The sequence below is a fragment of the Lethenteron reissneri genome, chromosome 12 (genome assembly GCF_015708825.2).
Source record: "Lethenteron reissneri isolate LAM-NWPU_2019-01 chromosome 12, ASM1570882v1, whole genome shotgun sequence".
Taxonomy (NCBI): domain Eukaryota; kingdom Metazoa; phylum Chordata; class Hyperoartia; order Petromyzontiformes; family Petromyzontidae; genus Lethenteron; species Lethenteron reissneri.
Genome location: NC_083790.1, coordinates 5435177 through 5579355, shown reverse-complemented (window position 1 = coordinate 5579355; position 144179 = coordinate 5435177). Strand labels below are relative to the sequence as shown.

Sequence of the window (144179 nt, the reverse complement as noted above, 5' to 3'; positions counted from 1 at the left end):
TTTGCTTAAACGTACAGTGTATTGTGTAGGATTGTTGCAACGCAAATGTTTAATCTTGGTCGGGGGTTGAATCAGGCATACTCCTGCCGAGGTCGATAAAATTAGTATCACTTTGTGGAGAGGTCAACATTGGTCATCCGATGGATAGACTCGTCCTTGCCATAGGAATGGGGAATTTTCACCACTGGCTCAGGGCTGAACACAGGATATGAGTACCACCTGAATGCTTATTTGAGTAATAAATCACTTTGACTTTAATAAAAAATGAGACAAAAATATATTCGATTCTTGAATCATATCATACCCCTGAACTGCCAAATCATTGCATCGCTGGAGGGGGTTCGGGTAATTGGATGCCTCATGCTAAATATAGCATAACTTAACGTATTTAACAAGCTTCTAAGCACAACAGAAGTGGAAATTTCCACACTCAGATGTCCCAGGCTGATATGTCCGAGCTGCAGGCTGCTCTGCATGGTAGCTATGCGGCTTTCATCTGGGTTTCTATACTGTACACATATACTGCCTTCAAGGCCTTCGTTAATGGCCCCACCTTGGTGTCAGTTTGACACACAGTGAAGGCACGCCCAAGAGACAGGTATTGATGACTATACTGTCCTGACGAGTCTGAATAGGCATGAAGCCGGGCCACAGTTTTTCATCTCTGCATCACCACTACCAGCCAGTCGGTCACATTTGCTCAAATTTACTTTGTGGCCTAGGGGCCGTCCATAAATGACGTCACGCACCTAGTGGAGGGGGAGGGTGGTCAGATATTTGTGACGATGTGTGACGAGGGGGGAGGAGGGGGTATGAGAAATGTGACGTCACATCAAAATGCGCAACTTTAAATACCTATTTATTAAATGGAATTGTTATAACAACACTAACTTTGATTCATTTTCATTATTAACTATTTGATTATTTAAATTTACTAAGGTCACCTTTTATTTATTCCATGACGGAGCATTTTGCTTCTCCATGGGAGAATGGAGAAGCATACATTGTACATTTTTTGAATGATTGTTATTAAACATTTTGATTCTAATGATTCTACCAAGGCTTTTCATTCCGTGGAATGAATATGTGATTGTTAAAAATTGTAGTATCCATTTTGCTTCGTTCGACTACAAAGTTTAAAGTATTTTTCATAGTCTTAATTACTTTTAATATTTTATAATTCTAAGAGAATTTCAATAAAAAAAATATTCCGAACATCTGCGGTTTTAGTTAGACGTTGAATATTTTCAAGTTAATTTTATGCTGAATATCAGCTTTCCAACGCCTCCTTTTTATTACGTGTTTTCTCCTACAACATCAGAGTGCAGCGCCACATTAAATACGCACTACAATGACAATAGTTTAAACAGATTTGAAGCATGCTTTATTTTCAAAATAGAAATATGGTTTTGGGGGGGGGGCAAAGTTTTGTGACGTCATATTTGAGGGGGTCTGACTTTTTTGTGACGCCATGTGACGAGGGGGGAAGGGGGGGTCAAAAATCGGCCAAAATCGCGTGACGTCATTTATGGACGGCCCCCTAGGACAAAAAACCCAGAATGCACGTAGCCCTCAAAGGCTTGGGACACATCCCGGCAGACGTTGCTAGATCTGAAATCGCTGCTATCCTCAAAAACGCTAAGAAACCCATTAGCAACATCAGCAAGGACGAGCGTTTTGAACTCTATAAATAAAAAAACAGAGATGACATTGTCATCCTCTCAGCCGACAAGGGCAATGCCACTGTCATCATGGATTAAACCACTTACAACAACAAAATTCAGGACCTTCTTAATGATGGCAGTTATACCAAAATCAACAGAGATCCCACCAACTGCCTAGCTACTAAACCCAACAATATCATCACTAAATCGACTTCTCTAATCGATCAGACCAAGCAGAGCTCCCTAAAACCTTCGGCTGCTAGACCACCCAGATTTTATGGCCTTCCAAAAATCCACAAAGTAGGTACCCTGCTCCGTCCTATCGTCTCCACCATTAACTCACCCACCTACAAACTGGCCCGATTTCTGTCTGAGACTCTGCTTCCTTTCACTGGCAAGTCCACCTCAGCTGTACTTAGCTCAGCTCACTTGGTTTCTCTAATCATGGACATCTCACTGTCTCCAGATGATTTGCTTGTCAGTTTCAATGTAGTCTCTCTGTTCACCAATGTACCTGTACTTGACACCATTGCAATCATTGAAGACTTAGTCCAACAAGTACTGAATCCAGATGTACCAACTTTGGTAAGGCACTGTCTTACCAACACATACTTCACCTGGAATGGTACATTTTACAGACAAAATGAGGGTACCCCAATGGGTTTTCCCTTATTGCCAGTGGTAGCGAATGTTTTCATGGAAAAATTTGAGACAGATGCCATCCGGACATCCACCCTACGTCCTTCCTTGTGGAAGAGATACGTAGATGACACGTTTCTCATCTGGCCACATGGCCTGCCAGCACTGAACCAATTTCTCAACCACATAAATTCTAGACACCCATCTATGAAATTCACCATGGAAGTGGAAAAGGATGGCAAGCTACCATTCCTGGATGTTTGATCGAGAAGAGACCTGATGGTTTGTTGGGACATTCGGTCTACAGGAAAGCCACCCACACGGATGCCTATCTAAAGCCTGACTCCCACCACCATCCAGCCCAGAAGAATCCCCTCATAAAAACACTACATCCATAGGGCCTGTTGCATCTCCGACCAGCACCACTTAGCCAGTGAGCTGGAGCACGTACACCAAGCCCTCGGACCGTACAATCTGCAAAGCTGTCTCCCCAGCCATGCGGAGACAACCATCTGAGGATCCAACCAATGCCATCACTTTGCCATACATAGCAGGGGTTACCAAAAAGATTTCCAAAATCTTAAACAAACACAAGATCCAGGTTCGTTTCAATACAGTACACAAAATCCGTGATCTAATCCCATCTGTGAAGGATGTCATTCCTGGCATGCAATATCCTGGAGTCTACAAACTGAGTTGTGCCTGCGGCAGCAGTTACATTGGGGAAACGAAACAACATGTGTCGGACCGCGTCCGTGAACACAAGGCGGATCTGAAACACGGTAGGACCAATACCTCTGCCGTTGCCGATCATTGTTTTAACGTTGTGGGCTCACACGAAATTGTTTTTTCCAAGACGGAGGTACTTTGCAAACCTACCGGCTACCTGATATATAAACACAGACACAACTTCAACCGAGAGGATGGGTACAAACTGAGCAATCATTGTATCTATGTTCAAATGTGAATTAAGATCACATATCAGTGACAGGCCAATATCTCGCACTCACGAGTGATGATAGAAATTAGAAATGCGAAGAGCCAGGGACGCGTGGAACTTTATTGGGGCACATTCCTTGGGTCACCAAGTTGAGTGGAGAGCCAGGGATGTGGGTGTCTATTGGGCCACGTCAATGATGATACCTTAATTATCATATAGTCAACATTGTTACGATACTAATTACTGGATTGGCTTTGTGAAAATAGGGTTTGGAACACTAACACTCCGATCATCAGTGTTGTGCTGTTAAATTCATAATAATGTGCTTCTGTAATGTGGTGGCTTAGTTTTAACTGCTGAGCACAGATGGCATGTGCATATGTTAAACCTAAAACGCAACAGCCATGTCCATTAAACGTTAAACCATTTTAACTTCTCATGCAAAGATAATGCCTTTAAATATATCCGCATCCTTTTAAAACTATTTTCCATCAAGTGCCCATCTGGTAATAAAAACGTCGCATCATTATTTTAGCGTTCAGTGGCTAAGATGAAAAACGCATAAAACATTTAAATGTGTACAAAGAACAAGTCTGCCCTCATGGCTTTCACATCAGTTACATAAGAGTGTCACATTCAAGGAAATAAATAACCACAATAATTTTCCATTCTTTATGAATATTTTATGAGGCTGAGCTGCAATACAGGAGTCTAGGCATAGTTTACACGCCTGCATGGTTTTCATATACAGCCAATGCATCACGTTACGTTATACAAATATATTGGCACAGAAGATTATATAACTGATGATAAAAAAAACACAGACATAACAATCTCAAACACACGATGGTATGCAAAAAGGTTCGCATTAATTGTATTTATTATACCTCTGGCCTGGTAGACCGCATGGAAGGGGATGTTTGAGCAAAAATGCTTGCAACACCACAAAGAGAAATAAATACATCTCGACATCACCGCATTGCCAGGGCTGGGTGAAAATGCAACCTGCATTAATGCACAGCAGTTGCATCGAAAACTGTATGCCCATTCCCTTCACCATCCCACATTGGTGGTGGTCATGCAGGTTTAGGATGTGATGGCATTCTCTGGTCTGACACCGGTGAGACTAGACCATGGGCAAGGCTGTCTATGATGAAAGCCAATTAGTCTCAAAGAAAATGCACATGGTATTAGAGCTTGTGTGCATGTTTGCCGTGGGTGCGTGTGGTTAATGCAGACTTGATTCTTTGCTAAATGTATCTACCCAGGGAGGGTAAAACCCTATCCTCATTTTCCCCTAGATTTATTATAATTAACCACAAGTCGTGAAGCGAGAGGAAACAAAAGCGCATTTTCTGGCAAAAGCCGCTTCTGCAAGCCGTGGATAATCTGCATGGCTCTCAATGAAGGAGCCGCGCAGAGCGTAGAATGAGAGGGGATTTAAAGGAATGGAAGCAACACAAAGAAGCGACACGTGGCGTCGTGCCCAAATGCATGTAATTTGTTCCAAAAAAAAGAGAGAGCACATGAGTGCCTATCGTGTAATTCAATTAGATGAAGTGGGTTTTTTTTTCTGTAGAAGTCTTCTCTCGGATTGGATGTGCAGATGTACGTTCCAAGCAGCCCTTTCCTCAAGGCAACATAGCATTACTTATTCATGTTTTCTGGGAACAGAAAAAATATTATAATCCTGACATCGTTTTTACAAAAATAGCCGCACAAAAATATCCCTTTACCACCTTCAACTGTCGATTTTATAAATGTATCCTCAAGGGCGTTTTAACAGCTGCAAAACACCAAAATTAGCACCGTCAGTCACACTCAACTTTCAGTGCAATGGTGCTAATATTTTATAGCATCATTTGACTTTACAAGAACTATACAGCTTTTAAATGCAAGAAAGTAAAATAATTTCTATATTTGTTTGCTGTTTAGTTTTGACTATAGGTTAATATTGAACTCGTGCCATATCGTGTAAAGAAACACGTTTCCAGCCAAGCGCGATGATTAAATATACTATGAGAACTATTGTAACATATGGTGTTGGAACGAATACAACAACTAATATTCGATATTACTATTGCTAACTTTATTTCACATAATACCGTAGCATAACTGATTCTGGGCTCACGTGGATCATTGTTACGTGGAAAGTATCGTACCAGAATCCAGTGCGTTTTTTGAAATGTATTGCAAACTCGCCAGTTGTCAGCTCACTCTACTTGATTACAGATATCGTATATAAATCCAGTACTGTACTGAAGAAGCTCGACTCAATTTATCACTCGGCCTTAAGATTTGCATTGAACTGCCCATATAGGACCCACCACTGCGATCTCTACATTGGGTCAAACTTAACACCTCTTAATGATCGATGGCTTGTGCATCAGATCTTATTTATTCACGATGTAGTTACAAAAACATCAGCAGACTACCTGCTGCATTTCCTCACTGTTTCGAAGAACAAATGTGACCGAAGGTCTCATTTACCAGCTTCACATTCCTTATTGCCGTACAAATACTGGAGGAAGGGCCATTGCTATTTATGCCCCCAGGGTCTGGAATGCTATCGCCAATAAACTGCAACTTGGATCACTACCTGTGAGATCTTCACTCAAAACTGCTCTAGAGGAGTTGTACACCCCTAGCTGCCACTGCTATTCAGTGGCCTGGAATCAAATGTATCGCTCCGGATGACCACTGCAAAGTATGATCTGGAGTTTTGATTATAGTGTGCTGGTCTTTAAAAGGTGCATTGAAAAATGTTGCTACTCCTATTGATACTCCTGCTGTTATGGAGTGACTCATGCCGCCAGCAATGACACGGCAGCAGCTATGGCAGACAAGTTTGGTTGTAGATATTATGTAAATCGTTTATTGTTAGATTTGAATCACAATTCCTATGATCACTGTTACATTGTTTTTATAGCTTTATTTTGGTGATTTCGAAAACGTTTTGGTTTAGCCATTTTTGTTTGTTGTAGTACAGAGTTAGACTGATAACTTAAATCTAAATTGTATTAAGGTTGTTATTGTTTGACTTGCATCCCACTGGGATTTTTGCACACAGCATTGATATACGGTGCTTTTTCTGGAAGTGTTGTTGTATTTTCCTGGATTTTTCTGTTGCGCATAGTCACTTTAAGATGTTTTTTGTTCATGTTTTTGTTTTTTTTCGATTTAAAGCTTTCGTGACTGCAGGGATTCATCTTCTTGGTTCTTTCGGTAAAGTCACGTAGAAGGGAAGTAATAAAATAATAAAAATAAAACATAATAAAACAACAATTCTCACGACGTTTCGGCCACAACGCAAGCAGGACGGCTGCTTGCGTTGTGGCCGAAACGTCGTGAGAATTGTTTTATTATGTTTTATTTTTATTATTTTATTACTTCCCTTCTACGTGACTTTACCGAAAGAACCAAGAAGATTTTTGTTTGTTGTGGTTGCACCCGATTCAAGCGCCGCATGGCTCACAGGGCTATACCTAATAAATAAAACTGAACCTTGCCACCGAGTCGGTTGACTACTTTGACGGTTCCATTTCCAAAGGCCACTTTGAAGAAGCAGTCCTGTCTGCCTCGTATTCCTTTTGATTACCAACACCACGTGGTGGTTTAAAGAAGTACAAGTAAAAAAACACATTTTTTTGAGTTCATATTAAGTTATAAGTTACATCATTAAACCACTCCTGTGGCACGTGTAGCAATAAGACTCAAAATGAACAGCACTCACCACTTATACCAACGCTCACACATTTTCACTGTTTCTAGGCCCCCATCTGGCCTGAAATCAGTGAACCAAGACTTACAAGCAGATGCTAAATGATCCGTAATCACCGCAACCCACTGGGTTGTACAAATCATCAACGTTTGGCACATTCCGCTCCATTAATTGGACAGATAATCCTGCCGGATCCACTCTCTGAAATTGTTTTTTTTTTACCACGATGGAGTTTTCCACTTCCCCATTCGCTTTGACGTCCATTATGCTCGGACACAAGGGATGGCCGCAATAATGAGAAGCATACTGTGGCTGGGCTGGAGGTGGAAGCATTGCTCCCGCGTGTGTGAACGTGAATGTGAATGCAGAGCCACGAGAGGAATCCCCCCACAATGCTCCGTCTCCAGTCACCGCCACAAAATGGCGTCGGTCAAGTCTTTCAACTGGCAACAACGCTCATAACACCGCGAAGGGGAATATGAACTTTCAAGCACTCTCGCCCGCCATGGAGTACTTGATATTAACGACATGCTATTTTTACTTCGTGAATTTGCGTCTGTACGTTACAAAGTGTTATCACAATTACGCTCAACGAGAGAATTAATGGCTTATCACTACAGGGTCATCCTTATGCCATCCTAACAAAGACAAGAAAGCCTTTCTCTGCGACAGCATCTCGAGATGCAGTTTCGCCGAGAGGTTAAATAAATACAATTTGTATTGTACGGATTAAATGTAAAGCACCCTTGTGTATTCAAACGCATTTTAAATGAACACAATAACACATTCCTGCGGAGGGAGCTGGTAGGAACTTTGGGTTGCTCGGTCAATGGCCAGGTTCAACGGCGGCGTGGTGTATTCCGCAAATATGCCCGACTTGGAGGGCGGGCACAAGCCGGCGTGAGTAGGTTAGACGTTGAGTTTTATAAGGGCACCACGGGGTGACCAGCCCTCCCCACCCAGCCCCACCCTCCCCACCCAGCCCCTCCCCACCCTCCCCTCCCCACCCAGCCCCTCCCTCCCCACCCAGCCCCTCCCTGCACGACGGACGGTCACAATAATCCCCTTTGGGCTGGTGTAACTAGGAGGTTCCTACCAGTAAAAGACTTGCCTTAAAGTCATTATGTATATCGCAACCAAGTAATTCACAAAACGAGTGAAGCAGCGCTGGTACCCTCCCTACCCTCCCGTGTGTTCTCAAAGCAGCGGGGTCCCAAGAGTTTTCAACACTTGTCTCAAAATATCCCGAGGATAATAAAAAAATGTTTGAGGTTAATTTGAGTGAATATGTTGTAAATTACATGACGTGTTAAATTGATTTGGGGAGAGGTGTGGATGGTGGTTATTCGTGGATTTTCACACTGGTTTATTTTTGTTATTTTATTTCAAGCCCAACAAAACTAGATTATTGATAGATTACAGTCTGGAAATGCTTCCTAGTAGACCAAGTGTACTTTCCCAATAATTGTGCCACAAAATATTCAAACCGTTCAGTTAATTTTTCGATTTAAAGCTTTAGTGACTGCAGGAATTCATATTCTTGGTTCTTTCGGTAAAGTCACAAAGAAGGGAAATAATAAAATAATAAAAATGAAACAATAAAATGTGACTTTACCGAAAGAACCATGAATACGTTCAGTTAATGTTTATTCTATTTCTGTATATAATTTGTATGTATCACTTAATTTTTGAATTATGCACGCTGCACTAATCCAGTAATAATACTGGTAGGAACAACCTGGTTCCACCAGCCCACAGGGGATTATTGTGTCCGTCCGTCGTGCATCCAAAAATGGGAGGGGTGGGGCTGGGTGGAGAGGGGAGGGTGGGGAGGGGCTGGGTGGGGAGGGGAGGGTGAGGAGGGTGGGGCTGGGTGGGGGGGCTGGGTGGGGGGGTCACCCCGTGGTGCCCTTATAAATCTCAACGTTTAACCTACTCACGCCGGCTTGTGCCCGCCCTCACAGTCGGCCATATTTGCGGAATACACCACGCCGCCGTTGACCCTGGCCATTGACCGAGCAACCCAACGTTCCTACCAGCTCCCTCCGCAGGAATGTGTTACATTGTAAAATGACATGAATGGTTGCAGAAAGAGTTTGTTTCCTGAGGGGGTGGGGTGCGGGTTGGAACATATATCGAAATTGGAAACCGAATCCAGAATCGACTCCAAAAGTCTTAGAATCAGCCATCTCTACTTGGGGGCCGTTCATAAATGACATCACGCACCTGGGGGGGGGGGGGGGATCAGACATTTGTGACGATGTGTGACGAGGGGAGGGGGGTTGAGGAATGTGACGTCACATCAAAATGCGCAACTTTAAATAAATATAGACAACACGTTCTACTTAGTTAAATATACTTTTTATTAAATGTTTTTTCCTACAACATCAGAGTGCAGCGCCACATTAAATACGCACTACAATGACAATAGTTTAAAGCGATTTGAAGCATGTTTATTTTAAAAATGGAAATATGGTTTTGGGGGGGAGGGGGGCAGAGCTTTGTGACGTCATATTTGAGGGGGGGTCTGACTTTTTGTGACGCCGTGTGACGATGCGGGGGGGTCAAATATCGTCCAAAGTCGCGTGACGATACCCGTACCCTACCCGATACCCGGCTACCCGTACGGGTACCCGTTTGCGACCCTGGTGCGGCCGGGTACGGGTACGGGTAGTCCGTGAGTCACTGGTGAGTCACCGTTTGTCACTCATTTCCCAACGTCTTGTCTCTTCTCACAATTCAAGTTTCTATAATCAACCCACCCGCGCCTGCAACATGGCTTCATCCCAGAGGTCGCAATCAGGTACCCGATACCCGTACCCTACCCGTACCCGGCCGGGTACGGGTAGGGTACGGGTACGGCCGGGTACGAGTACCCGTTTGCGACCCTGGTGCGGCCGAGTACGGGTAAGGAATCAAAACCCGTTTGCGACCTCTGGCAGTGGGTGGCTAAATGCTGCCCTCTGTCGCTGCTGTATTGTCTCTCAGGACGTGCAGAGAATGTACTGGGGCCCTGAGCACCTGCCTGGTTCCATGAAGCGCTGTAGCCCTCTGCAATGTGTCCTCATGTGAGTAACCCAGAGTCAGCCACGACACCAGGATACAGTGGCGAAGCGTTCTATTTTAGTTCAGAATTCCCCAGAGCCGTTATACCACCGCTTCCCAGCTGCAGGGAGATGACCTTTTGCAAACATTGATACTCTTCAGTTACTTCAGGGGTGGCGTTAACTGCGGAGTACAGAAAGTATCAACCCGTGGGGCAACTCCCCCCCCCACCCCCTGGGGAGGCACCAGAGGTCGCAAACGGGTTTTGATTCCTTACCCGTACCCGGCCGTACCAGGGTCGTAATCGGGTACCCGTACCCTACCCGATACCCGGCTACCCGTACCCGGCCGGGTATCGGGTAGGGTACGGGTACGAGTACCCAATTGCGACCTCTGGGATGAAGCCATGTTGCAGGCGCGGGTGGGTTGATTCTAGGAACTTGAATTGTGAGAAGAGACAAGACGTTGGGAAATGAGTGACAAACGGTTACTCACCAGTGACTCACGGCCTACCCGTACCCGGCCGCACCAGGGTCGCAAACGGCTACCCGTACCAGGCCGGGTACGGGTAGCCGGGTATCGGGTAGGGTACGGGTATCGGGTACCCGATTGCGACCTCTGGGAGGCACGAAAGCCTCTCGGGGTGGGGGGGGGTGGGCGGAGGATGTGGCATGGAGACTGTGCAGGAGAAATGTTGAATGTGCGTGAGTGGGGAACGTCAACGCCACGTTGAAGAACAAAACACCCAAATGCACATGAAACAACTGCCTTACCAACACCGCGTCGACTAGAAGCGTGGACGTGTGATCTGTCTATTTTGGCCTTTGTAGCTTTTGCATGGGGAAGGGGGGATGGGAGTGGGAATCAGTGGACTTGATCGGGGGGTCAACCATGCCTAAAGGGTTTAGTAATGTTTAGCTTACTGCACTATGAACCAAGATGCCTAAGCTTGATTGCTGGCGATGGCCAACATCTGACCACTGACCAGTGGGGGCTGGTGGTCGAACAAACCCACGACCGACACATCTTGGAGGTGCCTTCATCCAGCAGTAGATTCAGGTCATACATTAACAAAAAGTTACTCCAGCTTTCAATAGAAACAATCCCGTCAATAAGTCATTGACACTTTTGCTATGAACTATAAGCCCACCACATACTGTATACAGGGTGTCTGTTAAAGTGTCTTCCACTCTTGAAGAATTGTAATTAGTTTGAGCTGCATCCAAATAACGACACACACTTGTGAAAATGAAGATTTTATTGAACTGGATTTGTTCAACTAAACCTCTACATGCATACAAAATTACGTAAAACTCGGAGTTGTACATGTCCGATATACTTCGCCTTTAGAAGATAAGCAGTAAGTAATTATATTGCAATGCAAGGCGAACATTGCTCTCCAACGGCTTACAGTATATCATGCAAATACCGCTGTGTTTTTACTTGACAGATACACATTTATGTTTGCATGCCCTCAATCTGCTGTTCTTTTAGAGTAACCATATTTCTGACAAAGCGATTTTAAATCATTCACCTCATGGTTTCACTCCACCAAACATCACTTCCTTGATGACCTGAAAATAACCAGAGCAAGCCAAAAACCATTTTAATACAATTCAGAGTGCAATATAATCCATACTTAAGCCACACTTATTAAAATTTGCCTTAAAGAGCCATCAGTAAGTGGACAGATGAATATACAGTAATAGGCAGATTGATCAATGATTATCAAGACACATACAGTCCAAAGATCGATACCATTACTTTGCTCAGCATTTGCCATACAAAATTAGAAACGTACAAGAACACTTAGGCCAACATACAAAATTGAGGTAAACTAAATCAAGATACTGCCTTAACACTGGTGTACAAACACAAACCACAAACACCACCTATGTTGGGTGGAGTTGGGTTTACGACGCATTTAAACTTCCAGGATCTAACCCAAAACTTTTACTGTATTATATAGTCAATAAAACTATTTTAGTATTTTCCTTTCTTTTGCCCAGGCAATGTTAATGGCAAAGTTGGCAAGTGTTTGTTCGTTTTCACAATGAAACTATCCGCTTTGCAAATTGACAAACATCCACACCATTCGTCGTCATCGTAATCAACATCACCAACCTGAGTGAGCTGGTACTCCTCACCGCAGAGCTTCTCAACCAGGTCAAAGTGATCCACGTTAGGCACATCCAGGTAGGTGACATTGAAGCCGGCGCCCTTTAAAGACTTGACAAATAGAACAATAAGAAAGGCTCCATCAGAGCAGCACTGGGGGCACAACTGATTTGGTCTCCCATTCTCTTGAACCACAGTGAGTTTGTTTAAGGGCATTGAAGCAACCTGATGTAACCAGAGTAAGCAGTGTTGGATCGTAAAGGCTGAAATTCCATTTAGTGGACCACAAATATTCCTTTAAGTGAATTTATACGCACTGAAAGTTACTTACTCTTTCCCTTTGAATGATTATCATTCAAAATGTGAGTTATAACTCCCTGAGACGTTACTAGCAGGTGTGAGTACATGTTCAAGAGGGCAGGTCTCGTTCACTCCGTGCACAAAGCATGAACACACACCCACTGAATGCATCATATCACACCATCAAAGACACGTTTCCCAAAAAAAAACGTTTCGTTTTTTGGGGTCATGAATAAGTTACCGAAAGAACCAAAGAGTATGCATTCCTGCAGGCACGAAAGCTTCAAATCAAGAATCAAGACATATATTCATAATTATTTAAAATTATCGACCAAATACTAACATTAATCCTATCATTTTGAATGAGTATGTTACATACAGTCAAATATTAAATGCAGCCTAATATACAGGGTGATCCATTTATAGAAAGCCCACTGATTTATGACCCTTTAAATGTATTCTCAACAGGTGAGTGAATCTCGTGAAAGCAATGGCTCCATATCTTACAGAGGAACAAATGAAGATAGTAGCACGGATGGAAAGTATCATATCTGGGGCTCACACATATGTATAATTTGTGTATACGCCACTGCAAAGAAACATTATATACAGATTGTATCGCAAATTCTATAACACAGGTCCGATTAAAAAAGTAAATAAAAACAACAACAATTGTAAGAACTGATGCGATTGCGCTGCCATGCCTTGCAACCCTCAAACACAACCCATAATTAATGCTTTTTCCAAGTTGAGTGGATATGTATAATGGGATCACCCTGTTATTGCAGATCCCACGGCCACAGATAATATAAGTCAACGTGTGAATGAGAGCAATCAACTCTACCTGCTCAAGCTCTTGGGACTGGCGGTGAAACTCGGGCGAGTCATGCTCCGCCACAGCCAGGACGATGTGACAATTTCCAGCCAACGGGGCCATCGCATCAACTTTTAACATCGGGCTGTTACGTGCCATGTCCTCCCTGTCAGCAAACATGTGTGTAGCGCAGCACGGGCAGCTCAAAGGTCACGTAAATGTGTGTGCAAGTCTTTTTTGGCAAAGGCAAGACTTCACCGTAACCACCAGCCCCTCCGTAATACGTTTCAATCCTGGACAGAGCGAGGGGCAGGTGCCTGTTAGGTTACTAACACTGGGGCAGTGCACAGTCGTTTCGTAGAAATAGCAACACGTCCAGTAGCTATTTTTTTTTATCGAGTGCTGCTATTGCACATTCAACCAATTCATTTGTTTGTCTTGGTTGACCCATGAAAGGCTCATGACAGGTACAGATATTCATTGGCAATGAAAATAAAACTTGGTTGTTGGTTTAAAGAAACAAAAACTCGCCCTAAAAATGCAATGTGAACATCACACGTTATTGGGCTGATCAACATTAAGTCCGTCAGGCACAAAATACAGCAGTCAATCATGTTGGCCAAATCCTCATAAAAATTAAAGCAGTACACAACTGTCTTTGTCTTTTTGATGCCTGAATATTTAAAAAAATGCTACAATCTTCGCTCACATGAGCCAAAGTCCATCACAAGACTGTACAGTGCAAAAACACGCCACGTTATCTTGATGTGCAAAGCATGCCGAAATTATTACGTTGAAGACAGCAAAATTATATCGGGTAAATGTAGATGAACAGGGTTGGGACACTCTGTTTACAGGTAAGCCAACCACATAGATTCCTATCTGAAACCGGATTCCCACCACCAAGGCCGTAGCCATGGAGTCAACATTGGGGGGGACCAAAACTTCCAGGGGGTCTGGGGGTTCCCCCCCCCCCCCCAAAAAACTAAAATTTGAAAACTAATTTCCTGCCTAAAATATAAAAAAATTCACTTACACATAGGATCGACTTTTTATTTATTTTTTACAATAATGTCTAATAGTGTATTTATTACATTTTTTGTTTAATTGTATGTAATGGCAGAGATTAGGGATTAATAATGTACAACCATAACCACAATCATATAAACAGAAATCTATTTTATACCAATATATTGGGGGAGACATTTTGAGAATATTTGAATATTGGGCACAGAAGAATTCCCTCATCAAAACACTACACCATAGGGACCACTGCATTTCCGACCAACACCACCTAGCCAGTGAACTGGAACACGTACACCAGGCCCTCAAGATGAATGGGTACTCGGACCACATTATTCGCAAAGCTGTTTCTCCAACCATGGAGAGAGAAACAACCTCCTGAGGAGCCGATCAAAACCATCACGTTACCATACGTAGCAGGTGTTACCAAAAGATTTCCAAAATCTTAAACAAACACAAGATCCAGGTCCGATTCAATACAGTACACAAAATCCGTGATCTAATCCCATCTGTGAAGGATGTCATTCCTGGCATGCAATATCCTGGAGTCTACAAACTGAGTTGTACCTGCGGTAGTAGTTACATTGGGGAAACGAAACGACATGTCTCGGACCGTGTTCGCGAACACAAGGCAGATCTGAAACACGGCAGAACCAATACCTCTGCCGTGGCTGACCATTGTTAGAACGCTGTGGGCTCGCATGATATTGTTTTATCCAAGACCAAGGTACTCTGCAAATCTTCTGGCTACTATCAAAGGTTTGTTCATGAAGCCATCCAGATATATAAACATAGACATAACTTCAACCGAGAAGATGGATACAAATTGAGCAATCATTGGAAGGATGTTATTAACTAGGTAAAACCTTAACTGCTTTATGGTTGTTAAATCATATTTGCCGGGTACTAGTCTATTTTTCCGAGTTAATTTACTAACGTCCTATTTAGAGGATATGGCATTGTCCAGTTATCTTCTTGGTTCTTTCGGTAAAGTCACGTAGAAGGAAGACGGCTGCTTGCGTTGTGGCCGAAACGTCGTGAGAATTATTTTATTATGTTTTATTTTTATTATTTTATTATTTTCCTTCTACGTGACTTTACCGAAAGAACCAAGAAGATGAATCCCTGCAGTCACGAAAGCTTTAAATCGAAATTGTCCAGTTAGTTTACCCACTCATATTTTAGTACTGCTTTTTGCATATATAGAATTAACATTATTCAAAAACATTATACAATGATACTCACAAAGTCATTTTGAGATGCTCATTCACGTAGGTTTCCACTAGGGGCCGGAGGTCAAACACCCCACTCAGCAGGAACCCACCTGGGAACAGAAACAAAGTGTAGATATGAGGCACTTGTCTGCTGTGGCCGGATAAGTTGCATGATTATTTCGTATGGCTCATTGCCCACATTCGACACGCCATTTTGAAACAGGCCTCAAACCAGTGGTGGCTCCTGCAAAATCTCTCAGGGGGGGCAAATGTCTGGATGATTGATAAGGATAAGATCCACCCATGCAATGGATAAATTAACAGCTTAAGCATGTAAAGGCAACTTCACTACTTTAATATTAAGGAAAAATAAAGTGACTCTTACTATACATCTCCTTGTTTGTTTCTATACTCACTATTATTACAATCCACTCGGTTTCTTTTATTAAAGATTCCACTAGGTGGCGACAAATAATATTGTTGACTGAAACGTGCTTACGTATGATGACGTAAGCACGTTAGTGCGAGCCCTCCCAGAAGCTATAGAGAATGCATTGGAGCGCCCGCCGTTCGAAAAAAAACATCTTTGAATGTAAGTCTATGGGAACACTCTGGGCGATTCTCAGCCAGAGTGAAATCGCCCAAAAAGAGGCAGTACTCCACAGAACGTGACATGACGCTGATTGGACTATATTCAGAGGCACAGTAACGCCTAGCGTAACTTTGGTTGAATGAGATTTTGAATGTGATTGAAAAAGTCCCTTTCACACATTGGTGGTGCGTCGCCCAATCGCCCTAATGAAGAAACCGCCCCTGCCACAAACAATGTTAGTCTGTCACTGCAAGCCACTTCACATATAATCAGGTACTAGAGGGAAATATTTTCTACCTGTTTCAAAGTGTTGCATTGTCATTCACCTATTGCTTTTCAAGTAGTGCTGAGTAGACAATCAATGCGGAATTCCTAGCTTGATCAAACTTTAAGTATCAACTAATGTGTGGCCCGGTATTTAAAAGTTCTAATCGGGCCTCAGAAAAGAAAAGCATGCGCCACCGCTGTTGAAGAAAAACGCTCAAACGCCAAAACTAACAGGTGCCCATTGGTAAGCGAAACCCTGGGTACATACACCTTTGATGTCAGGGGTCACACCATACTCTGGAAGCGACCAATCGGTGGCGAGGACCATGGCAGCCAGGTGAGCACCGGCAGAGTGACCACACAGATACATTCCACTGCATTCCACACGGCAACATTTATCACCATCATTAAAGCAGTGAAAGCTACAACTATTGTGTTGACATCTCCGTACAGAAGAACCCTTTGAGGGCAGCACATTGTGATGTGAACGGCCCTTTTGTTCATCCAGTGATTGACGAGGACCTCCCCATGCCGTGCAGGTCGTGGGGGTTATTTTACCATACTTTACCACGCTAGTCAGCGTGGGTTGGTAAAGGCAGGCAGCGTGTATATAGTACAGTACAACAATGTTGTTGCTCTGCCCTCTATTTCAAATGTCACTCTGTAGCAGCCTACAACACCTGTTTTAGTGCAAGGTAGTTGCTGATCCAAGCACTATACAGACTCAAACAGCTTAGCGTCAGAGATCTGATATTGGGCCCATTATAGGTGATTTGGGTAAAGGCATTGTGGTATAAAATTGTAGCATTCCTTGAATCTTACTTTAAACAAATTTCCAAAGGTCAAGAACTCTCATCAATTACTTCAGTTACCACTCGCAGTATGATTACATTTCGTCTTATACATATTTCATTCCATATTTGATCATATCTTGCCATGAGAAACATTACCTGAAGTGTGAATATTGTCGAGATATGAAGGCAACAGCTCTCCGCATCTGGTCAACCATGAGATCCATGCTTCCTACAAAATATCATAACTCTATCACATCATGAATCAGTGTTTACTGTGCATACTTATTATAACCAATGTATGCTACTTTTTGAATGTGCCCAATCTCATCATATATTGGCAGGTAAGAAGGGTTGAGCCTATATAATGCTGAGATGGGCCAACAACCATGCATAAGAGGTGTTACAGGCAACGGGTCAAAATGTAGGCAGCAGAGGGTGGTACAACAATATCCGATGTACTTATATACTGTCAAATATATGCTCTGCACCTTTGCCAATCTGCACTAACCAACGTAGTAAAATATGGTAAAATAAACCCCACAACCTGTATGGCATGGGAGGTCTTCATCCAGCAGTAGATTGGCAAAGGTCTGCAGATGTAAATATACATTCTGACAGATACTAATTATAATCAGTGCTTACTCTATAATATAAAGCCAATGAACAAGTTTGCATCAAAATCTCTGTTCTGTAAACAGTCTGTGTATTTACAGTCTTTGGTGCAAGATATTATCTCCTTCGCCTGGTATGCAGGAGGTCATGGATTTTATCCCGACCCCAACACCTATATATTTGTGAATTTGCATGTTATCTCCTTGGTGGTAGTGTGGATTTTCTCCAGGTCCTCCAGTTTTTCCCTCCACATTCAGAAACATGTGTCTATAACACATTCCTGCGGAGGGAGCTGGTAGGAATGTTGGGTTACTCGGTCAATGGCCAGGGTCAACGGTGGCGTGGTGTATTCCGCAAATATGCCCAACTGTGAGGGCGGGCACAAGCCGGCGTGAGTAGGTTAAACGTTGAGTTTTATAAGGGCACCACGGGGTGACCAGCCCCTCCCCACCCAGCCCCACCCCTCCCACCCCCCACCCAGCCCCTCCCCACCCTCCCCACCCAGCCCCTCCCCACCCTCCCCTCCCCACCCAGCCCTCCCCACCCAGCCCCTCCCCACCCTCCCCACCCTCCCCACCCAGCCCCACCCTCCCCACCCAGCCCCTCCCCACCAAGCCCTCCCCACCCAGCCCCTCCCCACCCTCCCCACCCAGCCCCTCCACACCAAGCACCTCCCTGCACGACGGACGGACGGACACAATAATCCCCTGTGGGTTGGTGGAACCAGTGGGTTCCTCCCAGTATTATTTGGCTGCTACTATACGTTCCAAAATATATGATACGCCACTTTCATGAGCAATCATGTTTGGCCAGCTTGCCTCTGAAATATGTCTCACAGCTGAGTGGACTTTGCCTGCTAAAATAAAATAGTTTAGCTCAGTTTGTAAGGTCATGTTACAGACACGTACACAAACACGACATCTCCTGACCTTTAGGACTAAGAGTGTAGCTCAGAGCCACCACCACAGCTCCAGATTCGACCAGGGGAGGCACCATATATCCAGAAAACTCCTTCCTAAAAAAAGGCACGCACACACACACCAGTCATCAAAGTGGGGCACTGCAATATTTTTGTGGAAACTTTCTCGACACTGTTGATTCTGCATTAGGATGAATCCATTTCATAGACTGTACTGCAGATAAATGATTCACCAGTGCCTCATAAGAATAATCTAGTGATGGCCATTCAGGGATGTGCTTTCACAAAGATAGGTGGGTACTGTTGTCAATGTTTTATTTACACATAAATAAACATGATAAAGTTTGGGGAGCTAGATTTGAAAAAGTGATGAAGATCCATTTATTTTTCGATTTAAAGCTTTGGTGACTGCAGGGATTCATCTTCTTGGTTCTTTCGGTAAAGTCACGTAGAATTGAAATAATAAAATAATAAAAATAAAACATAATAAAATAATTCTCACGACGTCTCCCCGACAGACCTGTTCTCCACCTGAGGACGGCTACTTGCATTGCGGCCGAAACGTCGTGAGAATTATTTTATTATGTTTTATTTTTATTATTTCATTATTTCAATTCTACATGACTTTATCGAAAGAACCAAGAAGATGAAAAGATCCATTTATTTCACCGCCCATAACCTGTATGAGGAGACTGTAATACATTGATTGTGGGCGTAAACACTCCCCCAAAGCGGGAATTTTGATAATTTCATGAACATGGCTAAAATATATATATTTTTAATAGTTGCATGCATGTCGTGTGGTCAGCGCTCATACCCAAGGATACGCCAGTAGCCTCCGTGAATGTAAACGAAGACTGGGGGAGCTTGCCGAGGTGACGTGAGGCCATCAGCAGGAATGCGTGGACGTGAGAAACGCAGACATAAGATACACAAACATCCACCGATTAAAACATATATACTGTCAAGCGTGTACGTAAATTAATAGTGAGAGTGCAGGCTATTTGCAAAAGCACCTGGGTTTGGTTTCAGAGGCATATAAATATCCATCTTTTCGTCATCTCCGGGGCCGTAGGAGACGTCCAGAATGGTTTCTGCGACAGCTTTCCCACGTGCAGTCCCTGATGCACAGCGGAGTCAATGGGCAGGTGTAAGTCGCATGGCAGCCCAACTCCACAGAGCTTTGGGTATGGAATGTACAGGGTAAGACAAGGGAGTGGTGGAAATTATACACTTTCTGTCTCTCCTCTTAAGCAATTTATATATTTTTTAAATATATATATATGGTTTATAGCATTTCAAATGTACAGGGTGAGACAAGGGAGTGGTGGAAATTATACACTTTCTGTCTCTCCTCTTAAGCAATTTATATATTTTTTAAATATATATATATGGTTTATAGCATTTCAAATGTACAGGGTGAGACAAGGGAGTGGTGGAAATTATATACTTTCTGTCTCTCCTCTTAAGCAATTTATATATTTTTTAAATATATATATATGGTTTATAGCATTTCAAATGTACAGGGTGAGACAAGGGAGTGGTGGAAATTATATACTTTCTGTCTCTCCTCTTAAGCAATTTATATATTTTTTAAATATATATATATGGTTTATAGCATTTCAAATGTACAGGGTGAGACAAGGGAGTGGTGGAAATTATATACTTTCTGTCTCTCCTCTTAAGCAATTTATATATTTTTTAAATATATATATATGGTTTATAGCATTTCAAATGTACAGGGTGAGACAAGGGAGTGGTGGAAATTATATACTTTCTGTCTCTCCTCTTAAGCAATTTATATATTTTTTAAATATATATATATGGTTTATAGCATTTCAAATGTACAGGGTGAGACAAGGGAGTGGTGGAAATTATACACTTTCTGTCTCTCCTCTTAAGCAATTTATATATTTTTTAAATATATATATATGGTTTATAGCATTTCAAATGTACAGGGTGAGACAAGGGAGTGGTGGAAATTATACACTTTCTGTCTCTCCTCTTAAGCAATTTATATATTTTTTAAATATATATATATGGTTTATAGCATTTCAAATGTACAGGGTGAGACAAGGGAGTGGTGGAAATTATATACTTTCTGTCTCTCCTCTTAAGCAATTTATATATTTTTTAAATATATATATATGGTTTATAGCAGGGGTCGGGAACCTTTTTGACTGGGAGAGCCATAAAAGCCAAATATTTCTAAATATATTTCATTGAGCGCCATATAGTATTTTTAACGTATAATAAATTAAATGTCTTACTTTTAATGCGACTTCTGCTGCTATATGGTTTTGCTGATGGCCTTGTAGTCTGGTTCATACGTGGTGAGGTTGAGCTTCATGCAGGCGTGACCCGTGAAATTTATCTTCAAAACTAATTTCTGTTTACTTTAAAATGACACAGTATTATTAAACAATATCACAAGTATTTTAAAATCAGTTCCAAACTGATTTTTTTTTTTTTATTATTTTTTTCAACTCAAACTTGTCTGGGAGCCATATGCCGTCACTGGAAGAGCCATATATGGCTCGCGAGCCATAGGTTCCCGACCGCTGGTTTATAGCATTTCACTCCACATCTTCTGGCTAACTCCTGAATGTAAAATTGCTCAACGACAGAAGAGGTGAAAAATACTAAGCACAACTAACCTGAAAAAAGTATGAATACTCAATGGGCTATTTTACTTTAAATATATTAACCAATTGCATGCAAATTATTTGACAAAAGCATTACAGTATTGTAAAAAAACACATTTAAATGATATGCAGTGTTTCTCCGCATTTTATTAAAGTGTTGTCAAAATTTGTCCAATGTATTTTTTTTATCAGAGCCCCATTGCAAGTGATCTTTAATATCATTGCACTCAAATTTATTTCAAGGTGACCAACATGCTTTGGAAATAGCGACTGATTTCTACATACCTTCCTGCAGGGCTTTGATGTGTGCATCAACCACGGGATGTTCATTGCTGCCTTCAAATGGCTGGATGATCCTCTTAGACCACAGGGTTGGAGAAAATTGCCTGTTGCACTCCTTTGGGGCATGTGCAGAAACGAACAGGTTATACGACTCTTCACACACTTTTAATTGCTATTCATAATAAATTTGGCGCACAGCCAGCCTCTTATTTTTTTGTAAAGTGTCTCAATATCGATTTAAAGCTTTCGTGACTGCAGGGATTCATCTTCTTGGTTCTTTCGGTAAAGTCACGTAGAAGGGAAGTAATAAAATAATAAAAATAAAACATAATAAAACAATTCTCACGACGTTTCGGCCACAACGCAAGCAGCCGTCCTCAGGTGAAAACCAGGTCCGTCGAGGCGACAGAGTCTGAATGAAACAGCACACGAGCTTGGAGCATATATATAAGCTGGGCGCATTGACAAAGGAATTTGCATATCAAAAGGAATTTAGCATATTTATGGGAAATGCAGGAATGTGATTAGTACTGCATATGCATGTGCATTATGCAGGATTAACAGCATCAAAGGGAGCTGCAGTTACTGCTACTGCAGCAGTTGCTGCTGCTGCTGCAGTTTCTACTGCTGCTGCAGTTGCTGCTGCTGCTGCAGTTGCTGCTGCTGCTGCACTTGCTGCTGCTGCAGTTGCTGCCTTATCCATTTTAATATAACACTATGTATTATTCTACCCACCCTAATGTGTATCATACTGCTATATGTTTACTGTACAATTACGACACCATACATTACTCTGCACACTGCACCATGCCAGTCAGTGGAACGCGGTCTGGAAATCACCGTTAACGTGAACACAATCAGTTAAGATCCGAAATGGTTTATTACGTCCTTCCAATGATTGCTAAGCCAGAATCCATCTTCTCGGTTGAAATTGTCTCTGTGTTTGTATATGTGGATCGCCTCATGAACGAATCTCTCATGATAGCCAGATGGCTTGCAGAGAACCTCTGTCTTGGAGAAGTCAATGTCATGTGAGCCCACTGAATTGTAACAGTGATCTGCCACGGCTGAGGTGTTTGTCCTACCGTGTTTCAGGTCTGCCTTATGTTCACGGATGCGGTCCGAGACATGTCGTTTGGTTTCTCCAATGTAACTGCTACCACAGAGGAAACTTAGTTTGTAGACGCCAGGGTACTGTATGTCGGCTGGGTGTATGGAATTGATGTGTATGTCGACCACATCAATTCCATACACCCAGCCATTAGATTCACCATGGAAGTCGAAAATGATGGCAAGCTACCCTTTTTGGATGTCCTAATCAAAAGGAGACCTGGTGGTTCAATGAGCCACTCTGTCTACAGGAAAGCCACCCACACGGATGCTTATCTAAAACCGGATTCCCACCACCATCCATCCCAGAAGAATTCCCTCATCAAGACTCTATATCATAGAGCCCAATGCATCTCCGACCATGAACACATTTCCAGTGAACTCAAACACGTACGCCAAGCTCTTAAGGATAATGGTTACTCCGACTACACAATCCGCAAAGCCATCACTCCAACCATCAAGAAGGATCCTGTTGAGGAGCCTTTCAAGACCATCACCTTACCCTACATTGCTGGGGTCACAAAAAAGATCTCCAAAATCCTGATTAAACACAAGATCCAGGTCCGATTCAACACAGTACATAAAATCCGTGATCTGGTCCCGTCTGTAAAAGATGTGGTTCCAGACATACAGTACCCTGGCGTCTACAAACTAAGTTGCCTCTGTGGTAGCAGTTACATTGGAGAAACCAAACGACATGTCTCGGACCGCATCCGTGAACATAAGGCAGACCTGAAACACGGTAGGACAAACACCTCAGCCGTGGCAGATCACTGTTACAATTCAGTGGGCTCACATGACATTGACTTCTCCAAGACAGAGGTTCTCTGCAAGCCATCTGGCTATCATGAGAGATTCGTTCATGAGGCGATCCACATATACAAACACAGAGACAATTTCAACCGAGAAGATGGATTCTGGCTTAGCAATCATTGGAAGGACGTAATAAACCATTTCGGATCTTAACTGATTGTGTTCACGTTAACGGTGATTTCCAGACCGCGTTCCACTGACTGGCATGGTGCAGTGTGCAGAGTAATGTATGGTGTCGTAATTGTACAGTAAACATATAGCAGTATGATACACATTAGGGTGGGTAGAATAATACATAGTGTTATATTAAAATGGATAAGGCAGCAACTGCAGCAGCAGCAAGTGCAGCAGCAGCAGCAAGTGCAGCAGCAGCAGCAACTGCAGCAGCAGCAGCAACTGCAGCAGCAGCAGAAACTGCAGCAGCAGCAGCAACTGCTGCAGTAGCAGTAACTGCAGCTCCCTTTGATGCTGTTAATCCTGCATAATGCACATGCATATGCAGTACTAATCACATTCCTGCATTTCCCATAAATATGCTAAATTCCTTTTGATATGCAAATTCCTTTGTCAATGCGCCCAGCTTATATATATGCTCCAAGCTCGTGTGCTGTTTCATTCAGACTCTGTCGCCTCGACGGACCTGGTTTTCACCTGAGGACGGCTGCTTGCGTTGTGGCCGAAACGTCGTGAGAATTGTTTTATTATGTTTTATTTTTATTATTTTATTACTTCCCTTCTACGTGACTTTACCGAAAGAACCAAGAAGATGTCTCAATATCACTGCAGCAAATGCATCGTAGTCATCATCAGTGTGAAATTCCACACCACATTCGGCTTGCGCAGGCTTAGAAAACATAAATAACGAAGTGCCGAATGAGGAAATATTCACAGAAAATCACAAGTTTGCATATTATCAATTTGCAGACTCTAAATGTCATCCAAGTAGACTTTAATCATACACTGTATATACAGTGTACAAAAATGTCCAAAACAGTATGTGTCAATGTGCACGGGGAGCGGTGGCGCAGTGGTTAGGGCACTCCACGACGAACCTATGAAGCTGGCCACCTGGGTTTCATTCCTGGACACGGCCGTCAGTGGTGAAATTTAAACGGGTCCTCGGGTCTTTTCCTTAAGCAACCCGCATTGACCAGTCTAGTGAAGTATGGTCAAACAACCACAATGACCAAACACGATGTGGTGAGTTTTCCATTAAGCAACTGATTGACCAAGGGTCTGAAATAATGATGCGTGCACATACTGTATACCCAACACGCGTTACGTTAACATATGGTACACGGTCTAAAAAACATGCGCAGTGCACGTATCAAATACACAAATACACGTGCAGAGATACATACAAGTGTAGTTTGTCAATTCAGACACACTAATAGTAGGAGGCATACACGTTTATTCTACACTTCCCACAGTATAGGGGATAACTATATATGGGTGAGGACAGCCAGCACGCTGCCTGACCCAACACGGACGACGAGTTGAAGACGGGGACGAAAACTTGTGAAGACGACAGGTTCTATTGCAAACCGCAGCAGCCCCGACCCAGCGTCGAGGCCTCCCTTTTATCCTCCCCAGCGTGGCCTGGCTCCACCCTCGGCCACGCCCCCCTTTGGAACCCACCAGAAGGCTCTGGCTCTGCCCCACGTGTTCCCTCTGCTGCCACCTTTACCCTACATTCGTGTCTACCACGTGACCTACTGGCAGACCGGCCGCTGTACCCAAAAATGCCCTTCACTGCCAGCAACCGGCGCTACGCACTCCGGTGCCACACTTCACCTGCCCTGCTTGTAGACTGGGCTGTTACACCCATTTAGTGCGTACGCATGGAGGGGGTTTAACCCAAATGCGTATGCTTGCGTTTGGGGGGGTCTACTGACAATGTACGTACGCATAGGAAACGGGGGGGGGGGGGTGAAGCCTTGATAAAAATTTGTCTACATTGGCCTTCAAATGAGCCACAGTTCAGTTCCTTCAGCTGTCAGACAAGAAGTGGGACTGTGGGAGACGTGTCACTTCGTGTGCCACCGTGCCCCTGCCTGCAGCTATCACGCAGCTCAGCAAAATAAGTGGCCAAGGTACCGCAAACTTAATTGGTTAATGTGTTTACTTAAACACGTTAATATTATTAATCCTTGATCGTTTCTGCGTGGATTAAATATCGGCCGTTCTATAGGATTCGGGGGGGGGGGTGTAAAAAGTCTGCGTGCGTACAGGGAGGGGGGAAGAGGTCAAGTTTGGACAGATTTTTGCGTACGGACTAAGTGGATGGCCCCTAAACCAGCTCTGCGCACCGGAGTGACCCATTCTATGTCACTACACAAGTATTATATAGTCATCATTATCAGCCATGATCAATACACTGTTGGATTAACCACGCTTCCCCCTTCCCATGCTACCATCTTATCGCAGTCCTGCGGTGTAACAAACTATAACATCCGTCGGTTTAATTTGCAGCTGAACGACCCAGGCTGTAGATGTTTAGTGTCTAAATTTTGTTGTTAACAAAAAAAAAACAAAAGAACCCGCATTCGTTTCGTGATCTACATTCAGTTTTCAGTTTCATTTATTAGGTAGCCCTGTGAGCCACTCGGCTCTTGAAACGTGAACAAGAAAACTTCTTAAAGTGACTATGCGCAAACAGAAAAATCCAGTGAAAAACAGCAAAATCTTCCAGAAAAGCACCGTACACCAACGCTGTGTGCACAAATCCCAGTGGGATGCAAGTCAAACAACGCCAACAACCACAAGACAATGTAGATTAAAGCCATCGGTCTAACACCGTACTACAACAAACAAACATGGCCAAACCAAAAAACGTTTCGAAATCACCAAAATAAAGCCAAAAAAACAATGTAACATTGATCATCGGAACTGTGACCGAAATTTCACAATGAACGACATGCACGCTGATTACGCGAGCGTCGGTTGAATCGAGTTCCTTTGCAACATCGTTCAGTCGTCTAAAGTCCGTGTTTCTAATCAGCACCGCTGCGTTTAATTACGGCCGCGTCCTCTTATGCAATAAAGCAAACAAACACTGAATCAAGAGCCGAATGGCTCACGGGGTTACTCCAAATTAATCTTAAAACTGAAACTGAAAAACTGAGCTGTCAAGTGCGAGCACGAACACACAACGATGGCACGACTACTCCCTGTTAGAAGCCGAGTGTTTTACTTATAAACGCCGTTCGTGGACTATCACTGGACGTTTGAAGATGTGTGTAACAACGACGTCGTAAACCCTCGGGGTCAATCCACTGCCGCACGAGCCAGAGTGGTGAAGCGTGGTCAATGCAATGCACCGCGTGAAGAGCACCCGCACGCAAATGTTGCTGACAGTGGCACGGTACAGTCTTACAAATTGGAACGTTACAATGAAAGTGTTGTTGCTGCTGTTGTTCGCACTTGCCTCCTTGTCCATAGTCTCCCTTGCCTGCGTTGCACCGCTGCGTTGAGCCATGACCACGAGGTTTCTCTCTTGAGAGAAGACTAACAATATACTGCAATTTATATGCTGCCAGCAGCAGTAGCAGCCAACTCAGTGTGGGAGCACAGCGTGTGATGGGGTGGTGGGTGGGCAAGCTCGGTTTGTCACGACACGCCCAGTGAACTTTGTTTACAATGCTTTTACATCACTGGATACATCTCCCCCTGCGTGTGGATTGCATCGCTGTGAATCCCTTATCAAGTGCCTTAGCTTATTACACACCAATTCAGACCTTATCGGTCACACCGTGCCCCTTCTAAATATCAACGTTTATCCTAAAATTTCCATCATAAGGGAGAAACACAAACAAACTAAAATAAATGTGCCCTTATTCAAACGATATCTGCCTACCCCTCCTTATTACAGACCAATTCAGACCTTACCGGTCACACCGTGCGCCTTCTCAATCTCAACGTTCACCCTACACAAATTGACACACGTAAACACGTGTTTGTGTCCGTATTTAAACGGCTGTACGCCGCATGGACCTGAACACTCAATTTCCCTGTACAATATTCATATTTCGATTTAAAGCTTTCGTGACTGCAGGGATTCATCTTCTTGGTTCTTTCGGTAAAGTCATGTAGAAGGGAAATATTAAAATAATAAAAATAAAACATAATAAAATAATTCTCACGACGTTTCGGCCACAACGCAAGCAGCCGTCCTCAGGTGAAGAACAGAACTGTCTGTCAGACCTGTTCTTCACCTGATGACTTTACCGAAAGAACCAAGAAGAATATTCATATTCTTGGTGGTTCAACGCGCGCATATTCGAGAACGGCTGCATGTCCGCGCTTGGCAGCCAGAAGAAGGTGATTGGTGATTGGTGATCATTATCATCATGGGATCGTCGAGAGCAGCCAGGGTCAGGGTGACCTTTGGGGTAATTCCGTTGGGGTAAATAAGGGAAACGGAATTATAAAGACCGGTTTCTGCTAATCATCGAGGGATCTACTGGAGAATGTTCTGGAAGGGGTCGCGGGGGATATTTAAGGGGCCGTCCATAAATGGCGTCGCGCGATTTTGGACAATTTTTGACACCCCCCCCCCGCCCCCCCTAGTCACACGGCGTCACAAAAAGTCAGACCCCCCCTCAAATATGACGTCACAAAGCTCTGCCCCCCTCCCCCAAAAAATATATAAAACATGCGTAAAATCGCTTTAAACTATTGTCATTGTAGTGCGTATTTAATGTGCCGCTGCACTCTGATGTTGTAGGAGAAAACATTTATTAAAAGTCTATTTAATTCAGTAGAACCTGTTGCCTATATTTATTTAAAGTTGCGCATTTTGATGTGACGTCACATTTCTCAAACCCATCCCCCCCTCGTCACACATCGTCACAAATATCTGACCCCCATCCCCCCTAGGTGCGTGACGTCATTTATGGACGACCCTATAGGAACGCGGCGAGCGAGGGAGCGAACGAGCGACGGACGGCGGATCCTCGGCATAACTAAAACAATTGTGATATAAACAGACAAGAAGAAGTCGTCCGCCTTTATTTACAACACTACACAAGAATGCGGGGTAAACCATATGGGTTGACAGGTATGGGATTGAGTGGTCAATTCGTGTCCGGTTTTGTATTTTAACGAACCGGTCACCCCGTGCCCCTTCTCAATCTCAACGTTCACCCTACACAAATTGACACACGTAAACACGTGTTTGGGTCCGTATATAAACGGCTGTACGCCGCATGGACCTGAAAACTCAATTTCCCTGTACAATATTCATATTTCGATTTAAAGCTTTCGTGACTGCAGGGATTCATCTTCTTGGTTCTTTCGGTAAAGTCACGTAGAAGGGAAATATTAAAATAATAAAAATAAAACATAATAAAATAATTCTCACGACGTTTCGGCCACAACGCAAGCAGCCGTCCACAGGTGAAGAACAGGTCTGTCTGTCAGACCTGTTCTTCACCTGAGGACTTTACCGAAAGAAACAAGAAGAATATTCATATTCTTGGTGGTTCAACGCGCGCATATTCGAGAACGGCTGCATGTCCGCGCTTGGCAGCCAGAAGAAGGTGATTGGTGATTGGTGATCATTATCATCATGGGATCGTCGAGAGCAGCCAGGGTCAGGGTGACCTTTGGGGTAATTCCGTTGGGGTAAATAAGGGAAACGGAATTAAAAAGACCGGTTTCTGCTAATCATCGAGGGATCTTCTGGAGAATGTTCTGGAAGGGGTCGCGGGGGATATATAAGGGGCCGTCCATAAATGGCGTCACGCGATTTTGGACAATTTTTGACACCCCCCCCCCCGCCCCCCCTAGTCACACGGCGTCACAAAAAGTCAGACCCCCACTCAAATATGACGTCACAAAGCTCTGCCCCCCCCCCAAAAAATATATAAAACATGCGTAAAATCGCTTTAAACTATTTTCATTGTAGTGCGTATTTAATGTGGCGCTGCACTCTGATGTTGTAGGAGAAAACATTTATCAAAAAGTATATTTCATTCAGTAGAACGTGTTGCCTATATTTATTTAAAGTTGCGCATTTTGATGTGACGTCACATTTTTCAAACCCATCCCCCCCTCGTCACACATCGTCACAAATATCTGACCCCCCCCCCTAGGTGCGTGACGTCATTTATGGACGGCCCCATAGGGATGCGGCGAGCGAGGGAGCGAACGAGCGACGGACGGCGGATCCTCGGCATAACTAAAACAAGTGTTCTATAAACAGACAAGAAGATGCCGTCCGCCTTAATTTACAACACTACACAAGAATGCGGGGTAAACCATATGGGTTGACAGGTATGGGATTGAGTGGTCACTTCGTGTCCGGTTTTGTATTTTAACGAACCAGTCACCCCGTGCCCCTTCTCAATCTCAACGTTCACCCTACACAAATTGACACACGTAAACACGTGTTTGGGTCCGTATATAAACGGCTGTACGCCGCATGGACCTGAAAACTCAATTTCCCTGTACAATATTCATATTTCGATTTAAAGCTTTCGTGACTGCAGGGATTCATCTTCTTGGTTCTTTCGGTAAAGTCACGTAGAAGGGAAATAATAAAATAATAAAAATAAAACATAACAAAATAATTCTCGCGACGTTTCGGCCACAACGCAAGCAGCCGTCCTCAGGTGAAGAACAGGTCTGTCTGTCAGACCTGTTCTTCACCTGAGGACTTTACCGAAAGAACCAAGAAGAATATTCATATTCTTGGTGGTTCAACGCGCGCATATTCGAGAACGGCTGCATGTCCGCGCTTGGCAGCCAGAAGAAGGTGATTGGTGATTGGTGATCATTATCATCATGGGATCGTCGAGAGCAGCCAGGGTCAGGGTGACCTTTGGGGTAATTCCGTTGGGGTAAATAAGGGAAACGGAATTCAAAAGACCGGTATCTGCTAATCATCGAGGGATCTACTGGAGAATGTTCTGGAAGGGGTCGCGGGGGATATATAAGGGGCCGTCCATAAATGGCGTCACGCGATTTTGGACAATTTTTGACACCCCCCCCCCGCCCCCCCTAGTCACACGGCGTCACAAAAAGTCAGACCCCCACTCAAATATGACGTCACAAAGCTCTGCCCCCCCCCCAAAATATATATATAAAACATGCTTCAAATCGCTTTAAACTATTGTGATTGTAGTGCGTATTTAACGTGGCGCTGCACTCTGATGTTGTAGGAGAAAACATTTATCAAAAAGTCTATTTAAGTAGAACGTGTTGTCTATATTTATTTAAAGTTGCGCATTTTGATGTGACGTCACATTTCTCAAACCCGTCCCCCCCTCGTCACACATCGTCACAAATGTCTGACCCCCCCCCCCTAGGTGCGTGACGTCATTTATGGACGGCCCCATAGGGACGCGGCGAGCGAGGGAGCGAACGAGCGACGGACGACGGATCCTCGGCATAACTAAAACAATTGTGATATAAACAGACAAGAAGAAGTCGTCCGCCTTTATTTACAACACTACACAAGAATGCGGGGTAAACCATATGGGTTGACAGGTATGGGATTGAGTGGTCACTTCGTGTCCGGTTTTGTATTTTAACGAACCGGTCACCCCGTGCCCCTTCTCAATCTCAACGTTCACCCTACACAAATTGACACACGTAAACACGTGTTTGGGTCCGTATATAAACGGCTGTACGCCGCATGGACCTGAAAACGCAATTTCCCTGTACAATATTCATATTTCGATTTAAAGCTTTCGTGACTGCAGGGATTCATCTTCTTGGTTCTTTCGGTAAAGTCACGTAGAAGGGAAATAATAAAATAATAAAAATAAAACATAACAAAATAATTCTCGCGACGTTTCGGCCACAACGCAAGCAGCCGTCCTCAGGTGAAGAACAGAACTGTCTGTCAGACCTGTTCTTCACCTGATGACTTTACCGAAAGAACCAAGAAGAATATTCATATTCTTGGTGGTTCAACGCGCGCATATTCGAGAACGGCTGCATGTCCGCGCTTGGCAGCCAGAAGAAGGTGATTGGTGATTGGTGATCATTATCATCATGGGATCGTCGAGAGCAGCCAGGGTCAGGGTGACCTTTGGGGTAATTCCGTTGGGGTAAATAAGGGAAACGGAATTATAAAGACCGGTGTCTGCTAATCATCGAGGGATCTTCTGGAGAATGTTCTGGAAGGGGTCGCGGGGGATATATAAGGGGCCGTCCATAAATGGCGTCACGCGATTTTGGACAATTTTTGACACCCCCCCCCCCGCCCCCCCTAGTCACACGGCGTCACAAAAAGTCAGACCCCCACTCAAATATGACGTCACAAAGCTCTGCCCCCCCCCCCCCCCAAAATATATATATAAAACATGCTTCAAATCGCTTTAAACTATTGTGATTGTAGTGCGTATTTAACGTGGCGCTGCACTCTGATGTTGTAGGAGAAAACATTTATCAAAAAGTCTATTTAAGTAGAACGTGTTGTCTATATTTATTTAAAGTTGCGCATTTTTATGTGACGTCACATTTCTCAAACCCGTCCCCCCCTCGTAACACATCGTCACAAATGTCTGACCCCCCCCACCCCCTAGGTGCGTGACGTCATTTATGGACGGCCCCATAGGGACGCGGCGAGCGAGGGAGCGAACGAGCGACGGACGACGGATCCTCGGCATAACTAAAACAAATGTGATATAAACAGACAAGAAGAAGTCGTCCGCCTTTATTTACAACACTACACAAGAATGCGGGGTAAACCATATGGGTTGACAGGTATGGGATTGAGTGGTCAATTCGTGTCCGGTTTTGTATTTTAACGAACCGGTCACCCCGTGCCCCTTCTCAATCTCAACGTTCACCCTACACAAATTGACACACGTAAACACGTGTTTGGGTCCGTATATAAACGGCTGTACGCCGCATGGACCTGAAAACTCAATTTCCCTGTACAATATTCATATTTCGATTTAAAGCTTTCGTGACTGAAGGGATTCATCTTCTTGGTTCTTTCGGTAAAGTCACGTAGAAGGGAAATAATAAAATAATAAAAATAAAACATAAGAAAATAATTCTCGCGACGTTTCGGCCACAACGCAAGCAGCCGTCCTCAGGTGAAGAACAGAACTGTCTGTCAGACCTGTTCTTCACCTGATGACTTTACCGAAAGAACCAAGAAGAATATTCATATTCTTGGTGGTTCAACGCGCGCATATTCGAGAACGGCTGCATGTCCGCGCTTGGCAGCCAGAAGAAGGTGATTGGTGATTGGTGATCATTATCATCATGGGATCGTCGAGAGCAGCCAGGGTCAGGGTGACCTTTGGGGTAATTCCGTTGGGGTAAATAAGGGAAACGGAATTATAAAGACCGGTGTCTGCTAATCATCGAGGGATCATCTGGAGAATGTTCTGGAAGGGGTCGCGAGGGATGTATAAGGGGCCGTCCATAAATGGCGTCACGCGATTTTGGACGATTTTTGACCCCCGCCCCCCCTAGTCAAACGGCGTCACAAAAAGTCAGACCCCCCCCCCTCAAATATGACGTCACAAAGCTCTGCCCCCCCCCCAAAAATGCTTCAAATCGCTTTAAACTATTGTCATTGTAGTGCGTATTTAATGTGCCGCTGCACTCCGATGTTGTAGGAGAAAACATTTATATAAAAAAGTATATTTCATTCAGTAGAACGTGTTTTCTATATTTATTTAAAGTTGCGCATTTTGATGTGACGTCACATTTCTCAAACCCCCCCCCCCCCCTGGTGCGTGACGTCATTTATGGACGGCCCCATAGGGACGCGGCGAGTCAGGGAGTGAACGAGCGACGGACGGCGGATCCTCGGCATAACTAAAGCAAGTGTTCTATAAGCAGACAAGAAGAAGTCGTCTGCCTTTATTTACAACACTACACAAGAATACGGGGTGAACCATATGGGTTGACAGGTATGGGATTGAGTGGTCACTTCGTGTCCGGTTTTGTATTTTTACGAGCCGCAAGTGGTGGTGGTGGGGGCAGTGAGTATTTCAATATTTTTAGTCTGCACTGCGAAATGTGAAATAAAACAAAAAATTGGTTTAAAAAAGCAAAGTTTTTCAATGCACGCACTTTTATGCACCGCTGTTTGATTCGCCGCGTCCTTGAACAAAGTGTCTCGAGGCAATACATTTCGGTCAATATTGGCCTCTTCCGGATTGAGTTATTGTCTATCTTTATGCCACCGATAATGCACGTTTAAATATTCGCATCAGTGCCCTCTACTATTGAATTTAATATCATGGGAGAGAAAATATTTAGAAGAAAAAGAGCAACCCTCACAGGGGGCTTTGAAGGGGGGGGGGAGGGGTCATGAAGAGAAACTTGGATCCCGCACGTGTGGATCCCGATTGTGCAAACGTCAGCAATTGGTTTGTTTGGATTAGTTATTTTCGCAACAAAGGGCTGTAATTTCTGCCAGTGTTTACGTACTGATTTCGCGCATTTTTTAAATGCACCTTCTGCCAAAATCAGCATTGCGGTTCGTTTGCTGTGACAGATGTATTGAAAATAAATGCGTGTGTTTTAAACTTTAAAAACATGTTGGTGCACATATATACTTTTCATTGGTATTGCAAAGGAGTCCTGTAATTCAAAAAAATATATTTTACCCAGGAAAGTGCCCGCATTTTATGACTGAATTTCCCAGCATGGTTCTGCGTGCGGTTTTGAGAACATTCTTTGGTTCATTTCAATTACCAGTATTTATAAGCTGATAGAACAGTAACACCTCATTTGCAAGGAAAATATGATATAAAATCACACTACCTAAGAGCAGTATACACAAGTATGCTCCTGACACTTCCAAAATTGGACAAACCTAGCCATTTGCTAGGCAACTTTGCGAGCCAATGTTAGCTTAAGTTTCACGAAAGAGTACAATATTTGCTGATTGAGATCAAATATTTGCAGCCCAGTGTCTGTAAACAGTGCTTTACAGTACTAAGACCAAAACATGTCAATGTTTAAATCACTCCTTTGTGAAGCGGCAATGGTAATACATTGGAGCCATCAATGTATAATGCTGAAATCAAATGCATGTGTGGTACTGGGGTCAGCTTCTTTATGGAGACAGTTTTACGGGGCCAAAGTACCCTAAAAAACAGAGTTGACATATTTAGGAAATGAAAAGCGCAAAACCGATGTACAACACTTCTCGATCTATAAATTAAAAACCAGTTGAGGGTTTTCTTAAATGTTAATGGAAAAAAACATTAGTCCTGAAGGCCCAAATAATTATAATTATTTAGATGTATAAGGCGCTCTTAAACAATAGATCTCAGATTGCCAATATAATAGAATGGCATGTTTTACCTGGTTAAACCCACTCCTGTCTGTTTATTGAATTAGTAATTGTAATATTTACACTTCAGCTTAAACAAATATCCGAAATCCGTTCTTTGAGCAGAAAAGTAGATGTTTAAAAAACTCATTGATAATAGTTCTTAAAATGTGTGTACCAACCGCTGATCTGGAACGAGTCAATATGAATCTGCAAATAAATCCCATCATCAAGACAACAGACATAAGGCCCCCTGACCTGGCTGGTGGTAACACAAATACGCCATAGTATAATGCTAGAAGTGAAACTACGCCAGTTTTACATGATTAGCTTTAAATCTGCGGGTAAATCCCATAATCAGGCAAGAGAAGTGGTCGTCATTGCAAGGCCTGGGGGCCACTCGTGGCCTTTAGTGCGGCCCCTGACGTGCAATACACAACATGTGATGAGCCCCATAATCACATCGTGCTGCTGTCAAACCCATACATATTGTTGGATCTTTCGGTAAAGTCACGTAGAAGGGAAATTATAAAAAATAATACTCTCAGGTTTTTTTCTGTAAAGTCACGTAGGTATTTTTTACTAAATAATAGAAAAAAATATTTACTTAATTTAAAAATATTTATTTTATTTCTATTATTTTTTTCTATTATTTTTTATTATTTCTTTTTATTACTAATTTTTTACCTAGGTGATTTTACCGAAAAAACCTGAAAGTATGAATTCTTGCAGTCACGAAAGCTTCAAATCTAAAAATAATAATAAAACATAATAAAATTCTCACGACGTTTCGGCCACAATACAAGCAGCCGTCCTCAGGTGAAGAACAGAGCTGTCGGAAATCCAAAACATCGTGAGAATTGTATTATATTTTATTTAATTATTTCACTTCTACGTGACTTTACGGAAAGATCCAAGAATATGAATCCCTGCAGTCACGAAAGCTTTAAATCGAAACCCATACATGTTAACCCCTTAGCAGTGCCCCACCTTATTACAGACCATCTCAGACCTTATTGGTAACCCCGTGCCCCTTATATATCTCAACGTTCATCCTACAAACGTTCCTTCCTTCCGAAGGGAGAAACACAAACAAAAATACACACTTTAAACTAAATTTCCCTGATTTTTTTAGTTGTTTAGAAACTCCTTTTTTTTTCCACATAATGCACTAGCTTGATACGCGGTGGTTTGGGCTGTTGCAGTTCTTTATTATTAAAATGTGCCTCCCTTTATTATTCCTAATCCTACATAATACACTAGCATAATGACTTTGAGACCCCCCCCCCCCACCGCCTACACATTCCACAAGGAGTGACTAATCCCAAATCTGCATTAGTCATCAATATGCTAAATTCCTCTGTTGATATGTAAACTCCTTTGTCAAGGCGCTCTCCTCCCACCCAGCTTAAATATACGCTGCCAGTGTTCATTAGGACGCTGTCTTTTCGACAGCTCTGTTTCTTCACCTGAGGACGGCTGCTTGCGTTGTGGCCGAAACGTCGTGAGAATTTTATTTTAGTATGTTTTAATTTAATTATTTCATTATTTCCCTTCTACCTGACTTTACCGAAAGAACCACGAATATAAATTTCCCTTCTAGATTTGAAGCTTTCGTGACTGCAAGGATTCATACTCTTAGGTGTTTACGGTAAAGTCACCTAGGTAAAAAATAATAATAAATGAAAATAACTCAATTAAATCACGACGTTTCGGAGGCAACACAAGTCTTCGTCTTCAGGTGGGACCGTCACAGCTAATTTTACTGTATCAAGTGAGGAGAAATCCAAGAGACAAGATCTAAATACACCTGAAGACGGAGACTTGTGTTGCCTCCGAAACGTCGTGATTTAATTGATTTATTTTCTTTTTTTTTTACCTACGTGACTTTACCGAAAGAACCAAGAATATAAATGTCCCTGTACAAGAATACGGGGTAAACCGTATGAATTGACATGTAGCCAACCCCCAACGGTTTGAAATGTGACGGCCCTCGCACTGATGATATCTTATCGGCGAAAGTGCTCCACCACCCGTTCACATCTCCGCAAATGAGTGCAGAACTGGGCTCATAGGAACACATTCCTGCGGAGCGAGCTGGTAGGAACGTTGGGTTGCTTGGTCAATGGCCAGGGTCAACGGCGGCGTGGTGTATTCCGCAAATATGCCTGACTGTGAGGGCGGGCACAAGCCGGCGTGAGTAGGTTACACGTTGAGTTTTATAAGGGCACCACGGGGTGACCAGCCCCACTCCCCACCCAGCCCCACCCCCCACCCAGCCCCTCCCCACCCAGCCCCTCCCCCACCAGCCCCTCCCCACCCAGCCCCACCCCTCCCCACCCTCCCCTCCCAACCCAGCCCCTCCCCACCCCCCCCACCCAGCCCCTCCCTCCCCACCCAGCCCCACCCTCCCCACCCAGCCCCTCCCCACTCTCCCCACCCAGCCCCTCCCCACCCTCCCCACCCAGCCCCTCCCCCACCCTCCCTTCCCCACCCAGCCCCTCCCTGCACGACGGACACAATAATCCCGTGTGGGCTGGTGTAACCAGGAAGTTCCTCCCATCGAAACGTCGTATGCTATTATGCTATTATTTAATTTATTATTTTATTTTTATACGTGACTTTACCGAAAAAAACAAAGAATAAGTTCCTCCCAGTTACAAATCTGTGACAATGAGACCACAAAGAAGGATTGTGGCCATGCTACAAACAAAGAAAAGCAAGAAACGCGTTTGGTAAATGCGCAACCGCGTCCCCTATCGGCTCGCCGTCGGTAAACACCGCTCAGCTGACACAACATGGAGGATCTCCCCACGCCGGTCGCGTTCGCTCGCCGCCACCTCTCGCTCGTAACCCGACAAACGCCGATGATTTATTAACTTGGCGACTCAGGTACGCGGCGGCCAATGCCGACGGTGTACACGGCGTCGCGCTGACCATGGAGGGAAACCGCGACGAGGCGCTCCGCTGCCTGGGCCTGGCCCGGGCCGCGCTCAGCCGTGGCGATTCGGATCGAGGCCGCGTGTTTCTCGCGAAGGCCCAGCGGCTCTACCACACGGCGCAGGCGGCGGGTGACTACATTCAACACTCTTTGCACTGTTAACATGTTAAATGCACACGCGTAAGCGATGTCTGCTAAGCCTGCTGACCGAATGCTTAAGCCTTAAAAGCAGAGTCATGGTCCTGTCACGACTTGAGGCGCGGTGCTCATACCGCATATTACATTTCATATCTTTCATACTATTTTGAACGAGTGTTTACTAATTTTCAGAGGGTGGTCACTTTCGCCAATAAGACATCGTCGGTGTGAGCGGCCGTCACGTTTGAAACCATTGTTGCGTTTGACAGGAGCACGATGATGATGGTGGTGGGGGTGCTTTCACACACGTAGTGTCTAGTGGGGGGCCACACTAAAGGGGCCTTGCAATGAAGCGCACTTGTTTAAACTGTTCATCTAATAAGCATTGATCAAAACATTTTCACCAAAGAAGACAGCCTTAAGCCTTAGTCTGTTCACGACTCAAGGCCACAGGCCTAGTTCTGTTACGACTCGAGGCGTGACAGGACTAGGGTTCCACCAATAGTACAGGATGGCTATCAATGATTACACGATGAAAATTGTTAAACATACACATAAAGCATAGAGCCATATAGCCCCAGCCATAACTCTTAAGCCGTGGACTAAATTATTAAAGCGCATTGTAGTTATGATCCTGTATTAACTAAAAGCGCAACGGTCCTACCATATTGCACAGGCGGCGGGTGACTACACTTGACATTCATTCCACTGGTAACAATGGTTTATATTTAAACCATCAATAATTATTCGAACCGTAAACTATAGACCACAGCTATAATCACAGAGCTTTAACGCCGAGTTCTGTACTTTTTTCTCAAACTGATGGCAGCTCTTCTGGTGGAACTGGACAAGGCTGAATGGAAGAATCGCCATTGGGAAAACCAGAGAGCCTTTCACCACCACCACCACTACCACACAGCTCCCTCTGGACCAGACCCTGCCAACCTCCACGGAACCTCTGCCAAATCCTACCCCAATTGCAGGACAACTGGGGAGATATCTACCGAGCGCAGCTACACGGCTGAACAGTTGTATGGCGTCCAGAGGTATGTGTTACCTGACTGGCTAACGCTTAGGGGAGCTCTAAGCCACATGTTGCTTATGCAGACAAAGATGCTTCCACATATCCAGTACTGAACTGTGAAGAGCTGAAAGCAGCAGATAGTAGCCCTGCATTATATATTCCCCATCCAATGTGGTGTGAATGGGTGATGTATTTCAGGATAAATGGCTGCAGGAACATGTACGAAGTCTTGGGTGTCAGCAGGGATGTCTCGGACGATGACCTCAAGAAGGCATATAGGAAACTGGCACTCAAGTTCCACCCAGACAAGAACCACGCTCCTGGAGCAACAGAAGCCTTTAAGGGTGTGCACTTGCTCATGCAGTCCACGTATTTTAGAAGCGAAGCAGATATATAAGCTGCACAGGCTTTAAATAATGCATTGTGTTGTCACTTTCCTGGCAAGCATGATTTGTTTATATGTAGTCTTTAAGGTACCATAATTAGTACATAAACATATAGGAGATTGTACTTTGTCACATGAGCATTTCATCTCTTCTAGTTCTAACCTATGTGAATAATATATTTCCAAGCTTTTGCAATATGTTGGTCATACATCCACAGGAAATGCTAATTTCGACTTTTAATGATGTATTGATTCATATCAATGTGTATATTCGTAATACATGCATCAAATGATTGTGGAATATTGCCGTTACTAATTATATGCAAGTTTTTATGTTTAGACTAATAGAATGACTGAAACAGAAGAAGACATTCTATGGGACAGGCAAACCAAATCAAAACGAATTAAGGCTTGAATCAACTGTGAATGTGAATCATGCTAATTGAATCGTGGTGGGGTGTGAAAGAGGTGGTTATTCATTACTAGCTTTACTACCTGGCTTCGCCCGAGACTTGGATTCTTGTCTTGGATTCATTCACGGTGTATGCGGAGGGTGGGGGGGGATGCGTGACGTCAGCAGGCACACTTCGTAACGCTGCCGCATGTGACGTCACCGCTCACTTGCCGTGCAAAATATATCCATTATTGCGCCCCCCCCCCCCCCCCCCCAAAATACAAAAGTCTATTTTTATACTTTTTGCATTGTGTACAGTCTGGAAGCTACCCACATGCCAAATGTAAAGTTTGTTGCATGTTGGTAAATATGCTAAAATTTCGAACAGACACACATTTACAAATTTCCCTTTTATATATATAGATGTAACCACTCGGTGTGTACAACACAATTGAACTATGCTTCCCTGCGTCTGCTTTATCCAGCGATTGGCTGTGCGTACTCCCTGCTAAGCAGCGCGGAGAAGCGGCATCAGTATGACCTGCGGGCCAACGAGCGAGAGAAGCGCGTGGGGGCAGAGGATGGGGCCGGTGGTCCGGGTTCTGCGGGACGGGCCAGCCATGGAGCCAGCTGGGGGGGGAGATACGCCGGGAGTGGGCGACACAGCGGGCGCCCGCGGTTCAACTATGATCCCGACCCAGACATCTCTCCCGAAGAACTCTTCAACATGTTTTTTGGTCACGCCTTTCAGAGTGGTGAGGAAGCAGTTCGGTGTCTATTAATGCATTGGTTCTTCGTATTAAAGTATGACTTAGTTCGTTAAGCATCAGCTTCTGTCAAAGGCGGCGCCTAAGTGCTCTGATGATTCATGGGGTTCTACTTAACAAGACATCCATGACAGGCAACTCCCCCAGATGGAGTCTGCCAATCTGCATGACTCAGCATGGTGCAGTGTAGCCATGAAATGGCCATGCATAGCATGTGTTGTAAATTTAATAACAAAACCACCATAAAAGCTTCCTGGGACCCCTAGGGCGATTCCCTTCTTTACATCTTCATTTAAATCATTGTGCTCTTTGAGGTTGGCTTGGTCATTGTACAGGCCATTAGTTCCCCTTCTGAACTAGCCATAATGGAAACACCTGGCAAGAGTATATGATCGTGGCACATAGATCTTTGATTTTTGATGAATATTTTGACGGAGGAGACCTCTGACATTTCTGAATGCGAATACAATTTCACCAGCATAGTTCGATATGTGATTGTTGTAAGATGCACCTTGTCTTTGCAGCTCGGAGCCAAGCTTATGAAAACAACCGGCCTCGTCAGTCGGCACGAAACCCTCCCTCTCCAAACAAGCGTAGTTTGGTATGTCCATTTGTTTAAGCAGTCATCCAAGCAGTTAATTAACCCACAATAGACTATAAACCAACCAGCACTGAGACTGGGATGATGAAATGCAGAAACAGACGTTCTGTTCTAAACAAAAGTAAACAATCTTGATTTGATTTTGATCTGAAGCTTTCGTGACTGCAGGAATCCATACTCTTTGGTTCTTTCGGTAAAGTCACGTAGGTAGAAAATAAATCACAAAAGTAAACAATTGTTATTTTAGCAGCTAAGGCCCACTGAACGGTATATCTCTTTTTCAGAAGTGACCTGGCCACAAATGATAGCTCGATGAAGTGGCTTATCGTGTGGAAATGGATATTAGCCAAATACTCTAAAACGCATGTTTCTAAATGTGGAGGGAAAAACCGGAGGACCCGGAGAAAAATCCACGCCATCACGGAGAGAACATGCAAGCTCCAAATATACAGGCGTCGGGGTCGGGATGGAACCCACGACCTCCCTTATACCAGCCGAGGTAGTTAACATCTCGCCATCGTGGTGCCCCTGTTCTGTGGTGGCACCATTGTACATTGTGGAGCATAAGCTGGCAGTGGATAGGAGTATGAACACTATGTTCAGGTTGCTGCCGTGTTTTGACTCAGTTAAGTCTAAGCCAATTCCCTCGGTTTCAACAAAGGCCTTTTGATGGTGATAGTGTATGGAGCATTGACAGAGATTTCAATATCAGAGACTATGCAAAGCATTGACTTTGATTGTGTCCTTGTGCCTGGGTATTTGACAGGGTGACATGACAGGCGTGCTACAGTTTTTGCCACTGGTGCTGCTGATAGTGGTTTCTGTACTTGGGCAGTTCATGGTCTCGCGACCCACTTACAGCCTGGCTCCTAATCCGTAAGTATGCACCTTTAAAAAATATAGCGCTCCCGTTAACATATGTTTGTAATCTGTAGCTAAGATGCTCGCAGGGATGGATAAATATTGTTTTACATGTTTTGAATTGGTAAGCCTGATTGGCATGGGCCCGAGGTTCCCGACCACTAATTTTTAGAAAAAATGTTGCTGCAGTATCATTTTTAACTGCCAGTGGTGGAAAAAGTTAAAATAATTCAGAACAAATAATATACGGCCCTTAATCAATCGACTGCCAAAGTAAGGCTTCCCCAAACGTTTAATTATGGAGATTGTTTAACCATACTTCATGCTAAAGGAGGTTGGGGAGGGGGGGGGTGGTGGGCAGCCAGGGCCATTTCAGATGTCGCTCACCACTGATTGCAGCCATGGCTGGGAATCGGAATTCGATGGGTTCTTTACGCAGTGTGCTAATTGCTGTACCACTAGTCGACACGATCTGCAACAAAACGCTCCTTTTATAAATGAGTACTGCTTTGTTACACTGGATACTAAACGTCTTAACAAAATACCAAACTGGCTTCCTAACAAGCCATATCTCAATTACAAAGACAATGATCCCCCAGATAGCCTCAGAAGAGAGTTAGGGCAAGGGCTGTTAGCGAGCACCTATAAAGACCAGCATGGCACACGAGGGAGTGAGTGGCCAGCACCACGCCCAACCGCCTTTGTCTCACTGTAGCAATGTTTACACGACACACCAGGTACTTATTTGAGGCTGAGTCAACCTAGGTGAGGCCCAGGACCGGTTCAAATAACCGTCACTGGTGTTGGCCGTGAGCGGGAATTGAACTCGGGTCCCCTCCGGGTTCGTAGCACTACCGCTCTCAATTACACCCAATTGTCAACACGCAGCTCGCTGGGACACACAGTCCACCGGCGCACACAGAGACTGGGCGTGAGTTACTTTGTGGGCGACGACGCGCAAATTCACACGGACAAGAGGACGCCAGCGGTGGCGGAGAATGACGACGAGGGAGATGAGGCGTGGGGTCGGGGCAAAGCCATCCCAGAGGCATGGCGACGCTTGGAGCAGAGCGTGGAGGACGATTACGTCGGAGGACTGCGCTCATCCTGCCAACGCGAGCGCCAGTACAGTGCGTACAGAGAGCACTCACACGAGCACTCTAACGAGCACTCACACGAGCACTCACACCAACACCGCATGTTTGGTTTGGGGCGGTGGATCTTTGAAGGTTCTCTCATATGTTACTGATGTCATTGTGTCCAAGTAAAGATGATGTATAGTTTATGTGCAAACATTGTTTCGTGTGAAAACCACAACAGCTATAAAGCTTGGGCTGGCAGTGTGTGGACACAAAGGGAATAATAATCATGATCTTATGTAAGCTCACATTAGGAAAGGAACAGTATCATAAGTATAAACCTTCCTCTACTTGAATGTATAAACACATGGGCAATCATAAATTCACAATCCTGCTAAACAAAATGCAAAGACATGGACCATACAAGGTATCTCAGTTTTTCCATATTTTGTAAAGTGCAATTTGTTAAATATAGTGAGTTTATTTCTCAGCTGTTACCAATATGAGCACAGAATATTATTTTAAATGGGGGTGTTTACTTGATTCGGCTTATTCCAGTCCGGAAAATGTTAAATGTTAGTGTTACTTGACAAGCAACAAAACAGTTTCCAGGACAAAATGGTATAGATTATAGATTAAGGTCTAATGAAGTTGCTTCAGAAGCAGTTCTGTGGTGAACATCAAAGTGACGTGGTTAACGAGTGTGTAGGTGGTGCATCTGCAATGGGGCCCACAGGCCAGAGGGGTGCAGACATCAGGCAGACTACAAAGAGTTTAACACGTAGGCTTTCGCAACCAATATCATCCATAATTAGAGAGGTTTTTTGGCGAGGAGGGGTCCCCATTTCATTCCTTACACCAAGGCTGATGCCAGCCATGCTAAGCCAATGGTGATCGTAACAGTGTCTGTGCTGATTAATGCGTGGGCTTCCCTGTTGTTTCTTCAGAAAGCGAACTTCTCTACAAGGCGAAGGTATACAGGGACGAGCGGTACCTTGCCCTGGCGGAAAGCATGCGCACAGACAGCTGCGACACACTGGAGCGTCTAAGTCAGCACTTTCGGGGCGGCTGACATGCCCCGCACGCTCACACGCAGTCCTGCCCCTACCAGACACCCAAGCCAGATCACACCTCGCATCCTCTACCTTACCGTGGCAGGGGGACCAGTCGCGCTGCATTAACAAATACAAATTGAATGTTAATTTTATTTTTTGGTGGCAAGAGTTGGGTGCTAGAAAGGTAAGCAAGGTTTACATGAAATACAATTGGTTTCACTGGGTTATTTTTGCAAATAGAGTTTGTGCAATGAAGTTGGTCTTTTGTTAGATTTCTGATGGTAATCTCTCTTGAGCTAACTTGAGCTAACCACACAAGGCAGTATTGATATGTTTTCACCTGTGATGTGAAATGATGAAAGCATCCTTATCTCTGGTCCACTTTAAAGCTTATCATTGGGTTTGTGTGCAGATATGCGAACCAGTCATTTCCATGTGCAGGTTTTGGGTGCATTTGCTTTACGCGTTTAATGGAAAAGCTACTGTTGACAGCAGTGAAGGAAATAGTGATGGTTGATGTTAACAGTGACTGAGATGGTGGAGACATACGTAGTATTGCTAAGGATGATTGTGTTAAAAAAAAATCTCGTAAAGTATTCTCCCTTTGTATATTGTGTGAAAATGTCCTTGAAATCTGTGTGCATATTGTTCGTATTCGTATTTGACCTCTATCTTATTTATTCCAATATCCAGTTAATTTATTACAATAAATTCTAATGCACTCATTCATGTTGTAAGGTATGTTATATGTATCACAAATGTGTCTTGCATCTAATGTGTAAGGCTACAAAAAACGGTAAGCTTCATTGACACTTTATTGAAATCTCCATTTCTTGTGCAGCAGGTGGACAGAAGTAACTGCAGGTAAACTAAGGGCGCTTGCAGCACACCAAAAAACACCAATATACAATCGGGGGAAAAATAAGCCAGAAGAATAGAAGGAAGTTGGCACTCCGTAAGGCAAAATTACCAACAACACACGTGGATGCAGTTAATGTGTGTTTCAAAGTGCATTGGCAAGAGAGGAGAGTTGAAGCCAAGCCGGCTGACAACTGGGGTCGGCCTCCTGCCCTCTCCTCTGCTCGCGCCGCCACTTGGGAGATGGGCCACCCTTCCATCTCAGCTCTTGATGTGCAGAGAGCTAGCGGACAGGCCGTGGTGCCACTCCTTGAGCTTGTTGAAGCGTGGCCCCTTCACCTGACTCTCAAACTTCTCTCTGCGGTCGCAGCAACAACAACACGAGACAGATTCATATTCTTAGGTTTTTTTCGGTAAAGTCACGTAGGTAAAAAATTAAAATTCATAAAATTTAAATAAAATATCTAGAACGAGACAGATTGGAGAACAGGTGCATTGCAGATGATAACATGGGGAAACCGGTTAAATGTTCGACCAACAGCTTTTGAACGGTGAATTGAAGGGTCATGGAAACGAATTTTACCTGGTTCTCTTTAAAGCATCTTCATCAGGATCTTGCACTAGAAATATACGCAAAACAATTAGTGCTGCTAAATAATTCCACGTTAAGTCGATGTGCAATATAATTTAGAAGCGTACATGTTAAAACATTGCTTTAAAAGTGCATAAGGTAGCTGTAAAAAGGGACTTTTAAAGGTATGTGTGTCATAATTTGTTTCATGTAATCACACAAAATTCACTTGGCATTTAAAGAAAGTTATTTCCAAACATTTAGCATAAAAATCAATCTTCAAATTAACATAGCAAAAGACATCCTTTTCACACGAATAATGTTTTAAATTGCTCATCTCAATCACAGCTAAGTAAAACTATCATTGCATTCAGCACAACATAAGCAACTACATTGGAAGTGGTGCCTTTTGTAGTGGTGTTAACTACTCGTTGTTCGCTAACTGAGAGAGCGGATCGTAAACAAGGGTTTCCCGCTCAATCAAACGGTCAGGGTCAAATGGGGTGAGGTAGGATCCAAACGCCAGATTGGGAAGGACCAATCAGAGGGTCCCACAAGGTGGCCGGGGATTGGACAACCCAGCCACGAACAGGTATAAAAGCCAGATCGCTGAGAGCTCTTGGCCAGTTCTGCTACACGAAGACCCAAGTCGACCGAAGACGTCTAGGACCCTGGGACCAAGCCCTCCAGCCCTTGTCAGGGCTCGGGCTCAGTGTAACCAGTGGTCGGGGAGAGATCCCCTAGGTCCAGCCAGAGGATGCTGGGAGAGCAGGGAGATTTGATAGCCTGCAAGGTCCGGAGGCTTGTACCTTCTGAGGGGAACGGGTGAGGGGACCATATACCCATTAGTGTGATTTACAACACTACACATGTATCTATGATAAAAGCCTGGCGTTCAGTGTCAACTAAATTATGAGAAGTTATAGAAAGTGAGCCCCCCACCCCCAGATGTGGGGGTTAAAAGTAGATTCAACAGGTTTCTGAAAATTGTTGACCCCCCCCAAAAACATTATTTTGTAGGCATATATGCCTACACACCCTACATACAATAGTCAGTATCTGCACGCATGGGGGGGGGGGGTGGTGACGGGCGAGGCGCAAAGCACTGAAGCCCTCTGCAGGAGTTAGTTTGTCATTACCACTTACGTTTTGGGCAATGACACTTAACAGAGAAGGACAGACAGCTGAAGTGTTAAACCTGTCAGCTTTCAAGGCACCACCGTGGAAAAGGTCTTCAACCATAAGTCTGAAAAGATCTGCTCTGAAGAAGCAACTCAGGATAGTTGGCCAAAGAGGTTGCAGGCGGACATGCTGGCACCAGTCACTGGCGAGTTCTTTAATCGCTGTATCGGACAACTTACCTTGTGCAAAATTGTCCATTTACATATGGGTGGAAGTAAACACTAAATAAGAGAATAGCTGTGATTGTTGATCGCAGTGATCACGATGCTGTCTGTAGTTTTACACTGAACTAGGAGCTATATATATATTCACCAGCATTTATTCAAGCAAGCTTGACTACTGATGAGACACCAAATATTGAAACTCTTAGTTTTTTCGGTAAAGTCACGTAGGTAAAAAATGAAATTTAAATTAATAAAAATGAAAATAAAAATCACGACGTTTCGGAGGCAACACAAGCTTCCGTCTTCGGATGAAACCGTCACAGCAAAATATGTATCAAATTATTCAAGGCTTGATACAGATATTTTGCTGTGACGGTTTCACCTGAAGACGGAAGCATGTGTTGCCTCCGAAACGTCGTGATTTTTATTCTTTTATTTTATTTTTATTAATTTTAATTTCATTTTTTACCTACGTGACTTTACCGAAAAAACTAAGAGTATGAATCCTTGCAGTCACGAAAGCTTCAAATCTAGAAACAAATATTGAAACCAGTCTGGAGGCTGCTTGTACTGCTGCGATTATGCATTCCCAGAAGGCTGTGGGATGATGGGTTGTGTAAACATTTTTTTTTATGTGGCCAGACATAAAAGAGACATCGCGTATCTATGATACTCGAGAATGTTATATTGCCAAGGATGACTTATGTGTATACAATATGAATGTCCATGATGTATATTTTATATTAATAACATTATACGTGTTTTGATTATAATACTAAAATAACGTAAGAATAACCTTACAATAGTTACATAGAAATGGCAGTAAAAATAGTAACAAAAACATTTCATTAACATAAAATTACGTTTTATATAGAGATCGGACTTTAATCGGTTAAACTTGACTTCATCGGGCACCAATGCAACCATGTGAACTGTGTGCTTGGCTAACTCCCAATTGGTTGGATGTCAACTGAGTTGATGTTCTAAAGTCCAAAACTCGACGTTCTCCGGGAATCAAACATCAAGAGTACTTTGGGCAGTTTATCAGATAATCTTTGAGCTCTGAAACCACTACAAGTTCAAGGTTATTTAAATAGAGGCTTCATTAACAAGCCATGATGATGAAGTAGACCAAATATTTGAAGACATTAACCAACGACTAAATGAGGGCAAAACGCATTACAACATAACACAATTTATTAGAATATGATATAAGTTAAAGTGATGGAGTGGAGAATGAGGTGGGCATCTAAATAGAGTCATAATACGTGATAATTATCAATACCTTTTTCAAAATGAAGGCATCTCGGAAGAAGATCCAGAGATGGTGAAATTAGGAACGAGATTGACTGATCTAACAAGCGCAATATTGTTAGAGATATTTCTGTCCTCAATAAATTGAGCACAAGAATCGATCGCAAAAAAAAATGGATCAAAAGCTGAAAATTATTCAAGGATGCGGAGGTGCATTTCAAAGCAGTGGTGGTCTTGGGCAGAACACGTTCCTAGAAGGGATGGCCGGCTGGTGGTCACATTGATCGAAGACAAAAGAGGAAACACACCTAAGATGTGGAGCAATTAAATCATCTCACGTGCAGGAGCTAGACGAATTGTTGCACGCGCAAGACCGCGAGAGACGGCAAAGTATTTGGGAGGCTTTCATCTCACGTTGGATCGTTCGTGGAGTTTAAGGGCCAGATGCCCTCTCAACGCAGGGTGTTTGACCGTGTGGACACGTACTATACTCGGTTCCGGTGAGCTGCGCGAGCATGCGGAACGTGCGGGACTGCGCCTTGCCCAGACGCAGCATCTCCTCCTCGGAGCGGTCCGAGTCCGTGGCGGTCTTGGCCACCGCTTGGTACACGTGCGACGTGGTGTCCACCTGTGGGTTCTTGGCAATCAGCCTGCCGCAAATAGTGGGTGACCACTCGGGTGAGATTGCGCGAGCTGTATCCTCACCATTAACGGTCAAACTTCCTGCCATGAATTACACCACCACGATCACCACGATCACCACCACTGTTTTAAACGTTGGAGTTTCTTTTCCTACAAAATCCCATGCGCAGTTTCAGGCATTAGAACATTTAGTATGTTTAGTACATTTCGTTCAAAGGCAATGGATTTGAATAATAATACAAAATTATATTTGATTAATAATATATTTTTGGGTCAGATTGTGTAAATAAAATGTGTGTCGTACACCCTCCTCCACCCAACACAATAAAGTTGTCACGTGAACAAACATGCCAATGTATTGCTACTTCAGCACACACGTGTGTTGGAGAGCAATCCACACCATTTAAAAATGTGGTCAAACGTTTGGCTGGTAGTTACGATGAACGTTTAATAATATGATATGACGTTTCACTGATGTAGTACTTATTGCCAGCAGTACGTCATACCAAATTGTTAAATGTTGTGGATTGCGCTCTTAACACACCGGTTTGCTGAAGCAGCAATACATTGGTCACGTTTGTTCATCACGTGACAGCTTCATGAATCGGCTTTGCTAGGTGGAGATGGATGTACAACACACATTTTACTCGCGCGGCGATCTGAGCCAAAACTCAACGATGAACCTTAATATTGTTCGCGAAAAACTACTACGTGTTAAATGTAGTTTCTGTTAAAAAAACAATCAAACAAATAGTAACATTTTACTTACCCCCCAGTGGCCTCAGAGGAACTGTAAGGAGTAGCGTGTAAATGTGGTGCACCATAGACATTTTTTGAGAGTTTTTGGAAGAAGGTGAAAGGGGTTGGCGAGGTATGTGCATCATGGTTAGAAGAGAGAGGAATGGAGTGCGGGTGTGAATATTGTAATGGAGGGTATGGGGTTACAGAAACACATGGCATCATGAAAAACAGCACAATTACGAAGCACTTTGCCAACACTCAAAGCAAACAGGTACATGGGTCGCTCACTGGCATTTGAAATGTACCTTTGGCCCATAGACGAGTGGTTGCACGAAGCAGTTTAGCGTAAAGGTTAACAAATGCTGTGCTCTCATTACTGAATGAGATAAGCAAATGGTAGGCGCATCACTCACTGTGAATGTATGCACACAAGCACATGTTGGTAATTACACACAGGCCCACAAACAACAATTATGCAGATGTAGCAGCTTTGACATTACTGCTTTAGTTGCCTTTCACGCAAAAAAAGCGACAAGTCTTCTCAACCCAAAGTCACACAGATTTTGCTAACACTGTTAGTTTTACAAGATGTCTAAATGTGGATTTTTTATAAAATGCAGCTGTAAAAAAATACAAATCCAGTATGGGGTAGGTGTCTCATCATCAGTTGGACCACAGTGTCAATAAGAAAATCGATCGAGGAGGGAACCAAAGAAAAATTATTGATACCGAGATGTGAATGACATCTCTGAGCATGCATCTCACTAGAGACGCAACAAAATTGGGATGGGGCCGATCCACTAATCGGCAGTGTCCTCAAATAAACCGCCGCCTTGTGTGGGTGCACAACACTCATCTGCCAGGTCCTGACAACCACCAACCACACGCGCTCTGAGCTTTAGCCATATAACGAATGGATTTTCAAATTGATTCTCATGCGTACTATACATGAATCATGCATGTAAAAAAGCAACTGTTTCCCCTCCCCCCTAATTTAATTTCAATTATATTACTGGCATCTTGTCAGTAGTACAATCCTGATTTTTAGAGAATGACCCGCAGAAGCAGTTATCACGGGACTACTTCTGAAATCCCTTCACGTGCAAACTATCCCACATGTCCTCCTACTACACAGAAAGGTTTCCTGTATGGCAGTCAAATCTATATCATTAATCCTCAGAGTTGCGATTTTACCAAAAATAAGTGAAAAACTGAACTTATTGTAATTTTATCCGTGCAGTTATTGGTGACCGAAATTAACATCGTCGCTGCATTTGACCAATGTTAATTAATAAAAGGTGGCCGAAACCCAGATTTGACCTTTGGATTTCAGTCGTGCCGGGGACAAGCCAGAACGAACGTATGAGGCTGACGAAAGAAACGCTAACGACACGACAAAATCAATCGAGCGAACGACGAAAAGGAATTCACACCAATTGTGATTCCAAATTTGGGAGGAGGAGCGAGGTGCTTTGGGTTTTAATCTTTGCACGTCTACTTAACCCACACGTCACTCGGGACAACACAAACAACGCGCGCGCGCACGCACACACACAAGAGGTCAGTCATCACGCTTACCCGTTGGGGACATCATTGCCGTGCACGTGCGCCTGTCCAGCGATGGCATCCATGATGGCATCCTGCGAGTACATGCTGATGGGCGTGTTGTACTGCGCGTGGATAATGCTGGCCTTGCCGCCGGGGCCCCTGACTTCGATGGGCTTGTGCGTGGACACCGCCGAGTCCTTGATAACCGTGGGGTTAATGAAATCTTGGCTGTCGGTGGAAAATTAAGACAAACGAACAAACACAAAAAACAAATCCTCGTAATGAAAAACTCCCGAGTTGTCCGTCGGTTCGCAGCAACTTTTTGGGAACTTTTTTGTTGTACGTGAAGAGTCGAGTGAGGGCTCCTTTTGACCATAAAGAACTAAGGGGCTGTGGTTATTGATGATGAGCTATGTAGGACACAAGGCCTTTGACCTTCAGATCTAAAATAAACTTGACTTGATATAAAATAGTTGATGCCATTATACCAACACGAGAGGGCAGCATACAATGTTCATGCTAATATTAACCTTATGGCAGTACCCGGGGAACCATAGTACCCCAGCTCTCGCATAATGTCCGTGATGCAGTCATTTTTAGTCTGTTGATGGTCGGCGATGCGACAATCGACTCATCTCGACGAGCTGTACACGATGCACCACCACGGTGCGTACGCGAGCGTTCAGGGTTTCGGCGCAATCGTCCTCGCTGCGTTTCGACATCGCGGAGTAGCACTGATTTCGGGAGTTAAGTACACCCCTGGAAAAAAATTGTGTCCCAGAAATAAAGTATTTAATTGCCTCGGCCATTTAGTATTATTTGGTACCCCGGGGTACCGCCATAAGGATCAAATGTCGAATACAAGCCAGTACTGAACATAGGTAAGATACAAGCCCCAGTGTCACTCATGCAATGCATTTTCATGAAGGATTATAGTTTGGAAAAATAGTGGACCCCCATCGGTAGGACAGGCTTTTACTGGCTTGTGGTGTAATAATGAATTACGTTCATGTCGTGATTCTTGTTAAAATCCAAGCGTCATTCACACAGTATTCAACTGCCCATCATGCAAATTTGTCTCAAGTGATTAAAGTTAAGCCAATGACACTCATCTCACAGAATGTGCTCAGATTAAAACATTCTTTATTAGAAAGCCACACTTTTTTACTGCACTCACCCATGTGGAGATACAATCTATAGAAATGCAAGAAATAAAAAGGAGAAATTAAAACGGGGGGAAAATGTCTCTGTTACAAATTGTTGATATGTCCACACAGTACAATCAGCGATCACAGGCTTTGATTTGATTTAATTTCAGGAGATTAAGGGCTCACCTTCTGGTGTGCGATGGTGGTTGCAGCATCAATCACAGGGCCATGCATAGGCAGGGGCCGCTTGCATCTGTGTGGAAGCAGATTTTTCAATTAAATATTTTAATGTTACCAGGCGAGGCCCACGGAGCTTTAAAGAAACTATTTTTCAGAAGCAACTCAGCCATGACTGACGATATCTCAACGAAGTGACTTATCGTGTGGAAATGTATATCGACCAAATACTCTAAAACTCATGTTTCTAAATGAGGAGGGGCCTGGAGAAAAAACAAACGCGACCACAAGGAGAGGGACATGCAAACTCCAAATACGCCGGTGTCAGGGTCGGGAGCGAACCCACGAACTCCTGTATACCAGACGAGGTAGTTCACATCTCGCCCACTCTGGTGCCCCTAACCGAGCTTCCCATTATCCATTGAGTTATAACCCAGTCAAATGAGTCGCAATGTCATGCTTCAGGTCCAGTTGCGTTTTCTTAAATATGTTTTTTTATCGTAAACATGTACAGCCCTTTGTCAATCCGAACTGCTGAATGAGGGCCTCTGCATGGCGTGCAGCCCACGTCGGATTGTTTAGCCCAACATTAACTTGGCCATGCTGGCCAGTGCGGGTTTGTGAAGGTGAGGTGCATATATGTAGGAGCATACGAGTACAGTACAACAATGGTTTCTATTTCTAGATTTGAAGCTTTCGTGACTGCAAGGAGTCATACTCTTAGGTTTTTTCGGTAAAGTCACGTAGGTAAAAAATAAAATTTAAAGTTGATAATGGAAATAAAATAAAATAATAATGACTTTTAATTTTATTTTTTACCTACGTGACTTTACCAAAAAAACCTAAGAATATAGTACAACAATGGGTTTTGCTGCACTGCCCCCTGCTGCCCATGGCGTGGTGTTTGGTTATCATTTATGAATGATACTGTGAAATTTATTGAATTGTATTAAAACACATTTTGTCATTTTGCTTAGAAAACTGTGGTGAACCCCGACCTGGGGAGTGCACAATCGTGTTTAATGATTGTGGTTGCTCGCTAGAGACACCCACTGATGGATGGGTGATCTACAATATTTTTTTACAAATACGCATCATAAGAATGCTACCCTATTGATTTTTTTTTAAGTTTGATCATCATAATCATCTGTCTATTATTCATATGTTGAAAGATACATATATTTTTTCATATACTCAAAAAGCGGTACAATTATGTGCCCCCTTTGTGCAGAGTAGCCATCCCCCTGTGCACAGCTGAAGTGGGCAAGATGGCATAAAATGTCAGGGCAATTTGCCCACAAAAAGGGCATCTCGTAAAAGAGGGCATCACAAAGGGCCTGTTACTTTTTTGTCGCTAATGAATAAGGGAGGTCCCTTCAAACCACATGAAATTCGGTCCTGGGCATCCAGCCCCGGGCCTCCAGCAACATCTGGGCAGCCCTGCCAAAAGACACTGCCGAAGCTTGTGTTCGATTAAAAAAAAAAATTCAGAACGTATTTTTACTCTTCAGAAATCGATTCCCCGTATAACATGGAGTCCCCGTTCATCAATCCCATGGGACTGAAGATTAATTATCCGAGTGCTCATGAGAAATTAGATAGAGGGGTCAGAACTGCCGGGGTGTTATGCAGGAGCAGACGTGCTGAATGCGAGGCTCCCTTACTTATGCAGCGTCATGCGGAGCGACCCCACACAGTTCTTGATCTTGGTCTGCGCCTGCACGTGTGTGAGGTTATCCGTGGGCACCCCGTCGATCTGGTGCACGGAGTCACCAGCCGAGATGCCATTCTGGGCCGCCTTGCTGCCCGCACTCACCTGCGACACGCAGGCAGACAACGCACAGTGGCAGGCAGCAGCACAAGCATCAGCAGGAGTGGCAGCAACAGCGAAGGAGCCTACAGGTTGTCACGTTTCATTGAGCTGGAAACCCTTCCCTGTCATATGCACGTGTAACGAAATTTTTTTTTTTATTCCAAATGTACCGATTTGGTGTCGAGTCGTGAGATGAAGAATCCATTCAGATCTCTCCAAGATTTTCACAGAATGTTCCGAAATTTTTTTCAAGTGACAAGACGATTTCTCACACACTCTTAGTTCTTTCGGTAAAGTCACGTAGGTAAAAAATGAAATTAAAATTAATAAAAATTAAATAAAAATCTCACACGCTTGACAGCACAACCAATTATATAAATATTTTACGGAAATTTTTTTAACCAAATTAAGTGAAAAATACCCTCTATACTTGAGAACCCTATGAAGTCATTGGTGGCTGTGACGCAGGATCTCAGCGATTCCAGCACAATAGTCTGATCCCTGAACCTCCCAGTCACCTCCAAGATCCCACATTTAGCATTATAGACTGTTGGGACATGTGCTGTTATGAAGCGCCTATTTAGCCCAGCAAAGCACAAAGATGAGTGGAGTGGCCAGTGCTAATGTTCACATACCACAGCATGTACTTACTTAAACATAAACCAACCTAAAAGAGTCCAAGCACAGTTTCAGATACCATGTGCCAATGATGTCACCCATGATCAGGGAACAATACGTTGTATGGATGTTTAACTTCTTTCGAACCGTACGTAGCTAATAGCACAGGGCACTAAGCACTACTCCACACGCACATTGTCACCCAACCACGAAAATATAAAAATACAAGCTAGTGCAAATGAAGCCTAGATATTATAATGTATTTGTGTATATTTGCCAATTGTTGCTTCGATATGTTCATCATCGTCACATTGTCTTGTCTAGATGCACAATTGACCAGTCAAACCGTATCTTTTAGAATTGTTTGGTTATAGAATTTAGAACACAAACTCAATATCATCTATATTCTTGGTTTTTTCGGTAAAGTCACGTAGAAGGGAAATAATAAAATAATTAAAATATAAAATCCTCACGTTTCGACTGCAACACAAGCAATCGTCATCAGGTGTGAAATCCACAGCAAGAAATTTTGAAAAAAGTGGCGTTTTTTTCTTCAAAACGTCGGGAGAATTGTATTGTTTTATATTTTTATTATTGTATTGTTTCCCTTCTACGTGACTTTACCGAACAAACCAAGAATATGAATCCCTGAAGTCACGAAAGCATTAAATCCAAATTCAATATCATCTGTCCAAATGTGATGGCGGTATTTAAAAAAAAAGCCGTCGCAACATTAAATAGAATTTACTTAGGAGCGGAATAAGCAGACACGGGCTAGCAATTGAAATGCGCCGACACTCACGCGTGCACACAGGCACCGACAAACACTTGCCTAACGCAACACTTCTGGGACCAATGTCACTCACAGACACGTGTTAAACAATTAAAATGTGCTAAGACTAAAATACATTTGCTTGCCTATTGTGGGGAGAGATTACACATGCTGGCCAGGAGCCAGGAAAACTCAGAGTAGCCTACATCGACGTCGCGTCCGTGAATCACCGCCGCCGAATGGAAAGAATTTACAGCAGACATTTGAAATGTGGCTTTGCAGCGGGCAGCGCCATCTACCCGCCTTAGAGGGATAACGTTTACAAAGTCAAGCTCAACACAACCTTTGGAAGAAAAATTGGACTTGACGGACAAGAGTGAAGGGGTCGCTGCAGCTTTGGCTGCAGGATGTCAAATTCAGATAAAGCCTTCACACACACCTGGCACCGAACTACTAAATGATCGGCCTGCAAAATGATATATTTCACATCCCTCAATATGTCCGTGGAAGTCATTTGTGCTTCATTTATAACGTCCTTTATAATATGGTCGATGTGAATAATCGTTACAATGTAAAGACAATTATTTTATCTGATTGTTCACCGGTGACTTATCTACGCGCAACTGAGAACTCAAAGAAAACATAAAATAATTTCTACACACATTCATTGTGGGTTATTCATTACGGTGAAACGGCAAATACTTTGCTATAGTAAGCCATTGTGTGCTGGTCTTATAGCCCGAATGTAGCTACAATTGAACACTACCTGCAGCTTGAACATGGACACGCTTTGCCAAATCGTGACTGGGTGATGACTTTCACGAACTTTGCGAGCTGTGGGGGTTCATGTCCATACTTCACCAAGCTGGTCAGCGAATGTTTATGCAGACAGAGAGCACAGCAGTATTGTACAACTATGGATTTGGCCGCACTGCCCTCTGCTGCGCCGCACGTACCCCGCAGCAGCCTATAACAACCTGTTATGCAAAGTAGTCGCCCGTCCCAAGCACGATCCGGGCCCAACTCTGCTTAGCTTCGGAGTGCCGACAAGACCAGGTGCATACCAGGTGATTTGGTCACAGGCACCCGTAATTATAACAATTTTTTAAAATATAAAATCAATCAATTCCTTGATTATATGCGTATGAAACTGCGACATTGAAAAGCCTATAAGCTACACCAGGCGGGGGGAGCTGGGGGTCCCCTCGCCAGCCAAACTGCCACAGTGCTAATGACTGGGGTAGAAACCAATGAGACTCCGTGAAGAGTGTTATTCACCACAGAGCCATAAGTTCATGTGGGAGCTAACTGCGCCACACAGCTCACACAGCTGTGTTTATCGTTCAAAGCGGCACGCCATGCCGATAGGCCGTGGTGGCAAAAAGTGTGGAGGTCTCGGTGTAATGCTATATTATTGGCTTACGTAGACAGAAACATGAGCCTCCGGGGCAGTGTCGGGCACAAGGTATCCATCCTCCTTTGTGCTGTGTGAGCATTTCAGCAGAATATTTGTGAGTGTGCACACGGAACGTGTAGCTGCAGTGCCATGGTCAAATGAGGAAACATTTAATTGTGTTATGACACTTCTAAAACCCATCGGAAATGATCGCATCGCCCGTTAATTCGATGGCTTCAGAATTTTTCTTCCATTACAGCTTGGCCATATGGCTAAGCATTGCAGTGAAGTGCACTCATAAGTCGATTAATGAGCATGGGCTATTTGAGTCCATTGTGTTAATGGTGTCAACATGAGGTCATAATGTTCTGTGAAACTTTAGCTCTGGAGGAGATTGCATTTTCCATGTCGATGCAAGATATATCAAGCTAGTTTGCCATGCAAGCAGTTGGGGTTTGCTTCAAAAATGCAAGATGGTGCGCAGAGAGCGGGCTATAGCAAAACCCGACCAATCCCTGAATCCCCGTCCTGAGGAAGCCAAGGATAGCCGGCTATAAATAGTCTGATCTCAGTGCACACGTCTGGCAGAGTGGGCATGGAAGCAGCAGACATTGTGTTCAGGATGTAAGGTGACAACGCGGTGAAGTGGGAGAGGCGATGAGGGTGAAATGGTCACAGCTGGGACAGCTGAAGCGATGAGAAGCCGTCACATCACTTGCACGGAGTAAAGCATGGAACTGTTATTTCAGGTCCTGTTCACTTGCCATTTAAATAAAACGTTCCACCATCCCAGGCCCCCCATTTATGTCGTGTTGATAATGTGTTGTGGAAACATGGACCGATAAGCATTCCATCCCGTTGAGACAAGCGTTGGTTTTAAATTATGGATTTAAAAAAAGCCTTTGGGCTATCGTATACCATGGCTTAAATGAGTGTGGAAACAATTCACAGTAACTACCAATTCTTCATAAAGGACACAGTGCCACCTTGGAAAAACAACCTCATCCGGCTCTATAGAGATACAGCAACAAATAATGATGATCGTCATTAGTCATTAGTCATGATCAATCTAAAGCTGGATGAAGGCCTCCCCAAGCAGCATTGGGGGAGAGATGTGACTGCACTTCGCCACACTGGGCAGTGCACATTGGTGAAGATACCGGACGTGCGGAACAGACTGATCACACTCGGGTGACCCCCAACCGCTTGAAATAAATTAAGAAAAGTTAAAATTATATCCATGTTCCCACGATAACAAACAACATTGAGTGAAGGATTATTAAATAATTCTTCCACATACAAGCCTTTTTGTTCTGCCCCAATGCCCCAGCGTCCACCTGTAAAATGTTTAAACAACACTCACAAATGTTGACGCGCAACCCGTGGTCATTATTTTCCATTGTTATGAATATAAAATCCTGACTCTAAATACACACACCGTGAGTGTTTGTTCCAGTGAACCGAGCGTACCGGCAGGTTACACCGCGGGGTCAAGGCCCCTAAATCTACACCTCACATCCTTGAACGCGAGCATTCCTTCCGTGTCAGCCAAGCGACTGCTTGAAGGATCTCCTTTTAAAGCGCGGAATGAGCCGGATCACGTGGCTCAAACGGCAGAAAGCACTGAGGTTCGCAACGTTCGCCCCAACTTGTAAATGATCACGGATACCGCTCGTGACCGCCGTTAAAAAAATCGCACTGCCGTTAGATCCCATGTAAACAATGTTGACTGCAGAATTCGTTTTTTTTTCATCTGCACAATCATTTTCAATACAATTATTTGAAGGGCCTATTGAAATGTAAGGGAAATTCTGCCAAACAACCTTATCAAGCCGGTTGCCAAATGTCACATCTAAGATGACCTTTAAGTCACGAGGATTACAGACTTTGAACTTAAGCAGGGCTCTTGAAATTGCCCTGTTTTCAACAGCTACAAGCTCTCACCTCGTCTCAACCAGAAAGGGCAACACCCTCGGGGTCGTACATGTATGACAGCAAGCACAGGTTTATCTTCCGATGTCTTCGACTTATAAGATGACAACAGGAAAATATCTAATACCATTTGTGTGGAATCTGACCGCCCCTTCTTTCTGTGCATCGGCCTATTCCAACAACGTTGTTGGGTACAAACTGACCAAAAAAAAAATCGAACCCTGCTCAAAAAGTGACAGATGAGCTGACAGAAGGCCAAACGAAATTTTGGCCATCGCAGTAAATGGTCTGTAGAACATGACGTTGGCCACTGAGACACATTTATTTGACAATCCGAAAAGTGCAGCAAGGGCTGTTCAACACAGCTGATCCAGAGACTGCCTTTACTTAAATCAATCGTATTGAATTCCAAAATACTGTACAAGTCTACTTTGTTTCTTGCTTTACAAATTAACTGCCATCCAAAATGTCATGCGAATTACCAACGTCATTCCCCTACACAATGGAACCTTTAAAATATTCACCATATTATAAATACATAAATGACACGCTATGTAAGCTTGCATGTACAGTATATAAAACACAATTTGTGTAATGCTTCAACGCTAAAAAATAAATACTTGAAGCCTACCAACGTGAATGGGGGTGCAGTAGTGGCACAGAGGTTGGCACACTGTGCAATGAGCTCGGTGACCAGAGTTCAGTTCCCAGCCAAGTGCAGATCGATTTCCTAACTGGTCACAGTGCCTCCTCTTCACCAACCATCAATTAACCACCATCGAGAAGCACGCTCAAACAATCCGCATTGGGAGGAAGGCCTTCATCCAGCAGTGGATTGACACAGGGCTTCGAACCTTTAATTATACAAATCAGGCACACAACGTAATGGGCTCGCGTGCAGCAGCACTGACTCAAAGGTCGCAGAGTCACCAGGGAGTGTTGTGTAACGCATTACAAAGTTGCTTTTGAATGCAGCGAGGGGGACAGGTGGTCCCCTCCAACATGGACATGCTCACCAGCACACACAGTACAAGCTCTTTGAAAATGTCGTGAAGCCTCATACCCTGCCGTTGACGTAACGACGGCAAATTTAGGGATGCACAAAAATATTTCGGTCACCCAACGCCCGCGGGACCCCCCCCCCCCCAGTCCCCAGCTCTCTGGCGGTGACGTGAGTCCAGACCACTCCGCCCGCCGCTATTTTTGTTTAGACATGCACGCAGGAAATTCAATACAGGCGAGCGCCAGCAACAAACCCCCGGCAAACATCACGGAATCCGGCCTGGTCCAACTTGGGTTATTTATGCTGCCTCCTAATTCATGGCTCTAATAAATGGCAGCTGTGTGGAATAAAAAAACAAGACTACAATTAGAATTGTTAATTAAATATCATGCATTGTTTCTGCGTAAAGTCGGCAATATGGGGCAGAACAGTAAGCGCATCTATGCAGACGTGCGTGCCTTCTTTGAGGATTGCTACGAGTCCAGAGACCTGAGTTCGATTACCCGCCGCGGGTGGCGTAAGTAGCGGAGTGGCATCCAAAACGGTCCTGGGGCCTCCCTCTTCACCAACCCGCACAGACGAGCGTGGTGAAGCACGGTTAAACAATCCCCAATGACGTACATCATCATGCGGGAAGGCCGTCATCCAGCAGTAAATTGACAAGGGATTGTAAATTATGGTCATTATTATTATGATCACTCGGCCCTTTTTCCCCAATGAGATAAGGCCGAGCGGTCTGTCCGTCACATTTTTTTATACTTAGCCAAGACAGTGGAGCAGGTGAGATAGGGGCTGGGGGCGTATTATGTATGCAGAGGTACTGGATGTTCTGGCCTCTGCCATGGGAGGTTGGCATTTGCACCGCTGACTCAGCTCCATCAGTCAACGGAGATCAGTACCGCCCCACGCTTGCGCACGTACGCACTTTCACTCGACTCATCAGCACAATGAAGCGGTACATCCACTAAGTTATGCTATGCTGAATTGAAAAGAAAAAGTTTTTTAGCCTTCCCTCCGATTGTATTCGCAGTGTACTCTCGGCATCATTTCACGAGGCAAGGAATCCATTCGTAAATCTTGCCAGAGCAGTGAGCACCCCGAGTTCTCGCATAACTTCATAAACACTTGTCAAATATTTTTTCAAATTTTCTTGCCGTGGATTTTACACCTGATGATGATTGCTTGTGTTGCAGTCGAAACATCGTGAGAATTTTAATTGTTTTATATTTATTTTATTTTATTATTTCCCTTCTACGTGAATTTACCGAAAGAACCAAGAGTATGAATCCCTGCAGTCACGAAAGCTTTAAATCAAAACTTGTCAAATTGTCTCGCTTTATATTTACACACTAGGGGGTGCACTCTACCACACTCTGCTATCAGAACGGCATTTGTTGCATGACAATGAAATATTTTAATTAATCGGGGATGTAATTTAGCACAAAAAAACGTAATTATTAAGTGTTCTTTTCAGTGGTGACCAGGCCGAAATGATCAACTTGCTAGACTTGAGAATCAGTTCTCCCATCTGAGCCACCCAGCCACGTCAACTACACTGCGTTCTTGAGTATGCCTCAATATCACGTTGTGAGCACCCTAACAATGCAAACGATAATACAGTAATAGCGATCCTTACAGTTCAAGATTGTGCCCTGTATTTATAACATGATTAATGTGACAACACTTGTGTTTTCTAAATCGATCACACAGCACTGCATAACGAAAATGGAAGTGAACACACAGGAGCCGAACTTTACAGTCAGGCTGATGATGAACAGTGGTGTAAAAAAAAGTAGAAAAAAAATCAACAACAGCAGTTAGCCCACCACTCTGGAGAGGCAAAGCTTAGCTGCGAACTCGTGACTCGTAGGCGAGAGAAGATTTCCATCTGCAGGTGTTCTTAGCATTTCCGTGGCAGTCTAATTTCTGCAGGGATGAAAACGCCACCGGACTGTGCGCAATGAATGCCATTTTAATGTCAGAACCAGCTTTGTTGGCAGCACGCAAAGTCTCGAAACCCCAAGGAGTCTCGATTTAAAGCTTTCGTGACTGCAGGGATTCATCTTCTTGGTCCTTTCGGTAAAGTCACGTAGAAGGGAAATAATAAAATCATAAAAATAAAACATAAAATAATTCTCACGACGTTTCGGCCACAGCGCAGACGCTGTCTTCCCGACAGACCTGTTCTTCACCTGAGGACGGCTGCTTGCGTAGTGGCCGAAACGTCGTGAGAATTATTTTATTATGTTTTATTTTGATTATTTTATTATTTCCCTTCTACGTGACTTTACCGAAAGAACCAAGAAGATGAACCCAAGGAGTCTGTTTTGTCAAAAAAATAAAAGAAACGCATGTGTATATTTGTGTCAACAACCATTTTCTGCAAACATTTTGATTGGGTTTTCATCATAGGGAAAAGGTTGCAAGCTGCCACGGTAATATCTTGAGACTCTTACGGCATTTCCATTAATATCACGATGATAAACATTGGTGCAGCTACTCGTTTTCTCCTCTGCTGTTTCCAACTTCTGGAACTTCCTTCCCTCCGCCAGTACTGTCGGTATCCTCTGCCCCTGTGCAAGTTCAGGTTCAACTTTCCTCTTTACCTCGGACTGACCAATTGACTGCCCCGAAAATAATCCATGCATTGTTTCTGTGCAGCATCTTTAGATCCAGTTGCAATTTCGATGCTATGCAAATCCATCGAGTTTCGTGGGCCCCTCCGAGATATAGGCCAAGAACAATCGGTGGTCCCAAGTTGAAAGTGGCGGTGGGACGACAACTAAGGCCGCCGTATCAGAGGAACAAAAAAAAAACCAGGATATATCATGAGAAGTTTATCTCACAATTACAGAAAATATGAGGGCTACATTTAAACGAAGCGTCTTGAGCGGTCTATTATTACGCAACTGACAAGCCAGGAGTGTCCCTGGAAGACTTTACTGATTTCCCCTTGGAAAGAGAGCTACCTCAAAACAAACAAAAGAAGTGGAAAATCGTGGCTTGGGGGGGGGGAGGGGGGGAACCCAGGACAGGTTGCAACCCAAAAACGGGAAGCTAACCCGGGAGATGGTGAGCGGCATGTTGAAGTCCTTGCCGCCTTGCAGGCGAAATCCCCAGGGGGCCGGCCCGGGCAGGGTCACCGAGTAGCTGCTCATGGTTCCTCCGCTGTTGCTCAAAAGCGTCACCGAATCAGCGCCTCACAGTTCTCCTCACAGACAGATGGTTGCTTTCCTCAGGCCTGCCTTGGCCAAATCCCTGTGGAGAAGACCGCAGGAGGGAGGGAGGAGAGAGACGCTCGCAACGAGAAATATTTATCCGAGTTCGCGTGAACTAAGTAGACGTTTTGCCTTGGACAACACCGCATGTAAAGTGTCACTTACCGCCTGCCAGAGTGTGAGAGTGCCCTTTGAACAGAATAGATTCCATTACAGAACATAAAGGAGCAGCCCTGCAATTGCTTGTTCACACTACTGCTGACAGAAGGGCCTCTGCTAGAGGGAGCTCTAGAGAGCCCCCTCTGGAGGGTATTTTGTCATTCCCTTCCACACTGGAATAGGTGGTAGTTCTCCACACTTGTACCCCACAACACATGACCTGTCGACCACCATCTGTAGGGTACCCATGTATACTGCTGAGGCAATGGGATTTAAGAAACTTGCACCATTGGTGCAACTGCCGTGCCGAGAGATGAAAGATTGCGCGAGTTGCGTTACTTGGGATTTCATCATTTTATTTTAAATCTGGTGACAAGGTTGCAAGTGCACACTCCGCTGTCAGTAAACAAGCATCAATTACCGGAACTCCAAATTACTGCTGTGAACAAAGCATAGCGCCCCTTTTTCAAATGGCACTTGTTTTATATTCATCAAAGTCAACGACAGTGTTTCAAAGCCAAGTCCACGGTGTTGGCAAGAGCTTAAGGATGACCCCATGCGAGACAGAACGTGCGCCACGGTGTTACTTAATGTGACTATCGTGTAGCTGCATCAATTACAATTAAGGGGCTTCTTTTACGACGACTGATAGATAGCAAGAAGGATGGCCGCAGGACGCGGCGAGTACGAGGTACTTCGCACGTTAAAAATAGGGGCGCTATATTGGGCTCGGGGAGACATCCCTCCCGCCAGCCTTAAAAGGTACCGAGTAGCCTTTGGAGCATTTGATAAAATTAACAAGTACACCGATGTGCTCTCACGCACACACAGAGCAATTGAACGGTCAACACGAACAGCCAAGGAGATTCACGCCGAAGCTTTGCAGGTTTTAAGTTTCAGGGCAGCTTCGCTCGCGTTTTTTGCACATTCACAATTTGACTGCAAGTGTTTAGTATTTTCAAAGCCAAGTTACCGTGTCAAATGACGCTTGTTAATACCGACTTGCCATTGCACTTTGAAGTCACCAAAAATATTTAGAATTTCGCACGGAATTAACGTGTCAAATTTAATCCCATAAGTTGATTTTCATGGAATTTGAATCGTCTAGATTACAATATTAATAGGTTTGGATTGAGATAATCACAAGAATGCCATAAACCTCATTACAGAAGACCAGTTTGAACACGAAAACAATGATAAATCTTACACTTTGAGGACTAAGTGAAACCGTACATGCACTCAAAAGAATACCATTGACCTGATATTAAGGGGACCGATTTGATGTACTTCGGGAAAAAAAAGAAAATATCACAAAAAAACACCCAACACTGCACGCACAAAACAGTCCTCGAATACCAATTTGTTATAAAGGTGAAATTCAATTAATGCATTTTCCTCCACCGACATCGTTGACTAAAATAACATCTGCATTTAATATCTAACAATTAAAACAATTTAAGGTACACTCACATTGATAAGATACACTCACATTGATAAGATACAAACACTTCATTAATGTCTGCTGCATGCACTCACCAACCAAAGAGTCTTCTGCAATGGAGCACGCAAACACTCCGCGTTGGGCGAGAGTTTAGTGCAGCTTTGTAAAGTTGTCCTGCCACCGCTTACCCGATTGTCCGCCTTCCACTCACGCCTGCACTCTCTCCTGGAGCCCGCACTCATTTAGCCACAAGCTGTTAACGTCACCAGTGCAGTATGCCACACCCACTGGGTCGTGTGACTTAGGGAAACCACAGCCCCCCCCCCCCCGAGCCCCCCACTCCCCTTCAATGACACCCTTGCCATGTTCGGCCGCTGTCAATACATTTCTGGATGAAGGCTTCCCCCACGCCGTGTCGGTCATAGGGGTTGTGTGACCGTGTTTCACCGTGCTGGTCAGGGTGGATTTATAAAAGCATCGTGCATAGATTAGACTGTTGCCCCCCCCCCCCCCCCCACATGTTGAACTTCTTTTGCACCATACGTAGCCGGCCATGCTAATCGGAAGCGTGGGAGGCGCACGTGTGGGTTTTGTCCCGAGTACTCCGGCTTCCTCCCACACGTAAAACATTCATTACATTAATTCTAGATTTAAAGCTTTCGTGACTGCAAGGTTTCATATTCTTGGGTTTTTTTCCGTAAAGTCACGTAGATAAAAATTTTTCATTAATAAAAGTTACATTAAATAAAAATCACGTTTCAGAGGCAACACAAGCTTCCGTCTTCAGCTATCGTGCTGTGACGGTTCCACCTGAAGACGAAACGTCGTGATTTTTATTTTATTTTTTTTAATTTTATTTTTTATCTACGTGACTTTACCAAAAAAACCTAAGAATATTCATTACATTGTTTGGAAACATCTTAATATGTAGGGGACCACAGAGGCGAGTAATTTTTTTGGCGTCGTCTCACCGTGTGGCTGCCTTCCTGCTCATCTGATTGCCCGCACCTTCACGTTGTTGTCTCCTCGAGAGTGAGCTGTGCAGGTTACGAGTTGCAAATATTATAATTCGAAGCATATATCTATTATGTAGGCACTGAGGATATCGTCGCTTTTTCAGACTTTAATGGACGTAAAATAAGTTTCAGCAGTTGTGCTTTTCATGTATGTGTGTGCCCATTCACTTGTTCGAAAGGAGAAAGAAAATGCAAATACAAAAGCTTTTGTCGGTTCAGCTTTATTAAATGTAGACTAAATATATAAAGAACTTACAATGAAGAAAAAAGGCAAGGACTCAATTATCAAGGTAACAATTAAAACAACACAATAAAGTTCGACATCAATAAGCAGTGTTTTTTGTTTGGTTTACTCAGGCCCTCCAACTACTGTCATTAATTCCACTTATCACAGTAAAAGGGGCATCAACCCCACTTTAATGCCACTGCTACAGGGTCACAAGGCAATCCAGGAGTACAAATATAAGCCGTTGGAGTACATGGAGCAATGGACCAATTACAAGCACATGATGAAGCAACTGATGTCTACTGACAGACAAAATTTGCACGGGTTTTGGTCTTGGCCCACAGTTCTGGCACTTTAATCCAGAAAAATACGATAATTAATCTGTAAAAATTGTATGTATAAGACACATATGGACTGGCGCACGCACACACACACACGACACCCATGTGCACTTAGATACCAGACATTTCATTGGAGACTTTGTTTCGACTCCCATCGGAAGAAAAGCTTCGTAGTTAATCTCTTCATTGGCTCAGCATTTGCTTTAGCAGAGAAGCAAGCTCTGCTGGTAATTCATTCTCTCTGCTCTCTGTTTTTTCCCCCGAGGGTTCAAGGCAAGAAGTAAAAAAAGAACAAGGGAAAAAACAAACATCAGAGCATGAGTAATATACACATCACTTTAAATAAACTGGTAACACATACGAATGGTGTGTACATTAAAAGACTCAGTGGCACGTGCTTTTGGTTTAAAGTTTATGCTATAAAAGCACTTCAACATGTACAACCCTCAGTAAATATACTTCTGGATGGGGGCCTCTCGATACGTTGTGGTTGGTGTGGGTTATTTTGTCAAACGTCATCATACTGGTCAGCACAAGTTAATGAAAATGTGAAGCATAGATAAAGGAGTACAGTACAACTATTCATCTTGCTGCACTGCTCTCAGTTTCCCACCACAGCCCTCGATGCCAAGCAATTTAAAGCAACATGAACTCATAAATTCGAGCCACATGTTGAGATTTTTAAGCAATCTTGTTGTCTTTGCCAAATGCACCTCGATATTGACTATCGGATGAAGTCATGGTATGTGTGGCTATTGACCCATGATATGCTGCATTTCGATTTAAAGCTTTCGTGACTGCAGGAATTCATCTTCTTGGTTTTTTCGGTAAAGTCACGTATAAGGGAAGTAATAAAATAATAAAAATAAAACATAATAAAACAATTCTCACGACGTTTCGGCCACAACGCAAGCAGCCGTCCCAGTTTGACAGGTTCTCATTCTTTACCTGAAGACGGCTGCTTGCGTTGTGGCCGAAACGTCGTGAGAATTGTTTTATTATGTTTTATTTTTATTATTTTATTACTTCCCTTCTACGTGACTTTACCGAAAAAAACAAGAAGATATGCTGCATTCTTTCTCTTTATCCCGTAAACAAAATAATGAGCATGGCAGTGTCATTGCAAGTCCTCAAATAGCTGTATCTCTGTGATATCTGTCTGCTTATGTGTCTGTCTATGTCTCTGGTTCTGTGTTTTATCTCTCTCTCTCAAATTTAGAATTCTCAGGAAGAACGTAATCAACCAGGTAGGGTGTTGACTGTTATGTTATCCGACTCTCTGTTGTTTAACATTACATTTCTAAGTATACTAGATTTGTGTTTCTATTTCATTTATACCTGATAATGATTGCTTGTGTTGCAATCGAAACGTCGTATGCTAGTATTTAATTTATTATTTTATCTTTATACGTCACTTTACCGAAAAAACCAAAGAGTAATTCCTGCAGTCACGAAACAGTCTTCTTTTAACACTTCATCAACACTAATAATGGAAGGCACACTAGACATCAATGTATTGTTTTGATGCCACACATTCACGATGTATTCACCATAAAAAATAATTTCTGTATTCACCCTCCTCCCCCATTGTAATTCACATGCTATCAACATCACCTGATGAGACATACGTCCATTAGAACTTAAGCAGAGCAGTGTAACCCGCCTGCGCCAGCAAGCCACACACAAAAGGTGATGTCACAGATCTATTTCTGAAATCTATTCAGAGCATCATTCACACTTAGGGGTCAATGCAGTTTTCCAAACACCCAGCTGTATCGATATTCATCATTTGAGTAAAAAAATAATTAACATTTTTTAAAATCTGAGATTAAAATGTTTGCCAAATTAAGAAGCAAATGAATTTATGGTGGTTTATTTTTTGAGCAGTCATTTGCGATTAAACTGAGACCATAAACGCGCCACAATTGAGAATCCGGTTTAAATCACATGCAGCCAACCGGATGTGAACCCATGGCCTCAAAAGGTAACCACTAAGTGCGCTGTCCGCTGCAACTTTCACAAACTTACTGTTGTTGGTGACCGTTATATCCTGCTGCAGTTGCAATTTGTGCTTCGACGATTGCACAATGGCCTCCTCCACCGTGCCGGCGCTGATCAGCCGGATCACCTGCACCGGGCTGCCACACGTGTGCACATCAGCTTCCGTTGACGCATTCTAATCAGTGGCGCAATGTTTAACGCTTCTCAACGGTGGCCTAGCCTCACAGTCCCCTTATCAGCAAAGGTTCAATGTTGTTGACAGTCCAAAGACATTCCCCACATGCAATGATGTCAACACTAGAATTTAAAAGGAACTAAATACAATCTTAAAAGGTTAACCTAGCCAACTCACTGACTCACCCCACCTCCAGTACTTTTTCAGGTAATTTATCACTGTTTGTTTGCATTTAAATTGTGTTTTTACAGCGCCTAATCCAAGTAATCGGATAATACCTGGTTGGGATGTACAGGACATTACACGGGTAGACGTTTGACCTTTTAGAGACTGTAATAATAGGGAGTAACGAGCCTGAAATTTTCCATAAAATATTAGGCTGAGACCAAAGTAATAATGCACTATTAACAGCCTGAATGAAAGATCTTTTTTTTTACTCAAATTAGCATGGTTGGCTACGTATGGTCCGAAAGAAGATCAACATACATACGCACATCGGCCAATAAACGATGGTACTGGAATGCAAAAACCGAAATCTTCAGCTTTGTTGCCAACTATAAATGTAGCATGTTGTAACAACCCAGCAAGGAAAGCACCTGGCATGTTTGCTCAACATCAACCGCCAATGAGATGCACACACCACGTGCAACGCGAGTTTCCGGCAAGCACGTGCGCGAGCGCAAACTACCGTGTCTGTCCCACGCGGTGGCAGCGATCCTCGGCCTGATGGTCATTGTGGGGGTTCATGTCGGGGTCGTGCAAGATCACGGTGTTGGCAGACGTCAGGTTGAGGCCAAGGCCACCAGCACGCGTTGACAGCAGGAACACAAAAATCTCGGGCTCCTCATTGAAGCGGTCGATGATCCCAATGCTGCGCAGCGCATACGCACGCACACACAACCACGACCAAAAATTGTAAGAGAAAATGGGCGCGCACGGTGATAACAAAAGCAAAGTGGGAAAACTACCATGTATGGATTCTATAAACGCTGTCCAACAGGTGTTTGTCCTTAACGGTCATTCAATGACCAAAAATGCCGGTAGCGCTATTGCCAGGTACACATGAAGCGGTACGTGACGAGGCAGAAATATAACGGGACTCAAATAGCCGCTCCGTTGGGGAGAAGGGTCAACCATTTGTCAATATGTCCTGTTTTATCTAATAATAAGTTTAATGCATATGGGATAATTTGTTAGTTATCGTATCCCTCTGGTTACAGTCAGACAGATGGAGAGAACTGACACATTAATAGTTTCAACTTGGGTTGAAAAGTATAAAAAGAAAAATGTAAACTACTGTTTGGAATGATGCATTGATTCAGCAATGCATATTTATTCTTAAGTACAAGATACAAGCATCGATTTTTGTGTACGAGAAACCAATTATTTCGTTCCACCCCTAAATTGGAACTACTCATGCGAAGCATCTAAAAAGTTTAGCGTAATTTTCTCACCGCTCTGACACTGGAGTGTTGCCATCCATACGCACGTAAGAGTAACCGTGATAATCCAGGAACTGTACCAGGATGTCTAAAATCATGGTGAATTGGCTGAACATCACCACGCGATCACCCTATCCACACAAGAGCAAACGAGACAAAAAACAATACACATGAGTGGCTTATGCATGCTGATCAGACCACAGAACAGTTGTCAATGAGAAATTTACATATTAATCCACCCACAATTTTATCCCAATTGTGGCATGTGTCATAGTAGGAGACTAAGTGTCCATACGGATCTCTTGCACGGGAGTGTAAACCTTCGTGTTTAGAGAATGGCCCACAGAAGCGGACACCACAGAGCTACCTCAAATACATTTCAAGTAGCCTCTGTACATAGTAGAGGGGGACAACAGCATTTTCCCATCCAATGAGCAATTGTCAAAAACACTGTGGCACCCAGTGGGATGATGCAAAGACAGAACAGCATCAACTTTTCAGCACCGACAGCCTGTGACCCAGGGCAGAGTGCGTGATGTGCGCTCAGCACGCGCGCGCTCTCACATTGCTCTTGAGGGCAGGCAATAGCGTTGAGAGAAACTGCAGCTTGCCGGAGCCGAATACGACAGAACACGGCAGGCTGTGAGAAGCCAGAGAGGGGTACTGGAGGCACAGACGGTGGAGCTCCAGGTCGTTGAGAACCTCCATGTCCTCCTGCACCAGCGCCGGGTCTGCATCGTAGTGGGTCGGCTCCTGTGAAAAGTTCAAACAAAACCAGTTACAAATTCAGGCAGCTGTCTGGCAATTAAACGTGGGTCACCAACGATTGCACAAAAAACAACTCGTGTTTAATTTGGGTCTGTGCCTAAATTCAGCAAAATCTCCGCTCTGGGAATTAAAAACAGCATTTTGACTTTGTCATGAAATGAGCAACAAAGCTAAGCAGGGCAGGTACAAAAGTGCCCCGACCCCCCCCCCCCCCTTTTGTGCTGACCACAGAACATCTGAAGGGGTCTTGTAAGTCATTCTTTCAAATCCACTCCGGTAGGCCGTTCTTTTAACGTGTACGGTTGCACTGCTCTGCGAGATATCCGAATGAATTCGTAATTTCAGTAGACGACATCATTAGCACAGCTGAGATAAAATAGGGGGGAAATAAATAAATAAATATGAATAATCACCAATGCAACCATGTGGCTATAATATGCAGCCCTTACTTGTGAATTATAGCATTCATACAAAACATCACTAAACCACACACGGGAGATGCATTTACTACTGTCATAATATTTCGTTGAAGGATTCACAAAATCCCGAGTGTGATCAACTTCCCAAGCATGTGGTTTGATGTATAATTAAAAATTACCTCTAACACCTGGATTTTAAACTTCAGAAGACAACTCCGCTACTACTCCACAACTCATACGAAAGAAACAAATTAAATAGACAATATGCCTCCTTCCCATATTCGATGGTCATGGTCATATATATATATGGCTATATATGTATTTATATGACAGACCCCTTTATTTTTTAAGTCATTTGCAGCCTCCAGGAAACACTCAGCTAGACTCCCGCCACCGTGACTATCATTCAATGCTCGCAAAAAACAATTGCACATGATGTAGCCCACGTTAAAGGTAGCACCTTGAGGATGAGCTGGGACATCTGCCGAATTTTATCGTCTGTATACATGTGACGGTGCATCAGCGGGTGATTAGCCATCTTCCTCAGCTGCATCATGATGTTGCGCAGCTCTGTCCTCTTAACTGATGGGCAGAAAGGCAGTGACACAGTACATGAATTCATATATATAGTGTATACATAGTGTATGTGGATTACAAATATATATATATATATACACACACACACATACCCCCACCCACTTGTTTGGACAAGCGCTGTTAGCAAGTACCTATTAAGAATGAAATAGCACACTAGGGAGTGCAATGTGCTCAAATGCGTTTGCTTCCCCGCTGCGGATGTTCCACCTCGAACCGGGTACTCGTACAAGGCCGAGTCAGCCTAAAAGAGGCCCAGAACAGGTTCTGATACCACTTGCCACTGATGTTATGCATGGCCAAGAAATTAGCTCAGGGACGCACACATGCAACGACCGTTATCCCATCTGTAGGCTGGTTGCATAGTTGAGGAACGCCTCTTACTTTCCAAATCACTCCTAAGTCTCTTCTCAAGGACTAACTTCCTCTCATAAACCCCCGAGCTAAGGTGTCCCACAAGGCTCCATTCATGGCTCCCCCCAAACAATCTCTCATTTGACAAAAAAAAACAATTATGCCAAGCATCGCTTCTATGTCCGAAGACACTTGGCTCCACATCGCCATTGGGTCGATGAACCAAGCCTCACCATCCACACTTAACATCCTGCCTTGACACCAGTCTCATCTTGGATTAGTGGGAAAAGTGTTCATGCTAATTGTTGCCAAAACTGAAGTATTGCCCCATCACAAAATGCCACTCCGTAAAGACTTCGGGTTTGACTGTATACCTCCTAAACTAACATTATACTGGCGAAGATTGTGCAAAAACATTGGGTAGTCATTGATGCTGAGCTCATGTTCAGTTCCCACACATGCCATCTATCTCAATTGGCACATCACCGCTGCCACTCAGACCCTCATCCATGCCTTCATCTCACCTTGAGGGAACTCTCACTCTGTGACCTCTTCCTCAAATCCCTCATCCAAACTTTGCTGCTGTTCCTTGCTCATAAATGAGACATCACCCCAATATTGTGACCCCTTCGCTAGCTCCAAATCAGGTTGTGGAACTTCAAGTTTGCATTCACCGTAATCAAAATCCTGCCTGGCTTGCCCCTGCCTACCTCTTACCTCTCATCTAACTCGACTTCCCTCCACACAATCGCCGCTCCAACATCCAAGGACTATCTATCGGGATATATCATGTGGCCCATTTTGAATAAGGCCATGCTTCCTGATTACCGACACAATTATGAAATTGTGACGAATTTGGAACAGCTAACAATGTACAACTTCCATTCATTATCTTGTGCAAGAACGAGAAATGCACGTGGGCAAAAACATCATGTGCATGCAGGAAAAGAAGTGAATGCCTACCTCCGTCACTGGTTTTTTTAAAGCGCTGCACAAGCTGTGTGTACAGCGGAGCCTGGCGTTCCGACATCGGGCACAGCTCCATTCGTTCAGACTTCTTCGGCAGATGTTGCAGCACCTGTCCTCACGTGCGTGAGACCGTCGGACGCCGTTACCTCTTTTCCACCGCACACCTGATCTGCACTGGGGCCGTGGCAAAGCCAAGCCCGGTGTGGCTCATGGAGGTGCCAAAGTTGTTTTTCCACTGCCGCTGTCACACGCAGTAAGTCGAGACGAATGTAGGCGTCACGGTGGTGACGCCACGTCCTCACGGTGTACTCAATGCTATCACACAGAATTAATGCAGTCAATGGCCCCACCACCCGTCCCTAATTAGCCCCGAGCCACATTCAGATGTCTTGTCAGGCGAGCGCATATCATGGTTTGATCCACGGCTCAGGATGGCAAATAGCCAGTGGGAAAAACAACTCGAAACGTGAGCGCCACATGCTGGCTCGGGCTCAGCTGCGACAGAAGAAAAGGGGTGTACACAGTAAATCTGCATTTTATAAACGCACGTTCACACGACGCGTTTCTGCTCCAATGTGGTTTTTCTTTCGAGGGACGTTTTCTGCTTAACGTGCACCGCACCCGCTAAAACGCGAGTCTGGCGCGCGACAGACTACTTTTTTGAGCAGCGTGGGTGTTCGGCAGCGTTGTTCGGTGATGCCGGTAGCTGCTGGCGATGCTCGCTGTGATACACGGCGGGCCTTCCTCTTCCTCGCTCTTTGTTCCAACATCTTTGAGTAGGTAGCGTCATCTCACTTCCTAATTTTTTTTTTCACTCGCCATATCTCTCTCTCTTAAATATATGACCGTCGCACATGGTGTATTTATAGAAATACTATATATACACACACAAACACATTTAAAAAGAAACATGTAAAACAGTTTACCGTCAAATAAAAACTAATTACAGGCTGGAACAGCACCCCCACCATTACCATTACACTCCATATGGGAAAAGGACTCCCGCTTAACGCAAATTGGATATACGCAGCAATTTTCAGGAATGTAACCCCTCGATTAGCGGGGACTTGATGTATATAACGCCTTATGTCCATGACCAAAAGAAACTGGGCCTCGCACCAGCACAGGTCTGACCCAGGAACAGCACCAGATCCTGAGCCCATCTCCCCATGCTGTGGATGCCTGTGTTGCCCAATCCTCTCTCTGCCCTTCACCATAATGGGGTTAGGGTCAAAGAACAATATTATTTTGTAATTTTCTGCCACATGTTTTTTAACACCAATGTAACCAAGAAGTTAGGCAAATCAAGCAATGTCATCATTGATACTTGTCACATTGTATTGTGGAAGTGAACCTGCAATGCCTAAGTAAATACATATTTTCGTGAATTTTTTGTAAAATAATTAACTTTTCTCAAGTATTATCGTATTATAATCCTGTGTATTGGTCACTATGGTGGCATCTGTTGAAGGGAAAAACAATGACATGCTTTGTCAAAATTAAGAATGGAAATTTCTTAAGCCAAGAGCATCAACACGAAACACCAAATGCAAATTATAACGGCGGTAATGTGCGCGCGCGGTTGACAGCCATAATTGTACGCACGTCTATTTTGAGTCGGCGGAGGATGAACGGTTTCATGATCTGCTTCGCCCGATGGATTCTCTCCTTTTGGAACTTGCTCTGCTGTTGGCCATGTTTCTGTGGCGCACACACGAGGATGCACGGGCGGTGTTCCGGCAACAACAACGACACATTCACAACCGGAAGAAAAATGCGAGTGCTTGCTGCGAATGTGGCAGGGTAGCCAGGGTTAAAGAGTTCTCGTACTTTGGACGAGGCAAACATGCGCCGGATCTCATGCGTGCTGTTGCTAAACATGCGCGGCATCACAAAGTTGAGTAGAGACATGAGTTCCAGGAGATTGTTCTGCACCGGAGTACCCGTCAGCAACAGTCGCCTTCGTGCCTGTGGGAAGAGCGGCAATGAAGTGTGTCCGCAACAGACAATGTGTTTCGAGATTAAGACACCCGGGATAAAATCAGCACCTATGTAAGGCAAGCACAACTACTATGCCACACGGGACTCTATTCAGAAACATGTTAACCTCTTCCACTCGTACACGTGAGACACTGTTCAAATATTAGCTTTTGCTGTCAGGATTTACAAGTAGTTTCCATACTTGTTGGAAGGTTTCCAAACATGGGTTTAAACCGCACAATTATTTTTAATAGTTTACTTAAGAAAGTTTAATAGAGAGTGACCATATAAAAAAAACGGCTTAGAATTGCCGCTTTAGGTGATTATTTTTTTTCTTCTAAAAATAATAACAGGTTCATTTAACAAACATAAAGGGCTTTTGCCACCGAGAGCGAAGGAAGATGACGACACATTGACATTCTCTCACGTGCTGCACTCACGTTGATGGTCATGAGGTGCTGGTAGCGCTGAGAGGCCATGTTCTTGAGCATGTGGCCCTCATCAAACACGGCACAGTTTATGGGCAACCGGCGGAACAGGCTCCGGTCATCCAAATTGGTGATGGCAGCCTGGTACCTGTATATCAAACGACAAAGCAGGTTGCATTATGAACGCATCAGCAGCAATAAAGATTGTCACTGGGTTTCCATTGAGGAGAAAGAACTCTGCGTATTTAAATCAAAACTCATTTCAAATGAGTCGTCCAACTCCAATACGAATTTTTTTTTATTCAAGTCACTTCGGTACTGGCGTCGTGCAGTTAATTATGCACTGCTTTTACAAGTTTGCTCCCAATTATACGTTTCTGCCTTTGGATGGAATGTCACATGTAACTTATTTCAACTTGACACTTAACCAGTGACCCTAAATACAAGATTGGAAACCCAGCAAATGCCAAAAGTTCAACAAAATTCGCTATAGCACGTTTACTTCAAGCTTGCAGAACTTTTAAATAATGAGGTTATTTAAACTTATAACAATGTAGACAAAGTAGCAAAATATTCACATCAACAGTCTAATTGTGGCACGATAAAAACACAATAAGTATAGGTATATTTTTCTGAAAACACGTGAAGAAAAACGGTTAAAAAACAAATGAAATTCTTGCCATGACCACCACGGTGAGACAACAATAATACTTTTATTTTACATAACGTTATTCATCCCAAAAGCATCCCACAACGCTATTAATTAATTATATACAAGAACCAAATTCCATATAGGCGGTTGGCTACGTAGGGCGCTAAAACAACCCCAAAACACGCACACATAATAAGCAAATGAAAACCCTACCAAGCAAAATCAGCAGTGAATACACAAATTAAGACATGGAACGAAAACAAAAAGTACAAACGACAAAACAAGCCATCACAACAACGAACAAAGAGACGACTGCGGTTCTTCTGGGGCGGCAGCCAGTCCACTGTTGTCACGTGGTGGCGACTCACGTGCTGACAATGACGTTGAAGTCGACCTGCTTGTGGAGGATATCTGTGCGGAGTTGTCGCCTCTCCTCCTGGGACCCTACAGATTATTCAATGAAAAAAAAAATTCAACTTTGTCACTCATCGGCTGAAGGAGTAAAAATAATATAGCACAATTATTTCTGCATTCTAGAACTAAAATAGTAAAAAATAAACAGTCCCCTGCCAATTTACTGCTGGATCAAAGATTATCCATGCCATGCCAGACATGGGAGTTGCTTGACTTGACTCATCACACTGTCCAGAGTGGGTTGGCGAAGTGGAGAGGTGGCCAAGGAGGACCATCTCGGATGTCATTCGTCCCTGGTGTTAGTCATAAACTCAGGTCGTTGGGTTTATAGTGCAACGCGTAACCACTAAGCATCGTTTCACCCGATGAAAGATAACCCAAAAAAGCAATGACTCTTATTTTACGGAAATAAACTGAGGTTGTGGGTCCCATCATTATCCACTGAGTTTGACGCTTCGTGAGTGAGAAAGAGTCTAGCACTCCATGACATGACTTCAACATCACTCCTAAACAATGTAAAACGTAAATAAAGTGATGTCACTAGAGCATTAAAACAAGTTCCTTCACTGTAACTTCAACTTTTTTTAGGTGGCATGCAAAAGCTAGCCGTTTTTTCCCCATCTCAAGACTTTGGAGGCCTTAATATATAAGATAAAATTATGATTAATGACACGCACCGATATCACATTGCCGACGACCTAATGCAAGGCTGTGGTTGCAGGATGCTCATCCAATAACCATAAATGACACGTGTTGGTGAAATCTCACTCTTGTCCGATGATTGGTGAAAATGGCCCGATGCCTCCATTACATTTTACAGGTCAAATAAGCAGTGATGTTTCAACCACTTTCTCAATATCGGACTTCTCAAATACACTTCAAAATGGTAAACAGCCCTGCGACTGCAATGTGTCATTACCGGAGTAAAGCAACACCTTCAGGTCAGGACACCACTTCTCTAGCTCTCTTGTCCAGTTGTCTAAAGACAAAAAACACATTTTTCTCACTCAACAATACAAATTGCTCAAATATATGTACACGTGTGTTAATGTTACGCTCAATAAAATAATTAGTGCTGACATGTCTATCGTAAATGGCAAAGGTCAATGGAAACCGCGAGAGCAGGTAAGAAGATGGATGTTATGTCAACATGTAGCAATGCATACAAAGCAGCAAATGAATGATATCAATACACTGTCTAACAATTGCATACATATGTGGAACAGATTATTGTTAAAACACATTGGGTGAATCTGTTGAAAACAAGTGAAATAAATGGTCGCCATGATGACAACTATAGAGACAAGAGCTGTGTGTAATTTATAACCACAAACACCAGACAGATTGACGCAATGGAAATCATTACCCAACAAAACATCATGCAAGATATCGCATGGCAAAATGCACAAAAGCACTTTGCTGCAAATAAAAATTCGGGACATCATGATGGGAGTATTACAAGTCAATAAGCAAACATTCTACTCGAGGTGGCCAAGTGGCTGGGTAGGTACCGACGGGTTCCTGGGTTTGAAGGTTTAGCCGCCTGTGGTGAACGTGGGTTCTTAGGTGTAGCGAGTTGATAAACTCAGCCCCGGTCACCAGTGAATGCACAACAAAGTTATGCTGAATTTGGTTTTCCCACTTCATTTGTAAGAATTCCAGCTCTGAGAATTACAATACTTAAAATACATCAATTTGACTGTGTCAAATCATCCAAGTCAGCAAAACTTTAGTACGACTGAATGATTTATATGGCTAAGAGATATTTATTTGATAACAGGGTCATTTGAAATGGTTCACATAATTCACCGCTATTAGCAACAAAAATACATTGAAACCGCTAAAGTTATGCCACCTGCAGTGCTACCAAAATGTGAAATATGTGGTCTGTGCTCATGCAGTAGGCTGTTGTGACATTCTGAATGGAGTCTTCGTCTCATAACATGATGCAGAAAGCACAATTCGAAGACAACTTCGATAAAAAAAATTATATGCAAAGAACCAAAACAAAAACTCCAAAAAGTAAGAAAAAGGGAAGTTACCCAATGTCGATGATGGTACAACGATGACATGTGGATCTTTCTCGCCCCGCTCTACCAGGTGGGCCAGAAATGAGATGGCTTGCACGGTCTTACCCAAACCCTGTCGAGAACCACACAGACCGCATACTGAAAGCACTTTAAAGCAGACGGCATTTTCTTGTGGGCGTTTTCAAAAGGGTACCATGCATATATTAATAATGGTACAGCAACATCTGCAGTCATTTCACAAACATTCTAACAGTAGGAAGGAGATTGAACTTAAGTTGTTTTTGTCAATATTGTTTTTGTAACCAGCCAGATTTCTATGCAAAGTATATATCTTCTTGGTTCTTTCGGTAAAGTCACGTAGAAGTGAAATAATAAAATAATAAAAATAAAACATAATAAAATAATTCTCACGACGTTTCGGCCACAACGCAAGCAGCCGTCCTCAGGTGAAGAACAGGTCTGTCGGAAAGACAGCGTCCGACAGACCTGTTCTTCACCTGAGGACGGCTGCTTGCGTTGTGGCCGAAACGTCGTGAGAATTATTTTATGTTTTATTATTTTATTATTTCCCTTCTACGTGACTTTACCGAAAGAACCAAGAAGATGAATCCCTGCAGTCACGAAAGCTTTAAATCGAAATTCAAAGTATATATGTAAGCAAAGTACAGATAAGCTAATATAGGAAGTCTAGACAGAATTAGAGGGGTAAAAGATACAGCATTATACCAATATGCTTTCAGATATACAAAAAATACTACCATTTCATCAGCTAAAATTCCATTCACATCTTGCTCATGAAGAAGTGCCAGCCAGTTTAACCCAACCAGCTGGTAGGACTTCATCTTGCATCTGAAAACATCAGAGAATAAATCAAGAACAGCAAAGCCACAATCTAAATGAAAAGGAAATCTTCTTTTAATTCATCCTCAGCCCCTGATAATTCGTCAACAATAAAAATGTAATTTATTGCATCGCTACTTTTTTGCAAAAACACACATTAATGCACTGGTGCATGAGAAATTTGAGGAATCAAATTTAAACACATTATAAAATGCACCCACAGCACTACAGATAACAAGCTGCTTACAGGACATTTTAACCAGTCAACAACATATTAATTATGCATGACTGATGATTATTCAGTTGATGAATCATTTCGGCAATGACGGACCGAGGGGGCATCATTACACCCCTTGTTAGGTTACACGACTGTGAGCAGTACATCTTGATTAAAGCAGGCAACGATAGGCGCCCGAGCGACTGCTAATGGCGACTCACGCGGGGTTTAGGATGGGGGGCTGCCGCAGCATACGATGCTGCTTGCCATCGTCGGCCAACTCCTTCCTGCGAAGGCGGTTCACGCAGCTCTCCAGTCCACCAGCCACATCGCTGCACCCCGCCATGAGACGCAGCACCACCTCGCGCTCCTTCAGCACCGTGTTGGATTCCCACACCAGCTCCGACAGCCCCTTCTTGGTTGTCAGCTTCCTCATCTAAAACAAGGGGGAGGGGGTGAACCGTTTCATTACGGACAGCAGCTTAAAGACTTTTCAAAATACTTTTGGTAGACCACAAAAGCACACATTCCTGCACCACACTTCTGTCACTGCAAGGGCCTCTTGCACCAACCAAAGCTAAAATTATAAACACAATTCTGTCAGATCGAAAACATTCCCCTCTAGTAAACCAATTGGTGCAGCTAAGATGCTTTTTGCGGGGCGTTTCGAAGAGGTAGGGCTTGTGTGGCCGCAGGCCACGTGAAATAAAGTTGTGGGTCCAAGGGATGCACGTTACTCATCCCTGATCTGTCACTGCAGACGGTCAATATCGCGCGAGTGTAGATTTTGGGCAGATTAATTAACAATAATAACAATTATAATGTATATAGCGGAAAAGCATCATTGAATCTCAAGACTTTTTTAGGGTGCTCCTGAAATATAAAGTTTTATTAATTTAATTTTATGGAATGTTATGTATGGGGTATAGTAGTTAGCTCATTGCGCTGTGAACCTAATTACCTGAGGTCGATTCCTGGCCATGCCTAATAGCTGAGGCAATTGACGTCCGAAATTATCCTGTCATCCCCCCACCATCCCGTCTGCTTCACAAACCTCCACTGACCAGCATGCTGACATATGGTCAAACAACCCCCCTTCCGGCATTATATATGTTGAACTTTTTTCGCACCGTACATAGTCAACTTTGCTAATCGGAGGTGCAGGGAGGCCTTTATCAAGCAGTGCATTGATCAATGAATGTATAGGGGAACCAGAGGACAAGGAGAAAAAAACAAAGATGAAGAACACTCCGAGGTCCACACACAACAGGTCAACAAACCCACTTGCTATACTGCCACCTTCTGGCCAACTCAAAAGTTTGCAAGGATTGGGATTCTCACAAGGGCTAAGCAATACAACAACCCTTGCCTCCGTAACACTGGTTCAAAAGCGTTTTTGGCAGACAAACACTTTTTCGAATCGCCGCTTAACGTGCAAGGGCGGCCAAAAGAGCAAATAAAAACACTCGCGCATGCCACTGGCCGTACCAGGTCATCCCAGCTCGTGAAGGGCCGCAGCTCCACAATGAGGTCCGCTTTCTTGTGCGAGCAGCCTTGCACGAGTATCAACTCCTCAGTGGTCGCATCGCAGAAGAATTCCAGCACCTTTGCCCTCTTCTTAACGCTGAGACCACAGTCGTCGTTATCGGTAACCGCGTCCTCATCACCCACGTCGTCGTAGTCCGTGTCGCTCTCCGTAGTCATTGGCTTTTCGTCATCATCCTCCGATCCGGACTGGGTTGTCGTACACGTAAAAAAGAAACCAAAGAGCCTTCAAATAGAAAACAAGACTGCCTGGACATGTGCTGTTATTGAGCACCTATTGAGGCCAAATCAATAGCAGGAGGGGTATGTGTGGTTAGCACCACATCTGGCCAACTTTGTTTCCCCAAGTGCTTGTGTTCAAAACTGCCGATAGTGATTTAAGAGACTGAATCATCCTTAGTGAAGCCCAAAATAGCTTCGTAGTCTAGGCACGAAAGACTGCACGAGGATGTACACTGCCAGCAGAATTAAAATCACATTGTGTTAAGCATTGAGCAATTTTTACATCTTATTTTCAATTAAATAATACATCGTTTTTCAAGAACAGGCTTTTTACAATTTTTTTCATCTAAAATGGCCAATATATGCAATGTTTACTCCACACCCTGAGGCATGCATGTATTTACTGTAATTTTACGAAACTATAGTAACTCATAAGATCCCAGGAGGATTTAATAACATACTTCTGAAGATACATTTTAGGCAACAGAAATATTAATATCAAATAACTGATCATAATGCATGCGACTATTCAACCCACTCTCCCCCCTCAGGTGATTTCATTACTCTGGGTTCCAATTCAACTCAAGAATATATTTTTTATCTCATTTGTATTGTTTACATTTTTGACTTATTAGCATAGCTCTGTTCAATCCATTAGCCGAAGTATAAAACAAGTATATTCTTACATTCAAAATGTGATCCTTATGGCCGTACCCCGGAGTACGAAATAATGCAAAATGACCGAGGCAATTAAATATTTTATTTTTTCCAGGGGTGTACTTAACTCCGCGACTGGGGTACCAATCAATCCGAAATCAGTGCTACTCCGCGATGTCGAAACGCCAAACATTAGCATTAAAAAATCCGTTATTGAAAATTTCAACTTTTAACAGTGCATCGTATACAGCTCGTCGAGATGAGTCGATTGTCGCATCACGACCATCAACAGACATTATGCGAGAGCCGTGGTACTATGGTACCCCGGGGTACCGCCATAGGGTTAATTTAAGGAATGCATCGATATCGACCATGTCTTAACGTCAATCCCGTGATATCTAAAGCAACTGCCCAGGTCCACAGGTGTCTACAGCATACGGGGGGCAAGGAGATGGTAAAATAAACACCACGATGCTCGAGGCAAGAGTGTAAGCGTTAACTCACGGAGGAAGACATTTTACGAATGGTGCTGAGCTTTGCTTTGGGTTTGCAAGCCTCCTTGATGGGCTGCTTGGCCCGGCTGCCTCCTTTAACCGACTTGGAATTGGCCTTGTCCGGTGCTGCCCCTCTACTGAGGCTGCCGTTCTTGGCAGTGCCGTTCTGTAGCTGCATAGAGAAACGCAACGAAGGGAGATACGGACACCATGAAACACGAAAAATTGACCGATGACTCAAAAGAAAAAAAGAATGAAAAAAATTACGTAAACATTCCTTACGATTGGCCCCGACAGGAAGTTTTTGGAGGAGGCAGAGGACATGGGCTTGCGTGAAAACATGGCCAGCTTCTGCCGAGCACGCTCTGCCATTACGCTATTGGGTTTCACTTTATGGACAACTGCTGCCTCTTCAAACTTCTCTTCTTTCTTCTCAACTCTCATCTCCCTCTCAACTATGTCTTCATCGTCAGAGTCTGTAAAAAGTAAATAATGTAAGAGCCACTTCGTAAATACTTTTTCCGGCCACGTTAGATGCAGCATATTCAGTTGCAATAATAGATTCGTTCGGAGCTTTTGCCCAGTGTATAAAGAGAAGCAGGGTGAAGCCAATTACCAGATTCCCCATCACCAGCAAACACTTGAATAGAAATTAGGGCATTTTCATATGACCAGCCATGTTGGCGGAGCACCTCCCGCAGTTCCTGTCAACACCGACACAAAAACACAATTAACACGAAGCTTTGTTCCAACACTGTGTAGCAGCGAGTGAGTGCTGCCATGCGATGAAGTTAGGTGAAAAAACATGAGCCATTCAAGCCAATCTACTATCACTGACCTCTTTGTCCAGGTCAGGGAACTTGGCTTGCAACCTACTAACCATCTGGTTCCGGTCCTTCAAGGACTGTGCACCCTTTCTGCCCGAGTCTGAATCACCACTCTTCTGCATTTTACAAAGGGCATATCACAGAGAAGAGAGCACAAACCAAGTTATGTGCACAAGGTGCAACGATTCAGTAATATTATTCACTATTGTTATGTAAAAATAACTAAAGGAGCATCACATGTATGCGAATAAGCAAAGACCCCCAAGGTTATTTTGAAAGCTTGTCCACAAAGTTCAAAACCATAACCAAGACCATGCAATGCGTGGCTGTGTAAAATGGTTTAAGCAGAAGCGATACCTTCATCCGCTTGCTGGAGGGCTGTGAAAACTTTGTGTGGCTGTCCATTGAGGTAGACTCCTGGGAGTTGGGTTTACGCTTGCGGTTTGAGTCGGTATCCAGGGGGGAAAATAAGTAGGGCAGATGCCACGGCTCCATCCAGTGTAGTTGTAACCTTGATCACCTGCGAAGCATTAGGAAGCATTGAACCACGATGCACCGCAAAACTTTAAACAAAACATTTTTCCGACCACGTTAGTTACTCCTACATAACACTTTCACTTTGTATCTCAATGGCTTCTCATCTAGATCAATCAAGAAAACTACAAACACAAGTGCATACATATAGATGTCATACATTATGCAACTTCAAGCACAGTCCCTTTAAACTAAAAGCAAGTGCTTGAAATGTACAAAATAATTTTTTAAATAAACGGGGAGGATCAAGTCGCCCACGGTTGACGTGGACGCGCAGTGTTGAGGTGTACGTCAAACATCACGATCTCTTGGGCTGTGCTCAGCGTGGCCTCGTGCTCAGGATATGGTCACCTCGTAGTGTCTCGTTGGGGCTACTACACTCCAGCCAGTCGCAAACGGCTGATGATGGTGATCAAGTTGTGGACATCTAATATCACAATTTCAGGCAATTGCGTTCAAGATTTAAAAGCTCATTGGCAGTGAGAGAAACTGATCAACAATATCTATTTTGAGAAAGTTGTTTTGTTCATCCACAATTATGTTATCAGCATCAAATAATCACACAATTATCACAGCTAGAAGTGCATTTCGATGGCAGCTCTATGCTAGAAAGGTACCAGACTAATTATAAATACAATTTACTTGACTTACACTACCATGTGTCAGAAAACAGGCCCCCAGAAGATATCGTCAAATAATAACTTCTTTAAAAAAATTGGAGGAGAAAACATTTTTCGTTAAGAAATAAAAGTCCCCATTTCCACGCCACCGTGCCCACCTCAAGCAACTCGTCGTCGGTGCGTTGAGGGAACATCTCCCTCATCTTTAGCAGCTTGTACCGCACGCTGTTGGGCTTGGGAGCCGTGCAATTTGCTGTGACAGTGGTGTCCGGGGCATCGTCTTTTCCATCGCTGTCAGAGTCGGAGTAATGTACTCCCTTGGCCGAGTGGTGTTGGCCTGTATTTTTGGGCTTGCAGAGCTGGGATGCCAGGGGTCTCCGATTGTTCTTCTCACCGTTGGAGTTCGAATGTAACGCCTTCAGAGGGCTCTTTAAGGTTTGACGTTTCCAGCCTTTTCGCTCTGACTCTGGTGTGTCGGGTACGCTGGTCACTGCAAGGAACAAATATATAATTCATGAAATATTCACATTTTGGTTTATTGTTTTTACCTCTCTCAGCAATATTTGAAATATCCACCGTTCAACTAATTTCCATTTTTTCTTTTAGTTTCAGGATGGTTGCTATCTCTCCCTCTCAAATTCTCCGCCCAATGGCATTTCCATACCTCAAGCTCCCTGGATCCCATCCAATCCCACCAACCTCTTGAAGTTGGAAGGCCACACTCTAATTGAGTTCTTAAGTCATAACTCGGGACTTCAGGCTATGCTACACTGCAATGAAATGCTTTTTGGGGGTTTATTCTGTTGTCACTTATTGACCGTAGTTACTCCTGCATAACACTCTCACTTTGTATCTCAATGTCTTCTCATCTAGATCAATCAAGAAAACTACAAACACAAATGCATACATACAGATGTCATACATTATACAACTTCAAGCACAGTCCCTTTAAACTCAAAGCAAGTGCTTGAAATGTACGAAATAGTATGGAAGTAAATATTGCATTGAATTAAGCATAATTAGACAACATACACAATTGGTTCAGAAGCCCCCACGGGCTTGCATGAAACATGGCTTTTCTGCTTACTCCAGTGTAGGGTTACATAATACAACAGGGACACGGCAACCTGATGTCACACGTGTCTCTGTACAGGCTGCAATACGCACATCAAGAATAATACATTTACTCAATCCATTAAAGGTGGCAAATTAGCACAACTCTGCCCAATCATCCTAAGCTGTTTTTTTGGGGGGGAAATGGTGATTCTGAGAACCACCGGCCCAGGAAACGGTTGGCATTGGCAAGGGCAGGACGGTGGTTTAAAAGCAACGCAGCACAATACACCCACGCACTATGTAATAGCATGAATCTCACTTCACTGTACAGCTAAAACATCACCCGAATGCCGGATATACCCTTCACCTCCAGGCTCCCCAATCTAATACCGGACCAATTTCAAGATCGCACTCACCGTTTTAAAGGCACTCTACGGGTACTCACTCCTGCCCCAACTATCCTCCCACATTCTCCTACACGCACTCTCCATTCGAAACATCGCTTTAGGTCGAAGGTACCAGCCTACCTTGATTCAGCCGAACATCGCCAAAGGTACTGTCAATTTTCTGCCCATGTCAAGGCTCAAGACCTCCCTGTTTTTTTTTAGTTCTGCCTCCTCTGAACCGACTGCCTCTCCCACACATGAATATGACCACGTTACTGCACATCGTCTTGAGCTGTGGCTGCATATACAATACACGCCTTGTAAATCCGAACTGTAGGCCACGTCGGCGGCGCTTTAAAAGCAACGTCCAAAGGCAACGCTGTCATCGTTGCTTATATGGACACAAACTTACACAACACAAACTTATGACCGGACAATTCCAGGAATGGGCCTTCGGGCTTCATGGCATAGAGAGAGGAGAGGGATGTTAAGTCGTGTGGCGGAGTTGACGGACCTTATGGGGCTCTGACCAGACACCAATTGCATCAATGACATGCAGCGGTTGCTTTCCCTTCACTTACCACCACCATCGGGGGCATGATCGATTCCCTATTGTACCGGATGAAGGCCTCCCGCAAGCCGCCATCCCTCAAGATACCGTAATGACAGCCGACTTAATCGCTCAGGCTATGTTGTGACCGTACATTCATTTGTACTGCCTCTAAAGAGAGAACGAAATGGTTTAACCAATTCAAGTGTCCAGATAATGTGCTTCACTTGTAACAATAAGAGAATACTTCGCGAGCGGTTAACCATTTACAATTAGAGTAGTGAGTTATCAAGCGTTATTGAACACACACAAATACAATCACGACAGCAGCACATGGACGACAACACGTCAATCGGGCATATCATATTAAACTTAACACAAACCATGGGTCGAGAGCATGACGGCCGATGGACGAAACTGCTCAAAGGAATAGCAGCGAAAAGGAGCTCGCAAAAGGGTTACAAACCACACGGAGTTGGAGCGACGACACTGTATTATTTTACGTACACGTGTAAAAAAAATAAACAACGTGGATGTCTACGTGTCAATAGTACAGTTATACGTGATCTAATCCACTGCTGGATGAAGGCAATCATCCTCAAGCCTCTTACTATCCATCCAGCGCCGGACGCGCGCCCCGATGGGATGGCTCCGTATCCGCAGGTGGCAATGTCCCTTGCTTCCTTCCTTCGACAGCCACTCCTCTTCCTCCGCTAGCTAGGATCGACCACCGGCTATCAAACCCCATAATAGAACGCCGCGTCTCCTCCCAGTCCCAATGACTCTTCTCGACGGGGAAATCAACGACGGTGCGTGCGTTCTCGAATCGACGCGAACGAGTTTTACTCGTTTTGAACGCGAGCAAACGCCTTCATCCGGCAGCAGACAAAGGATGATGATGCTGCTGCTGTTACCCGATGGCGATAACACTGTTACTTGCGCCTCGTGATGATGGAATGACTGCCTCGCCGAGTAATGAACAAACCACGCCGACTGTGGCCCCCCTCCTCGTTCAAGTTCATTCATGTATTAGGTATAGCCCTGTGAGCCATTCGGCTCTTGACTCGGGTGCAACCGCAACAAACAAAGAACATGAACAAGAAAACATCTTAAAGTGACTATGTGACAAAGTGCAAACAGAAAATCCAAGAAAAGACAGCAAAATATTGCAGAAAAAGCACCGTACACCAACGCTGTGTGCAAAAATCCCAGTGGGATGCAAGTCAAACAACAACAACCACAAGACAACTTAGATTAAGGCCATCAGTCTAACTCCGTACTACAACAAACAAACATGGCCAGACCAAAAAACTTTTCGAAATCACCAAAATAAAGCCATGAAAGCAATGTAACAGTGATCATAGGAACTGTGACCGAATTTTCACAAAAACGACAAACAACATGAACCACCAAACTCTGCAGCCATAGCTGGCTGCATGAGTCACTCCACAACAGAGTATCAACATTTTTCAATGCACCTTTAAGATCAGCACACTAAATCAAAACACAGATCATACTTTGCAGCGATCATTTGTATTTTAGGCCACTGAATAGCAGTGGCAGCTAGGGGCGTACAACTCCTCTAGAGCAAAAATTTGAATTAAAAGCTTTTTTCAAAATTTCTTGCTGTGGATTTCACAGCTGATGATGATTGCTTGTGTTACAGTCGAAACATCGTGATCATTTTTATTGTTTTATTTTTATTTTATTATTTGCCTTCTACGTGACTTTACCGAAAGAACCAAGAATATGAATTCTCTAAGAGCAGTTTTGATTTAGTGTTCAGACCGACGGTGTCACCGTTACCGACCGTACCGGCCTCTCGGCGTGGCTTCGTAGTCCCGTCGGAGTCCACGGGAACCCGAGGCCTCGTCTGAGGAGGGCTCCGTCCCTCGAAACGAAACCTTTGCAGGTTAAAGGTGCTCATCGCCGCGCCGAAATCAACAATTCGGGGCCTCCTCCTCCTCCTCCTCGACTACTACTACGATGGGAGAGGCGCGACCCCCGTTATGTTCGTTTAAATATCTCGCAATTGCTGGCACAAACCCAACAACGTCTACTTCCGTTTGCCTCGTCTATCAACTGCGCCGCTTAAAATTATTGGGGTGATTACCGAAGGTGATTTATTTAAATTATAATCGTAATTGCGACGACGGAGATTGAAGCGACGTTAGTAACAATAATATTAATTTCCCGCTAAAAGTTAACCGCTGACGTTGTGGCGTGACGTCACCGCAGTGAGGCGCGCGCTCATTGGTCGTTGGGTCTCCTAGCAACGGTCAGTGGCTTGCGAGATATTTTATTATATCAGAAATCTTAACAGTTTTCCCCTCACCGCGTGAATTACACGCAGCTATTGTTTCAGTAACGCTAAATTCGCATTCAAATAATTTTTACGTCCCCAGTAATTCATTCTTAGGACAAGCAACCACGCGCTCGCGGCGCGCGCATCCAATGGCAGCGCGACTCAACCGACCCCCCCCCCCCCATTCAGCAAGACGCCTCGCGATTGGTCCGCTGGACTCCACGTGCTTGGTTCAACCGACAAATCACGACACGCGCGGGATACGATCACGCGAGACGCGGGATGCGATTGGTTAACGGCACCTCTCACGTGACGTATTTCTACTTCCTGTCTGCTCTGCCCCTCCCACACTCCGCCTCCATGCTCTTGACCTCTTGGGGTAAGCCACGCCCCTATCACTATTAGCCCCGCCCTCTCGCCCCCGGCACCGCCTCCTCGATTCTAGCTCCGCCCCTTTTCGCCAACGGCCCCTCCCTCCACCGCGCTAAGCTCCGCCTCTCTCCCGATAGGCCCCGCCTTACACCGCGTGACCCCGCTCCGCCCCCGTGGCCCCGCCCTCCACCTCGTGGCCACGCCCCCACCTCGTGGCCACGCCCCCAGCTCGTGGCCACGCCCCCCAACCGCTGTAGTCCCCGCCCAGCCCCGCGTAGCCCCGCCCTCCACCTCGGAGCCACGCCCCTACCGCTGTAGCCCCGCCCAGCCCCGCGTAGCCCCGCCCTCCACCTCGTGGCCACGCCCCCTACCACCGTAGCCCCGCCCATCCCCGCGTAGCTCCGCGTAGCTCCGCCCTCCACCTCGTGGCCACGCCCCCTACCGCCGTAGCCCCGCCCATCCCCGCGTAGCTCCGCCCTCCACCTCGTGGCCACGCCCCCTATCGCCGTAGCTCCGCCCATCCCCGCGTAGCCCCGCCCCCTACCGCCGTAGCCCCGCCCATCCCCGCGTAGCCCCGCCCAATACAGCCCGAGTCCCCGCCCCCTCGCCGAGCCCCTTACTTTTTCTTGGAGCGGCCGCCTCGAGTTGGCGTCGCTCAGTTTCGTCGTCGTGAAAACAACAACTGCAGCTTTGACCAGCGCCTTCCTCCCCTCTCTCTCTCTCGCCAGCTCTCGTCGCGTTCCTCCCCCCCCCCACCACCACGGGAGCGAAGCCTTGATGGGCGCGCAGCGTCCTTAACAAGTGAGCGCACGCAACTTGAGGGTTTATTATTGTGAGTTGGTAGTCGCGTCAGTGGTTGGCGCCGGCCGCGGCCTAAAGCGCGCCGCGTCGAGTCGAGGCGCGCTGTCAACGCGGGGCCCCCATTCATTCCTATAGGGAGTGAGGGCCCCAGCGGACCCACGCGAGATGAGGGGGGCAGGGAACAGCCCCCCCTCTCCTCCTCCTCGGTGTCTTGAGGGATGAGAGCCCATGCGACGCCGAGACACTTTGGCCGGGTACCGTGGCCACGAGGCCAAACGGCGGCGGGGTTCTGTTGGTGGTTGGGGGGGAAATAGTTTAAAGTTGCGGGCGTGTGGCCGTCTTCGAGTTGATGTGTTGAAATGTACGGTTCGTGACACGTCGCGAAAGCTGAAACCTTTGCAAAGTAATCGCTCGATATCCAGAGCCAGTGGGGTTCGAATACAGTTGTACATTGTGGCGTACGTAAATGATTGAAGTGTCATCGTAATTGCAGTTTCGGATGAAAATGCTGCTGTCATTGTAGATGTTTATGGAACGCATCGCAAATCTGCTCGTATCGCAGTGTACTCTTCCTCGTTGTTACAGTAACATCACTATGTAGCAATGTATACGTATGTGTGTGTGTACAGAGTACGTTGTTTGTAAACGCTGGGTTTAGGTATAATTTTAGAGAACCCTGGGCCCCGTTGCGTTGCTTGAGACGACGCGGGGCGAACAGTTTCCACGATTTGCCCGTGGCCACACGGCCATGTGGAGGGCGAAACTGACTTGAGGAAGAGGCATTTGGGTGTGTGTGTGTGGGGGGTGGTCCTCCGGTAAATGTCGAGAAGAAGAAGCAGCGACTCTTCAAGTCGTGGTCACACTTAGACCGTGCTCGTCTTTACTGACGGCGCCGCGTTGAATGCTGTGAAATGTACGTGGTTGGGTGGGTGACTGCGTTGATTTTTGATGGGGTCGTTCAAGGTGATGTCATATGTGCAATGTTACGCTGTGTGCCCCCATCAGCTGGGATTTTATCATTTATAGATGAGAGAAATTGGTCTGCGCTTGCAGATGATGGGAGGGGACGCAACGTACTGTGTTCGTAACCACTATGGTTTGGCTGCAAGCGGTGGTGTAGTCGTACGTTTTGACCGAGGAAATATTTTTTTTTAAACTTAAGATGTGTGGTTTGAGATTTCAAACATAAGTTTTAAGCTTTGGGAATGAGAAAAGGTTTAATGTCGCAGCCAGCTTGCAGGATTACGTATATCTACACTTTTCATGTATGTGAATGGGACATGGACTTGGGTTGAAACGAGGTGGTACTAATAGCAGGATGTATTTATTTGGAAAGTAGGCTTCCGTGCAGTGGAGTCTGTGCTTCAAACATATGCGGGAGATCGCTCGGAGCTGTCTTACTCGTACAGCAGAAATACCCACAAGAGAATTTGGCAAAACATCCCACAGCAAGATCCATCCAGGAAAGAAAAATTCACTCGGATAGGCTTTTCCTGGTATCTAACATAGGATTTATTTGTTGTGTTCACAAGGAGATCAAGCGAAGCGGATTACAGCTGTGTTGGGTCAGGTCGTACATGTTTGGTTCGAATGTCAATGCAGCCATTGGTGTTTAAAATTTAAAACGACACAAATGTTGCGGACTTAGGGGCCCTCCCACGGGAATGTGTAGCATCGTGCCAAGTGTCGATCCTGCAGTTAGCACATGCATTGTCATACACACGTGTGCAGAGGGCTTGTTTTTCTTTCAGATTTGGTTTAGGAAATCATCACTTTTTTTGTTTAAGATGAAGATGTTTTGTGTGCAGTGGTTAGCACACACTGCACATTGCTTTCGGCGACTGAGTTTGATATTCATTTGCGGCTCACATCAGTAGTAAGTGATGTCTAAACCGGTTGTGGGCCCCCATTTACTAACCCACACTGATGAGCATGGTGAGGTATAGATCAATAATCTTTACGACGAGTAACAGCATGGGGAAACCCTTATCTAGCATTTATTTGACAAGGGCTGTAAGGTACATCAAGAACAGTGTCCTGTTTCCTGGAGTATACTGTGAGGTTCATCTGCTGGTGATATTAATTCTCGTGTGGTTTTGCCGGTGGCGTCTGGTGCACGAAGGAATCGTGTGGTGTGCACGATGGCGTCGCGATATGGACGCACCTACAGTCGCAAGCAGCAGAGTCCTGGCGCCCCATCGCGTTTCGACGAGCTCCTGGGGTCCAAGGTATCGCCCGAGGCCGGCGGCTGGCGGGAGCGTGCGCTCGACGCCTTCACAGACGACGAGACCTCAACTCCGTCGGCGGCCACCGCCCTCGCCACCGCCGTGCCGGCGAAGCGTCGCCGCCTCGACTCGGGCGACAGCGACTCGTGCGAGGCGTCCGTAGCGGAGGCCGCGTGCCGCCCCAAGTCCCGGCGCGGGAGAGGCGGAGGGCAGCCCGCCGCCGCTGGCGGCGCTGCCTCTGCCGCCACGGCGGCAACCCCCACCGCGTCGGGCCGCGGCAAAGCGGAGCAGAAACACGAGGCGAAGGTTCCGGGGCGAGGTCGAGGAGCCGGAGCCCACGCGGCGAAGGCGGCAGCCGCGCCGTGTGGCAGCAAGGCAGAGCGCGGTGGCGCTGGGGGCGGCGTGCAGGCGGCGAAACCGAGCGGAGAGGCGCGGCTCAAGCCTCAGTCCAAAGCCGCGGAGCCAAGCAACGGGGGTACCCAGGGCGTCGGGGACAACCCGGGGGCGAGAAAGAACTCACGATTCTCCTGCATGAAAGACATTTTTGACAGTGATGAGGAGAATGAGAATCAGAATGGCCTCTTGTCGTGGACTGATAAGTATCCGAAAGCCTTGTCAGGTTGGTGTGCTTTTAAATATGTTGCTGATGTATAATAATTGTTTAAATTTCATGATGTCAAATGTTGTGGAATTTTTATTTGTTTATATGCTTGTAATGTTTTCCTCCGTAACTGTTTTTGTCCACAGGCAAGGGAAAGCTGTGGCATGCAGGAAAGGGCATTACTGTGGATGCAAAAAAGGATGAAAGCCCAATAGAGAAAGATAGGCCAGTCAATGATATGGAGATGACGGATGAATTAGCATTGGAGCCGGACTCTCAGACTGTCACGGAGCAGAAGCCACCTGCCATCTCTCACGAACGACCGTCGAAGACATTAGATCATACCAAAAATCTATTAGATGCAGCTCGGCAAAAAAAGGACAGTTCATGCAATCACGTCAGTGTCGCTTTGGAATCCACTAACGTTCCGGAACACAATGCTACAAACAGCACAAGATGTAAAGTTCCAAAGTTGGAAGCAGAACAGAATCTCGCTGATAGTGAAGCAGAAAGGAACCTGAGCAGTGAAAGCAAAGGAACTGCCAAAAGGGGAAAAGAGAGTTCCAACACGAGCCAAACTAATTTGAAAGAACCTCCTGAAAAGCCATCCAAGAAGCCCCATGCAGAGGAAGTAGTGAAAACTGTGACTAAGGGAACTAAAGGTTCAAATGACAAAGGGTCCACGGCTGGTAAACAAAAGCCAAAGCCTGACAACTTTGCGCAAGGTGCAAACGCTGACACGGAGAAAGCGCCTGCAGCATCGAGCGCGCCTCCAAAGGCGGCCGAAACTGCTGTCGAACCAGATGAGGATCTCTCGTTCCGTGCCAGCAGTTGCCGCACGTACGGCCGTGCGGGCCGCAAATCGGACTCCCCGGTGGATGGCCTGCTCGTCGGAGACCCAAAGCTCCCACCGCAGTCGCAGAAAGATTTGACGTGGAACCCCCAGGTGGAGGTGGCGTTTCCGAAGGCGTGCGCGAGCCGGGACCCAATCACGCTGCCCAATTCGTTCTTTTCGCCAACCGGCGTCACTCTGCAGGACGTGGGAGAGCCCCCTAAGCCGTCCACCGCCACGGGTGAGGCAGTGCGGCGTGTTTGGCATGATGTTGTTACGATGGGCCCAGGTCTTGTCTTGTATTTTTTTTGTACAACATCCCACGATTCCGAGCCACATCTAGAATCTGTGGGTGAATCATGTCTGAACCGATCCTGGGTCCCGCGCATCACCAACCCGCACTGACCAGCATGGTGAAGTGTATGGTCAGACAACCCCAATGACAAAAAGGCAGCCGATTCCTTCATTCAGCAGTTGATCATGGATAATGATGATTCCATGAAAAATAATTTGGCCAGTTGTGATAAACAACTTATGTGACCTTGGTTTACACTGACCTAGATGGGAAAAATATTTTAAACAAAAATAGTTCTCGGATTTTAATGTTGTAATGCTCACGGCTTATCACAAGTAGCTAACATTTGTTATTTTGACAATTACAAAATGGTGGAATTTGACAAATTACTGAACTTTCATGGCATGTAGTGGCATAACTATCGAGTGTGCAGGCAGTGCAACTGCACCGGGGCTCACAGGTTGGAGGGGGCCCATGTGTTGTTTTATTACACAGAGAAGGGCCCCATTTAATTGAATTCTTTGCACGAGGGCTCACGCCAACCACATTTTGCCAGCGACGTGTTTTCACGTCACGCGCACGCCGTGCCCCTGTGTGCCGTGCAGCTCCGCCGGTGGTGGCTGTCGACTCGGCCCTGGCCGTACGCAAGGCGAGCGCAGGTGCGGCTGGGTCCGGCGCCGGGGGTCCCTCATCGGTGCGGGGGGGCGGCGCCGCCGCTGGGGGCGCCCGCCGGCCCTCGGGCCGTGGCGGCAGCAGCAGCAAGCGGCAAGCAAAACTGGAGATGTTCGGCTTCGAGGACGACTCCGACGGAGAGGAGGGGGGCTCCAGCGAAGGTGCTGCCCCGTGCGCCGCCTACAAGATCAAGTACTTTGGCTTCGACGAGATGGTGGAGGAGGAGGGGGAGGACACCCCTACAGTGGAGGTACATGGTCCTGCTCTGCTCCTTGAAATTGGTCCATGGCTTCGTCTTTTTTTGTTGGATGCTGGTTTTAATTTTAGTGAGGTGGCAAAGCGCAAAGGGCATAACCACTGAGATCCGCAGTTTGTATTATGTACAGGTAATTTTTGGTTGTATTAATGGCCACATATGGTCAGATGTATTCTCAGTTTTGGTGGAAGGCCATTATGTGAAATCTCTGTTACCAAAGTAATTTTAGGTAAAAGATTAAGGGATTTATTAAGTGACTAATCAAAAAATTGCCTCGTTAAAAACACGCGTTTTTGTATACAGAAGTATATTAAAAAGCTAATGTTTTGGGCAGTGACCCATGTATTATAAAAAGAGAAAGAGAGCAACGTTGCGGCACAGCCCTGAGCCAACGTGGCAAAATACAGGGGGATCGGCAACTAGGGCTCGGGAAGGCCCGGGACCATTGCCAACGATTCCCAGGTAAAGCCAGAACAGCACCAATGAGTCTCGGAGCTAAGTTTGGACAAAATGTCAGTTATGGCTTTTTGTCAAATATCATTGAGTGTGTGCAGAGCTCGTATTAAGTACCATACGTCCCTGGGTCCCTCCGGTCATAATGATCCATTATTCAACACTGATGAAAATTACTCATGTGCTCGGACTGACGAGCTGACGCAGGCGATGCTGTAATGATATCGTGGTTTGCACACATTGAGCACCCACTGCCGTCCTCAGGTGAAGGCGAGGGGAGGTGCAGCGGACTGGTGGTGCAGTAGCACCGATGCAACCGAGGAGGCGTCGAGCACTGTGGCTGCGTCGCAGGACTCGCTGCAGAGCTCGCAGGAGAGCACGACCTCCAGAGACACCGGTTCGTGTCTTTGCAGCGTGTGCTGCTTTGTCGTGGGGCGAGTGGTGTGCGGTGCGTTTTATACCGGGCAAGGCTGTTAATCTACGTCATGGGTGGTTTTAAGTAAAGGCTGTAATCCGGTCATGTGTGGCTTACGCCCAAAAATAATGCCAGCATTTCCAGAATTTTGATATTGGCACAAGACGTATGTTGCAGTTGAAGTAGCTTGCATTTGCAACTGCCTTTTTAGCAGAATGGGTTGAAGGGTTCCCTGCCACACAAGAGTGGTTTAGAGAGCTGATTGTGTTGTTTATGCTGCGGGTGTAGACATTCTGGAATCGAGCAGCGAGGAGGGTGCTTGGTCCGCATGCTCCCGGAGCGGCAGCATTGCCAAACACAACGCCGAGAGGAAGAACGAGGACAGCAAAAAACTCATCTTTCACAGCCCTAAGAAGGTGAGGCCTCTAGAGGAAGAAACAAACCAAAACACACACACACACCACTTGTATTGTACCTCGTTTGTGTCACCAAGCTGTTCGACACAAATGTGAACTTATGTTGATGAGAGAAAAATACATTCAAGTTATGATCTTATTTGGCTTCCATCTTCCCTGACTACACACAACACAGCCTCATGGCAAGAAAGGCCTGGGTTCAATTCTTGATTTGGATACTTTTCTGCGTGTAGTTTGTATTTTCTCCCCTTGGCATTGGCTCATCGCCTGGCTGCTTTCCTGCTTGTCTGCAATTCCTCATGCCTCCGAGTAATTCTCACCCTCCGTGAGTCGGAGAATACTGTGAAATTACACATCGTATATATATCCTCGATGAAGATACTATGGTGTACACACCCATGGGTGCATATTGCTCGTGCGATACATTGAGCACCCCCTTGTCGTGTTGCTGTGCTCGCGCGATGGTGCAGCCGCTTGGGAAGGCGGTGTATAACGCACGGCACTGGAACCATCCCGAGGAGGAAATGAAGGCGCCTCGGCTCGACCGCGCGTCCAGCGCCCCCGTGAGTGTCTCTCGTGCGGAAACGCAACGTTCGGGTCCGCGAGCCCCCCCCCCGCACACTCGATAACGGCAGCGTGCGCGTCGGGAGTTGCGGCGTCGCCGGGACTCATGTCCGCCGTCTTGTCTCTTGCCCGAAGGCTTCCGTGGGGCGCGAACGAGAGAGGGAGCGCGAGAAGGAGCGCGAGAGGGGGGAGCGGAGAGGCCTTGGCGAGCTCGAGAGCCGGCGGGAGGGCGAGGCTCGGCCTGGCAAGGACGGGGAGAGACGCGCGGACGCCGCCTCCCCAGAGGGCAGCACGCGCAGGGGGGAGGAGAAGCAGCACCCAGCGGTCATTATCTCACTCGCCCTTGATTTTCTGAAATGCATCGCATCTTCTTCAATCGTCAATTTCATCGATAATTTATTTTTGTCGTGGATGGTGTTAGGCAGCGATGTTCATTTGACAAGTGTTTCTTCGTACTCTGATATTGCAAATGTAGCGTATATTCACACCTAAAGCCAATGTCATTTGCACATCCAGTGACCTATCGCATCTGTGTGTTTAATATTTATTATGGCCAATTTGGCCTACAGGGTATGTTCCTCACAAGCCAGCACAAGCAATTGTATTCCCGGTCGAGATTGAAGGAAAGCTTACTGTGAGTGGGTGATTTTGTTAAATTCTCCAAAACTTGGTATAACCATGTGGAAACAATGTCTTTTCACCGAAAAGAGTCATGAAGTATATATTTCCACACCGACTGGCAGAGGCACATTTAATTGCTGGTAGTGCCATAGCTAAAGGAGTGAAAATGCACCCTATCACGGATATGGAGCGATGAAATTGGCTTTATTGCAGTAGCTATACAAAATTTGTTTTTCCATCGCAAGGCCATCGGAGGTGCAAACGTCTTGGCGAGTTCTCCATCCGGCATCGGATAGATCGTGACGAATGATGATGGTGCCATAATAAGTGCGAAATGGACTCAATAAGAAAAGCCACAGCACCTTCATCTGTGGGCAGTGGCTGCGTGGAGCTGTCGACTAACCCCGCCGGCTGTGCGGCCGCTCCAGGAGGCGACCGCTCCGCAGGGCAACGCCGAGCAGGTGGGAATGGCGCCCAGCGGCAAGACCGAGCAGGGCGAGGGTTCCGTGTTCAAGGAACCGCCGCCGCCGCCACCCGCACGCCTCCGACGCATCGCCTGGCCCAGCCAGGACTCTGACGAGGGCGTCTCCTCCCTCAAGTGCCACAAGGAAGACAAGGAGGTGAGGGGGGGAAGGCGCGCGCACGCGTGGCACTGACGAGAGAGAGACGGGTCTCCTCCAAGAGCCTGACTCTTGTTTTGGGCAATGCCAGTAGTCTTCTCGTCGTAAATAATGTTAACCCTTTCCTGTTCCGGTTGACATACGTGTACGTCATCAGTTTTTCTTCTAATTCCGAACGGAATGGAATTGATTTCGAACAGAATCGGAAGTAAAAAGTCATGCGGGAGGGCGTGTAGCACAGTTTGGCACCAGCTATAATGGAGCTTAAATGTCTTTAAAAACAGCAGCGCTATGCCTCGAAATAAAATGAGCGCTAACCGCTTGCGTGTTCCAAGATTCAGCAGTGAACGGGACCCACCCTGCAACTTGCAGACATCTTGGAATGGGAAAGTGTTAAATATGTGCTGCCTGTCCATTCTGCAATGGCATGTGTGGCCATGTGGCTGTATGAAGTCACGAGGCAAGTGACGATGCTCTTTTGGTTTGTCTATCTTAAATATTTGGCGTGTAACGATTTAACCCCCCTCCCACCCTCCACTGATTTGGGGTTGCGATTCGATTCAAGCACAGATTCACTTGTCTCGTTTTGGCAGCCTTTGTATTGTTTGTTATTATGGCTTTTGTAGTATTCGTTCGCTCCATTAGCCTACATATTACACCACTAGCATAAGTACCCGGCGTTGCCCGGGTGAAAAATATATTTCTTAATAACCTTACATATATACACAGATGGGCTGCTACCCCTGCCCTCCCCCCCCCCCCCCCCCAGCCACGATCTCCTCGGCCGCTGTGCAGTAATATGTACGGCCTATAGTGTGGTGGGGTGTCGAGGCCTAGTACCGTGCAGAGCCTCCGGCCTCACCTAAATTGCCCACCCGGCTGAGGCTGGGTACTGGGGCCGTCACCCCCCCCCCCCCCCGCGCTACAATAATACTGTCTAATCGCTATAATTTTATTATTTACCGACCCTATAATAGTAATTGCACACATTGAAGAGGACGTGTAACTTTGATGAATTTACCTCAGAGTCGCGTGTTAATGCGTGCGCATATTTTTTACGGGAATTAAAAATGGCGTCCACCCCGCAGCGAATGCGCCGCTACCCGTTTCCAGGGGCAACCGCCGGACCAATCGTGTCTCGCAAATCCCTCACATTTCGTCCAATGAAACTGCGTACTGGTCCGGCGACACACAGACAGACAGACAGATTTGCGATTTTATATATATAGATTTCCTTTACATATAATTTGCATACATTGTAAATGTTTTTCATCTGTACAATCATTGCGTATATTGTGATGGAGAAAAATTGCTTTTAAATTATGAATCAATGCACTGTTACTTGCCTAACTTGTACGATACGAGAGGGCAGCCCGTCCTACAGTTGGGGTTATCTTCCCCATCGGTTCGGTCACCGTTTCAGCTCGGTCTCAACTCCATTCTTACCTCCTCCAATCATTCATTCTCATCTTACCTCATCCAATCACGCATTCCTCATTAATACTCATTAACCCAATCTCAGTCTCCATTCAATCGGTCATTCTCATTTTTGCATCAAACATTCCACTCGGCTCTCTGATGCTCCCATGTGACTTCATGCAGGCCCAACCATTGCTAGGGATGCTTATTGCTCGGCTGATGGTTGGTCAGCACACATTTGATCTTTTAGTCTACATAAGTATGTAAGCATTCCATGATTTTGAAAGTTGTGGTCCACATGAGCACGTTTTTTGTTTCGCTCCCTTAACCCGGCAAAGAAAGGTCGTAGAAAAAAAAGTTGTCTGCTTGCATGTGGTTTTTCAATCAATACCAAATCTATATATGTAGCCTCAAAAATATGGATTTGTATAAGGTTTGTTCAAAGTGGCACATACCGACATAAAGACATACAACAGAAGAATTGTTTAAATATAGCGACCGTATCAATCTGATTATGTATAGTGAAATATGCCGTTTTGTAATGTAGCTGTAGTATGGTATATTCAAGTTGTTTACTGGCAATCTCTCGAACATAACTGGAAGGTGCCTTAAGCTAGTTGTGTAATCTAGCACTACGGATGCATGGGGTAGGTAGATCACGTGATTTTGTGAAATTCCCAATCCCTCTGGGTCGCATGGTGCCCAGATGCTGGAAATAAGCAACCAGGTTCATGACCCCATCTCTGCAGATACTGGAATATATTATCCCTTTCTATATGCATGATTGGTTTTCTCCGGGAATTATATTTGCCTCCCACACATAGAACACTTCTTAAAATCGAATTGACCGAACATGTAAATCCAGGAACCTCCTGGAGGGAGGAGTATTGAGACATTATTTTATTTAAATAGAACTTCAAGCCAAGGTGGCTTTGAATTTATTGCGCCTTGCCCTCCTTGTAATGTGCACCACCCCCCCTACCCCCACAATGCACAGCTGTACACGGTGGTGCGGCAGGTAAAGCACTTCAACGAGGTACTGGAATTCGGAGAGACGCAGGAGTACACGGACGACGTCGAGTACTTGATGAGCGGACTCAAGCCACGGCAGCCTCTCAGCACCCGCTGCCTCAGGTCGGCCCAACGCCACCGCATGCACCCCCCCACCCCCCACCACTGGCGCTCAGCCTTGCGACCATTGAAGTGGACTTGTGTCTCCACAGACCAGGAGTGTGCAGCCTTTTTTCAAAGCGGGGGGGGCATACGGGTCTCTTAGCTCTCCCCCCGCCCCCCCGCGTGACGTCAAATTAGCGAGGGGGGGGCATCACGTTTGACAACCGCGACGTCAGCGTTCGTGAACGGCGGTGGGCGTCATAGCTTGCGCGCAGTGAACAGCCCTGCTGAGTCGTTTGCAGAGCTTTCGCGGACTCCTGCTGCTCATGGGTCAGGAATGGCCCCACATGATCTTGGGTTACGCAGCCTGACTTTAGATGCATGTGTAGGGGGATTGTGACGCAAAACGATTTATTGTCTCCCTATTATAATCATACATCTGCCTGCCCGCCGTACCTCTCTTCATTATTGACAACTTGCAGCTCCGCACACGGCAGGTGCCTGCGCAGCACGACTCACGACCTCCTCTTGATACCAAGATCCAGGATGGTCACGTCTATACGCCGCTTCTCTGTGGCAGCCCCAACAGTCTGGAACACTATCCCTCTGCACATTCGCAGCATCACCTTAATCGCCTCCTTCAAGAGAGACTTAAAAACTCACCTCTATAGCCACGCTTTCAAGCGACTCTGAGCTTGGCTCCGCGCCTCTGAGTTGCGGCTGTTATGTCCGCAAATTTGCGCGCGTTATAAATTGCATTATTATTATTGTTGTGGGTGAGTGATTCGGACTGCTTTGTGTCGAAGCACTTAATCTGTTTAGTGTTCGACATGAAGTATATTAAATTATTTTCGCTATTGTATGAGATGTAAGGGGCAACTTGGCTGGATTGCAGAAGTGCAAGCTGACAATACTTTACCGCCAATGTTAATATCTTCCTGTAACTGAAATATAGAGAGTTCGAGAAAGAATTGCATTTTTTTATGCTTTCCAACTCAGGTTTTATGAATTCGCCCCGATTGTAACATGAGGGCACTGATGTGTAAACATCAACTAATACAAACAAAACTTGAATATCAAATTGTGTTGCTCTGAGGGACTTATTGAAAGCAGTGCCCAAAATCAAGATTAGTGGACTATTTACTCCTCTGCCAATGCATTTTTTCCTGAGTCAGCTACCTCTATTGAACTTCCATACTGCTAATTAAATACTTTCAAAGACAAATGCACATTGAAAAGTGTTACATAATCCACACACATGCATGGTTTTTATGAACTTTTTTTTCACATTTAAAAGGCTGGATGTTTTAATCGATTTGTGCTAATATTTTTGTAATGTGCCCTGCAGTGTGATCAGCCTGGCCATGAAATGCGCAATGCCTGGCTTCCGAATGCACCTCCGTGCTCACGGCCAGGTGGCAAAGGTGTTCAAGCTGCTCATCGATGCGCAGGAGAATCAGGTAACCCGCGTCTGTACCCTCGGCCGGCTAACCTCCCATGGTTTCCACGTTTTTATTTTCTGGTGTTACGAAGCACGTAAGCACGACCCGTTTTGTCAATCCAGTGCTGTAGGAGGGCAGCCACAATGCAGCGCAGTGCGTCGGCGTTATTTTACCGCGCTTGCCGCTGGTCACTGCGGGCTTGTGGAGATGGACGTTGGAACGGAATGCAAGGCAACAATAGATTTTGCTGCATTGCCTTTTGCTGACAATGTGGCCCCACAGCAACCTACAACACCTGTTTTATGCATGGCGGTAGTCCATCCAAGCACTGTCTGGGCTCAACCTTGCGTAGCTTTCAATTTCCGCTGAGATTGGGTGCATCATGGTCGATTTGGTTGTCGGCGAAATAACAGAGCATGATCTAAAATAAGACTCGATCCAAAAACAATAACTGTCTGTGTCTCTGGCTGGCCATCACAAGAACTTAGGGCTTCGTTAGCGAAACAATAAAAAACTATAAAAAAAGCACGGTCAAGCGTGCCGGGGTGATGTCAATATGGCGTCACTCCTCGTTCTATTTTTATGAAATCATTGCAATGACGTCATTTATAACGATAATAATTGTTTCCATTAAGCTGAAGGAGACCGAGCGATAGCATTGTCATGTGCCAGCTGCAAGGTGGATTTATACATGGGAGGGACCACTTGAGATGGTGACAGCTTTGGGGGGAGGCCTTTATTCAGCAGTAAATTGATCTTGGCTCATGATAAATCTCCACACTTGGTTCAGACAGCCTAGGTATTAGCCATGTAATGAGGCATTTATTGATTAATTAAAATTGACTTTTGCACTCGCAATAAATGCATGAAATTGTGACGACGAGAATGAATTATTTACGATCCATACAAAGTGTATAGAAATGATATACTCGTGTTGAATTTAAGTTTAATGGAGCAGACAAAACTGTACAAATGATGCATTTTTAAAATGACAACAAGTTAAAAACATGACAAATCAGTTTGCATTGAATTGTGACATCTTCAACACACCTCATTACCTGCCTCCCAGTGATGCTTTAACCTCGCGTTCCACCGCCCATGACACAGCCAATGCCAGTTATGTTCATGTATTTGCTCTGGCCGTCCGTAACGGGTTGCAGTAACTCTCTGTAAGATGATCCAATACGGGCAAAACTTTTCGTAGAAAGTTTGGTCTCTCTTGGAGACTTGCCCAATTGAAAAAAGATGAAAAATTTATTAAACAGTTGACCAAAATCTGGAGACGAAAATGAGAGCAAAATGGCACTTTGTAAATATGTGTTTCAAACAGACAGTTATGCCCCTGTATGCCACTGTACCATTCTCGTTCTGTTGTAATGTGCACCGATGCCCACTTTATTGAGGGCGATATTGGCACGTAAAATAAAGATTGATTCAGTTACCCGTCAGCTTTTATAATACCATTTATACACTTCCAAATACAAACTCACGTGGGAAAGCCATACAAGAACCACGCATGTCCGTGGGTTTTCTTCCCCCTTCTTTGGCTTGTGTTTGGCTTGTGTTTGCTTTGAAATTGACATTTTCCGTTCTATCGCCCCTTGACGCCTTGCACGCTGCGCCGTGACCGTCGCGACACAGAACCTAGCACTGTGCACGGCCGCCCTCATGTACGTGCTGAGCCGCGACCGACTCAACATGGACCTGGACCGTGGCTGCCTGGAGCTACTCATCCGCCTGCTGGAGATGGAGGGTGGTGGGGCCGGAGGGACGGCCGAGGAAGAGGCGGGCGGGAGGAAGGGAGCAGTGGCGGGTGCAGGGGGGGGGGCGGCGGCGGCAGCTCGCGCAGCCGACATCCGCGAGGGCGACCGACTCCGGGAGAGGATCCGCAAGCTGTGCGAGAAGGTGCACAACCGCCACCTGGACCTGGAGAACATGACGGTGAGAGCCGGCGCCAGAGATCCTCGCAAGCGTGTCCACTCTGTGGATCCTAAAGCAAAATTTTTTTTTTTTTTACCAGGTGTGTGTGTGTGTATATATGTTGTATGTATGTGGTGGGGAGCGGTAGTGTAGCAGTTAGCGTGCTGCGTTACGAACCTGGCGACCCGGGTTCAATTACCACTCACGGCCAACACCAGTGACGATTATCTGAACCGGTCCTGGGCCTCCTCTAGGTCGACTTAGCCTCAAATGAGTACCTAGTGCGATGTGTAAACATCGCCACTAGGGAGACAAAGGCGACTGGACGTGGTGTTGGCCACCCACCCCCTCGCTTGCCGTGCTGGCCTTCAAAGGCGCTCGCCAACAGCACTTGCCCCTACAATCTGTTAAGGCTATACGGGGAATCTTTGTTTTTATTTGTATATTGAACTTCTTTTGCGTCGTACATAGCCATCTATGCAAATGGGAGGTGCAGATAAAGCCCACTGAGCTATGTAGCTCTTTTTCAGAAGCGACCTGGCCACAAAGGTTAGTTCAACAAAGTGACTTATATTGTGGAAATGTAGAGCAGCCAATTACTCTAAAAGCATGTCGATTCTACTTGTGGACCACGTGGAGAATGAACATGCAAACTCCAAATATACAGGAGTCAAGGTTGGGATCAACCCACAACCTCCTCCATACCAGACAAGGGAGTTAACATCTCGCCACTTGTGACTGTCATCAAATTCATGTTTTGAGACCCGGGTAGTGATTTTTTTGCACCTTTTTTTTACATCTCTGCTAAATGAAAAAGGAATTCTGTTGATGGTAGTTATTGATTTAATGTACCTCTCCACGCTATTGATTAAATTTGTTGTATGGTGTATTAAGAAAGACTGAATTTAAAACAGTATAAAAATATACTTATTTCATTGGCCATTAAAATAGGCATTTAACTGTGAACATCCCTCACGATTTCAAAAATTGTCGCAGTTTGGAATCGCGCAATAATTCAAGAATTAGTTATTTGTATGTACGATGTCCGTTGTACTATCGTACCGTTTAATTTCTGTCTTTCTCACACAAATTTTCTTTGTCATTCCGTCCATTGCTGACCATGAACCTCATGGAACATTTGCATCAAATTTTAATAAACCAAGTATAATCAATACGATCGATTCTTTAAACGTACTGTGCTCGTAGGAATTGATATTAACGAGAATATGAATTATTACACGCCTGGTTTAAAACGAGCCGATCACAGTCACGGTGAAAGTGGTCGTGATTACGTCCGATTACGGAGCCGCCAACGCATCTAAACCTTGCTGCCCTGGACACCCGATGTGCGACTGACGACGGTGCAGACAGGACACTTGGCCATGGAGACCCTGCTTTCGCTCACCTCCCGGCGCGCGGGAGACTGGTTTAAAGAGGAACTCCGCCTCCTCGGAGGGCTCGACCACATTGTGGACAAAGGTATCGCGTCGCCGATGAAATGTTAACAGGGGCCGGCGGGGCTTTTTGCACACTTTTTTGTCACGGGTGTTTGCGGTGTCGGGGGTCACGGCCTCTCGCGCAATTGTTTTGCATTGCCCCCCCCCACCACCCCCACAGTGGCGGACTGCGCCGAGAAGCTCAGAAGCGCGGACCGTGCGGCGGAGGAGAAGCTGGTTGATTCCCTCCGGGGTGCCGAGCGGTGCCTGCGAGTCCTGGAAAGCGTACGTGTTGGGGGGGGGGGGGGGGGGCGTCCCTTCTGCCGGCGTTTTTTCTCACTCTACACGCTGCACCCGTTGGGTTGAAAGTGGCGGTGTGTGTTAGCGGTGCGGGGGGGGGGTACCACCGCTTTGCTTGTTTGTGAACTGTGGTGTCTCCCACAGGTGACCGTGCACAATCCGGAGAATCAGGGATACCTGATTGCGTACCAGGACTCGCAGCTCATTGTCTCCACAGCCCGGTACGTTCCAACGTTCTTATTTTATGCGTTGCAGCCAATGCAGGAGACCGTGGTGTACAACATGGCCTGTGATTTTAAGGATTTGGCGATTGTAGCGGCGAAACAAAACGCGCAAGCTTGCTCGATCAATGCTTGCGCATTGAGATTCAGCCGTTTAGGAAGGTTAATTTCCTTGTGTTGTGGAAATGGTGCGCATGACTGCAATGCGCTCATTCAGCAGCAATGTACGTATGCTGTGGAATTGCACACGGGATAATTTTTCGGAAAGCATATCTCTCCTGACTTCACACCATTAACACAGAACCTGAACCTAATGGAAGGAATCACTCAGGATGACTAAAAACAGTACACACACGGGTAGGAAGGAGGAAAAATGTGAGTGGTAGAGTTTTTTCCGAGACCAAGGTACTCTGCAAACCTTCGGGCTATTATCAAAGGTTTGTTCATGAAGCCATCCAGATATATAAACATAGACATAACTTCAACCGAGAAGATGGATACAAATTGAACAATCATTGTAAGGATGTTATTAACCAGGTAAAACCTTAACTGCTTTATTGTGTTGCCTTCATATCCGCATCTCCAGTTTTTTCAGCCTCCCACTCGCTCACTTTTGCCTTGCTCATTTCCTAATCCCTTGAGCAGCTCTCCTCCCCCTACCCCACACCCTCATCCTCTCTATCACTCCTCCCTGGCTCCTCCCCCCTCTCTTACCTATATAGCCTCTTGTCACAGCAGCCCTTTTGCCCACTTCAGCAATTGTTTCTTGCTGTGGTTGTCCCACCTGATGACGGACGATTGTGTTGCGCCCAAAACGTCGATTACATTAATTTTATTTTATAACTACGTGACTTTACCGAAATAACCAAAGAGTATGGATCCCTGCAGTCACGAAAACTTCAAATCTAGATTGGTAGAGAGTTGTTTATCATTCTTGATTTTTTTATAATAATTTACAAATCGATTATCGATTCCACTAACCAATCCAATTAAATTTTAGTAATGATCCAACCGATTGGCACGTGTTTTAAATTGCCCTGCATGGCGCGTTCCAATATAATGAGTCAAGACAGCCCATTCCAAAGAGAATATATAAGTACTAGCTTCTTTGCCCGTCCTAGGACGGAAGCTGTAATATTTACGAAAAAATTGAGCAGAGTATAATTGTAGCTTGTGTAAATTTAATGGCAGTCAATCTTGCACAAAACTACATCATAAAACACCTCACTTCATGTCACTGTAGCACTGTATATAACTGACCTCCAATTTGTTCAAATTCACTGCTCTGATACTTTATTCTCTTCTGCTTTCGGTCGCTGGGATTGAAATAAATTGGAAATCGATACAATATCTGGAAAATCATCGATGTCTATTTTACCATAATGTAGAAGCATAAATTACACTTACCTTTTGTCTCAAGTGCTGAAGAAATAAAGACGCCAAATCCACTGTGTTGCTGCGTAAAAGTATTTATTAGATTCACTCTCAAAAAAGAAACGTCAAACTTAAAGCGAATTTGCTAAAAAATTGTATTTCCGCTTGACCTTCTGTGCGAGTGTAATAAGTATAACCCGTAAAAACAAAGTTTTTCACTATAAATCCTTTATATGCGTGGCGGCTAGAGTCCTCTCGTCCTCTGGCTTGAGATGGCTGCCACCTATGGGTCAGATGATTGTCTGCCAGTATTAAGCAATTGGTAATTAAATATTTAATTTGTTTTCCCTAAACAGTGTAAAATTTTGGGAAAAAATTTTCACGAACATTAATTGTCTCGCACAACGAGTCTGTGTGCAAAATGTCAGCTCGATTGGATCACGGGAAGTGGGTTAAAAAACGACCGAAAGATTTGCACGGTCGTAAGCAAGCACGCAAGCAAGCAAGCGAACTTAATATAAAGGATTTAAAAATCCACCCACTCATGAATATTAATGATGGGGGGGGGGGGTGCGGCATGTGGAATGATGTCACGCGCGGGACACACAGACATTCTTGGTTTATTATAGTAGTAATATGTGTATATAAAATACATTTACAGCCCATTGTCAGTCAACTGCTGGATGAAGGCCTCTTTAAGCTCGAATATGTGTGTTTGAATACTTGGTTACACTGGTTACGGTTGGTAAACTAATAATCACCTTTTATGTATCGATAATGCAAGAAAAATTATATTGAAAAAAACATCCTGTGGATGTCTGTTGTATGGGGAGATGGTCCAGTGTTTTGTACACTGCACTCCAAACCGAGCGACCTGAGTTCAGTTCCCGGCCATTGGAATTTGTGAGAATTGGTCTGGCCTCTTAATAGTCAACTTAGCTGGTGCGAGGGTGTAAGCACCAGCACTGGGTAGACAATGGTGTCCTCGTGTGGTGCTGCTCACAGCACCATCAGTAGGTGGTCATCAACAGCCCTTGCCGAAACAACCTTGCAATGAGTATACGGGGGGATCTCTGTCCCTGGTGTCCGTACGCAGAGTTCTGGGCCTGTGCGAGGTATTGCTGCTGCGGAAAGAGAGAGCGGAGACTAGGAACGAAGAGGGGACCGTGAACAATGCTGGCGCGGAGTGGAGTCCCCTGCTCAAGGCCCTCGAGGGTTGCCTGCGCGCATCGTTCGGGGTGCTCCTCAACCTGACGCACGACAACGGTACGGCACGCCCGCACGATTTGCCGTGCCACGTGACGGCACGCCGGGCACAACGTGATGCGTGGCCCTGGGATGGGGCCACAAAATATGCTGCATGTTTCCAGTGATTGTGGTCTGGAAGGACCTGTACAAACAATAACACTGTTTAAATTTCGATTTAAAGCTTTCGTGACTGCAAGGATTCATATTCTTGGTAACGTCACGTAGAAGGGAAATAATAAAATAATAAACATTAAACGTACTAAACGTCGTGAGAATTATATTTTATTACGTTTTATTATTTTATTATTTCCCTTCTACGTGACTTTACCGAAAGAACCAAGAATATAATAACACTGTTTGCTCACGTAAGATGGATAGTTAATATTTTATTTGTTTCTAATGATTGGGTCTGGTAGGAAGGACCCATACAATCAATATAGCTGTATGTTTGCTCACATAAGATGGCATGTTAAATACGTTTACGTAATAAGATGTAAATTTCTCTTGTACGTGGGTATCCAAAACACCGCATTGGGGTCGGTCTCTTGGACTCTAGACCTACGTTATAGGGTTTAACTATTCTTACAATGCACTGCGTGAAGCGGTTTGAAATTGGAACTGCAAAGCTGTGATTGACCAAAATTTTAAATGGAGTGCCTCCTTAGAAATCTGTAGTGGTTGGGGTGTGAGTGTGGCGGTGTTATCACATGTAACCCCGATCCAACTGTTTACCTTATCTGTGCCTGGAGCTGGCACGAGGTTTGGAGGGCTGTCTAAACAGGCCTTGTGTTAGTGGTCAAGTTCTGGAAAATAGGGAAATTGTTGAGAAGAAAGTCAACGTTTTAGTCTGCACAGCTTTATTTAGATGTAATGCCGATGTCAGTTCCTCATTCGTTTGACCAAACATGGAAGCCAATTTACAAAGAATTCAGACCACACTTAAGATTGCTCTATGAGAATGAGCTTAAAGTTAGAAATAATCCCAAAAAATAAAGTAGCTCTCATACGTACACACTCGGGTTGTGTTGTGTCCTGGGCTGGTCGACACAAGTTAAACTTCAACAATGGGAAATAAACAGTCGAGCATGCCACGATTGCACTCTCACGATAATGTTGCAGTGACCCTGCTTCCATTCACTAGTCAGTGCAGTGATGTCACCATGGCCTGATACTGGTAGGAACCTCCTGGTTACACCAGCCCACAGGGGATTATTGTGTCCGTCCGTCGTGCATCCAAAAATGGGAGGGGTGGGGCTGGGTGGAGAGGGGTGGGGCTGGGTGGGGAGGGGCTGGTCATCCCGTGATGCCCTTATAAAACTCAATGTTTTAAACCTACTCACGCCGGCTTGTGCCCGCCCTCACAGTCGGCCATATTTGCAGAATACACCATGCCGCCATATTTGCGGAATACACCATGCCGCTGTTGACCCTGGCCATTGACCGAGCAACCCAACGTTCCTAGAAGCTCCCTCCGCAGGAATGTGTTCTTTGCAGCACTTGGCCGTAATATTTATATATTTTTTCTCATTAGGGAAACGTCAAACTTGTCAGACAGCTCTTGATACACATCCTTTGTATGGACGTACAAAAACTATTTGTTATTTTAAATTTCGTCCATCTGTAATGAAACCGGTTGTGAATGTGATGATGCCGTGGGAAATGTGGCCTGGTGGCTCAAAAGTCAAGAGCACAGATGGCACCACTGACAGCCTGGCCTTGAAATCCAGGCAAGGTGCCTGTGATTAAGCAGGGTTCTCTAGTGTAGTGAGCTTCTAGTCTCAGCCTGGTCACCAGTGACCGCATTAATTCCATCATGTCTACATTGGTTCTTGACACTTTGCTAAATTCCAGCTATGAGCACTAAAAATATCTGTTTTACACATTTGACATCACTGTGTGGCAGGGTGGGTGGGAAAGTGCTGCCACCTATTATGTGGACAAGAGGTCACTAGAAGGGACCTCAGAAATAGTTCCGTGATATTTGCTTCCACGGGCCATTCTCTAACATGGAAAGCCTGCATTGCTGTCTAAGAGTTCCGAACGGATACTTTGCTTAACGACGTGACGTCTCCAGCACAATCAGGATTTGAAAAAATTAGTGAAAAGGGAAAAAAAACATTTCTTTTTTACTTTGTAGCGAAGAAGTTTCTGAGCAACCAAGGGCCATAATGCCCCCTTTTTGCGTGCGTGCGTGCGTGCGTGCAGAGTGGGGCAGCACGAAGGCGGGCGAGCAGGACCGACTCGTGGGCTCGGTACTGGGCTGCGTGCTGCACGTGCCCTCCCTCCTGCCCGCCGAGCAGCGCTTCGACATCCGCGTGCTGGTAATCCCCCCACGCCGCCACCTCCAGCCAGCCGCCCACTGCCACAGCGCAGCACGGAACTTTATTTCCATTTTTAAAAACACGCAGCCTTGTTTGCCCGTGCACGTCAGGCATTAACTGAACGGCTTTAGGGTCCTAACGTTGCCTTTTGTAGCTCCGTGAACTTCGCGCATGAACCCCGAACATCAGGAACACCCAGATTATCTTAGTCTGACTCTTTGAACCTTGGAAATAACATAGAATCTTAAGGTGCTTAGGTCTGGTTTTTCAGAGCCTCGGATACTTAGGCCATTTACACTGAACACTAAAAAAATGTCACGTTTGTCTGATTCTTGTGCATTCGTCATTTGCTCTGAGGCTGATGCATTTATAATTCTCATAATCAGCCATGATGGATGAAGGCCTCCCCAAACTGTTGCTATCTTCTGCCTTTCCGAGCAACATGCATTAACCTGAACCCTAGGGATCCGAAGCCACACGCTCTCACATTTATGTTTAGGTTTATTTCGGCAACATTCACGACATTTACAAAAGTACCCCGAGGTCTCGCAAGAAGCATCGTCATTTGGACATCGTTCAGTGGCTTGTTTTAAAACTTGCAGCAAGGGCTGAAACCGGACCCTCTCCATGCCCCCAGGGCCTGGCGCTGCTCGTTAACCTGGTGGAGCTGAGCGCCCGCAACAGGCAATGTCTCGTCGCCATGGAGACGGAGGGCGTCTCGGCTGACTCGTCGTGCATCGCCGACACGGGGACGGGCTGCTGTGTGCCTGCGCTGGAAGCCCTCGTGCAGGTACCGCGCGGTTTTTGAGTTGCGCTGGCCGTGTTCCGTGTTGGTTATTTTTGTGCCGCGATGGGGACATTCGTGGCAAGGTTGGGTCCACCCACATCCCGTGGTCAAGTCTCGTGCATTCGTGGTTGTCTGAGCTCAGAACAGTGGTTTTCCCCCCACCCTGCGCGTGACATCTCTAGGGGGTACACGAGGTCACGTGACCTCTTTTAATTGCAAATATGATTTGTAACTTTCATCCTTGTCCACATTTCAAGAGTGAAATTGTATTGAGGGGACTGTTGTCTTCGTATGGTCTGGGACTTTTTTGTTTTGCTGGATTTCCCAAGCTTGGGAATCGATGTACTTATGCAATATCAAATTCTTTGGGTCTTTCGGTAAAGTCACGTAGATAGAAAAATAATAAAAATAAAAATTAAATAATATCACGACATTTCGATCGCAACACAAGCAATCGTCATCAGGTGAAAAATATAGCGGGAGAGCTGCTGATGACAATTGCTTGTGTTGCGATCGAAACGTCGTGATATTGTTATTATTTTATTTATTTTATTATTTTTCTATCTGCGTGGCTTTACCGAAAGACCCAAAGAATATGAATTCCTACAGGCACGAAAGCTTTAAGTCAAGATTGATGCAATATCAACTTGCATATTTTATCTTTTTGATTTATTTAATTTTATTGATTTGCTTTGGTTTCCTATACTTTACACTCCTTTAGTTTTATGTATTTTTCTTTCTGATCCACCCCGACTGGACATCTGTGAAGAGCTTTATAGCTCATCGGATTTCTCCAGGATAAATATTCCGATTTTGACGTGGGATATGGTGGTGTGAGAATACTAAGTATTGCTACTGCACGTGTATGCATTAACAGTTCTAAAGCTCGTACTTGCATGGGATTTTGTGAACCCATGATCTTGTTCATCTTGGTAAATCCATGTGCTCTGTTAAGAGTGCACTCTCATATCACGTATACAATATAACATTTTTCAAGCCGGTCTCAAAATCTCTTGTAGCCTTCCAGATCCAGTGAACTCAGCCTTCTTCCCCTGCTTCAGTCATGGTGACTCGGCTTAAACTGAACAAGGGATTTTATTTTGCATTGCTGAAGTGTGAATATTAAATTGTAAGCGGGTTAATTGTTCTTCTTGGTTCTTTCGGTAAAGTCACGTAGAATGGAAATAATAAAATAATAAAAATAAAACATTATAAAATAATTCTCACGACGTTTCGGCCACAACGCAAGCAGCCGTCCTCAGGTGAAGACCAGGTCTGTCGGGGAGACAGCGTCTGAGTCATTCAGACTCTGTCTTTATTATGTTTTATTTTTATTATTTTATTATTTCCATTCTACGTGACTTTACCGAAAGAACCAAGAAGATGAATCCCTGCAGTCACGAAAGCTTTAAATCGAGGGTTAATTGTTATGCGGCGGTCACTCAATGTCTTCAGTGTTAATTTGTGTAAATGGTTATAAAAATGGACAGTTGATATGTCTCGTCGGGAGGTACATGAGAAACAATGTCGGGAACCACGAAGCTAAACACAAGGTCATCCGGCGTCAGATGCATTTAGGATGACGTTACATGAACAATTTTAGCGCTCTGTTGGGGTGATTATGTAAATGAGGCATCAGAACACAATTTCCCACTCCTCTGCGCGATGCCACGCCCACAATCGTTAGCCGATGGCCTGTGTTGGTCAAAGCAATGCAAGCCAGTGGGTGGCTGAAGTTGGTTTGGGTTTTAATGTCGAGACCCGAACCACAAAGCGGAGTGTGCTCATGACGACAGCACCCATGCGCCCTGGATAGGGATTACAGTCGACACACAAAGATCCCCCTGTATAGCCTGAACGTTGGGTCGGTCAAAACGCACACACACACAGGACACTGCCACTCTCACGCCTCTTTCTGTCCCCCGCGTGCACGCAGCTTTACCTGCAGCGGGAACACGCAGCCCAACTGGCCGAGACCCAAACCGACGACATCATCAAGGGCGCGATGAAAACCGCAGCTTCCTCGCAACCCGGCGGAGCGGCAGCGCCTGCCGCAGAGGGGGCGACGACGTCGTCGGCGTCTCTGCCCTCGTCAACGACGACGGCCACGACGCAGCAGGAGCAGCAGCTGGAGCTGCAGCAGCAGCAGACGCAGCAGCAAAAGCAGCCGCACCGCGGCAGCGACCCCGACGGAGAGTGGCACGAGTCGGAGAGTGGCCTCGAGTGGGTGGAGGCGTCGCCGGAGCCCGGGAGGACGGGTCGCCCTGGCGACATCCGCTCGGCCAAGCAGGCGGCAGCGGCCGCCGAGGAAGAGGAGATGGACACCCTCAAAAAAGGTTTGACCGTGGCGCGAGAGAAGCACGCACGCACGCAGGTTTCTCGAGCCGAGTTCATTTGTGGCCAGGACTATGCAGAGGTCTACCGCGTCTAAGTTCTTGAGCCACATTTGCTTTCCGTAGCTCGACCCAGGGTTTTTTTTTCAAAACACTGCACTATTCGGTCTTCACGCGCCAGCTATCATTGTTTATAAACCACCCAATTGAGTGGCATGCACCCGTCGTATTCGCCGTGGTGATCTTTATATAGGACTGGAAATTGGAGGCTCATTTAAGTTTGTAGGATGCAAACACTGGACTTATACTGCTGCCCCGAGCCCACAATGACCTGTTCCACCTGATAAAATAAGCCCTTGCCCTCTGCGTATAGAATATTTCATAAGACCTTCGTCAAATGCATAAAAAACTGATCACAGTGGCAGTGGTCCCTATCACTATGAGCCGGCTGCCTGTGTAATGATCTCCAGTTACAGCTGACATCTGTGGCGAGTGATATCTGAACAGGTCACGGGCACCTACAACCAGCGAGATTAGATACTGTCAAACAACTTTGTGACGGAATGACATTGGGAGCCCTTCATCCAGCAGCGGATTGACGGGACTGAAAACTAAACTAAAACTTCAATTGTATGCGGCGTTCAAATTCACACACACCACCGTTATTTGTACCAAATTGAAGCAATAGCGCCATAATCGTACATGTGGAAACTATTCGCACAAAGCATGACATAATTGTATAATGCTCTTATCAGAAAGACGGGATAACCAGATGTTTTGCAATGGGTGTTGTAAGCGTTCACCTTGCATGTCACCACAGCCCTGGCGCAAGCGGGCAAGCATATGGAGGACTGCATCGTGGCATCCTACACGGCGCTTGTGCTTGGCTGTCTGTGCCACGAGAGTCCGGTATGTCCACTCAAGAGCCCCACACACACAAAGATCCCTCCCCTGTATAGCCCTAACAGACTGTTGGGGCAAGTGCTGTTAGCGAGCACCTATGAAGGCCGGCACACGAGCCTGTGGGTGACCAGCACCACACCCGACCACCTTTGTCTCCCTAGTGGCGATGTTTATACACCACATACTCATTTTAGGCTGAGTAGACCTAGGGGACGCTCAGGACCGGTTCAGATGATTGTCACTGGTGTTCGTCGTGAGCGGGAATCGAACTTTGTTCGCCGCAGTGCGCTAATCGCTACACTACTGCTCCCCACATAAACAAAGACATCCCGTATAACCTTAACAGACTGTTGGGGTAAGTGCTCTTAGAGAGCACCTATGAAGGCCGGCACGGCACACAAGGGGGTGGGTGACCAGCACCATGCCTGGCAGCCTTTGTCTCCCCAGTGGTGATGTTTACTACACACCACACCAGGTACTCATTTGAGACTGAGCCGACCTAGGCGAGGTCCAGGACCGGTTCAGATAATCGTCACTGGTGTCGGCCGCGAGCAGGAATGGAACTTGGCACCCCGGATTCATAGTGCAGCGCAGTATCCGCTACACTACCTGCTCCCCACTACACACAACCACACACACACATACATTCCAGCCGCACACCGGTACGCGCTCCTCCACACGGTAACCCACACCCACGTTCGTTTTCCTGCCGCCACCAGACGACTGTGCAGACCATCCGCGAGTGTCTGCCCAAGGGAGACTTCTCAAGTATGACGGAGATGCTGCAGAAATTCCTGTGTTTCATGAACCTCACGGTGAGACTTCACTCTTATTCCCAACCGTGGTTAAATGCTTCTCCACTGGCAGTGAAACTTCACGTGCAGCTTCTGTACGTCCCTTAGAGTTGAACAGACAATGGTGACTTTAGCGCTAGAATGCACTCCTTGCGTGTTTGACGTGCAACAGTTCACTGCCCATCATGTCGTTACCATGATTTAATTTTTTAAAATTGTATTTTGTTGCGCTTGTTGAGCATGCAGAATCGATAGTGCCTGCAAATCAATAAACTTCCTATCAAATGCCCACAAAGGCTCATGAGATTTGTAGCTTATCGCAAAAAAACATTGGCGCGTGTAGTTTTAAGTTAACGAAGCGTAGTAACATGCCGTCGCGCCATCTCCGTGTCCCCGATGTCCCGCGTTAATGTTTTGATTCCTCGCGCGTGACCGAGCGTACCTTTTTGTTGTTGTTGTTGTTGCTGCTGCTGCAGAGCACCGTGGGCACGACGGGCCAGAAGTCTATCGCACGCGTGATCGAGTGTCTGGAGCGCTGCTAGCACCCGCCGCCGCCACTGCCGCCGTTGAACCACCTGGCCCCCCCCTCCCACGTGTCATCGTCGCGCTTTTGCTTGACGTCCGCGATTTTGAGTTTTGCTCGGTCTACGTCGTACCCAGTCGCTAGCGACCAACGAGATCCACGCTCGTGCGAGGTTCCACTCAGTTTTGCAAAGACAGAGGTCCATTCTGCATTTGTTTGCATTAGTTTTTGGAATGTCAAATCTTCATTTGCATGTGACCTACCTGTGCAGTTGATTTGCTTAGAGTAGACTGTGAGTGTGCAATGTGCTGAATTGACTAAATTAAAAGTAATGTGGACAGTTTTTGAAGGTGATATATCTATGATGATTCTACGTGTACAGCTAAAATAATGCATTGTTTTTCCTTTTAAGACCTGAAAATTGTAAGCCATTAAAATCTATTCTTGTAAGCTCAAGGCAAAATAGTCATTCTATCCCCAAGTTGGTAGCAGATATGTAAAATGAATCCCTTTTTATGTAAGTACAATTTTAAAGAATACCATTTGAGTTCTCTGAATTTATATAAAGGAATTTGTTTAATTATTGCTTTACTTATTTAATGGACGTGTGGCTTAAAGGTATTTAAACAGATTTAGAAAAATAAAAATGCCTTTGTGAGCGCACACTTATCTCCCTATGGATCTGCATTGCATTCGGTGATATTGAACTACTGTGTCGCGCAGTCCGTGGTTGTTGCAGTTTTCAGAATGGCCATCTATGATGGCCACTGCTATCTAAAAAACAGCCCTGCCTTTTGTGTGAATAGTAGACATGGTGTGGAGTGGACTGGAGATAACGATAACGCTTGCATAATTGGTTAGTGGAGGGGATGGGGAGAGAAATTCTTACTCTATTTGGCCAGTTATTAAAAATAAGTTATTTTTTTGGAGATGGGGAAGGGTGGGGAAGGGTGGGGGGTGCTTCTGAATCAACTCAGGCTGTTGGCATTCTGATGTTTGTGGGTCTGGCATTAGCGAGACTGAAGAGGCTGAAATGGGACGTTCACGTTTCTCAGCTGCACAGAGCCACACGGCTGCGGGTCAAAAAAACAAGTGGGCTCTGCAACTTGGAGGACTCAAATCCCATACTTTTAGTAAAAAAAGGTTTTAAGTGAACATGACACAATGTGAATTTTTCTTATTTTGCATAATTTATCAGTAACTAAGTTATTGTTGTGAGATAGCCACCACAGTAAATATTGTATCCAGTCCTAACATCGCATCTCTCCCCAACTGGGTACAATTGTGATACGATATCTATAGCTGCAGAAATGTTGCGGAAAGATCGAAGTTTATTCCGCAATTCGTTACTACTGTTTTTTCTTATTGATTGCAGTATATATAATATTAATTATTCCAAGAATCTTCGCATTTTTCCACATCGCGTCAGAAACCCTTTTCCGCTGCCTGACCTCGCCATACGATCTAATCTTTCCAAGTGCCACTTAACGGCGAAGCCAGGGCAAGTCCCACTCAAGTGGTGCCGACCGCTGTACTTGCCGTGCCGGCAATACGGCGCGCAGAGTTCGCTCGGTATTTATTGGTGACCTTTGTGTCGGCGGTGAGCAAAAAAGCGCTCCAAAAATGGATCTTTCCGTTTTGCTTCGAAACATTCTTTCCCAAAACAAGGGGTGGGTGGGTGGAGGGGTTTCCCCCTTTTTGTACAAACCATATTTTGGCAATAAGAGAACGTTTTAAGGCGCTCGGCAAGTTTTCACCTCGGCAAATCTCTCTCACTCGCATGGGCAATTGTTTTTTATTAAGTTTGCTTCTCAAAAGTGTTTATGATTCATCATGTTTTGCTTGTATGAAAATGCGTTTTATCTTATTGCATGGTTTTTATTCACGTTCCGTTTTTCATACAGTTACGTAACTCTCTTCACTTTTACCCATTGACCTGTAGAGGCCTTCCAGAGGCCAAGCTTTGTACATATAGCGTGTTAATAGCTCTGCCAGATAATGGTAATCAATAGAGGTTGGAATTTGGTTTTGGATATGTGCAAGATTTTAGCTGGAAGCATTTTAGCACTGTACAGTCAATTGACAGACCTTACGGAGAGTGTTTAGCACTAGTGTTGGGATTGCATTTGATTTTCTGTACATATTTTACATTCAATAAATGTAAACCCGTTTCTGCCTTCCTAAGCTGGAAGAGTTCTTGCCTTGCAGTTCCATTAACAAAATCACAAGCAATGTGAAATGCATATACAATACACTGAAGCACACTTTTAAGATATTAGAATAAAGGGAATTCCAACAAGTTCATTTATAATACTGGTACACCAATTTACAATGTCAATGGTAAACTTAACATCTGCTTTTTTTCAAAGTGGGCCACTTAGTATAAATATTTTTTTATTTCAGGAAATATAAATAACTCATTAAGTGCAAATATCGTGTAAATCTACTTCCACTTTTGAGAGCGTCCTCAGCACCAGTTGAAAATTTGACCATTTCTTGAAACGAGTTACACCATCGCTGCCATTCTCTATCAGCAGAAATTTCATATCTTGTCTAAAAAGTCTTCAATCTGTGCAAAAAGAAAATCTGTTAAGCGTTGTAATTCACCTTGTGCCAACATAACTCACCACGTAACACTTTAAATCGTGCATAATTATTGTTTGATTGCAACAAATATCAACAAGATCATTATTTACTGGTGTGAGAGTTTCGAGGAGAGGAGAAGCCTTCAACGGCAATTGGTTCCACGAAACCGATCGGTAAGTGATTTGGTTAATAAGCGAGTATCGGAAATGCATGTTAAAGGCTTAATTCTATCTGATAGCATCGAAAGTTCACCCAAAACACGTACTTTACAATATTTATACAATTATATTAATACAAAGATACAACAAACAATATTACAAGAAACATGGTTAATGCATTGATGTTTACTCTTCCTACAACAGCCCGTCGTTAGCAGGGGAATGGTCGGTAAGCGAACACATTGGGCTCTATGGAGGCCCGTCGTTAAGCGATTAGTTGTTCACAGGAGTGGTTGTCAAGTACATGATGTCAAGTTGGGGCACATTCGGCTAATGTGATGCAAACAACGCGGTATTATGAGCATCGGCAAGGCCAATGACAATTTCCTCGTTCAGCGTTACTGCACTACACACGAGGAAACCAGTGTAAACCTTCACTTGTGGAGCTAACAGCAAAAAAAAAACTAATGTAACAGCTAAGATACACAAGTAAAATCCATAATCGGTGCTATATCTTCTTGGTTCTGTCGGTAAAATCACATAGATAGAAAATAAAAATATTTTTTTTATAATTTATATAATATATTAACATTTGCATGGACTGAAAATGTATGTGTCCTTGTTTTCAAAATCAGGGCGTTTGTGTACACAACACGGCAGGGGTGGTGACAAGGCCCAGATTTTGTGGTTTGCATCCGGCAAGCCACCCTGGTTATTACCGCAGGGTGCGTTAATCATTCAAATGCGAGCACCATCCGTTTCACAGTGGACATTAGCGATTGCCCCGGTTATAATTTGAAAAGAGAAGGCCATTGTGTGTCAGTGTCGTGATCTAATTTTGACATAAAAAAGAAATTACACGCAGAAAAGCATTGCCACCTACCGTGGAAGTCCTGCAACCTGAATCGGTGCCTTCGTGATAGCCCTGTGGTATACGTACGGCGCAAATACGAAATGTACTCAATTATATTTTTTATATTAACGCTGCATTTCAATGTAATTGAAAGGGCCCATGATTATCTTCTAATTATGAAGAACGTGTGTATATACATTAATCCTGTACAGTACGTAGAACTCAAGGTCAGAAACTCCTTCATAAATGCTACTGCAATCAATTTTTTGACAATGAGGACGAAACAAGGTAAGCACTCGGGGGCACAGTTATTGAGTGAGTACACGGTGCAAACTATACCCGGGCGCCAGGCCTACAATGAGTGGGAAGAAACATTTGAAGCATCTCACCTGGTTGATAAGCTCAGCCTGAAGTTCCTCGTTTGACTCAAAGTCTTGGCTGGCATCGAGCACCAAGACAGGAGTGTCACTGCTGCACGGGTGATGGACCCTGCAGAGAGAGAATTGTCGAGGTGCCAGTTAGTTAACCATCCACAGCTGTCAACCATTACGGTTTACGCCGTATTCTTGTCCAGGGAAATTGAGTTTTCAAGTCTATATGACGTACAGCAGCTTCAATACGGGTAAAAAATGTCTTTGTGTTTCTCCCTTGTGATGGGACTGTAGGATAAACGTTGAGATGTATAAGGGCACGGGTTGACCAATAAGATCTGAATTGGTCTGTAATAAGGTCGGGCACTGATAAGGGGTGGACTTGGCAGGCAGGTGACATGAAAATAAAGTGTTGGTTGTTTTTTTTGTGTGTTGACGAGGTAGAACATTTGAAACCAGTGGAGGTGCATCATCATCATACCGTATCAACCCATACGGTTCACCCCATATTCTTGTACAGGGAAATTGAGTTTTCAAATCCATACGGCATACAGCAGTTTCAATACGGGCAACATTTTTATATGTTTTTGTCTATTTGTTTGTGTTTCTCCCTTGTGATGCGACTTTGTAGGATGAACGTTGAGATGTATAAGGGGCACGGGGTGACCAACAAGGTCTACATTTTTCTTCTTTGTTCTTTCGGTAAAGTCACGTAGAATGGAAATAATAAAATAATAAAAATAAACCAATAAAATAATTCTCACGACGTTTCGGCCACAACGCAAGCAGCCGTCCTCAGGTGGAGAACAGGTCTGTCGAGGAGAATTATTTTATTGGTTATTTTTTTATTTAATTGTTTCCATTCTACGTGACTTTACCGAAAGAACCAAGTAGATGAATCCCTGCAGTCACGAAAGCTTTAAATTAAAAAAAGTAGGTCTAAATTTGTCTGTAATAAGGTAAGGGCACTGATAAGGGGATTGACCGGTCGGTATGGGAGCAAATTGTCGTAACATCGCGCCGAACAACACGTGGCACGACTGGGAAAAGGCATCCAAGAACTGTGGCACAACCGCGAAAACCGAACGCAGCAGAGCCACCACACATTGTTGACGTCTCTTTATCTTCCCCCAGGTTTAAGTTACGCTGCCTTGTCTACCCCACTCCACAATGAATATCGTAATGCACTTTCCCCATCGTCCGAGTGATAACGGCTTTTCTTTGTAAAAGCAACAGCAGAGCACAATTGTGCCGGGCCTTGCTACAATTAAAATATATGAATGGTTTCTTGACAATTGAACGGAACAGCACATGGCACCGGATAATTGGCTAAGAAGATTGCATGTTGCACAATGTGCACAAGGTCGAGAACAGGGGAGAATCCTGAATGAATTATATGATGGTGGGCTGATTCGCAGACCACATCATAATAAAAAGTATTATCAGCCACTCGTTTCTATTTGACCATAATTCACCACACTGGTCAGTGTGGGTTGACGGAGACTTGGACCATATAAATGCAATCTTCATTTGAAGCTTTCGTGACTGCAGGAATCCACTCTCTTTGGTTCTTTCGGTAAAGTCACGTAGTTAGAAATAAAATAAATCACGACGTTTCGGGCGCAACACAAGCGTCCGTCATCATCTGGTTTATTGTATATTTATTTTATTTTATACCTATGTGACTTCACCGAAAGAACCAAAGAGTACGTATAAATACAATGCAATCACGGATATTGCTGCACCGTTCTCTGCTGTCCACAATATTGCCCCGTAGCAGTCGCCCATCCAGGCACTGTCCAGGCTCAACTCGGCTTAATTTCTGAGCTCTGAAGAGACCGGGAGCATCCCGGGTGATTTGATCACATCGTCCCGAATGTTACGACGAAGCTTTGCAAATCTAAACCCAACGAGATAACTCACCCTTTGATTGCTCATGTTTCTAAGGGATCCTCCTCGCATGTGTAAATTTAGCAGATGTTTGGCAGCCCACCGTTTTCCACCAGGGATATAGGGGTCATGGAAACACATTAATCAAAACTGTTAGCATGTTACGGGTGAGCAGACACTTGTATATTATTTAACTAATCATGGAAATCATTAAGAGAAATTCTACCCTATTGTGAATGTTTTGGCTGTCTTGTGCATAAACATGCCGCTGTCATAGGAATGTAAACATTACAAAGCTGGCTCAGGCCTCTAAACAACACGTGCTGTGCTGCATGCTGATTTAAGCTTGGAAATCAGTTTAATTTAAATTTCCATTTAAAGCTTTCGTGACTGCAGGGATTCATCTTCTTGGTTCTTTCGGTAAAGTCACGTAGAAGGGAAGTAATAAAATAATAAAAATAAACATAATAAAATAATTCTCACGACATTTCAGCCACAGCGTCTCCCCGACAGACCTGGTCTTCACCGGAGGACGGCTGCTTGCGTTGTGGCTGAAACGTCGTGAGAATTATTTTATTGTTTTATTTTTATTATTTTATTACTTCCCTTCTACGTGACTTTACCGAAAGAACCAAGAAGACAGTTTAATTTAATTTATATTTCCTCATGTTTTCGTTCTCATCTTATTCATCAATGCAGCAAAGTCCACTTTCACCAACGCAGTGAAGTAGGGGTCAAATAACCCCGATGACCTGCACGGCATGGTGAGAGCCTCGTTCGGCAGTCAACTGGCAGTGGACCGGCCGATCGGCAAGTTAACAATAGAATTGCAAATTCAGTGTCAGCGTGGCAGGGGGGAAATGCTCGGGCATGTGTCATCAGATCCAAAATAGCAACGGCGACCGCCACTGCAAACAGCCCCCGTAGACAACTCCGTTTTCACTTCACTTCCCCCCTCAGCAGTTGCGCCCAAACTTCCAATCGGCTAAAGTCTGGCTCGATTACAGCAGCTTTTTTTTTCATTCACTGCTTGATGAGGGCCCTCGCTAAGCCATGCAGGTCGTGAGGGTTACTTGGCCATACGTCGGTGCGCATTGGAAAAGGCGAGGAACATAGAATTTGGGCATAAGTATAGTACAACAATGGATTGCCCTCTGCTGACAATGCAACTCCACGATGCAGGACTGTACCATACTCCGCTCCCCACTTTCACCAACCCACCAGACCAGAATGGTGAAGTATGGGCAAATAACCCCGACAACCCGAACAGAATAAGGGAGGCCCTCATCCCAGCAGTGGATTGACAAAACCGATTACCAGGCAGAGAGACCACATGCTCACTGCACCTGAGAACCAGATTTCAACGCGTGCTCTCAGCAGTGCCGACCCAATGCCCTGACGTGGTATTATCTCCCTTCACCAGTGGATCTTGTCAAGATTCACTTAAAATGTCTTCGCCCGCCCCCCGCTCGGCGACCTCGCACGTACACGGTCGTGCGATCCACCAGCCAGTCCTCGTGCCGCCGGTGCAGCGTGTCCAGGTACTCCAGCCCCACGCCTCGCTCCTCCTCCCGATTCCGCACTCGCATGCGCGCCAGGCAAGCCTGCGCACAAGTCGAACATCTCGCTCAGTTCGGTCGCACCATCTGCGTGGGCAAGTGCTGCGACAGAGAAATGATGCTGCTATCCGACGACACGACCCGGGAGACGTGCAAGGTTTGGGCCAATGTTGGCACGTGGTTGGAACTGTTTGTTTTTGCACAAACGTTGGCCCAATGTTCCATGTTTACCCGGGAATATACTGGTGCCGTACGATGTGTAAGCATGCTGAACTTCTTCTTGGTTCTTTCGGTAAAGTCACGTAGAATGGAAATAATAAAATAATAAAAATAAAACATAATAAAATAATTCTCACGACGTTTCGGCCCCAACGCAAGCAGCCGTCCGGAAGACAGCTTCCCGACAGACCTGTTCTTCACCTGAGGACGGCTGCTTGCGTTGCGGCCGAAACGTCGTGAGAATTATTTTCAGACTGTCTTCTCGACAGACCTGTTCTCCACCTGAGGACGGCTGCTTGCGTTGTGGCCGAAACGTCGTGAGAATTATTTTATTATGTTTTATTTTTATTATTTTATTATTTCCATTCTACGTGACTTTACCGAAAGAACCAAGAAGAAGTTCAGCATGCTTACACATCGTACGGCACCAGTATATTCCCGGGTAAACATGGAACATTGGGCCAACGTTTGTGCAAAAACAAACAGTTCCAACCACGTGCCAACATTGGCCCAAACCTTGCACGTCTCCCGGGTCGTGTCGTCGGATAGCAGCATCATTTCTCTGTCGCAGCACTTGCCCACGCAGATGGTGCGACCGAACTTAGCGAGATGTTCGACTTGTGCGCAGGCTTGCCTGGCGCGCATGCGAGTGCGGAATCGGGAGGAGGAGCGAGGCGTGGGGCTGGAGTACCTGGACACGCTGCACCGGCGGCACGAGGACTGGCTGGTGGATCGCACGACCGTGTACGTGCGAGGTCGCCGAGCGGGGGGCGGGCGAAGACATTTTAAGTGAATCTTGACAAGATCCACTGGTGAAGGGAGATAATACCACGTCAGGGCATTGGGTCGGCACTGCTGAGAGCACGCGTTGAAATCTGGTTCTCAGGTGCAGTGAGCATGTGGTCTCTCTGCCTGGTAATCGGTTTTGTCAATCCACTGCTGGGATGAGGGCCTCCCTTATTCTGTTCGGGTTGTCGGGGTTATTTGCCCATACTTCACCATTCTGGTCTGGTGGGTTGGTGAAAGTGGGGAGCGGAGTATGGTACAGTCCTGCATCGTGGAGTTGCATTGTCAGCAGAGGGCAATCCATTGTTGTACTATACTTATGCCCAAATTCTATGTTCCTCGCCTTTTCCAATGCGCACCGACGTATGGCCAAGTAACCCTCACGACCTGCATGGCTTAGCGAGGGCCCTCATCAAGCAGTGAATGAAAAAAAAAGCTGCTGTAATCGAGCCAGACTTTAGCCGATTGGAAGTTTGGGCGCAACTGCTGAGGGGGGAAGTGAAGTGAAAACGGAGTTGTCTACGGGGGCTGTTTGCAGTGGCGGTCGCCGTTGCTATTTTGGATCTGATGACACATGCCCGAGCATTTCCCCCCTGCCACGCTGACACTGAATTTGCAATTCTATTGTTAACTTGCCGATCGGCCGGTCCACTGCCAGTTGACTGCCGAACGAGGCTCTCACCATGCCGTGCAGGTCATCGGGGTTATTTGACCCCTACTTCACTGCGTTGGTGAAAGTGGACTTTGCTGCATTGATGAATAAGATGAGAACGAAAACATGAGGAAATATAAATTAAATTAAACTGTCTTCTTGGTTCTTTCGGTAAAGTCACGTAGAAGGGAAGTAATAAAATAATAAAAATAAACATAATAAAATAATTCTCACGACATTTCAGCCACAGCGTCTCCCCGACAGACCTGGTCTTCACCGGAGGACGGCTGCTTGCGTTGTGGCTGAAACGTCGTGAGAATTATTTTATTGTTTTATTTTTATTATTTTATTACTTCCCTTCTACGTGACTTTACCGAAAGAACCAATAAGATGAATCCCTGCAGTCACGAAAGCTTTAAATCGAAACATGCTGAACTTCTTGCACGTCTGAATGTAGCCAAGCACGCCAATGGTAGGTGCGGGAAATCGGAGGTACGATATTGCAGTGTCACCATACCGCTTGATTTGGATCGTCATATCATGATTATTTTTGCTCACAATATTGTTGCTGCTCATAATGTATTACATTTTACTTCCTGACAAACGTTCTAAGCAAACAGCCATTAGCTATTTTCTGGAGTATTTTACAGGATAGTGGTGACATCACATTGTTTTTACAGTTTGTATAATTGTGTAATTATTTACTGTCTGACAGCGTTTGTATAATAATGATGATTATAAGCGATAAACTTACAAGATTAGAAGACTGATGGTTTGCATCGTATTGTATTCATCCTACTCACAAAAGGGAGAAGTTTGATTCCCGGCTTCAGCTTAAATAATTATAATGAGTCGTAGCTCAACCGATCTTTGGGCCACTGACCAGCATGGTGAAGTATGGTCAAACAACCCCATGACTGACACAGCACGGTGAGGCCTTCATCCAGAACTGTCAAATGCATATAAATTCGAATTATTATTACAATGAAAGACCCAATGTAGATCAAGATAAAGATAACATCTGATGCTGCGGGAACTTTCTGTAACGATTGCATAATGCATATTGCATACGTGTGCCTCGTGCAAATTCTCAATTCGGAATGTCAAAGTCCAAAAATGCGCACGTAACTGAAGATGATGGCCCTTACAAGGTACAAGGTGACATCGACGTTACAAAAGGTAAAAGCTGACGCAATGTCCCTCCTCCGCTCGCACGCGTATCCGACTCGCGAGCGTGTCGTGTTCGTGGAACCGCTGACCTCTGGCTCGGCGCGAAGATAAACCATTCCATCCAGCTCGACGCGCTTGTCGAACTCCGAAAGCAGCCAGCCCTGCCCAACGCAAACAACACGCGGTGGAGGCACAGCGCCCGGGGTACAGGGTTCACGTGACACGGTTTGCACAACGGCTCCCCCCCCCCCCCCCTTTCTCCCGACCTCGGGTTTTCACGACAAATAATTGACAGAACTGCACTCCGAACGAAAACCTTTGAACCTTTCGCAGCAATTTGCTGCTACGACGTCACTGGCATTGTCTCGTACTGTGCCGTCATTACGTGCTTGATTAATCGCAGGACGGCAACAAAAAAATGGGGATTCCACCTGTTCCGTTCGTTACGGGATAGGTGTTTCCCTACGCACGTGTTGGGTTTCTCCAGGTGCTCCGGTTTCCTCCCACGTGTAAACATGCATTATACGGGCTGATAACACCGTTATATACAGAGAACTGCAGAGCTTGGGCAATTATTGGCACCTGCTAAGCTCATGATGCCTTGCTGCTTGTCCGTGGATCCTCACGCCTCTGAGTCGTTCTCGCTCTCTCTCTCTCTCTCTCTTTGAGGGCGAGCGAATACTGTGCGCGTTGTAAGTTTATATTATTCATATAATAAAAACGTGTTTTTTCTCAAGAGGCTTTGACACTTGATATACGTCGTCATACCTATGTCAGAGAGGCTGGAACACAGAGAGCCCCAGGTACGAGGCATGGAACGTTGGATTGATCTATGGAATTATGGCTTAACTCTCGCACTCACGACACACCAACTGAATCGGAGTTCGACAAGCGCGTCTTTTAAAATCGGCGCAAAATGTGTGCACATTGAATTCTGCCACATTGAGGCGGATGGCGCAGATGATACCATCTCACAACAAAGAAGAAACGACATGGGATGGCAAAAACAATCAAGACGAAAAAATACGATTCTTGAAACAAATCACAACTCTAAATTGTGACTGCTGTTCACAACATCCTCATTGGGGAGGAGAGGATGGATCTTCTTCCTTTTTTATTCTTCCTCAGTGCTTTGCTCTTCGCGGCTGTGGGGCAGAGGTCGCAATCGGGTACCCGATACCCGTACCCTACCCGATATCCGGCTACCCGTACCCGGCCGTGTATGGGTACGGGTAGCTGTTTGCGACCCTGGTGCGGCCGGGTACGGGTACGGGTAGGCCGTGAGTCACTGGTGAGTCACCGTTTGTCACTCATTTCCCAACGTCTTGTCTCTTCTCACAATTCAAGTTCCTAGAATCAACCCACCCGCGCCTGCAACATGGCTTCATCCCAGAGGTCGCAATCGGGTACCCGTACCCGTACCCTACCCGATACCCGGCCGGGTACGGGTAGCCGGGTATCGGGTAGGGTACGGGTACCCGTTTGCGACCCTGGTGCGGCCGGGTACGGGTAAGGAATCAAAACCCGTTTGCGACCTCTGCTGTGGGGACACAACTGCTCTTGCTGCCTCCGTGCGTCACCGCCTGCAGGTCCTGTTCTGCTCTTATTCCCTGATCTGTATCTAGGTCGGATCACTACAAGCCCAATTAAGTGAGCTTCAACACCTTATAGCAACGTGAGTGCACTGAGTTCCCTCTCGGGGCCTCAAGATAAGCGGAGAAAGAAAAAAATGGACCTGCTTGTCGATTGCATTTATGACCTTTGACCCCGAAGAGGACTCCAGTCATCCTTGCAGCAGCAGCAGCAGCAGCGGCGGCTTTTGGCTCGCCATCGAACAAAGACGATCACCGCATCGCCCGCACTTTCAGATGCGCTTCTGCGGCCGTCTGGAACGCTCTTCTTTTAGGAAGCCAATGGAGCTATGCACTTTTCAGTCATCTAGATTGAAAACTTATTTCTTCAGAACTGCTTTTTGTGTTTAGTTTGTTGTCCTTCCCCCCGCACCTCCGGTTAGCACAGTTGGCTACGTTACGGTGCGAAAGAAGTCTAACATACATACATAATACACAGGTGCACTGCGCGCCGTACCTGCCACTCCTGGTAGACAACCCACTCCGTGTCGTTCATGCTGCCCTGCTCATGCAGGCTGGCGGCGAACACGTACCTGCCACGAGGGAGCACAGCGGCAGCTTGCAAACCGTTCCGTTTACGCGGAGCGATCGATGGCGCGTGGCGTGATGGCACGGGCATCGGCGAAAGGAAAATAAAGTTGTTGTTTTTTGAGAATGGAATGCTGTTGAACTGCAAATTGTGGAATATTTATTTTTTCGAATTCAATGCGCAGCACATTCATCAAATCTGCGCACGTGTCCTTATTCTTAAACAAGTGTGGGGGGGTGGGGGTTCTTTTTAACAAAGTTAGCCGGGGTTTGTAATGAAGTTGCACGCGTTCTGAAATATTTCCCACAATTTAACGAGTTATTATCTCAAGGAATTATTTGGTTTTGACCAAAAAAGTGTATGTTTTCAACTTGGCGTTTACTGGAAATGAAAACACTGGTTTGCGCTGGACACAAATTTGTGGCTGCATCACGGTAAACGTTGCAACAAGGAGTTAAATAATAGCATGGCGAATACAACAATTGAATGTCAAGTTTACTGAGTTAGAACAACAATAAAAATGTGAGGTTTTTCATTACAGTTCAATTTCCTAAAAATCCAAAGCCGCCTTTAAAACATTTACAGTTGGTTACGTAGAGCATGAACAAATGTACAAGCCACGCCACTTATGAAAGCTGTCAGAAAACTCCACGCTGCTCATTGTGAAGTTTTAATCTAACCTTGGGGGAACAAAGACAAAGATCCCCCTGTATAGCCTGAACAGACTGTTGGCGTAAGTGCTGAGCAACACCCGCACACACACCACTGCTGTATTGCAGCTCTCTTGGAAAACAAAAACACCAATACTGTCACTTCCAAAATGTCCAAGAAATTTCAGTTAAATTACCACCGTTTCAAAATTCTATAACTTCCATGGTATAAAATGGACCACGATGTACTCAATTGCTATGACAGAGCGCACTCCCAAAGTTGTTTTCCCGGTACGACAGGTAACCCGAGCTTGACTTCGTTCTCATGACAGCGAGTCGGACAGCAGATATGACACTTGAGGGACGGTGAAAGATGTGGAGTGGCTTTTGGATAGAAAAATCTCCCTTGGCTGTGCAACGTCGTTGCTTTCGCAGCGAATAATTCAAGTGGTCTCGTAGTTCTCGGCAGAAAGTCAATTAGTCAAAACACTCGTCAAAATGATTCCGCGGCGACTGGAAGCGTGTTCTGGACGAGCATAACAAGCGGTGTGTACGCAACTCCAAGCCCCGTCATCAACAAGCACAGAGGTCACACTGAGTAGGTGGCTTGCACGGAACCTGACTTGGAAATAAAGGACTTTTTAGAGTGTGCTCTGAAAGGTCAAAAATATAATTATACAGCCCTGCTTATACTTGCTCGTGCCAATGTCGACGGAAGGACCACCACCTATAACGAGTATTTGGCCTACTCTTCCCCACTGACAAGATGTCTCGGAAAGAGGTGGGAGCATCCACACTTTCGCCCACCGCATGCGTGAACTGCCGATCGACTAATCGTGGTGTACCCACCGCTGGGTGGGCAGAGGCATGAAGGAATTTAAAAAAAATACTTGTCCACTGCTACAACTGTAACGCTGTTTCAACTGCCATGACTGTATCTGATCACTGTAGAATATAATAAACATTGACGTGCACCATATGCAACGGTAAATCAGTTTCCGCGGCAGCTTTTTATACTTTATAAATCATGGAATTTATAAAAGGTGGAAAATTGGCTGAAACATTCTTTACAATATCATTCATTATTATTACCATGCTTTTCTTTATCCAGGAGAGCCTCACGATTGAGTCTCATGACGAGAGTCCTGGCAAGTTTTCACGGTAAGGGGGGGGGGAGATAATTGCGACGTACAATCCCAATCAAGTAATTGAAAATATTTTAAAGTAATAAATTAACCAACTCGAACACGCCGGAGGTGGCGTGCACGCGGGCACACACCTATCGCTGTAAATGGACCGCTCCAACACTTGCACTGGCTGTGCGGAGGGCGGTACGCTCAGCTGCGCGCGTATTCGGCCCATCGCTGACAGCGTCTGGAAGGTGTACGCCCAGCGCGACGCGTCCGAGTAGAGCATCTGCAGGAGGTTGCCCCCCACATCCTGCCACGGCCCAGGAGCGGGAGGTGGAGGAGGAAGAGGAGGAACCGACAAGAGACGACCAATGGGTTGAGCCAGCGGTCGGTTTCCGTACCGATTGCTGTAGACCGAGCGCTCGTAGACTGTGTGACGCTCGGGAGGGTGGCTGGCAGCGAGAGCGATTTGCAGACGGCTCAGGGTCACCCACGTCTGGAACGTATAAGCCCAGCGCTTGGGGTCGCCCAGACGCAAGCCCAGGAGGTTAGATGCCGCCCCCATTTCGGCCGGCTAGCGGGAAGGGCAGGTGAGGGCATTATAACGTTACAGAGTTTAATATTCGCTTTCTTGTTCGTACTGTTAACTCCTTCCAAATGCAACTTAAGAAATAGAGTAGGACAAACTAGACGACTTAAGGAGAGCTGAGCATGAACAAAGATTGGTTAAATGATGCACGAGCTGCAAATCCAGTTTGACCAGTTGCATCCTGCAGTGAGAGGGTGCTTCTCCGCTCCTGTGAGCGTAGGGACCAGGGTTTCTGGGAAGGGGGGGGGGGTCACGGTACCATTGATCCCGGCTGTCCGCCCACCACGTTCTGCCACTTCTCCAGAGGCTCTGGGACCACGTGCCAGCTCGGGCGTAACTTCTGCAGCACCTTCACGAGCGTCGACTTCCCGCACGCTGGAGAGAGAGAAAGAGCAGCGACGTCAAGCATCAGCCACGCCAGGCGTCGTTCACGTGTATCGCTCCCACGTGGTTTTAGGGTCTTGTGGTTGTTGGTGGTTGTTGTTGGTTGTTTGACTTGCATCCCACTGGAATTTTTGCACACAGCGTTGGTGTACGGTGTTTTTTTCTGCAATATTTTGCTGTCTTTTCTTGGATTTTCTGTTTGCACTCAGTCACATATTCACTTTAAAATGTTTTTTTTGTTCATGTTTTTTTTTGTTGCGGTTGCACCCGATTCAAGAGCCGAATGGCTCACAGGGCTATACCTAATAAATGAACTTTAACTTGAACTTGAGGGTTGTAACGCGCGTTTTTCTTTGTACGATATATGACGTATTGGCTCCTCGTGCGGAGAGCTTCATCGGAAAAAAGATTTAGCTCTATATACGTTCGCAGCACGTGGAGCGAAGAGGTCAGACATCGTGCCGAACAACTCGCGCTCCAACACGTGAACATGCGGAGGAGCTGTGTACTGTGAGAGATTCCTGAATGATAAAAAAGTGACACGTGTATAGGAGGCCGATCAATGACGTTGCCCCCGGCACACATATTGATCACACGCCACACTTGGCGCTCGGTATAAAGTTCAAAGGTGATTAACTGTTCAACCGTTTTAGACAAAGCACAGTTGCGTCGGAGAAAATACTTCGACCAAATATTACCGGATAAAGTACTCGACAACCAATGGATTGAGCGAGCATATAGTTTCCCCAAGAAAGTGATATTGCCATTGCAAGTTTAAACGTTGCCAAAACAAAGACGAATGCATTGGCTGAATGTCAGCAATTCAAATACATGACATTCAAAATAAAGCAGGGCTGCATGTTTGATGTGAATTCATTAGAACATGCCAACCGTGGGGATGTATATGCATGCATGTGTGTTATATGCATGTTGAACTGCTTTCGCACCCGTACGTAGCCAACCGCGATAATCGGACGTGCGGGATATTATGCCACATCAGCTGCACTCACAAGTGGCCATCTCCAGACGGTACACAAAATCACTTACCTATGTTGCCTTCCACCGATATCTTCTTGAAGCATCTCGGCCTCACAGAGGAGTCGGAGGTCTCCGCCATGCCCACTTCGGCCGTGCTCCAATGGAGATCTGCGAAGTCAAATCTGCATTTCGATTTAAAACTTTCGTGACTGCAGGGATTCATCTTCTTGGTTCTTTCGGTAAAGTCACGTAGAATAGAAATAATAAAATAATAAAAATAAAACATAATAATATAATTTTCACGACGTTTCGGCCACAACGCAAGCAGCCGTCCTCAGGTGGAGAACAGGTCTGTCGGAAAGACAGCGTCTGAAATTTGTGGCCGAAACGTCGTGAGAATTATTTTATTATGTTTTATTTTTATTATTTTATTATTTCCATTCTACGTGACTTTACCGAAAGAACCAAGAAGGTCAAATCTGCAGTCAACTCTCAAATTATCCCTGGTAATCTGCTTCTTTGCTCTGGATATAAACTACAAACTACTTTTTATTTTACCAGGTCAGGCCAAATGAGCTGCTATGAAGCTATTTTTCAGAAGCGACCTGGTCACAAAATGATAGCTCAACGAAGTGGCTTATCACGTGGAAATGTTTCGCAGCCAAATATTCTTAACGCACGTTTCTAAACGTGTACGTAAAAACCGGAGGGCCGGGAGAAAAATCCATGCATCCACGGGGAGAACATGCAAACTCCAAACAAACATACAGGCATCAAGGTCGGGACCGAACTTACGACCTCCTGCATACTAGGCGAGGGAGTTAACATCTCTCCACCACGGCGCCCTCAATATGAATCGAGTAACAACTATAATAATCAATGTCTTGGTTGTGAATCCAACTGCCAGTTTCAGAGGACAGCAAGTACGTATGTTGAACTTCTTTCACAGCGTTCGTAGCCAACCGCGCTAAAACGGAGGTGCGGGGGGAAGGAAAACGAGTGTGAACCACTCGCGCCCTTGAAAGATCGTCCGCAGTGAACACGGCTTCACGATTCGTTCCACCTCTTTCTTGCAGTGCGCCGAAAGTGCGTTTGGCCGATTCCCATATTTTTCCTTGCTGACATTTACAGTCAGGTGGGCACTGAGTCACTTGAGAGCCCTCAACGAGTGAGGAGCGGTGAATGACAGAACCAGTTTATGCGTAAAAATATTGAATTTTACATTCCATGGACGCAGTTAATCTGCAACCCTGTTGATCCAGTCACAGATAATCGAGTTAATTATATTTATTTATAAGCCACGGACAAACAACCATTTAAAATATGTCCCCTAATGCCTTATAACAGACTCCATAAACAAGTGCTGTTAAATTTCGATTTAAAGCTTTCGTGACTGCAGGGATTCATCTTCTTGGTTCTTTCGGCAAAGTCACGTAGAAGGGAAATAATAAAATAATAAAAAATAAAACATTAAATAATTCTCACGACGTTTCGGCCACAACGCAAGCAGCCGTCCTCAGGTGAAGAACAGGTCTGTCGGAAAGACAGCGTCATTCAGACGCTGTCTGAATGACAAGTGCTGTTACCCAACACCTACTTAAGGCCAGCATGGCAGATGATGGGGTGGTGTAGCCACTACCATACTTGACCCCCTTTGTCTCACCAGTGCTTATGATCAAATAACTCATCAGGTATTAATGTAAAGCCTCATTGACCTAGGAGAGGAACATGTCAGGCTGAGACACCAACTGCCCACTGATGGTGTGCATCACCGGAAATCTAGCCTAGATCACAGGCAATCATTGCGCTGCATAAACCACTTTGCCCCCATGCACGCTCACGTGCTGATAAAATCAGGTGCTCCTTTGGAGCGTGTCACGACAAGTGTTATAAGAGAGCACCTACTGAGGCTGACAGTGCCTTTTTTGGTGGGGCCAGGACCATGCCCTCTTGACCGATGACGTGCCCCCATTAGAAATGCTGAACACATAAGACACCCACACTCATTTTTGACCGAGTAACATTGAGATATACAATTGCCCCAAATTTCACATACCAAGCATTGATGACTTATGTATTTTCCTTAACTTAATATTCAGATTTGGTTTCTGATACCACGCTGTAAAGAGTGTCCCAGACAGTACGAGAATCATTGATACGATTTTAAGTTTTAAAAAAATGGTACAGTACAGCAATTAATTCTAGATTTGAAGCTTTCGTGACTGCAAGGATTCATACTCTAAGTTCTTTCGGTAAAGTCACGTAGGTAAAAAATTTAATTAAAATTAATAAAAATAAATTAAAAATCACGACGTTTCGGAGGCAACACAAGTCTCCGTCATCATGATGACGGAGACTTGTGGAGACTTGTGTTGCCTCCGAAACGTCGTGATTTTTATTTTATTTGTATTAATTTTAATTTCATTTTTTACCTACGTGACTTTACCGAAATAACTAAGAGTACAGTACAGCAATTCTTATTCGTAATTGTATATTTGTTATTTATTTGTTCAAATCATGTAATATCGAAGTCTCGGCTCTCCAGTTGCCTGCGTGAAAGGTGCCGCTATGTCCTTGCTCAAGCCTGGCCAGCCTGGCTAAAAAAACTCAATACAACTAAATATATGTACGACTCGTTGTTCATCAATTCATCTCCAGACTGCTCAGAGCGGGTTGGTAGAATGGGCAGGGGATTTGGACGGAAGAGGGACGCGGTTTAGATATCATTCGCCACTGATATTTGCTTGAATTTTGTTTTATTCATTTTAACTTGCACATCTGGCGCTCTAACTGTATGACAGCCACGTGTAAAAGCATTCGCGTAGTACACTGATGTGAGCCGTGGCCTGGAATCCAACTCGTATCGCCAGGTCCACGGTTCAGTGTGCGACCCCGCTGTGCCACCACTCCACCCGATTACCATCAATACGTAACATTGTTGTTTTATTCGTATATTTTTTTAAGCGTACAGTTAATTGTTCACACGAACAATAGAGGGATACCATGCTTGCGTGTTATTTTGCACTGGCAGTACATTGTATCCACGCTCTTCGACAAGGGATGATGGCCGGTGATCGAGACTAACGACAGAGTGGCAGTCAAAGGAGGGAGCAAGCCCGAGAGCTACGTCTACGGCGGAGATGGAGCGATGACATCAGCTTATGTGCAGGAGCTGGATTTATTCTTGCATTGCGTGACCGTGAGAGTTTGCAACAGCTTGAGGAGGTCTTCGGTGGCCAAATCATTGGGTGCCATGACGGCGAGAAGTTATCCACCTCACCTGGTATGTCGGGGGTCGTGGGTTCGATCCCGACCCTGACGCATTTCTATTTGGAGTTTGTATATTCTCCCCCTGGTAGGGTGGATTTTTCTCAGTGTCCTCTGGTTTGCCCTCCACATTTACAATCATGTGTTTAGAGAATTTGGCTGCTATATAGTTCTACATAACCCAGTTCGTTGAGCTATCGTTTGTGGCCAGGTCACTTCTGAAAAATAGCTGTATAGCTCAGTGGGCCTTACCTAGTAAAAATGTCGTTTTAGTTTACCATGGCTAATGAGGATGACGAGTTGATGACATTCGGTGACATCATCGTTAAAAGCTGCTAAATAGTTACCGGCGCGTTGCACAGACACTCCACGTGGCCACACAAGACAAAAGATCCCCACCGTATAGCCTTAACAGACTGTTAGAGCCAGTGCTGTAAACGAGGACCTATGCAGGCTGCCACAGCACACACACGGGAGTCCGTGTCGCCTGCACCACCTTTGTCTCACGCACCGAACCAGGAATTCAGACACAGAAGGCCCCGAGATTGGCTGAACTACTTCAATAAATAACCTCACGTTAAAGTTGTAATTACAGCATAAATCGGAACGTTCACATTAATAAATTACGCGACTTTAATCTGAACGATAACTTCAATCTCTGCTCCCACCCGGGTCACAACTCTGACCCGTGTCACGTGGCACGCTCCCGTAGCCGTCAATCACCACGGAGCGAGTCATGTGACCCGTCAGCGCACGTGCTCCCCGAATACAAAGATAAAGATCCCCCGTGTAGCCTTAGCAAGCTGTTGGGGCAAGTACTGTTAGCGAGTAGCACATATTAAGGCCGGCATGGCACACGCGGGGGTGGGTGGCCAACACCCCCCCACCCCTTCACATCCACAAGTCGTAGGGACAGGGAGGGGGGATTGGTCCTTTGCTCTGAACGTATATTAAACTTCTTTCGCACCGTACGTAGCCAACCGTGCTAATCGGAGGTGCGTGGACGGGGGGGAAAGGGCAACAAACTAAACAAAAAAGAGCAGTTCTGAAGCAATGAGTTTTCAATCGAGACGATGACTTAAAAGTTGCTTCTGAATATCGGAAGGAAGAGCGTTCCAGACGGCCGCAGAATCAGCACATCTGAAAGCTCGCTACGCTCCTTGGTGGACGTGGTTCCAGCCCATCCGTTACAATTGGTCGTGAGCGGCAATCGAACTCGGTCCGCCGGTTTCTTGGTGCAGTGCGGCGCTAACCACTGCGCCACCGCTCCTCCCCACGTGGCCACACAAAGACAAATATTCCCCCGTAAAGCATTGGCATGCTGTTGGGGACAAGTGCACGCCACGCCAAGGTGTGTGTGTGTGTGTGTATGTGTGTATGTGTGTGTATGTGTGTGTGTGTGTATGTGTGTGTGTATGTGTGTGTGTATGTGTGTGTGTGTATGTGTGTGTGTATGTGTGTGTGTATGTGTGTGTGTATGTGTGTATGTGTGTGTGTATGTGTGTGTGTATGTGTGTGTGTATGTGTGTGTGTGTGTATGTGTGTGTGTGTGTATGTGTGTGTGCGCCCGATTAGCACCGCGCTTCCGATCGGCACGGTTGGCAACGTACGGTGCGAAAAAAGTTCAACATGCGTACACACAAACACGCCCGGATTCAGTTTGTCTCTCCCAGTGTTGATGCTTTGTTTTATTACACACCGCAGCAGATACCCACTTTAAGGCTTGAATCGAACTAGGTGAGACCCATAACCGGTTGGGTTCAAAAATTCCCCGTCATTATCGTGATCGGTCGTGGAACTCTGGTCGCCGGTTTCGTGGTGCACGTGCACCGACGGCGCTACCACAGCGCCACCGCTCCCCACAACATCACAGGGCCACTCTCGCCCATGCTCTTGCTGGTAAGGGATGAATGGAGTGGATGGAGCACGCCAGCGTGACACACGCACAATGAAGCTCCCCCCACCACCACCCCATCATGGACCCTGGCGAAAGTGAAAGGGTTTAGGACAGCGTTTGTTGTTGTTGTTCGCCAGTGTTCCTTATTGCAAGGACCTCGGGCCCACTGGCAAGACACGACGTGTGTGTGAAAACACCGCCCACCACCATCATCATCATCACCGTGCTGCTCGTCAAACCCACAACAACAGTTTCAAACACGTGTCGCCCCTCCTGATACCGACGAACCCTTCTGAAAGTGAGTAAGGAACACTGCTCTCTGTGTTGACGGGCTTGTGGCCGGGTGGTTTGCTCAGCGCGACGATGTCCGACGTTTCGCACCACGCGCTGCTGGCGAGCTCGCCCAGGAACGGCAAGCAGCTGCGGAGTCGCTAACGTGCACGACGTTGGGTTGACGTTGTACCGACGTTGGGTTGACGTTGTGGACCAACGTTGTTGCGTGCTTACTGGCTCGAACCGTCGGACATTGGGGGTTGCTCCACTTACTGAAGCTCGCAAGCAATCCGCTTGGGACTTCATGCAGAACCCAAAAACACCGCGGCGCGACCCGAAAGCACATCACCTGGCACCGCTCGGTGGCGGCTGATGACTCAATGTCGACACACAGTACACGCAGCAGCAGTACACACAGCAGCAGTAGTAGCAGCAACAGCAGCAACAGCAGTACACACAGCAGTAGTACACACAGCAGTAGTAGCAGCAACAGCAACAGCAGCAGCAACAGCAGCAGCAACAGCAGCAACAGCAGTACACACAGCAGCAGTACACACAGCAGTAGTAGCAGCAACAGCAACAGCAGCAGCAACAGCAGCAGCAACAGCAACAGCAGTACACACAGCAGTAGTAGCAGCAGCAGCAACAGCAGCAGCAACAGCAGCAACAGCAACAGCAGTACACACAGCAGTAGTAGCAGCAGCAGCAACAGCAGCAGCAACAGCAACAGCAGCAACAGCAACAGCAGCAACAGCAACAGCAGTACACACAGCAGTAGTACACACAGCAGCAGTACACGCAGTAGCAGTAGCAGCAGCAGCAACAGCAGCAGCAACAGCAACAGCAGTACACACAGCAGTACACGCAGCAGCAGCAACAGCAGCAGCAACAGCAGCAACAGCAACAGCAGTACACACAGCAGTAGTAGCAGCAGCAGCAACAGCAGCAGCAACAGCAACAGCAGCAACAGCAACAGCAGCAACAGCAACAGCAGTACACACAGCAGCAATAGCAGCAGCAACAGCAGCAGCAGGAACACAGCCCCCGTTCAATTGCCCCACATGGTTGCCCAAAGCAGGCATGTTGGCCAAGGCGGCGGATGCGGTGCAAGTCTCCTAGGCGCCGTGTTTTTCCCCTTTGTTGTTGTTGCTGTTGCGTCTGTGTTGTCGCCTTACCTGCGAGGCGATGAGGTGGTGATGGTGTTGATGGTGAGGAGGAGGAGGAGGGTGATGTTGGTGTTGATGGTGAAGAGAAGGAGGAGGGTGATGGTGAGACCGGCTGCGTGTGGGAGGAGGATGATGAAGACTCGACCGGCACCCAGCATGGAGAGCTGTGGGGGTGCCGGCGTTGGGAGGGACGGAACACGCGGAACGGAGCCACCACTTCACGGAGCACGGAGCCGAATCCATTCATTCGGTCGATCACTGATTGAAGTCTCCAACTCTGATTCTCGACGTCTGTCTGTGGCCTCTCTCGATGCATGTGCTACTAAAAAGGGGCATTGGCCGAAACGTCGCCCATGAAATTTCGTTTTCATTTTAATGGCACGGTGGTATGGACGAATGTATTGAACGTGTTGCTGCTACTTGCCTTGTGGATCGTGGAGAGATGGCAGTCATCCAGCAGTGGAGTTTTTATTTGATTGCGTCTGCTCACGCATCATTTTCAAACGTAATATTACAATTAAAAAAAAACCCTTAAAAGTCCTGGACCTTGTGGTTTTGTTTCACGAATCCATTCCGCATTGCCAGGAGATCCGTTTCAGACTTCCGTGTAAAAAACTCCGCTCAGGGCGTCATGTGATGGTGATGCACATCTCAGCCTTTTGAGTAAACACGCCCGTGACATGCATGACCCATGTTTAGTCCGGATAAAATTACTCGAGCAACACAAAGACGCGAGTTTAGGGATAATAAATTAGCAGACAATCTCTCCTTCATATATCCGTCTCTGCACGTGTTGTTGTTGTTGCTGTTATTGCAAGTATTGCTTACACAACCCATCACATGCATGCCTTCCGTATAATTTTTGCAGGATTGATTCAGCACAAGCAACATTCTGCACCGGTTTCGACATACGCCCATTAAACACGAAACGTCAAAAGGCAAATGTTTCGAACCGCATACCGACGTTAGCCCAACGTTGCATGTCTGCTTGAGCAGTGGTGTCTCCATCACAAGTCAAGGCTTTCGTTTAATCAATGCTGGTGAACTTCCGAGTTGTCTCGAGGCAATGGCCCTCTCTTTACAATGCGGGTGTTTAAGTGTCACGAAATAAGTGGAGAACCAAGACCCTGCAGCCCCCCAACGACCCCGTAAAGCCACAATTTTAATTCCCACAGAGCGTAAAGTGCTGCATCATAAAGCATTGCTTTGTATTCCACTTTGCGCTTAGCTTAGGGGCCGTCCATAAATGACGTCACGCGATTTTGGACGATTTTGGACCCCCCCCCCCCCCTTCGTCACACGGCGTCACAAAAAGTCAGACCCCCCCCCCTCAAATATGACGTCACAAAGCTCTGCCCCCCCCCCCCCCAAAAAAAGAAAACATGCTCCAAATCGCTTTAAACTATTGTCATTGTAGTGCGTATTTAATGTGGCGCTGCACTCTGATGTTGTAGAAGAAAAACGTCTATTTAATTAAGTAGAACGTGTTGTCTATATTTATTTAAAGTTGCGCATTTTGATGTGACGTCACATTTCTAACCCCCCCCCCCCTCGTCACACGTCGTCACAAAAGTCTGACCCCCACCTTGGTGCGTGACGTCATTTATGGACGGCCCCTTATGTTTTAATGTATTTTTCGTGGGTCTTTTTATAACACATCTACCGACTGCCTTCGCTATTGTGGCTGTTAGTGTAGCATCATCGTCTTCAGGGGGTCATTCTTTTGATCAAAACCTCGACAGCTTCTCACACAACAGCAAATCCACTGCTGGATTAAGGTTATCCCAAGCCACGTGTATATAGTATTGGCATTTGCCGTTAACGCGTTTTCAATACATCTAACCGTTAAACTAATACATTAACTACCAATGTATGGGCTGTATGTTGAACTTCTTTCGCACCGTACGTAGCCAACCGTGCTAATCGGAGGTGCAATTGCACAGCACAAATGCATCACGTATTATCCCGAATAACATCCCACGTTGTGGTCATTTGACTACCTTTTATTTAATTTTATCTTTCGTGGGCTGTGCATGAAATTTCACTGAGAATGGTCACAAATGCACACTCCTTTCACCTGAAAACGGTCGCTTGTTGTTGCGATCGAAACGTCGTGATCTATTATTTTTGCTACCTACATGACTTTACGGGAAGAACCAAAGAGTATGGATTCCTGCAGTCACAAAAGCTTCAAATCAAGAATGCACACTCCTGTAGAGATGAGATGATTGCAATCTGGCACTGCAAATTACTGCACTGAAATCAACTTACAGGCACTCCTCTACTTACGAACGAGTTAGGTTCCAGAGGTCTGTTCGTAAGTCCAACTTTACTCCTGTCGATTCCAAGCATGTTGTACGGCATGCACACTAAACACGGAAAATGGCTTAAAAAGTATTACAATCATCCTGTAGATTATACTGATTGTTCGTGTTCTGCACATGCAGATGCCGCCACCACCGAAATCTATTGCGCGGCACTTGAACTTACGACTCTCGGTCCAAACAGGCAACTGGAAATCCGGACAGGTTTGTTCGTATCTCTGAAAGTTCGTAAGTCGACTATTCGTAAGTAGAGAAGTCCCCGTGTATGTCTTGGTGACGTTGCAGGGTAGATCGTTTGAGCTGGTATTTGGGCAGTTACCCTCGATGTATATTTCATACAAGTTCTAGTTTCTCCTGGGTTTGAGAAATTGGCAGAGTGGTCTTCTTGGTTCTTTCGGTAAAGTCACGTAGAATGGAAATAATAAAATAATAAAAATAAAACATAATAAAATAATTCTCACGACGTTTCGGCCACAAATTTCAGACGCTGTCTTTCCGACAGACCTGTTCTCCACCTGAGGACGGCTGCTTGCGTTGTGGCCGAAACGTCGTGAGAATTATTTTATTATGTTTAATTTTTATTATTTTATTATTTCCATTCTACGTGACTTTACCGAAAGAACCAATAAGATGAATCCCTGCAGTCACGAAAGCTTTAAATCGAAATTTGGCAGAGTGGTGTTTGCACACTTCATGATGAATACCGGCAGCTCGCGTTGGATTCCCGGCCGCAGCTAACATCGGTGTGCACGCGACATCTAACCCAGTCCGGGGCCTCCCATGTCATCCAACCCACAGGGGCCGGATTGACGAAGTTATGGTTAGATATCTCTCACTACTGAAATGGTCTTGAGGGGGCCAAGAGCCAGCAATGGATTGACAAAGGCCTGTAAACAGAAATTCTAGATTTGAAGTTTTCGTGACTGCAAGGATTCATATTCTTAGGTTTTTTCGGTAAAGTCACGGAGGTAAAACATTTAAATTAATGAAAGTAAAATAAAATAAAAATCACGACGTTTCGGAGGCAACACAAGCTTCCGTCTTCAGGTGGAACCGTCGCAGCACTTGATACAGCAAGCGTGCTGTGACGGTTCCACCTGAAGACGGAAGCTTGTGTTGCCTGTAAACAGTTTTGCCGATCCGATCTCACTCAGACCGACAGGCTGGTTAGGAGAGAGACAATGCCATGGATGTTAAAGCACGGTGGTTTTAGAGACTGCGTGGGAAATGGCAATCAGGGGCCATGCAATGGGTGGGTGGGATATGTTCATAAATTATCCCAACATTCCTGTCAGTTGCTGCAAAAAAACCTGTCAAGCTGGATGTTGCGAGTATTTATAGAACAATTGCATGACATGAGCTCATACCATTTGAGGCTTTGTCTGAATGAAGCAAAGTACTGTAGTGAGAATATTAAGCAATACTTTTTTGTATCCATGTGCTCTCTGCGATTGCTAGGGTTGAAGTCCGATGGAACGTGTATCTGTCGCCGACCTATGGCTTATATCGTAGTAGTGGTGTTTATAAAAAAAAAAGTGTTGCTTTGGTTGAGTGAGTGCAGAGGGAGGTAAAGGCTGGACTACCTCTCTTGGGACCCATCCGTTATTTTTCGAAAGCTACGCGCATCCGTGCTGCAACTAAAACACGCCGTTACGAAAGGCAGTAGAAAAATCACCCCATTGGAAACAAAAAAGGTGATGAACATGGAAGCTGCACCAAGCCAGAGGAACTAAGATAGACCATAAGGTGGTTTAAAATGGTGAAAATGGAGTGTGGATTGTGGAGTGGACATGGAGTGATTGCTCAGGAAGGCAGACCCGAGTGGGGGAAAATAGCAGGAAAAAGCAAATATATTATTTTAGTTCAAAGCAACCATGTAAGGAAGGTCAATCATGTACTATGAAGGACCATTTCTTGAAATGTCACAGATTATTCTCCTTTATAAGGCAGTGTTATTGACGAATGCGTTGGTTTTTTTGTTACCGATTGAAGGTGGGAGCTACGATAATTGCCGTAACTTTTCACCTCAATCCAAATGTTTAAACATGTTTCCATGCACGCAACACAGGCTCTAGAACCAAGAATTGTTTTAATTTGTTGAGCACTTTACAATGTAACAGACATCCAAATCAGAGTTCAAATGATTGCAGGCAAAAAGGCGAGAGGATAATGAAGAAAATTAGCACACCTAAAATCTCCCAAGGGATCGCCAATGCCACATATGCCAGGCACAGACATCACATTTTCAGTATTGAGATTTTTTTATTGGGAGATTCCCCCACTTATGTTGGCAAAACCACCAACACTATCATAACGTTATTTAAAATCACTGCAACATTATGGGCAATGCTGGAGGGAAATGTCATTGGGGCATCCAGAGATTAGCGCTACCACCGGCGTTTCTTTAGAAAATGTTAAATCGTAACTGGAAGTGCCACACAGATAACCACCAAACACGGCCAAATCCACAGCCACAGCGTGACAACACTCTTCACACGCACATTCCCACTTCCACACCTCATCAGTTTAGATGGCTACATAAATATATTATATAATTACATGTATATAAAACCTACATAATACAGCAGTCCGGGCTATTGTATTTGTCAAGCTAGACTTGGGAGTCAACCTGTATAGGTACAGTATTTCATAAAGGGCATTGCACAAAGATGAGTTCATGCAAAACGATTCACACTGCGTTAAGACCGTCTTAACTCTGGTGCTGTACGAACATACTTTGGCACTAGAAAACTAAAACAAAGTTTGCCTAGTACACACATTGCAGCAGTTGAGAATTTTCACGTTTAATTTCATCGTGTGGTAGAGAAAGGATTGTGATCGCCTTTCTGTATTTGTATATATGATAGGGGCATATACACAATAAGCAAATATGTATGCAAATAGTACAATATTTTTCCCCACTTTATAACTTACCAAACAGTAAGGCTTAAAACCATGAAACACGTGACAAAGGCTGTATCCAATATCTATTGTTGAGTCTCCCAGAAACTTAGGCTCCACAGAGTCTATTTCAGTAAAATGATCAAAATATCTTAGTGTTAAGTGTTGAGCCCATCACCAACAACAGGTAGTTGATCATTAAGCACGAATCAAAACATTAAGACCAGAA

General features: G+C 45.2%; 7 protein-coding genes across 15 annotated transcripts in view; 2 read left to right on the top strand and 5 right to left on the bottom strand.

The window, feature by feature from the left end:
• Positions 1–11252: 11252 nt before the first annotated feature.
• AFMID (arylformamidase) lies at positions 11253–27090 on the bottom strand. The gene is made up of 11 exons (XM_061550562.1): positions 26940–27090; positions 21593–21704; positions 19679–19783; positions 19480–19528; positions 18673–18758; positions 17288–17360; positions 16608–16711; positions 15510–15588; positions 13272–13407; positions 12134–12238; positions 11253–11583 (listed from the first exon to the last, which is right to left on the bottom strand). Exons 1-11 carry the CDS (start codon positions 26988–26990, stop codon positions 11545–11547), a joined length of 939 nt encoding a protein of 312 aa, XP_061406546.1. The 5' UTR covers positions 26991–27090; the 3' UTR covers positions 11253–11544.
• Positions 27091–37535: 10445 nt separating this feature from the next.
• On the top strand, positions 37536–44736 carry LOC133341809 (dnaJ homolog subfamily B member 14-like). Its single transcript, XM_061550557.1, has 8 exons — positions 37536–37837; positions 38675–38891; positions 39068–39213; positions 40134–40403; positions 40940–41016; positions 41783–41892; positions 42766–43007; positions 43904–44736. Exons 1-8 carry the CDS (start codon positions 37705–37707, stop codon positions 44026–44028), a joined length of 1320 nt encoding a protein of 439 aa, XP_061406541.1. The 5' UTR covers positions 37536–37704; the 3' UTR covers positions 44029–44736.
• A 72-nt stretch (positions 44737–44808) lies between these two features.
• Positions 44809–64972, bottom strand: LDB3 (LIM domain binding 3). Of its 3 annotated transcripts, none has more exons than XM_061550559.1 (10): positions 64837–64972; positions 62893–63088; positions 53961–54112; positions 52306–52372; positions 52149–52165; positions 51002–51199; positions 49452–49472; positions 48527–48690; positions 45453–45489; positions 44809–45227 (listed from the first exon to the last, which is right to left on the bottom strand). In XM_061550559.1, exons 2-10 carry the CDS (start codon positions 62986–62988, stop codon positions 45131–45133), a joined length of 849 nt encoding a protein of 282 aa, XP_061406543.1. In that variant the 5' UTR covers positions 62989–63088; positions 64837–64972; the 3' UTR covers positions 44809–45130. The 3 variants fall into 3 exon arrangements, with proteins under 3 accessions (XP_061406543.1, XP_061406542.1, XP_061406545.1); XM_061550558.1 differs by having other exon boundaries at positions 64744–64927; XM_061550561.1 differs by lacking the exon at positions 49452–49472 and having other exon boundaries at positions 64744–64928.
• A 903-nt stretch (positions 64973–65875) lies between these two features.
• On the bottom strand, positions 65876–88878 carry LOC133341807 (SWI/SNF-related matrix-associated actin-dependent regulator of chromatin subfamily A containing DEAD/H box 1A-like). Its single transcript, XM_061550556.1, is given in 24 exon segments — positions 65876–66479; positions 68260–68369; positions 69096–69278; positions 69862–69980; positions 70414–70602; positions 71497–71618; positions 72948–73062; positions 74559–74654; positions 74784–74921; positions 75374–75509; positions 76382–76457; positions 77347–77406; positions 78470–78569; positions 79216–79306; positions 79736–79950; positions 81003–81248; positions 82443–82604; positions 82715–82908; positions 83049–83136; positions 83271–83375; positions 83617–83715; positions 83717–83779; positions 84572–84903; positions 88221–88878. Coding segments are annotated over 24 exon segments (3216 nt in total). The 5' UTR covers positions 88333–88878; the 3' UTR covers positions 65876–66414.
• Positions 88879–89695: 817 nt separating this feature from the next.
• WAPL (WAPL cohesin release factor) lies at positions 89696–116936 on the top strand. Of its 2 annotated transcripts, none has more exons than XM_061550549.1 (22): positions 89696–89883; positions 92006–92727; positions 92856–93782; positions 94442–94758; positions 95482–95614; positions 95921–96048; positions 96519–96611; positions 96748–96936; positions 97662–97853; positions 100270–100406; positions 101734–101845; positions 103469–103768; positions 105115–105226; positions 105365–105468; positions 105628–105704; positions 108175–108344; positions 110532–110647; positions 111285–111437; positions 113371–113769; positions 114586–114676; positions 115390–115485; positions 115941–116936. In XM_061550549.1, the coding sequence occupies exons 2-22, from the start codon at positions 92025–92027 to the stop codon at positions 116129–116131; spliced, it is 4740 nt and encodes a 1579-aa protein (XP_061406533.1). In that variant the 5' UTR covers positions 89696–89883; positions 92006–92024; the 3' UTR covers positions 116132–116936. The 2 variants fall into 2 exon arrangements, with proteins under 2 accessions (XP_061406533.1, XP_061406534.1); XM_061550550.1 differs by lacking the exon at positions 89696–89883 and adding an exon at positions 90219–90244 and having other exon boundaries at positions 113371–113770; positions 114588–114676.
• Positions 116937–118361: 1425 nt separating this feature from the next.
• LOC133341806 (deoxycytidine kinase 2-like) lies at positions 118362–138977 on the bottom strand. 3 transcript variants are annotated; one of them, XM_061550553.1, is made up of 10 exons: positions 138735–138977; positions 132192–132290; positions 131020–131135; positions 130573–130745; positions 128320–128395; positions 126321–126392; positions 123334–123449; positions 119974–120073; positions 119615–119656; positions 118362–118556 (listed from the first exon to the last, which is right to left on the bottom strand). In XM_061550553.1, exons 1-10 carry the CDS (start codon positions 138970–138972, stop codon positions 118530–118532), a joined length of 1059 nt encoding a protein of 352 aa, XP_061406537.1. In that variant the 5' UTR covers positions 138973–138977; the 3' UTR covers positions 118362–118529. The 3 variants fall into 3 exon arrangements, with proteins under 3 accessions (XP_061406537.1, XP_061406538.1, XP_061406539.1); XM_061550554.1 differs by lacking the exon at positions 130573–130745 and adding an exon at positions 130321–130481; XM_061550555.1 differs by lacking the exon at positions 119615–119656.
• A 4142-nt stretch (positions 138978–143119) lies between these two features.
• The window catches only part of LOC133341803 (GTP-binding protein SAR1b), an 8291-nt gene continuing 7231 nt past the window's right edge, over positions 143120–144179 (bottom strand). For all 4 annotated transcript variants that reach the window (XM_061550544.1, XM_061550548.1, XM_061550546.1 and 1 more), the window contains one exon: positions 143120–144179. This exon is cut by the window's right edge and continues 909 nt beyond it. The gene's annotated coding sequence lies outside the window, so the exon portion shown is untranslated.

What these genes read in the sequence shown, in the direction of transcription:
- WAPL (XM_061550549.1), top strand. Translation starts at nt 92,025, where the DNA reads ATGGCGTCGCGATATGGACGCACCTACAGTCGCAAGCAGCAGAGTCCT. An exon ending in GCCACAAGGAAGACAAGGAG is followed by an intron (nt 97,854 to 100,269) that starts GTGAGGGGGGGA and finishes CACAATGCACAG; the next exon opens with CTGTACACGGTGGTGCGGCA. An exon ending in CTCATTGTCTCCACAGCCCG is followed by an intron (nt 105,705 to 108,174) that starts GTACGTTCCAAC and finishes GTCCGTACGCAG; the next exon opens with AGTTCTGGGCCTGTGCGAGG.
- LOC133341809 (XM_061550557.1), top strand. Translation starts at nt 37,705, where the DNA reads ATGGAGGGAAACCGCGACGAGGCGCTCCGCTGCCTGGGCCTGGCCCGG. An exon ending in CTCCAAACAAGCGTAGTTTG is followed by an intron (nt 41,017 to 41,782) that starts GTATGTCCATTT and finishes GGTATTTGACAG; the next exon opens with GGTGACATGACAGGCGTGCT. An exon ending in CCAACGCGAGCGCCAGTACA is followed by an intron (nt 43,008 to 43,903) that starts GTGCGTACAGAG and finishes TTGTTTCTTCAG; the next exon opens with AAAGCGAACTTCTCTACAAG.
- LOC133341806 (XM_061550553.1), bottom strand. Translation starts at nt 138,972, where the DNA reads ATGAATGGATTCGGCTCCGTGCTCCGTGAAGTGGTGGCTCCGTTCCGC. An exon ending in ACCACCTCATCGCCTCGCAG is followed by an intron (nt 132,291 to 138,734) that starts GTAAGGCGACAA and finishes TTGACTTCGCAG; the next exon opens with ATCTCCATTGGAGCACGGCC. An exon ending in CTGGTGGATCGCACGACCGT is followed by an intron (nt 120,074 to 123,333) that starts GTACGTGCGAGG and finishes CTCTCTCTGCAG; the next exon opens with GGTCCATCACCCGTGCAGCA.
- LDB3 (XM_061550559.1), bottom strand. Translation starts at nt 62,988, where the DNA reads ATGAGCAGCTACTCGGTGACCCTGCCCGGGCCGGCCCCCTGGGGATTT. An exon ending in TGCCGCTCACCATCTCCCGG is followed by an intron (nt 54,113 to 62,892) that starts GTTAGCTTCCCG and finishes TGCGTGTCGCAG; the next exon opens with GTGAGTGCGGGCAGCAAGGC. An exon ending in GCTCACCGGAACCGAGTATA is followed by an intron (nt 45,490 to 48,526) that starts GTACGTGTCCAC and finishes GTATATTTCTAG; the next exon opens with TGCAAGATCCTGATGAAGAT.
- AFMID (XM_061550562.1), bottom strand. Translation starts at nt 26,990, where the DNA reads ATGGCTCAACGCAGCGGTGCAACGCAGGCAAGGGAGACTATGGACAAG. An exon ending in GCCTCTGAAACCAAACCCAG is followed by an intron (nt 19,529 to 19,678) that starts GTGCTTTTGCAA and finishes CACCTCGGCAAG; the next exon opens with CTCCCCCAGTCTTCGTTTAC. An exon ending in CTACACTCTTAGTCCTAAAG is followed by an intron (nt 17,361 to 18,672) that starts GTCAGGAGATGT and finishes GATATTTTGTAG; the next exon opens with GAAGCATGGATCTCATGGTT.